At 42.5% G+C, this 104924-nt stretch overlaps 1 protein-coding gene across 9 annotated transcripts; it reads left to right on the top strand.

The window, feature by feature from the left end:
* The first annotated feature begins 3373 nt into the window (after positions 1 to 3373).
* On the top strand, positions 3374 to 98076 carry LOC122485824 (ABC-type organic anion transporter ABCA8-like). Of its 9 annotated transcripts, none has more exons than XM_043585111.1 (43): positions 3374 to 3621; positions 7142 to 7261; positions 10029 to 10145; positions 13455 to 13737; positions 25444 to 25707; positions 32655 to 32756; positions 34156 to 34360; positions 37661 to 37825; positions 41937 to 42043; positions 42953 to 43179; positions 45213 to 45354; positions 45658 to 45843; positions 46859 to 47006; positions 50180 to 50348; positions 52458 to 52516; positions 53495 to 53605; positions 54654 to 54829; positions 55275 to 55394; positions 55640 to 55778; positions 56580 to 56670; positions 59919 to 60058; positions 63298 to 63417; positions 66680 to 66878; positions 67365 to 67531; positions 71450 to 71583; positions 72358 to 72495; positions 75451 to 75558; positions 79875 to 80048; positions 80240 to 80353; positions 82582 to 82704; positions 83559 to 83624; positions 84075 to 84166; positions 85814 to 85934; positions 86801 to 86918; positions 87600 to 87691; positions 90960 to 91120; positions 92303 to 92378; positions 92452 to 92546; positions 93189 to 93308; positions 93508 to 93648; positions 95611 to 95690; positions 97472 to 97527; positions 97659 to 98076. In XM_043585111.1, exons 6-43 carry the CDS (start codon positions 32661 to 32663, stop codon positions 97755 to 97757), a joined length of 4875 nt encoding a protein of 1624 aa, XP_043441046.1. In that variant the 5' UTR covers positions 3374 to 3621; positions 7142 to 7261; positions 10029 to 10145; positions 13455 to 13737; positions 25444 to 25707; positions 32655 to 32660; the 3' UTR covers positions 97758 to 98076. The 9 variants fall into 9 exon arrangements, with proteins under 9 accessions (XP_043441046.1, XP_043441049.1, XP_043441044.1 ...); XM_043585114.1 differs by lacking the exon at positions 3374 to 3621 and adding an exon at positions 3766 to 3979 and having other exon boundaries at positions 79938 to 80048; XM_043585109.1 differs by lacking the exon at positions 3374 to 3621 and adding an exon at positions 3766 to 3979.
* The last annotated feature ends 6848 nt before the right edge of the window (positions 98077 to 104924 follow it).

Here is a 104924-nt window from a genome sequence, read left to right as displayed (position 1 = left end):
TTTCAATGTTTATTTATTTTTGGGGGGGACAGAGAGAGACAGAGCATGAACGGGGGAGGGGCAGAGAGAGAGGGAGACACAGCATCGGAAACAGGCTCCAGGCTCCGAGCCATCAGCCCAGAGCCCGACGCGGGGCTCGAACTCACGGACCGCGAGATCGTGACCTGGCTGAAGTCGGACGCTTAACCGACTGCGCCACCCAGGCGCCCCTCACTATTTTCAAACTCTGTCCTAGAAATTCTCTAGGTCATTTATTTGGATGATCATAAGATAATGTATAGTTTCAAGGCCCGCCCATACTTTGGCCTGCCTCCCACCCACCCCTTTCTTTATCATTTGAATCACGTTCATTGGGCAGTTTTCCCTTACAGCCATGATCTCCTAGCACACCCATTCTAAACTCCCAAACCTGGACCCATGAGCTTCCATCTGGGAGACTGAGCACTGCCAGAGAAAATCAGTTACCTTGCTCACCAAATGCAAGAGAACAGTGTGTATACTCATTCTGCTTATGTCCCTCAACATACTGTAGACTCAATATTCTTGGGCATTCCAGACATGTAAGAAAATTGCATATTTTCATGTTGTTTTAGCGTTGAAAAAATAGACCTTAAAATCTTGTAAAAACTCCTCATGTGTACATGTTTCTCAACCAGGACTTTGATTAAAATTTGGATCTATTACTCGAATTTAAAATCTTTCTCAATACTCTAAGGTGTTCTATGTTCCTGATTAGAAGACTGATACCCTATATATATATATTTTTTTTTTTTTTTGAGAGATAGAGAGCACGCCGTGGGGGCGGGGGGCAAAAGGAGAAGGAGAGAGAACCCGAAGCAGGCCCCATGTTCAGTGCAGAGCCTGATGTGGGGCTCAATCTCATGACCGTGAGATCATGACCTGAGCCAAAATCAAGAATTGGGCACTTAACTGACTGAGCCACCCAGGCGCCCCAGAAGACTGGTATTCTTAATGCTCAACTGAACACGTGCTACGTTTATGAACAGTAAGATAACGAAGAAATAGAAAATATGTCCCACTTCTACCCGAAGGAAGATCGAGACCATAGGGAATTTTAAGAACGCCTCTGGGGTCACATGTGCTGCAGGTCAAAGCTGTTGCTGTGGTGTCATTACTGCCACGAGATACCTAAGACAATCCACTCAAAGGCAGTAACTGAAACTGACTACAGATCAATACTTTCCGAAATACCAAAACATGTTATGAGAGGTTGTAGAAATGTTAAATCTATAAAAGCTTCTAAAGCATACTCTCACATCCTTTGCTATTTTGACCTTGAGTAGTATCGCCTAAGTGCATGACATACAGTGCTTGAGGACGGTGTCTATAGCAAAAAGCACCCCTCATCAAGGAAGATTATAAAGGAGCATACATACCTTAGTCTGGCTCATATCATACCTTCGTCCCCAGTCTTGCTACTAACCAAGACTCCAAAATAGTAAATAACATTTCTCCCCACATCCAGTTTCTCCTGCCCAAGCATGCTCAACTCGATTATCTTTAGTATGCCTTCCAGACTCAGATTATAATCACTCACTTTATAACCACGCCATTGTGATTCTCCCAGATGATCAAAGGCAGGAAGCTTCAGGAGACAGATCAACAGGTCTTGGGTATTGAATCCAGCTAAAATGTGTCTAAATCTCAATTTCAGGGGGAGAATTCCCATTCCCTCGGGTATATCACGGCCTTCCCATGGCCACCGGTGACGCCCATTCACGCACCAACTCAGCTTCTGATTTTAACAAGCCATCTCCTCTTGTGTATTATAAACAGAAAAGGTGGGACTCAATTTCCATGCAGCAATAGCACGGATGACGGTGATTGGAACTTCCACAAAGAGTTAAGGTATGTTGGAGTTGCTTTCTTATACAAGATGACAAAGACAGTAAGTCATGTCAGGCTTTGATAGAACAAGTTACAGGTGTGAAGGAACATTCCAAAATGTCAGGATTAAACACTGAAGGAATGAGATGATTCATTACTGAAATGTTGCTAAGATTTTTCTTGTCGAAGAAGCTTTCTGAGATGTTAAGATTTGGAAGATGTGGAAAGGTATATTAGGACAAGTTTGGCTGCGATATCGGATCAACCCAGAAGAGTAGAATGGCTCAAACAAACGAGATTGTTCTTCCTCACAAAAGAATCCCAGGTGGCTATTTCTGGCCCATGGATATCTCTGCTGCAGGGGTGATTTCAAGAAGCAGACCCGCCCACCTGTTGGCTCAGTCATCTGCTGTGGTATCCAGGAAAACAAGGTGAATCGGGCAAACCCCATTCGTAAAAGGTTGACTCAAAACTGGGTCCTGGGTGGATTTTTCCTTTGTTGTGGAAAAAGCTGCCACGGTTTTTGGATTTCAAACTGCTTGTGGCATCTATGTTTAAAACACGGGATTATTTTCCTTTAAGCTCTGGATGATTGTTCTCAGAAAGATACCATTGTTTGCCTGGCACCTGAATTCTCTTAAAAATGTTCTTCAGGATAAGGCACAGTAAGAAAAACAATTACAGAGCCCAGTGGGAAAGATAGCCTTTGTTATACTTTGTTTCTTAAGAAAAGCTTCCTTCAGCTGTTTTTAATTTTTGCGTTAAAAAAAAATGTTTTTTTAACGTTTATTTTTGAGAGAGACAGAGCGTGAGCAGGGGACGGGCAGAGAGAGAGAGGGAGACACAGAATCCGAAGCAGGTTCCAGGCTCTAAGCTGTCAGCACAGAGCTCAACGCAGGGCTCGAACTCATGGACCGTGAGACTGTGACCTGAGCCAAAGTCAGAGGCACAGCTGACTGAGCCACCCAGGTGCCCCTACTTTGGTGTTTTTAAAATAGATTCTTCCCACCCGCCAATCAAGGAGCTTAGCTATGAGGTGAGAAAGCAAGGTTAATCTCCCTTTTTTAAACATAAAAATATTTTCAAAATTATGAATATTTATCATTTTGCAATAAAATACCATTAAACTCTAAAAGAATAAGAAATTTTATAAAAGTGAAAGTTTAGATGAGTTTTCCAAACTTTTTTAACAAGTGAGAACAATTATCTCGCACTATGTTTTCACGCAGGTGCGGGGAAAGCTCTGGGGGTTCAAAATCAACTCACTGGACAGTGATGAGGTTATGGGGCTTATAGACGATATAACCGAAGGCAGCTAATGAACACACAGAGTTAGTGCTAAGGACAAAGTGATTAATTCCTAAAACACATATATGTTGTGTTTTTTCAAAGCACGTCCCTAAAAATCACCCCTTCGTACGATGTGCTTGTCATTTACGGACACTGGTCATTCTTGCCAGCTGCCTGCAAAGGAGCATACCGACCAGAAAGATATTTTCCAGCACCGGAAGATATTTCTTGTCGCTTCCACTTTTGGCTAGAAATTTCCTCTGCGAGTTAAGGTCCTTGAACAAAGAGCTCCACGCTCTCAGAAGCTACTGCGATCTCTCCTGTAATGTGCAAGCTGGTCACCGACTGTTTCTTTTCCAGGGAACATTGTCTCCTCCACTAGGGACCTAGTTACCCTGGACACCAAAACCACAAGCTTTCTTTTAAAAGAAACCATGGAAACCACAGCCTTTCGACTTCACTAACGCAATTGACTCCCTAATGGTCAGTACTGCCGTTAAAAAACTAAATTCAGTGGGTAAATGTGAAAGTCTAATTGGCCTTATTAAACAATTCGTGAATTGGAATCATCGAACAAGTGGGGGGGGGGAGGAGGCTTCTGCTGAGCTAAAAGAAAGAAAGCTTTCAAAGGCAGAGAGGGGACATCAAGAAAAGAAATTAAAGAAGGAAGGAAGGAAGAAAAAAACAAACAAAGGAATTTAGTAGCAAGGAATGCCTTGCTTAGGAGAGGCTGCCCTCTTAAGGAGAGGGGAAGGGGCCTGTCAGTAAATTTCCGAGCCCTGACCAAGAAATTCTACGTTGACTGCTTAAAGGTTACATTCCGGGGAAGTTGAACCTGCAGGTAGGTTATGGATTAAGTCTGGTTTACTGGGAGACAAACCATCAGAGACTCTTAAATACGGAGAACAAAATGCGGGCTGCTGGAGGGGAGGTGGGGGTGGGTGGGGGGGGAGGGATGAGCTAAATGGGGGATGGGCATTCGGGAGGGCACTTGTTGGGCTGAGCACTGGGTGTTGCGAGTAAGTGATGAATCGCTGAATTCTATTCCTGAAATCGTGATTACGCTATACGTTAACTCGGATTTAAATTAAAAAATTAATTAAGAGAAAAAGCCTGGTTTTCTGTACATGCCCTAAGGGGCACTATGTGGGGCCTGTGGTTTTCTTCTTAGCACTGTTCACGAGGAAATTGCCTTGAGGCCTTGCGAGTACGTGCTGAAATGTTGACCAACCGTTACAAGAAGAAAGAGCCTATTTTGCTGACTTCTGCCTTCCTCCGTTCAACAAAGCTGGCTTTGCAAATGTGGCTGTCATTCCCCAAGTGTGCAAACTTGGGAAAGTAATCCTAACCCTGAGAGCTTCTGTCCCCGAATCTGTAAAGAAGGGATCATACGGGCGCCTGGGTGACTTAGTTTGTTAAGCATCTGACTCTTGATCTTGGGGTTGTGAGTTTGAGTCCCGCATTGGGCTCCATGCTGGGCATGAAGCCTACTTAAAATAAGTAGTAAATAAGGAAAGAAAGAAGGAGAGAGAGAGAGAGAGAGAGAGAGAGAGAAAAGAAGGAAGGATCGGAATCTTACCTCTCAGCTTGACAAATATATGAGATACTATATATAAAGCACGTAACATAGCTCTTGCCACATACTGAGACTTCTAATCTTTCCATTATCATTAATATATTTTTTCCAGGTGAGCTTTTAGGGTTATTAGGACATAACAGAGCCAGTAAAAGCACATCCATTAGAATGTTAACTGGAGACACAAACCAAGTGCAGGACAGGTAGATGGATGAGATAAATAATATGTAATCTAACATCACCCAGGATAAGTTTATAAGATATGGCACTCTAAAACAATGTTGCCACTCGGGCACCTGGGTGGCTTAGTCGGTTGAGCGTCTGACTTTGGCTCAGGTCATGATCTCACGGCTTGTGAGTTCGAGCCCGGCGTCGCGCTCTGTGCTGACAGCTCAGAGCCTGGAACCTGCTTCGGATTCTGTCTCCCTCTCTCGCTCTGCCCCTCCCCCGCTCATGTTCTGTCTCCCCCTCTGTCTCCGCCTCTCTCAAAAATAAGTAAAAAACATTAAAATAATAAAACTTAAAATTAAAATAAAATGTAAAAATGTTGCCACTCATTAGATGCTTAAAGCAATTTGGACAATTGATTGCTGAATACATAGAAAAATTCTTGCTTGAAAGACACGAATATTAGTCACTCAATGGGAATACTTAGTAACTCTTTTTTCCCTGTAAGTAAATTAAGAGGGATTGTGGTTTATCCAGGACAAGACTAAGAATAATTATCAAAATCATGATAAATCCTATATATCGGGCCACACAATTCATAAAGTATCTCTCACTGGCTTTCAAGAAATGCTGTTATTAGTACATGGATCTTTGAGCATATACAATCTTACTAGAAGCTTTTCTGGTACAAATGGATAAGGTGCTTCTTTGATTGACAGGACATTGAGGAAGCAGGGTTTTGCCACCTTCATTGCCCACATCAGAAGCGAGGAGTCCAGGGGCGCCTGGGTGGCTCAGTCGGTTAATTGTCAGACTTCGGTTCAGGTCATGATCTTACGTTTCAGGGGTTCGAGCCCCACGTCCAGGCTCAGGGCGTGGAGCCTGCTTCGGATTCTGTGTCTCCCTCTCTCTCTGCCCCTCCCCCACTCTTTCTCTCTCTCCCTCTCCCTCTCCCTCCCTCTCTCTCTCTCTCTCTCTCTCTCAAAATAAATAAACATAAAAAGAAAAAAAGGCAATGAGGCCAAACCATCAGAAAGCTCAGGGTTGCCAGAGGGACGGAGATCACAGGACAGAGACAACATATTTTCCCCTTGTTAAAAAACAAAATGCAAGGGTAAATTTGGAGATGTAATTGGCTTTACTGGGCCGCATCCCATCCGGCGGGAAGAGAGATACTCTTCTCACCTCTGGGGACGGTATCTGTGGTCGCTGTGACACCATCGTCTTCTCCAGACTGAGCACCCCGACTTTCTGGGCCATGTGGTCATTCACAGCGCTCCCCAGATCGACGCTGAGACCACTCTTGGCCTGGGACATGTGGCGGCACATTTCCAATCTGCTGGGCTCCTAGAGGGACCGTACCTGCACTTCCCTGTCTATTTTGTTAAACTCCAAGGATATTTTCAACTCGATTAGAGGCAAGTTGTAATGGCTTTTGGGAAAAACAAAAAAAAAAGCCCGAGAGCCATCTATCTGTTCCTTCGATAGCCATAGCGGTCTTTTATAAACTTATTTATTTATGTATGTATGTATTTATTTTTAATGTTGATTTTTGAGAAAGATAGAGTGTGAGTGGGGGAGGGGGAGGGGCAGAGACAGGGAGACACAGAATCCGAAGCAGGCTCTGCACAGAGCCCGACGCGGGGCTCAAACTCACCGACCACAAGATCACGACCTGAACCAAAGCCGGAGGCTCAACCGACTGAGCCACCCTCTCTGCAATCTTCCGACGCTTCCCTTTTCTACGTGTTGCTTCCTCCCTTCCTTCCTTCTGGTGCCGAGTCAGCTCTGCTAAGCACTGGCTCACGTGCAGGGACGGAAACCTTGGGGCTGTTTCCCCCCTCAGAGATCTCAAAAAGTGGGCACCACGCAAGCGTAACCCAAGTGCCTTCCATCCCCCAGACCTAAGCAGACGTGTGTCTGTTAGCTAGAAGATGTGCTCACTACCGGGGTATGTGGGTGGCTCCATTGGCTAAGCAAATCAGCATGCTCTTGATTTCGGCTCAGGGCACTATCTCACGGGTCCATGGGTTCAAGCCCCGCGTCGGGCCCTGCACTGACAGTGTGGAGCCTGCTTGGGATTCTCTCTCTCCCTCTCTCTCTCTCCCCCACCTGCGCCCTCTCTGTCTCTCTCAAAATACAAACTTTAAAAAAAAAAAAAAAAAAAGCAAATACATTGAAAACAGTAAACTTTGAAAGATGGGGCCGGTCGCCTCACCTCATTTAAGATTTGCCCGTATTTTCTGTTTGTGTCCTAAGGTGATGTAGTAACCACCTAGATTTAAAATATCCGAACTCCTAAAGCGTGCCCACCCTTCCGCAGTTAAACGGAGCTTCAGCCTGGAGGAGTACGGCCTTTCACAGCCCACCCTGGAGCAGGTGGGTCGGTCTCCGTGATTTTATTTATTTACTTATTAATTTTTAAGCATTTAGTTTTATTTTGGGGAGCGTGCATGCAGGGGAGGGGCAGAAAGAGAGGGTCAGAGGATCCGAGGCGAGCTCTGCACTGACTGTCTGAGAGCAGCGAGCCCAACACAAGGCTCAAACTCATGAACCTCGAGATCGTGACCTGAGCCCAAGTTGAACGCTCAACTGACTGAGCCACCCACGTGCCCCAGGATCTGTGATTTTATATCAGCCGTGAATATAAAAGTACCATCTGTGAGTAGACACTGCACTCAGTCCAGAGCTACTGGAGGCCGTGTGGCGTCCTTCTATTCTATTCGTTTCCAGAAGAGGTTTTCTTGGACCTCTCCAAAGAGCAGGAACTGGATGATTTTGAGGAGGAACTTCAGCCCTCAGCCAAGTGCAAGCTTCTGCTGGAACAGCCCGGAAGCCTCAAATACCCTCTGTTTCTAAAAAAGAATTATGCTGTTTTAACTTACTGAAAATGTTTTGGAATGATAAAGCTGCAATATTATAATTATAATGTTATAAGTTCTCCGAGAAGCACAGCATAGTTCTTCCTGTAGTGGAGAGGCAGAGCAAGGGCTGGGCAATGGCAGTGACCACGTGAACAGAGGCACATGGCTGAGCCCGCCCCAGGGTCACAGCCTCTGTGTTGTGTCTCTGCACATCATATTTTTCCTTTTTTTTTTTTTTAACTCAACATTATCTGTGAAATCAGCATGGCAATGGGTCACTTTTATTTGTTGTCGTGTGGTATTCCGCTGTATAAATACACCATAATTTATGTACCCATTCAGCCTATTATGAATAAACCTGCTGTGACCATCCTTTTATAGGTCTTTCGATGGACGTTAGCACTCATTTCTAGGTATCTATGCCTACACTCCCAAGTGCTGGTCTTAGAGTGGACACTTACCTACCTGTAGTAGATACTATCAAACAGTTATGAAAAGTGGTCGTACAAATTTACAGTCATATCAATAGTATGTGAGAATTCTGAGCCGCCCACATTGTTCTCGGTTTAATAACAGGCATTCTGGTGTGTGTACATGATTTTAATTTACGTTTCCAGACGACTAATGACGTTAAACATCTTTTCATACGTATTGGCCATTTGGAAGTTCTTTTGCTTGAATACCTATTGAGATCTTTTACCCATTAAAAAAATCAAATTGTATGCTTTTCGTTTATTGACTTGTGCTATTTCACGTATATTATTAATATGAATCCTTTGCTGAATAGATAGATAGATCTACGGTGGAAGTACACAATGGGTGTGTTCTCTTATTTTGTGATTTTTAGTTTCTCACTCTTCCTTTTCACAAATGGAATTTCATTCGTGGATAGTCCTGCTTTATTTTTTTTTTGTTTTATTTTTGAGAGACAACGCAAGAAGGGGAGGGGCGGGGGGGGGGGGGAGGGAGACAGAGGATCCGAAGTGGGCTCTGTGCCGACAGCAGCAAGCCCAACGCGGGGCTCGAACTCACAAACTGTGAGATCATGACCTGAGCCCGAGTCGGATGCTCAACTGACTGGACCACCCAGGCACCCTTGGATGGTCCTGCTTGAAAAATACTTTGTTGTTCCCAAGGTTATGAAAATATTCCTCTGAATAAGTTTTAACTTTTCCCTTCTAAAAATTATGACTTCGGGGCGCCTGGGTGGCGCAGTCGGTTAAGCGTCCGACTTCAGCCAGGTCACGATCTCGCGGTCCGGGAGTTCGAGCCCCGCGTGGGGCTCTGGGCTGATGGCTCAGAGCCTGGAGCCTGTTTCCGATTCTGTGTCTCCCTCTCTCTCTGCCCCTCCCCCGTTCATGCTCTGTCCCTCTCTGTCCCAAAAATAAATAAAAGTTGAAAAAAAAATTTTTTTAATTATGACTTCTAAGTCATTTTTCTCCATTTGTGAACTGCTAAGACAACAATGCTGAATACCGATACTGATTGTGGACATCCTTCTTTTTCCCACTCACAGAGGTAAAGCATTCTCTATTTCACCATGAAGAGCGATATTAGCTGTGTTTTTTTTTTAAATCCTTCATCGTATGGAAAGATTCCCTTCTTTTCTTAATCTGCAGATAGTTTTTATTATGAATGCGTAGGTAACGTTACGAAATGATTTTTTTCTTCTAGTGAAATCATCATTCATCATTAGTGGTTATGATGATTAATTAAATGGTTGGATTTTGGAATGCTAGCCAGCCTTGCCTTCTCGGACCAGTTCGTGGCCAGTTAAGCCATGGTTACCGGGATTTGATTTGGTAACATTTGGTTAGGACTTTGCATCCATGCTGACGAGGCATGTTGCTCTATCATTTTCATTTCTTGACATGCCCTTGTCCGACTTTGGTATGCAAATAGTGCTGGCCTCCTAAAACACGTCGGAAACTTGGGTGGATCACACCAGGTCAGATGTCGGAAGGGACACTCAGACTCCTCACATAAGCTTTTAAAGGTAAAGGATATGCTAGATCAGAGAAAAGCATAGGCAAGCATTGGGCTCTGGAAATAGTGCCCTAGGCTTCTTTCTCAATCACATGGAATATGCTTCTTTGCCTGAAGATCCACCAAGATGTGTGCAAGAAATGTGACATCAGGGAAGTCTGGGAAAAAGTTTCCAGCAAGATCGTCTATACCTCACTGCTCATGACACCAAGCTGTCTTCAGGAGTTGGGCCAAGAGACCCTGGCCCTCCCATCGGTCCGGATCATAATTCTCTCCTTTGTCCCCCACCATATCAGGTGACTCTGGCTTTGCAGGAACTGTAGATTCCTCCTTTGAGTGCTCATCAAATATTTAAAAAGTCCCTGATGGCAGCATAAAGAGGAACCTTCACCAGTTCAGTTGCAGCTCTACAGGTTGGTGGAACATCTGGATCATCTACTCTCTTTAGTTTTCCATTAAAATGTTAGCAATTACTCTATTCATTTCTTCCACTTTCAAGTCATTTTTAATTAAGCTTCTACACGGTCGACGGCCGAAGGAGTCTTCCACTTCCTATGTATGACTGGCGTTGTACAATTCTTTTTTCGTTATGCGTTATACAAGCCCACATTTACCCTGGCTAATAAGCTGGGGATGGGGAGTCTGTCCCTTTATACAAATCTCTGCAAAAGCTGCTGCAACCTGAGGGTCTGACTGAGACCCTAACCTTCCCTTCCACTTGGGTGTATCTTTGACATTCATGTGTAAAATCTGCTTCAGTAGAGGGTCCAGGGGGTTCCTTGGGGCCCCTGGGTGGCTCAGTTGGTTAAGCATCTGACTCTTGGTTTCAGCTCAGGTCATGATCTCACACTTCGGGGGACTGAGCTCTGCATCGGGCTCTGTGCTGATGGCACAGAGCCTGCTTGGGATTCTCTCTCCCTCCCTCTGTCTCTGCCTCTTCAGTGTTCATGCTCTCTTTCTCTAAATAAATAAATGTAAATAAGTAAACAAATAAATAAAAAGAGGGAGTTCCTTAAGATCGTTCACAAAACATCCTAACTCTTTGACCACATCTCCCCATCTTTGGGTAGTCTTGATTCTCTTCCAACCGCCTGCTACCTATATAATCTTTTTGGTGATCATTGATGGGACAGGGACCCAAGCCATCAAAACAGATTTCCCCCAAACTCCTTACAATGTTATGTCCCTTTCTTACAGACTGAATCGCCAGCCGTAACTCAGCAATTCTGGCGGCCCACACTATTTCTTAGTTACTTTCATTTTTGGTGAATGAACCCAAAGCAACCAGGGTACCATTTTCTTGGCTGACCTCAGCCAGAATTTCTTTTGTAATGTACTTGTAATTCATAGAGATATACCAACACCAAAACCCCAGATAAACTTTTCCTTTTGTCCATGGCTACGGTGCTTTAGCGACAACCCCCAGGGATGGTTACAAAACCCAGCTGGCAACCGGAGTTCTTCAACAGGTCTTTCTTCTGCAAACTTTTGTATTTGTCTCTCTCCCAAACAGAGCCACGGCCATTATTAAAACCGTGGAGCCAGAGAGACTTTAAAAAATCTTCTACCACGGTGCTAATTCCATAAATTGTATAGAGGCAGATAATTGAAAGGACTCACAAGACCCTTTGGGGTGTGTATTTCTGTAAGGTACAGCAGGAAAAAATAAAGGAGGGGCAGGGAAAGTATCGGGGGCCTGAGAAAATTCCAGAAGTAGATCCCCATCATCCTTTTTCAATCACACAGGTAACTGTTTGTATTTGAATTATCAGCCACCAAGATAATACTCCAAGGAATACTCGTTCTAGGAAAGCCCAGGTAAAAGTATATAGCCGCATGTGTACCCCACCCGCTGGTGATTTAGCCAAACCAGGCTGTGTAACTGGTTAAATTAGAGGTAAACTATCAACCCAACATCGCTATACAATGAAAACAAGGTGGCCCCAGGTACTGGCAAGGGCGTTTCACACTTTAAGTGGCACATTGTAAACTACTAGCTGGCCCTTCTAGTGTTCTCTTGGCCAAGCGTCAGTAGTTAACTTCTTAGAAAAATTTTCCATCGAGACCTGGATGTGTCCCTCTTCTCCTCCAGGGAAAGGTTTGTGGTGATACATTCAACTCCTTACATTGTGAAAGAATGATTCAATTTTGAAAATATCTTCTTGCGTTACTTTGGGTAAGTGTACATGTGTGTGTTTTTTAAAGGATTTCTCATTTAATCCAAATTTTCAAATTTATTAAGGCATGGTAGTTTATAACACCCCTGTTCCTTTTTTTTTTTAATGGAGTTTGTTTATTTGTTTTGAGAGAGAGACAGACAGTGCAAGTGGGTGAGGGGCAGAGAGAGGGAGAGAGAGAATCTCAAGCTGACTGGACACTGTCAGTGCAGAGCCCCATTCGGGGCTCGAACTCACGAACCGTGAGGTCATGACCTGAGCCAAAATGGAGAGTCAGATGCTTAACCAACTGAGCCATTGGGCACCCCCTTGTTCCTTTTCTATATTAGCAGGATTGATAAAGAAACTTTCCTTTTGATTCCTGATAAGTAATTTGTCTCTTATTTTCTTAGTCGACCTAGTAGATTATAAAATTTTATTATTATTTTTCAAGAATCAAATGCTGACTTTGTCGGTCTTTCTCTTTGGGGCAACTAAACTTCTCTGTCGGGTTGAACTTACTGTTGTATTTCTGGCTTCTTAAGACTGAAGCTTCAATCACTGATTTTCAAACTTTTTCTTTTCTAATATATCCACTTAGAGCTACAAATTGCCCCCTAATCATTACTTAGGATATAGTCACAAGTGGATATAGTCACAAGTCTGATATGTTGTATTTTCATTATCATTAAGAAATAACGTTGGGGCACCTGGGTGGCTCAGTCAGTTAAACATTCAACTTCAGCTCAGGTCATGATCTCGTGGTTTGTGGGTTTGAGCCCCGCATCAGGCTCTTTGCTGAGAGTTCAGAGCCTGGAGCCTGCCTCAGATTCTGTGTCTTCCTCTCTCTCTCTCTGCCCCTCCCCCACTCGTGCTCTGTCTCTGTCTCTCAAAAATAAATAAACATTAAAAAATTTTTTAAAGAAATAATGTTTTCTAATTTTTCATTTTGATATCTTTTTTAGTAACACTTTGATTTTTTTTTTTTTGGTACCATTTCTTATTTAGAATTGCATTACATTTGTGCAAACACATACATGTACATATACACATGTGCACGCATTACTATTATATTTTAGAAAATATTCATTTTAATCTATATTTTCTTTCAGGCCCCCCCAAATAATTAAGTTAGTTAGTGGTTTACATCTTTAAAAAAAATTTTTTTAATGTTTTTATTTTTGAGAGAGAGACAGAGCGCGAGAGGGGCAGGGGCAGAGAGAGAGGGAGACACAGAATCTGAGGCAGGCTCCAGGCTCTGAGCTGTCAGCCCAGAGCCCCAAGCAGGGGTAGAACCCATGAACCGGGAGATCATGACCTGAGCCGAAGTCAGACACTCAACCAACTGAGCCACCCAGGAGCCCCAACATATTTTTAAATATTTATTTATTTAAAAGTTTCGGTTCATTAGTGAGATCTGTCTTCCTGTTGTGCACTTATTAATTTTTACTTTTGTTTTTTTGGCTCTTTGATTTGGCTTTCTTTTTCGTTTGTTTTGTTGTTATTTTTTCTGACTTTCTGTGCTGGACATTAAATTTGTATTTTATTTTATTTTTTTTTTTTCAGATAGGAATATTTGTTGGAGGGGGCTATCAGGAAGACCCCGGGGTTGGCCGCAGCAGTCAGAGGCTGCTCGCCCCTCCCCTGTTCCTGGAACGTAGGCCCCATCCACCACGCCCACCACGGGAGCCATTTTGAAGGTCACAACCTTGAGAGAGCAATGTGCTGCTGAGACCATTTGGAGGGTTTACGTGATCGAACCCCGTTAAGGACTCTGGGTAAACATTTAAGATTCTGGCCTGGGTGCAGACATCTACTCGTCTGGAGGTGTGGGACACAAGCCTTATAAGTAAGTCCCTTTGCTTCTTAAACCTAATATATGCCACCAATTCTGATACGTAGTGTTTTGTTACCATTTCATTTTATAAAATGTTTAACTTCAATTTTTATTTCCCTTTCCACTCAAGAGATGTTTAATAAAAGGTTGGGCAGTTTCCATGTGGAATGCCTTTTAAATTCTGCTGCTAATTCTTAGTTTTATCACATCGCTTTTCGAGAATGTTGTTTATATAATATTTCTATTTGATAGAGAACTCGGTGACTGATTTTTGTGACCCAGTGGAGGATCACTGTACGTGACTGGTTCCTGTGCATGAGAGGTGAAGCTGTATTCTCTGTAATCAGGGCGTAAAGTTACTTATATTGACGTAGGATACATTTTGACATTAATTCAGATTTACGGAAAGGTTGCAGGAATATTTTCACACATGCAAAATACACAAACACGGGCCCAGCCATACATACGTACGTACATAGTACATGAAGTAACTTGTTCATTGTGATCTTTAAAACAGATAGAACTTTGTATAGGAATGACTATAGTTTTATGCATTGATATCTATATATCAATATAGAATGTGTATTTCTTTTTGAGAGACAGAGAGTGGGGGAGGGGCTGAGAGAGGGGGTCAGAGGAGCAAAGCGGGCTCTGTACTGGCAACGGTAAGCCGGATGCGGGGCTCCAATTCACGAACCAGGAGATCATGACCTGAGCCAAAGTCCAGTCTCAAGCGACTCAGCCACCCAGGCGCCCCTATATATAGTACCTTTTTTTTTTTTTTTTCAACGTTTATTTTTATTTTGGGGACAGAGAGAGACAGAGCATGAACGGGGGAGGGGCAGAGAGAGAGGGAGACACAGAATCGGAAACAGGCTCCAGGCTCTGAGCCATCAGCCCAGAGCCCGACGCGGGGCTCGAACTCATGGACCGCGAGATCGTGACCTGGCTGAAGTCGGACGCTTAACCGACTGCGCCACCCAGGCGCCCCTATATAGTACCTTTTTAATTATGGTGTTCCCATCTTCTGGATCCTTCCTATGTTTTGTCCATTTCCTCTGTCTTGTGCTCAAGGTGGTGTGTTAAAGTATTCTACTATTGTGATGCCCTGTTTCTGTCTCCTTGCATCTCTGTAATTTTTGTTTTATAAAATTGGTTGCTGGGTTTTTGGTGAATAAATATCATAATTATTATACAGGGCGTCCGAGTGGCTCAGTCAGTTAAGCGTCCGACTTAAACTCAGGTCATGATCCCGCTGTTCCGTGAGTTCGAGCCCCACATCGGGCTCACTGCTGTCAGCCTGTCAGACCATTGCCCACTTCCGATCCTATGTCCCTCTCTCTCTCTGCCCCTCACCTGTTGGCGCTCTCCCAAAAATAAATATTTTTTAAAAATCATAATTATTACAAATTAATTGTCATGTTCAGTTTTTTTTCTTTGAGTTGTATTTTGCTTGATATCAGTATTCCTACATAGGATTTCTTAATAATTTTTTTAATGTTTATTTGGGGGAGATAGAGTGGGGGAGTGGTAGAGAGAGAGGGAGACATAGAACCTGAAGCAGACTCCATCCAGGCTCTGAGCTGTCAGCACAGAGCCCTATGCTGGACTGGAGCCCACAAAGTACAGGATCACGACCTGGGTCAAAGTCAGACACTCAACCGACTGAGCCACCCAGGTGCCCACCTACATAGGATTTCTTATTACTAATCACCTGGTGTATTTTTGCCAATCTTTCATTCCTGCTAGTGACAATTTGCGTGTTTGTGTGTTTATTAATGGTTAGGTTAGCTAGAGCTCAACGATGTTGTCAGTCTTCGCAAAGACTACAAATTCTAGTTTCATTGAATTTCTTTATTATTTTCCTATTTTATTCTAGTCACCAAAACTATAAATTGTCCTCTAAGTACTGTTTTAGCTGCTTCTCACAAATTTTGATACATTGCATTTCATTTTTATCTCTTCAAAATATTTTTCTTTTTAATATATTCTTTGAAAAATTCATTATTATAAGTATGTTGTTTAATTTCCAATTATTTGGGGATTTTCCAGGTATATTGCTATTATTATTTTCAATTTAATTCCCTTTTGGTCAAAGTGCACTTGTAAGATATTTTTAATTTATTAAGCTTATTGAGATTTGTTTTGTGTTTAATATATATCTACTATGATGAATAGTCGATGTGCATTTATTTTTTTTTAAGTGTTCTGGGGGCACCTGGGTGGCTCAGTCAGTTAAGCACCCGACTTCGGCTTAGGTCATGATCTCATAGTTCGTGGGTTTGAACCCCACATCAGGCTCTGTACTGATAGCTCAGAGCCTGGAACCTGCTTTGGATTCTGTGTCTCCCTCTTTCTCTTCCCCACCTCTGCTCGCTCTCAGTCTCTCTCTCTTAAAAATGAATAAAACGATAAAAAAAAAAATCTTTTTTTTAAATCTGTTCTTTTTTTTTTTTTTTTTTTTGGCCTAGAGTGCTCAATAGGAGTCAGTTTAAGAAGCTTGGTTGTATTCAAATTTCCTATATAGTTACTTTTTATCTAATGATTTTATCAGCTACTGAGCTACAGCTGTTGAAATCTGCAGCTTTATTTATTTTTTTTTTTCAACGTTTATTTATTTTTTTTGGGACAGAGAGAGACAGAGCATGAACGGGGGAGGGGCAGAGAGAGAGGGAGACACAGAATCGGAAACAGGCTCCAGGCTCTGAGCCATCAGCCCGGAGCCTGACGTGGGGCTCGAACTCACAGACCGCGAGATTGTGACCTGGCTGAAGTCGGACACTTAACCGACTGCGCCACCCAGGCGCCCCGCGAAATCTGCAGCTTTAACTGTGGGCTTGTTTGTTGGCCTTTTCTGTTCTGTTTTTTTTTTCTTTTCTTCTTTTTTTCTCTTTCCACTCATTTTTTTATTAAATAAATATGGCTGCTGGTAGTCCTGTTTATTTTTTTCATTCATGAGTTTTCAAGCTCTGCTCTTAGGTCTATATACACTTAGTGTTCATGTCTTTTAATGAATTGACCTCTGCATGATTAGGAAAGACCCCTCCCTCACCAGCAATAATTATTGTCTTGAAGTTAGTAGAGCCACACCAGTTTCCGTGATGAGTCTTCCCATGGTGTTTCTTTCCCAGTGTTTGAGTTTTCATCTTTGGGTCTTTAAAGTGTGTTTTCGTTCTTTGCGGATCGCGTGTATTTATGGCAGACTTTTCAAATTAAGTCCGGAAAGCCCTCTTATAATCGGAATGTTTTCATAATTTGTATTTGGTGTCATTATTGACACTGGTTGAATTCAAGCTACCATGATTTTGTATTTCCTATCTCCTCACTGATGTGGTTTTGGGGTGATGATGGGAATTTGGAGCCGAAGGCCAAGAAAGAATTCTTGAGACGTCTTGGGTGCAAAAAGATGGCTTTAGTAAAGCACGGGGACAAGGACCCGTGGCCAGAAAGAGCTGCCCGGGGAATTGTGAGAAGTTACTGATTATATACTTGGGAGTTGGGGTAGTTTCCAAAAAGATTTTCACGTGCTAAAGAAGACTCCCAGGATCCTGGAGGCCCAGCTGTTGTCAAGCCAAGGTTGTTTTTCCCTCCAGCAAAGCATTAATATTAAGACAGTAGGGAGTTCCTAGAGAAAAGTTATACTCGGCCTGCCCCAAGTATTTGTCAATGGGCTGCAGGTTATAAGGAAATTTAATTTTCTTTTGTTTTTATTTTTGCAGTTTTTAATGTTTATTTATTTTTGAGAGAGAATGAGAGAGACAGAGCATGAGCAGGGGAGGGGCAAAGAGAGGGGGACACACAGAATCCAAAGAAGGCTCCGGGCCCTGACCTGTCAGCACAGAGCCCACAACACAGGGCTCGAACCCCTGAGCCACAAGATCGTGACCTGAGCCAAAGTCAGATGCTTAACTGACTGAGCCACCCAGGCGCCCCAGGAAATTTGATTTTCTACCATTTCCTTCTGTCTTTGTTTTCCACATCAGTCACTATGTCCATTTGTTACTACTACTACTTTTTTTTTTTTTTTACTGATTTTATACCGTTAGTATTCCACTTTCTCTACACAGTTGTCGTATTAGTTATATTTATCTATTTATTTTTAGCGGCTATTCTAGGGCTGACATTATGTACTTTTCATTTTTGTTTTGCAATGGTTGCATGGTTTCGGATAAGAAATTAACCTGCCTTTTTTGCAGAGTTGTAGTAGAAACAGTTCTCCGACACAGTCTCCTGCTTCCTGTCTAAAATCGGATGGGTCCAGCAAACTTCTGCTTGAAGTTCGTGAGCCCATGAGTATTTGCAAAAGGGCACAGGACTCAGAACTGAGTGGCTCGATCACCTGTAAATCATTCACGCATGAGAAAGGAAGGAATCAAAACAAACGAATAGTGGCATATGCTATTTGTGTGATCTCTGAAAATTTAATTGTAGTAAAGAATGAAAACACGGAGGAGTCATGTGGTCAGCTGGAGCTACTCCATGAACAGCTGCAGAAGGCTCTCCTTTCAATAGTTTAGCCAGAAAAAGAATTATTGAAAAGTTATCAGGTGTTTACTGTGAGATAATGCACCTGATTTTAGTAGCCTGATTTTTTTTTTAATTTTTTAAAATGTTTTATTTATTCTTGAGAGAGAGAGAGACAGCCCGAGCAGGGGAGGGGCAGAGCGAGAGAGGGACCCAGAATCAGAAGCAGGCTCCAGGCTCCCAGCTGTCAACACGGAGCCCGCCACGGGGTCATAACCTGAGCTGAAGTTGGACACTTTACCGACGGAGCCACCCAGGCGCCCCCTTTGGTAGCCCGATTAAATACAAACTCCTCACCTAAGGGTTAAGAGTGCATTTTAGCCAGTGCTAGAATATAGTCATTGTATACAGACCTGAAATTGTCTGTAGACATCATACCATCATTGGCTAACTTTACACGTGAAGAAACTTACCTGCATGTGTGAGAACAGGGAGACCTTTATTACAGGCGTGGGCTCTTGTGTGTAATTGAAGCGTCTTGGGGCTTCCAGGCCTGGTTTCCAGTTGTGTATTGCTGGGCCCCAGCTCTGGTGTGTTAACGGTGTTTAGCGATAGCCATCCGATATCGTCATTCTCGTATTTACTTGCTGAGACACCATAGTCTCAAATGCCTCATAGATATGTACTTGCTAGTGCCTTCGTTCCCACCGGTGCATTTCTTTTCTGGGGCCGTTTCTGCTCTTAAATGTTAGACTCTCTGGTGCACAACATTGGAATTTTGAGGGCAAGATAATAAGAGACGAATATCTCTTAGAAGAAAGAGGGTGGGAGTGGTGATGTAAGAGCGAGAAAGCCTCAGGCAACCTGGTGGAGAGCTCTAGACGAGTTCTGCCATCCAGGGTTGTCCATATCAGGTTGGGACAGTTGGGCTTTGTATCCTAGCCTCACTCAGTTGCCACTGGATGCAAGTGGCCCCAGGGAAGAAGGTGACCTTGTGCAGCGAAAGCAGATCCAGAAGGAACTGACAGCCGAAGGAGCTCAGAGCCCGCTTTAGATTATCTGTCTCCTTCTCTCTCTGCCCCTGTCCCACCCATCCTCTCTCTCTTTCTTTCCCTCTCTCTCAAACATAAATAAACATTAAAAAAAAAAAAAAACAAAACAAGTAATGGAATGTTGAAATTAGACTTTGGGAAGCAGAGAATTTCAAGCATTAAAATAATCCATGTATATGATCTATTGGATTTGGCCATCATATGGCAAATGTTAAAACCTCGAATTGAGGGGTGCCTGGGTGGCTCAGTTGGTTGCGTGTCCGACTTCGGCTCAGGTCATGGTCTCGCGGTTCGTGAGTTTGAGCCCCGCGTCAGGGCTGTCTTGACAGCTCAGAGCCTGGAGCCTGCTTCAGATTCTGTGTCTCCCTCTGTCTCTGCCCCTCCCCCTCTCACACCCTGTCTCTCGGTCTCCGTCTCTCTCCCTCTCTCAAAAACAGATAAACATTTAAAAAAAAAAAACAATCTTAAATTGAAATTCAAGAGCGTGAATCAAGGAGGTGAGGTATTCTGTTCACCCATGTGTACGTTGTTGTTGGGATGGCTTTGTCTCTTGCTTTGTGCTTTTTGTTTTTGAATTTGATTTTTCATTGTTTTGTGTATTTTTTTGGTCCAAGATAAGACAAAACCCAATTACATACCTGTATGTATTTTTGTCAGAGGAGATCATCTTTTTTAGAGCATAGACACACACACATTAAGGACAAAATATAAGATACATCCCTTTGTTCCCAATATTATTTTATTGGTTTACACTATGGATTAAGAAACAGGCCATTCATCTAAGTGTGAATAACACATTCTCCTTTGGTTGGTCGCACTTTACATCTGGACATCCTGCATCATTCCCTCCAGCTCAGTCTTCTGCTTTTTTATGTTTCTTGCTCCTCGAGCTCACGAGCTTTGCTGTTCACGACTTCCTCCTTGTGCTGTTTTCCTTCTCGTTGTTCGGTGGAATCCTTGCTTGTCACCTATTCCAAGGAAAATGTTCAGGTTTCCTGGTCCTGGGAGACTCTGATGACGCCTGTTGACAGCAGCTGGGGTCACGGTGACACATCTTGTCTTCATTCTTTAATTAAGCTGAGCACCTCGACTTTCTCAGTGACGTGGTCATTGGTCACTCTCCGACTGGCACTGTGGCTAGGACTGGCCCACCACTGTTGGTGGTGTATTTGGGGTCTGTTGGGCTCCACTTTGGGTTCTCACTGCCCTACCGAGCCAATATTTTGGTCAACAACAAGAGCGTTTAACCCAGCTTAGGGCAGTGGTTTCTCGAAAGAGAAGGGTATCTGTTCCCTAGAAAACCACAGATATCCAGCTGTATGATCTTCTGATGTAAACTTTTCCAAATGTCCCTTCCTCCTGCTTCCTACTGTTTCCTGCTGCTGTGCTGAATGTGTTAAAAACACTGGGTCATGTACAGGGAAGGAGCTCCCTAAGCAGTATTTCCTTCCCTTGATGTGCAGTGGGTAAGCATTTATTATTTTCTCAAACGTAAGCAAACGCATTCTACATGTCAACCCTGGGACAAACTCAGTCCGTGAATGTTTATTACTTTATCTTGTTCCTTGACTTTGTTACTTGTACTTGGTCGATTTTTCAGACCATCTGGATATAAGAATGTACCAAGACGTACAATAATTCTACCCTTTTGGAGTTAGAAATTCAACCTGGAAGAGGACAGCAGGGACAGAGCTCTCCACATAGCAGGACTTGGCTAATTTTGATGAGGAAGTTGATTGCTTGGTGAAGGGGAAGCTCCCGTAGGAAGACCCATAAAGCCCATGTACCCTATGGTTTTGTTTAAGTCTCTGCCATTTTCTAGGAGAGTTGTTTTCGTCGCTTTAATATTATGCCTTAATGTTTAACAGTCATACCAATTATTTGGTATAAACTATCGTGGAACTCGTGTTAGAATTTTACATGGAAATGCTGGAGTGAGTCTTCATGGCAGAAGAAGGGCAAGTCCAGAAGTAAAGTCAGTGATGACATTGAGAAGATTTCCGGGGCATAGCCAAGATGGATAGACATGGATGGGTGGGGAGAGAGAGAAAGAGAGCTAACAGACAGACAGATAACAGATAGTTATCTTTGATAACATGTTAAACTGGGAAATGCATAGGGACTGGACTGTAAAAGCATTGCACCTCTCATTTAGGCCAATGTTGGGTCTTGGCCTGATTGTTATACTCCGTGCCAAATATAAAAACTAAACACCAATTCTGGTTATTTCCTGGACACCCTTTTGGTTTATGATAAAAGCAAAAATAAAATAAAATGAACGGTGATCAGTTTTGAGTACGACCCTCAGTGATCTATTTGCTAATGCAGAAGATTAAGCATCTAATATGCCTTTGTGTCATTTGGGAAAGAGGTTGGAATTTGGAATCCCAGGTCATCTGAGACTGCATTGGCTTCTCGGAGATGCGTGGTTGAGAGTAAATCCCCTAACCTTACTGAGCCTAGGGGCCTCTTAGTCCTGTTTACACGCTAGGTTGTATGGAAGTCAAATGGGAAGCTGCAGGTGGGAGCTTTTATAAACCCATAAAGCTCTTTATGCAAATTATCTACAGAAGCAGAATGCACGTTCATACAATGTGTGAAGTTGACTGAGCAAAATGATTTCCATTGACTCCTAAAATCTTCATTGGTAAAGAGGTCACAGACTGGTAAGTCTCTGATGTATTCCCCAAGGACCGGAAGCCCACACAATGGAACTTTCTCATTTTAACAGAATTCTCCCGCCCTTGACCCCTCTCCTACCATAGGGCCTGTAGATCACGTGACAGAATGGCAACGATTTGCAGGACACTACGTGCCTGCTGGAAAGTCCATTCCCACTCCAGCCCTCACTCAAAGATGGCATCCTTCCCTGTCAGGCAGTGTATGGGCCAGAGAAGTATTACTAGGTGTTGAATGTGTTGCCTCCAGAATCCAAAGAGACATACTAGGTGCTGGTCTTCTATTGGTAGGGGATTCAAGATATGTCAAATTGTCTTTTACTTTGGAGGAGATATGTAGAGCGCCCCTGATCACTGGAGCCATCAAGCCTTCAAGTGATGGGTCATGGGTGATGGGTTCCTTATCCTCCACGGGATTTGTCCCCTACTCTCTGGAGCATTTGTGTCTTACCCATGTCATCTCTTGTCCTGATAGATCATTTATCGATGTATCAATATGATGTTCTGTGAGACACTCTAGGTCTCTTACGACTATAACAGAAGCGAGAGAGTTAACATAGCCCTGAGGCAAAACTATAAAGGAATATTATTGTGTAATTCACCTGAGTGTGAACTCTTTTCTAATCAGAATAGAAAACAAGGCATCTGGTTAGTCACCAGCTGAATATCATGGACCTGTTCTAGAAACAGATACCATGTCTGACAGAGCAACTGTCACTACCTGTTTGAGTTTACAACAATCTGGTTGTTGTTCAGGACCCATCTGGTTTCTGGAGGGATGAGACTGGCAAATTAAATGAAGATAGATACACTCTCTTTGTATTCTTTTTTTTGGGGGGGGGGGTGGGGACAAGTGAGAGAAAGAGAGAGAGGAAGAGAGAGAGGGACAGAGAGAGAGAGAGAAGCGGGACTCACTGGAAGCAGGTCTCGTGGAACTTGAACTCACAAACCGTGAGATCATGACCTGAGCAGATGCTTAACGACTGAGCCACCCAGAAGCCCTCTTTGTATCCTTTATGTCATTAATGGTCTCTACTTTCCCCCTCCTCAAGATACAGTATTGTTCTTGATTCAGTGTCATGGGTGGAAGTGGGGTTGAAGGAATTGTCAGAAGTATCCACTTTCTCTACCCCATTATGAGACTTCTTACCCATAGGCCAAGGACCCAACATGGGGATTATTCCAAATACCAAGTATATTAGTTCGGATGCTATGCCTGGTGTTAGAGAACTGGCCACTGGGTGTGTTTGTGTTCATAGACTCAGTGGGACCCCATAAAGCTGGGTTTTAACCACAACTCCATGGATTACCTTAATTTCATGCACCCATTCTAACAATGGGGCCATAGTGACATTTTGGTTTTCTAGGTATCAATGTCCATTTAGGTCCTATGCCCAGTAGCTCTTGAAATGTCTGAGGATTTTTCTTTCTCCAGTGCACAGTCATCCAAGTAAATGGCTCTAGGTCCCTTTGAGTAAGGCCCAGGGGAAATCATCAGAGTATATACTTGTCAAGATGTTTGGGGATTCTTCTGACTGCTTCTTCAGACAATAGATTCTGGACCTTAAGACTAGCTCAGAGCCGGCAACTACACAAGTGATAAGAACTTTTTACTGGGGTGATAGTGACTGCCCTTAGCCTCTTACTCTCCATTCTTGACTCCTGGTTTTAGCTATTAAGCAACACCCTGTTGGCTGCGTACCTGTTTTGCCCCTATGTGATGGTAAGACTTCTATATTCTACTTAAAGTGGTAAAATATTGCTTCTTCTAAGTAGACTGTGTAAAGTTAAATGTGTCTTTTTTTTAATTTTTTTTTTAACATTTATTTATTTTTGAGACAGAGAGAGACAGAGAATGAACAGGGGAGGGGCAGAGAGAGAGGGAGACACAGAATCGGAAACAGGCTCCAGGCTCTGAGCTGTCAGCACAGAGCCCGACGCGGGGCTCGAACTCACGGACCGTGAGATCATGACCTGAGCCGAAGTCGGATGCTTAACCAACCAAGCCGCCCAGGCGCCCCTAAATGTGTCTTTTATAATCCCTAGGGCAATCACTGAAATAAGTATACAAATATATGTAGTTTGCCATCGCAGTGGGTAAATTGGAAAACTAAAAATGTTCAGAGAAGACAAAAGAAGGCAGGAAATGGGAAACAGAAGGATGAAAGTCAGAGAAAACAAATAACAAAACGGGAGACCTGACTCCTAAAATAGTGTAGTCAGATGAAATGTAACTGCTCTAAAGACACCCATTAAAAGACATATATTATCAGGTTGGAATTAAACAAATAAATGAACAAAAAGGACCTCACTTGAGCTGTCTAAAAGAAGGTCACTTCAAATATAATGATATAGATAGTTGAAAATTAAAAAATGGGAAAAATATACCATGGAAACACTAATCAAAAGGAAGTGGGAATGGTCCTATTAAAAGCAGGCAAGGTAGACTTGAGAACACGGAAAGTCACCAGGAATGAAGGTGGGCGTTATTCCATAATGATAAAAAGCCAATTTGCAAGGAAGACATACCAGTCCTCACTATGGAGGCACCAAATGACAGCTTCAAAGTACATGACACAAGACTAGTTAGACCTGAAAGGAAAAACGGAAGAGTCCACGATTGTTGTTAAAATCTTCAATACTCCTCTCTCAGTAATCAACAGACCAACTGTTGGTAAACCGAAAACCAACAAAAATATAGGAAAACTGAAAAACACCATCGACCTACTAGATCTCATAGATATTTATGTAATACCCCACTCAACAGTAGAACACACCTCTCTTCAAGTGCATAAGGAATATTCACCAAGATAAATCATATCCTGGGTCATAAAACAAGTCCTAACAAATTTGACATACGCGGTAAATTTTCTGACCGCAGTAGACTTAAACTGGAAATCAGGGTGCCTGCATGGCTCAGTCGGTTATGCGTCTGACTTCAGTTCAAGTCATGACCTCACAGGTTGTCAGTTCGAGCCCCGCGTCGGGCTCTGTGCTGACAGCTCAGAGCCTGGAGCCTGCTTCGGATTCTATGTCTCCCTCTCTCTCTCTGCCCCTCCCCACTCCTGCTCTCTCTCTCTCTCAAAAATAAACATTAAAAAAAATTTAGAAACAAAAAAAGAATGAAACTAGAAATCAGTAACCAAAAGATAATAGGAACATCTCCAGGCATTTGGAAATTAAACAACACACTTTGAGATGATTCACAGGTCAAAGAGTAAGTCATCAGGGAGACGAGAAATATTCTGAACCGAATAAAAATGAGGCACAGAGAAATGAAAACCCCGATTATCCAAGTGATGATGTCAATCAGGCAGCATAGAGCCGTGTAGAGAGGAGCTTTTCTCTGATTAAACGGTTGACTTTCCCTTCAAAGGCACTGCTTTAGATTTTGATATTAGTCCACAGTTATCTTGGCCATACCAGACGAAAGCTTAGAAATATCGGACCTCCTTGATAAGATTGCTCTTCATAATATGATACGTCCAGGAAACAGAGTGTAAATGTTACTCACTGCTCTACAGGAACTGGCTGAAAAGAAGTGAAAACATCCCAACAGTCCAAGAGAGATCATGTGAATGTGAGGTTTGGCAGGACCTGCGGGACTGAGGTCAGAACTTCTGAAGGCTGTCTTCGCAGGAACTTTTCACAGAAGTCAAACAGTTAAAGCAAATTGCGGAGAGGTGGTAGAGACCGGGGAGGAACATGTGAACTGTTTTCTTCTAAACAAGGATCCACGTCAGTGGATAAAGTGTGATTCTGGATTCCTTGCTTCAGATTTCTCGAGAGTAAGTTTGTTTTATTTTTTCTGGTCTGTGACTTGTGTTTCGGGGTTTTCTTTCTTTCTTTTTCCTTTTCTCCTTATCACACATTTATAAATTTGGACGCTACCCCTCTGTGGAGAAATTATTTTGAAAATTAATGGGCTGTTTTGATGTTTTGAGTACTCCGTGTTTAACATGATGGAAGGGACGGCATTGAGTTAAAATACAAAGTTGTAAAAATCATACAACTCTTAATGTGATTTTTAACCAGAAACTGAGTGTGGAAATAAGCTGAACGTTGCTTAACATGTTGATCGGGAAGAAGTAGGGATCTTGAGAACGGATTTGTTAACCTGAATTGTTTTTGAAGTGATGGTTCTTTGCTTTTATTGCATAATAATTTGGGGCTATTGTGGATAAACTGTTCCATGACTTTTAGACTGTTGACCAAAAGCATTTACAGAAATATTTTTACTGTCTCTGGCTCTCTTACGCTGTGAGAATTTTGGAAGCGCAAGATGCTTTCTGTGCACACGGTGTGTTGAATCAAAATTGACTGTAGCATTTCCTTATCACAGTATTATTTCAAATGTGCGTTACTTCTATAAACAGAGATTTCAAGCTGCTCTGGTATAAGCGTTTTGCCCTGAACTTAACAACCATATAAAAGGAGGAAAATTAGAGCCCTTACAAAATGAAACTATCTACTGCATGTATAATGAGGAATTCATGTTATTGTTAGTCTTTTGATAAACTACAGAACATACGTGAATCGGGGCAGCGGGGGGGGGGGGGACGGAGGGAAGTAGGCAATACTAATTTCCAATGGAAAATCTAAGGGATGGGAGCCACACTGACGTTTCCAGGCTGAATTGGGCTGCAGCTGATTCCACAGCGAGATCACTTTTTGCCAGCTTACCCTCCTGCGCAGCCATGCACGGTCCCCTTAAAAGTGTCCACACTGAATTCTCTGCACTAGGGACAGCCTATGGGATCCTCACTGGATACCTGACCTAATGCTTCCTCCAGGCCCCCCCCCCCAACCCCCCGCCGGAACTGTCTTCCTCCCATCACCTGCCATTCCCTGGGCTTTCTAACCTCTTCACCCAACCTGCTTCCACCTAGACTAGCCCCTCAGGCTCATTAGCCTGATGTGTAGGGTTTAACCCCGGGGCTCTCTGAGGCTTTCTTGGCCTCCCATTGGAACTGGCTTCTGGACATCTTCTATGAGTTTGGTCTCTAGGAAATAGCACAGCCTTAAGCGTCATCCCGTGGCATGAATGGAATGACAGCTTCGGGCAAAGGCACAACCATTCCTCATCACTGCGGAGAAGTTCATGGCAACCGTATGGTTTCTGTCCCGGGCCGGCATGAGATGCACGTGGGAGGAGGACAATGCTTGCACCAAATTCAGGACTTAAGAGCCAAATTCAAGGTGGAGCTGCTGACTCTGTGTTCTCAAAAGTCTCGACTCATTCTCCCAAGTCACGTCCCTGGCATGCTTTCCAGAAAACTGATGATCATTCCAGAATATCTTTACTCTCTTTAATCCAGCTTAGATAATACTGCTTGCTCCTACAGTGAGGACCTTTTGAAAGCCCTCAGTTTCCACGGTTTTCGGGAGAACCTCAGCAAATCGTATCTGTGTAGTATTGGCTGATTAGGGCTCTGGAACGATGTGGTATTACTATTATGCACTGAGAAGCTTTCTTCTGGGAGGTATTTTGGGTCACTGCAAAAAAAAAAAAGCATAAATTTCCCTGCCTAATCCTCACCACCACCACTAGCTCTCACATATGCACACAGGTGCACACACACACGTACACGTTCGTATATGCTCTTTGCCCAGGGGAACGGCCTGGTGTAATGCTATACTGTTCTCTGGTTGCTGATAGGGTATGTCGGGAAGAATACTGCCCTCTGCAGGCAGTTTTAGGTAGAGTCCATGGGCTGTTTTCAGAGTGAACTAGCCCACGTACAAGTCAGAGTCCTGGGTTCTTAATCTGGCTAAAGTCTATCCAAGCCTCGTTCAGGTGGAGTTTCTATCCCCCACCTCAAGAATAAGTTCAAATACATCACAGCCTTCCCATAGTAACCTTATGCAATCCATTGGCAGCTTTAATTAACTCTGGGCGGCTAAACTCAATCCACTTTATGTATCCTTTAAATTATATGTATTCTTTATATTAAAAATTGAACCAAATCTCTATAGCAGTAACCAGAATGATAGGGTTTGAAATTCAGCTGAGAGATAATTGTCTGGAAAGTCTCTGTTTGTAAGAGGGTCGTGATAATAAATGATGTGGAGTTTCCACTTGAAAAAGAAAGATATTTTCCTAAGAAAGTCCAAAAATTAGTAGTCATCATTAAAAGAATATAAATATCTTTTATATCTTTGGGACAGGAAAGGAAACATGGTGGGGGGGGGCGTACCTTGATAAACTTCAATAGAAGGTTATTGAGACAGGACTAGAAGCAGACAATAAAACACAATGGAAGATCATCCACAACAAACATTCATACATGACTAAATTCACCTCTTAAAAATATAGTATCTATGAGTTTGAATTTCTAAAAAAATGATGAATCTTTCCTACCTTAATCACACATCTTAAAATTTGGCAAAAGGCTAAAATAAAGAGAAGGATAAAGCGACATGAGGCAAAATATTAAGCTAAAGAAACTTCATGTCCCTATGCTGCTGTCAGAAGTAAAAACAACCTACCATTAAAATAAGAGTAGGGGCACCTGGGGGGCTCGGTTGAGCGTCTGACTTCAGCCCAGGTCACGATTTCACGGTTCGTGAGTTTAAGCCCCGCGTCGGGCTCTGTGCAGACAGCTCGGAGCCTGGAGCCTGCTTCGGATTCTGGGTCTCCCTCTCTCTCAGCCCCACCCCTGCTCATGCTCTGTCTCTCGAAAATAAATAAACAAAAAAAATTAAAAAAATAAAAAGATCAATAGAGCAAGGTTTTATGCACCTAACCACTTAGCCTTTAAATGCACTGACTAGGGGCACCTCGGTGGTTCAGTCAGTTGAGCATCTGTCTGACTTGATTTTGACTCAGGTCATGATGCCAGGGCCAGGGAATTGAGCCCTGGGTCGGGCTCCACGTTCAGCGCAGAGCCTGCTCAAGATTCTCTCTCTCTCTCTTTCTCTCTGTCCCTCTCTCTCTCCCTCTCCCTCCCTCCTTCTCCCCTCCCCCTGTCCCTCTCCCCCACTCACACTTGCTCTCTCTTGCTCTCTAAAATACTAAATAAATAGGGGCGCCTGAGTGGCTCAGTCAATTAAAAATTGGACTTCGGTTCAGGTCATGACCCAACAGTCTGTGTATTTGAGCCCCAGTTTGTATATTTGAGCCTGGGCTTTGTGCTGACAGCTCAGAACCTGGAGCCTGCTTTCAATTTCAATTCTGTCTCCCTCTCTTTTTTTCTTAAACTTTTTAAAATATTTATTATATATTTTTAAGAGAGAGAGAGACAGAGCATGAGCTGGGTAGGGGCAGGAGAGAGGGAGACACAGAATGTGAAGCAGGCTTCAGGCTCTGAGCTGTCAGCACAGAGCCCGATGCAGGGCTTGAACTCATGAATGATGAGATCATGACCTGAGCTAAAGTCACACGCTTAACTGACTGACTCACCCAGGCACCCCTGTCTCCCTCTCTTTCTCTCTGACCCTCCCTGCTTGTCCTCTCTCTCAAAAAAATAAATAAATAGGGGCGCCTGGGTGGCTCAGTCCGTTAAGCGTCTGACTTCAGCTCAGGTCACGATCTCGCGGTCCATGAGTTCGAGCCCCACGTCGGGCTCTGGGCTGATGGCTCAGAGCCTGGAGCCTGCTTCCGATTCTGTGTCTCCCTCTCTCTCTGCCCCTCCCCCGTTCATGCTCTGTCTCTCTCTGTCTCAAAAATAAATAAAACGTTAAAAAAATTTTTTTAATAAATAAATAAATAAAAATAAACAATTTTTTAAAAGTTTAATAAACAAAATAATAAATAAATACACACAGTAAAAAGTAACAGAGGGGCACCTGGGTGGCTCAGTCAATTAAGCATCCAACTTCAGCTCAGGTCATGATCTCACGGTTCATGAGTTTGAGCCCCACATCAGGCTCTCTGCTATCAGCACAAAGCCTGCTTTGGATACTCTGTCTCCTTCTCTCTCTGCCCCTCCCCTGCTCTCTCTCTCTCTCTCTCTCTCAAAAATAAGTAAACATTAAAAAAAATTTTTTTAATGTAACAGAGACACAATAAAAAATTGGCAAGTCCATGATCGGTGGAAAAATTTAATAGAATTCTATCATAAAATGATTGCTCTAGAAAATAACATTCAAAAGGATGCTGAAGGTTCGAAGAACACAATTATGAAAGATACGTACAAAACAAACTAAAGGGTGACATATGACTATTTCAAGCATACATGGAGTATTTCCAAATATTAAAATATGCTGAACCACCAAGGAAGTCTCAAGGAATTTCAATGAAACAATATCTTACAGAGCAGCACTTCCTCAGACTACAGCATGATCAAGTTAGAGACCAAATATTAAAAAACCACTAAAACCAAAGAAATGCAATATTGTAGGGGCTAAGTAGGGGATCCTAAGTAACATATCTTGTCTGTAACTGTATTTACATTTCATAGCAAAACTAAAAAAAAAAAGGCAACAACACACATCAATAAACATTTACGGCTGGGATGTGTGGGGTAGTTTTTAGGTGGTTCTGCTGATCTTGGATAAGCTTGCTCAGATCTCTGGAGTCTGGCTGGCCGTCCTCTGATGTTGGCTACTCTATACTCAGATGACTGGGATGAGTCCCTGTTTCATGTGCTTTTCATCCCAGAGGCTAGCCCAGGTACGCTCTGATAGCAATGGCAGAGCCACAGGAACAAGAAGATAGATTCAAGGTCTCGTAAGGTCTAGGCTCAGAACTGGCACAATTCTGGTAACAGAGTGCTCCCATCCCTCTCTACAGTCAAAGTTACCGTCTGCCTTCAAGGAAGGAACTCCAGAGTTCTCAGACAAAAGGTATGGACAAAAGTAGAGGTGAAGAATTGGAACTTCTATGTTGAATAGGAGTGGTAGGAGTGAGTGCCCTTGTCTTGTTCCTGATCTTAGAGGGAAAGCTTTCAACCTTTCACCATTGAGTTTGATGGCAGCCATGGGCTTGTGGTATATGGCCTTTATCATGCCGAGGTTTATTCTTTCTATGCTTGCTTTTTTGAAAGTTTTTATCATGAAAGGATGCGTATTCTGTGAAATGCTTTGCATCTGTTGAGATGACCATATGATTTTTACTGTTCTACTCGTGTGCTGTATTACATTTATTGATTTGCATATATTGAACCATCCTTGCATCTCGGGGGTGAATCCCATTTGGTTGTGGTGTATGATCTTTTTAATGTGTGGTTGTGTTCAGTTTGCTAAAATCTCGTTGAGGGTTTTTACATCTATGTTCCTTAGGGATATTGGTCTGTAATTTTCTCTTCTTATAGTATCCATATCTGGCATTGGCCTTGGGGTAATGCTGACCTCATAGAATGATTCCGCAAGTATACCCTCCCCTTCAGGTTTTTGAAGTCTTTGAGAAGGACTGGCATTCATTCTTTTTTGAATGTTTGGTAGAATTCAGTGAAGCTGTGTGGTCCTGGGCATTTCTTTTTGGGGAGGTTGTTTAATTTTAATTTTTTATTTTTTTATTTGAGGGAGAGAGGGAGAGTGTGTGCACATGAGTGAGTGAGGGGCAGAGAGAGAGAGAGAGAGAATCTCAAGTAGGCCCCATGCTCAGTGCAGAGCCCACTGTGGGGCTTGATCCCACAATCGTGGGATCATGACCTAAGCCAAAATTAAGAGTTAGATGCTTAACCAACGGAGCCACGAAGGCACCCCTGTTGGGAGGTTTTTGATCACTGATTCGAAGTCCTTCCAGCTTTTCTTTTGTTACTCATTTCTAGTTTCCTATTCTCATGGTCAGAAAAGAAACTTAGTATAATTTCAGTTTGTTGAGACTTGGTTTGTTGCCTGTTGTATGATCTATCCTTGTATCTGTTGGGAGGTCTTGGATATGTGAAAGCATCCTCTGTCTTCCTTGGATGATAGCCTGTCTCTGCTTTGTATCAGCGCTGGATTCCCAAGCAAACCTCAGCAATAACTCACCTTTGCTTAAGAACGGGGGCAGAGAGGTTTCCCACCGCATTCTTAATGGTAGATGGCCATTGCTAACTCCATGCAAGGGTCATGTTGTGTCAAATAAGGTGTGTTTGGATGGATGTTGTTGCAGCCCACGGGATGACAGGGAAGCCTGAATGTCAAGCTATGGGCACAAGGACTGGAGTGCTGTGTCTTTGCAGTAGGAGAGCAGAAGGAAACAAAAGTCTGGGGGAAAGGCTCCAGCTGTCTCAGGCTCCCAGATGCATTACTGCTCTGTGGTCAAGAGCTGTTGGAAACACACAGTGAAACCTGTACCATCCAGATGCTTTGCGCTGGAGCAAATCATTTCCTCTGAGCGCGGGGGGGGGGGGGGGGGGGGGGGGGGGTCACTACATTCTGTAAGAACCAGGAAAATGAACCCCTCTGACACCAAAAAGAAGAGTCTCTTCTTCCCGAAATGCCTCTTCAGTCCTTTCTCCTGACAGTTTTACATCATGGCGGCTGGCAAAGGAAAATATGTCTAGGGCCCACATCCACTTTCACAGAGCGGGCTGCAAAGGATGACTTTTGAGCTGAGAGGCAAGAAAATGATGATGGACACAATGCATGATGAACAAATGAGGGAGTGAAGCGTTTGGACGTGGGAGGAAAAGAAAGCCAGGGCGGCGGGTTATGAAAAGCTAACTTCGGAACTCTCAATTCCTGGCGCTCATGTCTAGCGCTGCAACGATCAGCCTGCTCTGTTTTGATTGTTTGTTTGTGGGGAGATTTCTTCTCATTAAGGCCATTGCATTTACGTGATTGTCTTGTCTTTCTTATTAAACAGGGCAAAATGATTAAGAGGGAGATAAGCGTGTGTCAACAAACATGCGCATTATTATGCAAGAACCTTCTCAAAAAATGGAGAATGAAGAGAGAGCCCTTAATGGTATGCCTGTCCCTTCGTATTTACAGGACGAAAATGTATATTCTTTGGGAAATAGCTATACTTTATCTCCCCTTCCAAAAACAAAACACAACCACCTTTCTGTTGCAGACGAAGCTGTTCCTCAAACTGCAATCTGTCTGCAGACATTTCACTTGACATAGACCCTAAATCGAGGTCTTAAAGCACTGAAGCTGGCCAACAATAGAAAATCCAATAAGTGTTTTAGAAGGCAATGGTCACGGGGCACCTGGGTGGCTCAGTCGGTCGAGCGTCCGACTTCGGCTCAGGTCATGCATGATCTCGCGGTCGGTGGGTTCGAGCCCCGCGTCGGGCTCTGTGCGGACTGCTCGGAGCCTGGAGCCTGCTTTGCATTCTCGGTCTCCCTCTTTCTCTGCCCTTCCCCCACTCATGCTGTCTGTCTCAAAAAAACTTAAAAAAATTTTTAAGTCAGTGGTCACATTTTTGCTAGCGTTCCTAGTCATGAGTCATCAGGTCCAGATGCTGCGATTCTGAAGGCACGGTAAATCAACCCCCGGAAGTAGCTGGCGGGTATTTTCGGTTTTGAATCTCTTTCTCTTTTTAAAAGTGCATTATTCTCTTCAAACAAGTGGAAAACTTGGAAATGCCATTAGTGCCAAGAACAAAATTAGTATTAGCCCCTATAATTCTACCATACAACAAAAATCCTGGTTAAACTCCAGGGTCTTTTTTTTTTTTTTTTTAATTTTTTTTTTCAATGTTTATTTATTTTTGGGACAGAGAGAGACAGAGCATGAACGGGGGAGGGGCAGAGAGAGAGGGAGACACAGAATCGGAAACAGGCTCCAGGCTCTGAGCCATCAGCCCAGAGCCTGACGCGGGGCTCGAACTCACGGACCGCGAGATCGTGACCTGGCTGAAGTCGGACGCTTAACCGACTGCGCCACCCAGGCGCCCCACCAGGGTCTTTTTAAAATCAGGTAGTTACAGCTTCTCCGGTTGCCTGAATCGTATGGAGTTTCCAATACCAGACTCTTGCCTTGTAGCCAATGTATTATTGCTAAGGAAGAGGTGCCCTCGAACCGTCTCATGTAACGCTAGGCTTTGAGCAGAATCAGATACAGCGTGAGTAGTTCCTGCCCACTGGTAAAAATGTATGATAGGTCGCCACTGTTGTGTCTCATACGTCCATGATCAGTGCCTGCTTTAGACTGGTGCTGTGGATCAATACATTTGAATTCCTACGAATAACTCAATGGAATTAGACTGCTGACATTTGTAAGGTACATATTTTAAACAGTTCCTAATGTGGCATACATTGAGATCAGAAAGATGAATGAGACAAACTGTATGCCCAAATGATTGTGGATAACTGATTCAAACTCATAATTTTCTTTATTCTTTGTCTTGGATTGTGTAGGAATGGCTAAGCTCATTGCTCCTACTGCTTTTTTTGTATGAATATCCTATTTATCATGAAGCTCATGATTTTTCTTCACTGCCCTCCATGGAGCTGGGACCAGTAGGTTCATTCAATGATACTACATTTGCTATTGCATTCACACCGGTCACCAACGTAACCCAGCAGATCATGGACAAAGTAGCCTTAGCCTCCTTCATGAAAGGTGAGTTTTCTGGCAACCAAAGAGAAATATTTCTGATGGCAATATTTGGTTCAAGTGACTTTAGATGCGTGCATTTAATTTGCATTTCAGTGGATAAACCACGTTACTTGTCAGATTTTCTAGATTATGTGAAATTGGAGTGCACAGTCTCTCAAGAGAGAACTCTTGATCTTGCATAGGATTTGGGGAAGCATGGAATATAGAGTTTGGCAGACTTTGAAAAGCCGGAGTGTTAAGGAAATCGTTGACATTGCCGTGGAAGCATTATTACTAAAATGAGGCTCTCCCTCCAGCGTTTGCTTGTGATGAGTGACAAAAACAGCTAGTCTTTCCTTGAGTTTGATTATAGGAATTCTTTCTCCACCTTTTTACTACCAAAAAACAGCTTTACTATATTTGAGGATTCTATGGAGGAGTGAGTATTCATTGTGTGTTTCAGATTTCCACGCTTCCGTGTTAAGATACTTATCAATGAAAAATAAGAGTAAATATGTGGATCCTGAGAAACTTAACAGAAACCCATGGGGGAGGGGAAGGAAAAAAAAAAGAGGTTAGAGTGGGAGACAGCCAAAGCATAAGAGACTCTTAAAAACTGAGAACAAACTGAGGGTTGATGGGGGGTGAGAGGGAGGGGAGGGGAGGTGATGGGTATTGAAGAGGGCATCTTTTGGGATGAGCACTGGGTGTTGTATGGAAACCAATTTGGCGATAAATTTCGTATATTAAAAAAAGAAAAAAGAAAAATAAGAGTATTATTACTGTCAGGATCACTTCCCTGAAAACTAATTTTTTTAAATCAGAGGAGAAGCAGCCTGGTGCAGAGGCAAGAGCACTAGTCTTAGAGTCAAAGAACGCTTGACTAAAAGTGTTTCTATGACTGGGTTTGCATTGCGTTTTGCAAGTCATCAACTTCTCTGAGCCACATTATCACCATAGTCAAGATACGATAAACAATGCTATGGTTTTCATGACTATTTCAGTTGAGGACGAGAGAATCCCAATTCAGCTTGTCTCAAAAAAAAGGGGGGTGCTAGACGCTTAAAGGAAAAGAGTACGGATAGAGATGTGTCAACAACAAAGGAAGAAATACGTCTCCAATTCTTAGGTCTGTAGTATTGTGTGCTGGCCTCATTCTCAGGTTGGCTCCCCCCAAACAGAAGCTGACTTAGTCTGTAGAATCTCCAGATTTAAGCCCTACCACAAACAACCCCTGTGAAAAGCGTACAGAACAGTTCAAAATAATTTCAGAGATTAGACCCGTTGGAAAAATGGTTACTGTGGATTAATGTTGGTCTCGGTCCACCAAGAACTAATCTCATTGGATAGAAGAATATACTATTGTCATTGCCCGTTGGCTGGCTTCCTACGTCACTTTGCAAACCACATCCAAAACACGTGGTATGTGAGTGGGAGAGTGGCAGTATCCCAGATGAATTTTGGAGTGTTTACTAGAAGGGGGACTGAATGTCAGGCAACTAAAAACAATTCTTTGCAAATATAAATGCATACCTCCAAGGGGAATCTATGGTGATTGCCTTATAATTGTGAGTTGAGTTATAATTTAAAAATGGATCAGAGCTTGCACAACTTTGTGAATATGCTAGAAATCATGAAGTTGTACAGTTTAAAGGATGAATTTTGTGTTCTATGAATTATATCTCAATTTTTAAAAAGAACATAAAAATCTGCCATGGAAGGTACTTCATGTTAATTTTGAACACCATAACTCTCCACCACAAGTATTACTGTGAGGAGAACTTTTGGGTCTTTTTCTGCCCAGTCCCTGGAAATCCATAAAATGTCTCTTCTCTTTGTCACCTTACGTCCATGATGCTGGTACAGCTTATGTAACCATTAATTTTGGCTTGGATTCTGACTCCTTAACTGTATTGAGTATCCAGAAGTCCACCTGTCTGTAATCTATATTTGGAGGTTCTGTGGTCACAGTTCCCAAATTATGTTGGGCTTTTCCTTCCTGTCCATGCTTCGCTGCACACTTCCAGGACAGGTGGATGGTTTACAGCCAAACTTGTTTTCCCATCACGCTTCACCAACCACCTCCGCCTTACTTCCCTCCAAATTGGAATGTTTACACTGTGCATCTCGCCTGCAAACACTGACCCCACTTCTGATTCAAGATCATAGCCTGATCGCTCTCCACCTAAGGTGTAGTCTCCTTGTCTATCCCAACACATGTTTGCCTTGGTTCACAGATGTCCTCCTAGGAAGTCACAACGCTATGAATTTGTGCCTCTCAGCAACACCCTGGTTCAAAGTCCCCTGCAACAGTTAATAAATATTCATTAAATGACTACTGCGCACAGGGTCTTTACATCAAGTTTATCTTTACAATGAACGCGTTGTTATCTTTGTGTCATAAATAGTGTAACTAAAATTGTAAATATTCATTAAATGCTATCGTGTGCTAGATTTTTATAGAGACTTTATTCTGTAGTAATAGAATATGATTCTATCATATTGTTATTATGTATTTTACTTTTTTATACTCTAGTAATATTCTGCACTACTAAAAATAGATATTATTATGTTTATTTTACAAACAGTGGAGATTGAGTAATAAAGGTTATGTGACTTGCTCAGGATCACATGAGTTTAAGGAATAGATTCCAGGGAAAAAAAAGTAGTTTTATCAAAATACATGCTGCCTTCTTTTTTGACGTCATCTTCAACACTCCCATTCAACCCAGGACTCTCCTTGTATTCCTTCTCATCTTTTCAGTCTTAATGAGACATCTGTATGGTGTTGAATACACTATCTGCAGAAAAGAGGAATTATTTTAGTGATGTCAACATAGTCGACATATTTTTTTAAATTTCTCACTCTTGTTTTTAGTCTATTTAGCATACTGTCAGGATTATTAAAGGAAAAAGAATTTTTATAATCATTTCTACCTGCTGTAAACCAGAGACTAAGCCAGAGACTAACTGTGATTTAAAAAAAAGATATATGCATGTGTTTACTACCATTGGAGATTTATTGCAAAGCTAATTCTTATGTGAATAGTTTAATTGGAATGGAGTAATATTGTACGTGATTGAAATTGGTTCAAGAACTACAAATGAAAATAAAATAACTAATTTTCATGGAGTCCTTCCGAATGTGTCTAGATGAACGTTAGCAATGTCTGTTCCCAAATTTTACTCCTCCTGACTTACTCAACGGTGATATTTGATTTTGTTTTATTTCCGGTGAAAGCTCTAATAAGCAATTTAACATGGCCTCCTAAAGTTGATCTCTTGTAATTTACTAATCAATATATTCCTTTCTTGTAATGGCAGATAGAGAAGTCTTGGGACTGTCCAGTGAAGAAGATATTCAAGAATTAATGACACATTATCTTGCAGAAATAATACAAGTCAGCTTTTCTAATACATTCTCGTATCATTTGAAATTCTCGCTGGGATACAGAATCCCAACAATCAAGGAACACAGGGAACATACAGGTAACTAGCTAGCTACCCAGTTCCACTGCTCTCGATTACAATTATGTTATAGGCTGTACATGGGAACATATGTTAGCACAGCAAATTTAAAAACCCCTGCCTGTGATGTGATGTCAGTAGGATAATCAACACATTTTAAAAATGTATAGTGGTTTTGGGGTTTATTAATGTCCTGTATTAGATGGTTATTATATATGGTTATACATATGTGCATGTATTTATACGTGTATTGTACACATGTATTATATGTACGTGTATTATACACATGTGTTATACGCATGTATTATATGTACATATATCCATATGTACATATACACATATATGTACATTATATACACATGTATTATATGTACGTATATATTTACACAGATACATGTATATGTATACACATGCATGTATATGTATACATATCTATTATATGTAATATGCAGTTGTAATATATTAATTTTAAAGGAAAGTATATTTTTTTATGGGTAAAATAGAATAAACTTCTCTTCAAGTGTCTGAGTAAGTTTATTCTTGAGGGCCCAAAATGAAGAAGTCACCAAATCCAAACTGATTGATTATTATTAATACTGTATGGTTTTGCCAGTCTCAGTAACGAAGAGATTTAGGTTTTAGCTGCATGAGGAGAGGTGAGAAGATCTGGGGTTTAAATGAGATGAAAATTTCTATATTAATGTGGAACTTGAGGAGACTCTATACTCAGTGAAGAAGTGGACAAGAAAAAAAGCCAAGATGGTCTTTAAAAGAGTGAAATTATAAGTAATTAACACAGTATGCTATTGCCATAGTAAAAGACCAATGAAACAGAAGGAAACCTGGAAAAGTCTCACCTAAACATGAAAACTAACATATGACTGAGAAGACATTGTGATCAGTGCTGGGAAAATTCTCTCTCCATAAAGAATAAAATGAAATTATCTCATACTTAACAGTCAATTCCAAGTACAGAACTCAATGGAAAACAAATTACTATAAACTGTCTAGAAGTCAATATAGGAGAGTATATTTTTAACTGTTGGATAAAATAGAATTCTTAAAGCAAAAAATGCATCAACTACAAAAGAAAAGACGGCTAAATTCAACTAGATAAAAATTAAAGAATTACCGTCACCAAAAGACCTCAGAGAGAGAGTGAAAAGTAAAGGCAAAACTTGTGATGAAATGTTTATACAAATAAAACTAACAATGGGGCACCTGGGTGGCTCCGTCGGTTAAGCATCTGACTTCGGCTCAGGTCATGATCTGTGGTTTTTGAGTTCGAGCACTGTGTCGGGCTCTGTGCTGACAGCTCGGAGCCTAGAGCCTGCTTCAGATTCTGTGTCTCCCTCTCTCTCTGCCCCTCCCCTGCTCACGCTCTGTGTCTATCTCTCAATAATAAATAAAACGTTTAAAAAAAATTTTTTTTAAAACAAATAAAACTAACAAAAGGTCAATAACCAGAACATAGAAAGATTTTCTTTGGATGAATAAGGGGGAAAAAAACGTAGAAATAGGAAAGAAGTGAAAGATATAAATAGGAACTTTGTAGAAGGAGAAACACAGATCCAGAATAAACACATGGACAGATGTTTACCTGCATTAGCATTCAGGCAAATGCATTGTGAAACCACGTTTAACCAGATTGGCAAAGAACAGTAAATAGAACAATACAAAGTATTGACAAGGATCTGTAACAAAGAAAATCCAATTGTTATAAAGTATTTTAATTCCACAAAAATTGAGAACTTTTATTATTACTTTGAAGATGTGTATAACCTGTAACCCAGCATCATAGGAATTTTATTAGGGAAAATCTCATGCCTATTGAAGATTTGCAGCCTATTCTCCTCTCCTTCCTGAGGGCATAGAATAATTGTTTTTAGCTATAATTAGATACCTAGACTCAAAGCATTGAAAAGCAGATGTGAGTTCTCTACAACCTTTCCTCACATACTTCTGCAAGCTAGATAGAAACTCTGTCACCTTGGGACCCTTAGATGTGAAACAGAGGACCTTGCACCCCTCCTTCCAAAGATCTGTGCTGAATCTATAGCCTGAGAAGTAAACTTTTGCTGTGAAAAGACATTGAGATCTGAGGGTTGTTTGTTACTAGGCATATTGTAGACTATCCTGACTGATACACACATATTATGAGAAGACATATATAAGGACTTTCATAGCAGTAACCTTTTTTTTTTCTTTGCAATAGTAAAAAGAAAAAAAAAAACCTAACCAAATTATCAATAAGAGAATGGATAAATACATTGAATTATTTTCTTTCAATGTGGTTCTACACAATCATAAGAAGAAAAAATAAGGCCATAAATTTCAAAATCATAATATAGAATAAATGAAACAAAATACAGAACGATCACTGTAATGAGATGCAAGATATAAATAATTTTTAAAAAATTAATATTTATTTTTTTGAGAGAGAGAGAGACAGATTGCTAGTAGGGGAGGGGCAGAGAGAGAGAGGGGGAGACCCAGAATCGAAAGCAGGCTCCAGCCTCTGGCTGCCAGCATAGAGCCCAATGCAGGGCTTGAACTCACGGGCCATGAGATCATGACCTGAGCAGAAGTCAGACATTTAACCGACTGTGCCACCCAGATGCCCCAAAAGTTTTAAATTACATGTATAGTTTTGAGATACATTGTAAAAGCTTAAAGCCATACGTGAACACAAAGTTCAGGAAAGCAGTGAGCCAATTAGGAACTCGGTGCTGGGAAAAGCAATTAGATCCTAGGCAATATACTGGGGTTTGCAATTGTATTTGTAATGATTTGTTTATTTTTAAAATTTGGCCACGGGTACCTATGTGTTCATCACTTTAGGCCTGAACTATTTTGAAATGATTTTTAAACGGTTAAAATTTTAATGAAACTCACACATAATTCCAATATTCAATTTTAATTTTTCATATTAAATAATGTCTCTTTTTTTAAGTGTTTATTTAGTTTTGACACAGAAAGAGAGACACAAAATCCAAAGTAGGCTCCAGGCTCCAGGCTCTAAGCTGTCAGCGCAGAACCCAATGCAGGGTTCAAACTCACAAACTGTGAGATCATGACCCAAGCCGAAGTCAGACGCTTAAGTGACTAAGCCACCCAGGTGCCCCATAAATAGTGTCTCTTTAATGCAGTTTCATACTCAATGGACTGATCGGCTTTTTTTTCTTTTTCTTTTTCTTTTTTTTTTTTTTTTTTGGTAAGAGTTTTTTCTTCAAAAGATGTTCCGATTGACATGATTTAAACATAGTAGGTCATGCCCTCCAAACTCCCAGTTGCTCATTACTGCCTGTGGTGTATTTAATGCTAGGCAAAGCTTTAGTTCTCAATCCGTATGAGACCTACTAATCTTCGGAAACACAAAAAGATTTTGTTTTGACAATACAAAATCGTGAAGAGAAGAGCTCAACAAGATTCTTTTTTTTTTTAATTTTTTAATGTTTAGTTTTGAGAGAGAGAGAGCACAGGGGAGGGGCAGAGAGACAGAGGGAGACACAGAGTCTGAAACAGGCTCAAGGCTCTGAGATGTCATTACAGAGCTGATGCAGGGCTTGAACTCACAAACCACGAGATCGTGACCTGAGCTGAAGTCAGACACTTAAGTGACTTGGCCACCCAGGTACCCCCTCAACAAGATTCTCGATGGGTGAAGAAGCACGGAAGGTAGTGGAAGAAAGCATGGTGAATTCTCATTTAATGCAGAATGTTCCCTACAAGGACTCTACCTGCCCTGCTTTGAGAATCATTACTCCCATTTATATTTTCTTTTTTTTTTTATTTTTTTTATTCTTTATTTTTGACAGAGAGAGACAGTTAGACAGAGTATGAGTGGGAGAGGAACAGAGAGAGAGGGAGGGAGATACAGAATCCGAAGCGGGATCCAGGCTCTGAGCTGTCAGCACAGAGCCCAATGCGGGGCTTGAAATCACAAGTTGCAAGATCATGACCTGAGCCGAAGTCAGACACTTAACCGACTGAGCCACCCAGGCGCCCCCCCCCCCCATTTATATTTTCTTAGGCTTTGAGTCAAAATAACATTTGGAATCTGTAGCCATTGTAAAGTGCACTGTCTCCTACGATCCGAGCTGAAACCATCCATCATCTTTTTTCCTTAAAGGTCATTGTTTTGAAATGAGTACTGAAGAGGTTAGCTGCCAAGTTTCACAATACTGGGAAAAAGGTTTTCTGGCTCTTCAAGCCGCTATCAATGCTGCTATTATAGAAGTGAGTACAAATGTTCCCAGCTAACTAACGTTCCATGCAGATTAACGGTATGAGAAGCCTCAAAAGTTTCATGGAAGAATACAGAAATGGGTAGCCTTATTCTTTCGCTTGATCACTGGTTTCGTTTTCTTTTCTTTTTTTTTTTCCTAAGTTTTATTTATTTATTTTTGAGACAGAGTATGTGTGTGCAAGCGGGGGGAGGGGCAGAGAGACAGTGAGACAGAGAGAATCCCGAGAAACCCAGGAGGGAATCCCACACTAACAGCATGGAGCCCAATGAGGGACTCGAACCCGCAAGCTGTGAGATCATGACCTGAGCCGAAATCAAGAGCCTGATGCTCAACTGACTGAGCCACCCAGGTGCTCTGATCACTGGTTTCTTTAGATCGAAGTGTATTTAAGTTGATATGCCATGGGGGCAATAGACATACATGGAAGAGAAATTTTCTCTCCCAAGGACTCAACCTTGTCAGGAAGCCGGGCATTTAATAAGAATCTTAGTAGAATGGGAGAAGGAGATATGAAGAAAGTCCTCTGTAAGTAAACAAGCAAAACCTCTCAGCCTAGAATGCCATGGAAGAAGTCCTAATCGAAGTAACATTAAAACTGAAGCTTAAGGTAAGATGTGCCAGGTATGTAAGGTCATAAAGGCACTTCAAGCACGTTGTAGGGCAGTGTTAGGCGGGGAGGTGATAAAACACACAGTAAATTTGGAGACCTGTGAGAACCTCAGAATGCCTGGAATCAAGGCTCCAAGTGGGCCAGTGGTGGAAGAAGGGAGTAAAAAGTTAGGCTAGCGTCACAGCCAGACCGACCAGTTACGTATTCAGAGGAAAACAGACGATGGAAAAGGAACTGAACGTGCTATCCATTAAAATACAAATTTTGTTTACTGATGTATTTCCTCAGACCACAACAAATCATTCAGTAATGGAGGAATTGATGTCTGTCACTGGAAAAAATATGAAGATACATCCTTTTGTTTATCAAGGAGGTGTTGCCACTGATTTCTTCATTTTCTTCTGCATCATTTCCTTTTCCTCGTTCATTTATTATGCATCTATTAACGTCACAAGGGAGAGGAAGAAGATGAAGGGCTTGATGAGAATGATGGGTCTTCGAGATTCGGCATTCTGGTGAGTAAAGTGTAGCACAAATGAGTGAATGTCGGGATTCGGGGAAAGTGGGCTTCTTCAAAGCATCAGCACTCAAACTTAATGATTTTCCAGCTCTTCCCTATGAATGGGGTAAATTCTCCTTGATGTAATGCTTGTCAGGATAAGGCTGTGGATTACTAGGCTTTTTGGACTGAAGAAGAAACATCAGGGTTGGGTTTGTGAGGTGTCTGTGAGGTAGAAATAGTGAGGGACGGCCGTTGAGTCTACTGGTAAGAGACTCAAGGTAGAAATGGTACATTTGGGTATCTAAGCCAGGCGGCCGTGGAAGTCAAGCCAGGATGATACTGAAAGGGGAAAAAAGAAGTCAAGGATTAGAGCTCTCTTGAGACTGAAGATCTAGCATGATGGATATATTTGAGGGAACAAGTCAGCTGTATGAGATGGCGAATAGGGGCTGTGTAGTTTGAATTTAAAATCTTGGAAGCTGGGTAATTGCAAGGATGGACAAAGCCCTGTGTTGAGAGAGAACCTGAGCATGACTGAAAAAGCATAGACGTGATGTTCATCACGAGGGGAAGGTAAAATAACAGAGACACTAGGAGGCCAGGCGGAATATGGGAAGGGCGACAAATTTGGAATCTGGAAGAAAATCCTATGGATTAATATTGAACTCTTTTTTAAGTAAGTTTGTTTATTTTGAGAGAAAGAGAGCATGCGAGCAAGGGAGGAGGAGAGAGAGAGAGAGCCTGATGCCGGGCTTGAACTCCATACCGTGAGATCATGACCTGAGCCGAAACCAAGAGTCTGATGCTTAACCGAGCCACCCAGGCACCCCTATTGAACTCTTCATTGAGTTAATATTGGAGGGAAGTATGGCCAAGCAGTGAAATCTAATGACTCTAGAGCGCGATGCCTGGACTTGAAACATAGTTACTTGACATCTTTGTTCAGTAGGTTCTTTGTGTATAAAATGAAGGAAATAATGGTGTTTCTGCGTAGAGCTGTGGTGGGCATAACGTGATTCGATATTTGCTAAGTTTGTAAAACACGGTCCAGCATGGAGTAATTGCTATATGTGTGGGCTATTATTTTGTTGGTTTTGCTGCTATCTTTGTCTTTTATTATTTCATTATATCCTTCAAAGAATATTAATCCACGTGAGAAAAGAATTGAAGAAAGGAAAGTGAACTATCCTAGCTTAACAGTAAATGGATGGAGTTAGAGACCAAGTATGTAGACTTTTTGGTGTACGCATCCAGAGAAAGAAGAAAGCTTCCGCAAAAAGAGAAAGTGACAGCACTGCACAGAAGGAGGAATTTTTTTTAACTCTGAGGAAATTCATAAAGCTCCTCACCCCTAGACAGGTCCCAGAGAGTAGAAAAGATCTGAGATTCAGGGCGCCTGGGTGGCTCAGTCAGTTAAGCATCCAGCTCCTGATTTCGGGTCAGGTCATGATCTCACAGTTCATGAGTTCAAGCCCCGTGTTGGGTTCTGTGCTGACAGCGCGGAGCCTGCTTGGGATTCTGTCTCTCCCTCTCTTTCTCAAAGTAAATAAATAAACTAAACCAAAAAAAAAAAAAAAAAAAAGATCTGAGATGCATGGAGGGGTTACTCTGTACTAGGACAGGGTCCTGCATAGACATGACTTCATTGATCTAATACTGTAATATTACTCCTATTGTCTAGAGCAGTAACAAAACAATGAGGGGTTACAAAGTTTGCCCGAGGTCACAGAGTATGACTACAGCAGAGAAAAATGTTTGAACCAAAATCAATCAGACTGGAAGACTATTTTCTCCTTTTCTCCACAATGCTACGTGTGTGTGCATGTATTTATGGGTGTGTATTTATGAAATTAATTTTAGGAAGACGAATATTCCTAATTCCTAAAGAATTCTTCCCAACACATTTTCCTTGTATTTACATATCCTAAAATTCAATAAATATCTACCGAAAGGATGAGTGAATCAATGAATAATGTTAGCATCGATCCCAGGTCCTCCTTTCAATGAAACAGGAAATACTAAAATAAAATCTTGTTTCCACATTAGGCTCTCCTGGGGTTTACTCTATGCCGTCTTCATCTTCATTATGGCCCTTTTCTTGGCACTTGTTATAAAATCTGTCCAGTTTGTCATTCTGACTGGCTTCGTGGCGATCTTTATCCTTTTTTTCCTCTATGGACTGTCTCTGGTGAGTTGGTGAACTAAATTGCTTTCCATTCAACTCTGACCCTAAGGATCAAGTGTTGGTTTCCAATTAGGTTAATTATTCTCCATGTCCCTTTCATCACTGTCTGCTATTTGCCTGAGAACATCTACATGTGTGACCTATAGTGTTTTGTAATGCCAGCTTATAGTGCAATTTGTAGAGAATAGTTTTATATTATAGATAAAAAAGATGTAACTCTAATTTTGTGTATTAAATCCTTTATTTTGTTATGCTAATGATAATCCTTAGAGAAATGTCAAGCAAATGGATCTTCTCTCATTTTAGATAGCTTTGGCTTTTCTCATGAGCGTCTTGGTAAAGAAATCTTTCCTCACTGGTCTGGTCGTGTTCCTTCTTACCGTCTTTTGGGGGAGTTTGGGATTTACGGCATTGTACAGGCACCTTCCTACATCCTTGGAGTGGATTTTAAGTTTTCTGAGCCCCTTTGCCTTCACGCTTGGAATGGCCCAGGTGAGAAACAGTCTGATTGTTTATTGATGGCATTTCCTAAGCATCTTTCCCCTCTGGAATTCAGTTGTCTATCGTCTCTATGATGAGCATTGTAAGATTTAAAGCCCCAGTGCACAACACTTGGAAATTGCAAAGGTGAACTTGTAAAGCTTTGGATACACTGAGCTCAGCAAAATAAGCCATTTGGTGAGTGAAAAAATGGAAGATCAATATATAATTCATTAGAGACAATCTAAAGCATTTCCTTTGACTATTAATTAAATATGTATCTGATGCTGCAAATCTAAGTCTAAATCGTTATTCCAGTTTGTACTTTGACTTAGTAATTGAATAGCTTAGTGATTGATGGTCCAAAGCACCATGTAAAAGAAAATTAAAAGTTAAAAAACCTCTTGAAAATACATGAATTGACCAGTGAATTACGTTTCTGCTCATCAAATGTCCTTTGTCTTTATCTGATTCTCACCGTGAACTCACTTTGCTGTCCCTCCAATTAAATGGCAATGTTGATCATTACATACATGATTCTTAAGGAAAGGATTATTAATTATAGAAGACCCATTAACTTGAACATTATAGACAAGCCCACTTTTTCCACTGGTTCTCCTTAAACACACCAATTTTTTTGTGTGGGTTTCTTTTTTTTTTCCCCCCAAGAGCATGAACTCCTTCTCCTGTAGTAATTTTCGAGCAGGACCATACCTTTGTCCTATTTGGTAAAAATTTATCTAAGGTTAAGCTCAAATGTCATTTTTTCCCATACTTCCCTCCCTCCTCCTAATGCTCCATTTTCACTTGGTACATAGTTGAATCACAGTAATTACTAAATTTCGTTATACTTGGTCACACGCCTATGCCTTCCAAAGGTTTGAGAATTTTAACGTATGCAGTTTCATTCAACTTTGTACTCCCAGGATAGGGCAAAAAGTAGCTATTTTATATTTCTGCCAAACTGAACTGTTCAAAATTTATCATCAACCTAAGTTCCTTAAATTAATTTCTTTTTAATTTTCAGCTCTTACGTTTGGAGAATGACTTGAATTCTAATGCATTTCCTGATCCATCAGACTATTCAAATCTGATCGTAGCAACAAATTTCATGTTGGCTTTTGATCTTTTCCTCTATATGGCACTGACGATTTATTTTGAGAAAATTTTGCCAAGTGAGTAGTGACACAACGAACATTGTTTCCTAAAACAAATCTCCTAACACACGTGTTATTTATATTTGAAAAACTATTTGGGGCATCAACAGGAAGGAAATAAACAAGGTCGTTGCCAATGGCCCAATTAGTTATTTCTTGCTACTTGACTGGTCAGAACTACAGCTTAAATTTTGTTTATAGGATCACTGATCTTTGAACTCCACTATGGTTTAAGCTTATAGTTTGTTTCTTTTTAAAGACTTGCTTAGAAAGCTATTTCCTAAATGGGTCTGGCATGATACTCACTTAGCTCAGCAGTTCTTAGCCCTGGCTGTATGTAAAAAGGACCTTGAGAACTTAAAAAATACCAAGCACAATTCAACTCTGAGAGATTCTGATTCAGTTCACCAGTGGTGGGACCAGGGCATCTATATTTTTAAAAATCTGCCCAGAGTGTCACAATAGGGAAGTCAGTAGGTCGTAAATTTTTATTTTTATCACCTTGCAAGTTAAAAGAACATGAGTTCATAAAAGCAATGATCTGTGTTATTCACAGAGGCAGCAAAGCACCCACCCCAGTATCTGACGCACACAAGGGACTCATAAATAGTTGGGGTCGAAATGCTAGCTCATTTTCTTCTCCCTCCTTTTATAGTCAGTCACAGGCGGGGTTTGTGTCTTGCACCTGTGCATCTGCTGTTCAAAACTGAATGCCAAGGCTTTCTTCACCCCACATAATCCAGCATTCCCACTTGTGGTTGCATATCCAAAAGAAAGAAAATCACTCTCTGCACTCCTGCGCACATTGCGGCCATTATTCACAGTAACCAAGATATGGGAACAACCTAAGTATCCATCAGCAGGGGAATGGATAAAGAAAATGTGAGATATAGGGAATCTTACTTAGTCTTTAGGAAAGAAGGAAATTCTGCCATTTGCAGCAACGTGGATGAACCTTATGGAGGACATTATGCTCGGTGAAAGAAAGCAGACACAGAAAGACAAACACTGCATGATCTAATTTATACGTGACATCTAAAGAAGTCAAAAGAATGGTACCAGAGAATAAAATGATGGTTACCGAGGGCTGGGGGAGTAGGAGGAATGGGAGATGATAGTCACGGGGTACAAACTCTCAGGTATAACATGACTAAGTTCTGGACACCTAACATACACTGTGGTGACTGTAGTTAATAATAATGTATTGTATGCTTGGAATTTGCTAAGATAATAGGTCTCAAGTATTTTCAGGACACACACACACACACACACACAAGCACGCAGAAAAAATGATAACCATGTGACGTGATGATATGTTAATTAGCTCGATGGTGGTAATACCTCACAATGTATGCACATATCAAAACATCACATTGTATATGTATGCAATTTTTATTTGTCAATCATACTTCAATAAAGCTGCAAAAATTATGAAAGTTACTAATGAGATCAACACATCGAATAGGTTTTTAAAAAGTCAAGGGGGTTGCCTGGGAGGCTCAGTAAGTGAAGCGTCCAACTCTTAATTTGGGCTCAGGTCACGATCTCGTGGTTTCATGGGTTTGAGCCCCATGTCGGGCTCTGCACTAACAGTGAGGGGCCTGCTTGGGATTCTCTCTCTCCCTCTCTGCCCCTCCCCCGCATGCACTGTCTCTCTCTTTTATTTTATTTATTTATTTATTTATTTATTTATTTTTTAACGTTTATTTGTTTTTTGAGACAGAGAGAGACAGAGCATGAATGGGGGAGGGTCAGACAGAGGGAGACACAGAATCGGAAGCAGGCTCCAGGCTCTGAGCCATCAGCCCAGAGCCCAACGCGGGGCTTGAACTCACGGACCGCGAGATCGTGACCTGAGCTGAAGTCGGACACTTAACCGCCTGAGCCACCCAGGCGCCCCTGTCTCTCTCTTTTAAAAAGTCCAGGATTAACCACTTGTACAAAGGGACAAAGGGGAAAGAATGAGGGCAAAGGTGCAGAGAAACATCTGGAGGCAGTGAATTGATCATGTTGTTGCTCTTGGATAATCCCTTAATAACAATAACTGTCTCTGCCCTTTAGAAGAGTCCAGAAGAGTAGATGCCAGGATCTACAATTTTGGCTGAAACATTTGTAAGATGGTTAGAATTATTTGCATCATCATTCATTAAGCCTGAATGTCAGCCTGAATCCAAATGGTGGCTTTGTTCAAAATTCTTTTAAAGATAAGAAATATGAAGGAGAGAAAGGAAAACTAACTGGCTAAAATGACAGAATTCTGTAATGGTAAATCTGGTGTAGAACAAACCCAGTACAGCTACGTGCTTTCGTTGGTTAGATTTCCTAATCAAAGGAAAGAGATACGATTAATTATATATCAAATGGCAGGTGAATAGAGAGTGTTCGGTCAATATTGAATGAACGAATGAATGACAACACGTGAAAAGTGCACATAATTTGAAAGCCCATCATCATTACACTGGAGGTCCCTTGCAGAATATTAGGGAAATACAATTTTTGTATTTCATAATGTCTCCTAACACGTAGGGAACCGGAGGTGATAATTAAATGCAAATACACTGTGGATTCATTTCCAGAAAGAGGTTCGTGAATAGTAAATTTGCTTCAGAGGAAAGTTATTATCTGGGGATGAAATAGAGGATAAACCCGAAGTAGCTTTTTGAAAAATTCCACTCTTAAATTTCAATAAATTGTTTTGCCCCTTTTCTCGCCCTTTCTTACAGTGTGTCCCTTATTTTCGTTAATTCCTATAATCCTGTTCTGTTTTCTCTTGGAATATTTGTATCCAGTAGTGGCTTCCGAGTCTCTTCTCCCTTTGTGGGGGGCGTGGGGGGCACGATACTGGACTCCTAACATAGCATTCAGGATGCTTAGCATATCTCGCATTTGTATTCTAGTATCTGGCTTTCTGGGGATTAAGAAAAGTCCTCACATTTACTTAAATTCCTCCTGGACTTTTTCAAATCCCAGTTTCATTTTCTCTGATGGGAACAATTATCATAATAGAGACATCTTTGTGATTTTTTTCTCCTGACCAAACTACACATGTCAAGGAAAATATGTTCATTACCTGTGTTGATGACACGTTCAGGTTTATGGGCAAAGGGGTCCTATTGCTCTGCTTTATTAGGGTGACTCTTTCCCTTAAACTGATGACTGACCCGATATTTAATTGTCTCCTGGCCATGTAGATAAATATGGACATCAATATCCCCCCTTGTTTTTCCTGAAGTCTTCCTACTGGTCACGGCAACCAAAAGCTGATTGTGTGGCCCTTGAAGATGAAATACATTCTGATCCTTCATCTAATGACTCTTTTGAGCCAGTGTCTCCAGAATTCCATGGCAAAGAAGCCATCAGGTAACAAGGATGCAAATGAACAGGGCCAAGACGAAGATACTAACAGCACCTGAAGCAAGCACAGTTCTCTTTTGTGCCCTCTAGACGGCTCCGACCTAACCTCCATGCTACCTTCGTCATTTCCCAGTTCACGTTTAAAGAAAAATTCCTTTAACCCTTTTTATCTCATATCGTTGGCTTTTACATTAAATACTAACTTAGGGGGTGCCTGGGTGGCTCAGTTGGTTAAGCGTCCGACTCTTGATTTCGGCCCAGGTCATGATCTCACGGTTCCTCAGTTCAAGCCTTGCGTTGGGCTCCGTGCTGAGTGTGGAACCTGCTTGGGATTCTCTCTCTCCCTCTCTCTGCCCCCCCTACACTCATGCTAGTGTGCATGCACGCTCTCTCTCTCTCTCTCTCTCTCAAAAAATAAGTAAATAAACTTAAAAAATTAATAAATTCGAATTTAGATTGCACCAACAAAGATAATTCAACGAAAACCCTGCCTGTATTCTCCATCTTTTATCTGTTGTTTCTCCCCTCCATCCGTAGCCTCTCTCATTTCTTTGCCCGGTCTCATTTAATCACACTTTGCCCTACCTCATTTTTTAATACTCCTTATGTTTTTCTCTGTTCTTTTTTCTTGTTTAAACTTCTTTCCTCGTCTACGTATTGCCTTTTCAAAGAGAATGAAAGAGTAGGGGAGAGGTAGGGAGAAAGGATCTGGAGATAGACCCAAGGAGAATTGAGGAAGATGTGCCTTAGAGTGTCCTGCACGTCTTCATTCCAAATGTGTGTTTTGCTTGGTGCTAGCAACTTTTCTTTCCAAATAAGAAAATAGGAAGAGAGTCCTCCAGATCCCTGACTATTCACATCTTACTCGTCCGTCAGTGACCCCCCACCTGTCAGTCCTTTGTGAATGGTCTCAGATGACCTCAGCCTACAGAGCTTCTAGAACCCGTTCCAGTTTTTGTTTCAGCCTGTTCCATTTTTATCTTCTATCCTTACATCTGTCCTATGGTTTAAGCTGGGTTGAACTTCCAGCAGAGCGGCTGGGAGGGAGCAGAGCAATGGCTTTATTTAATCTGCTTAATTTAATCTGTTTTCTATTTGTTTAATCTTTCTTCAATTTCTTTTTGTATTTCTTCTATCTCTTTAGCATCTCACCCAACTAGAAGTGCTATGGAGTGATAGTAAATGGAGTGAAAATAGAGATGAGGAAGCTAATCAAACAATTCAATATGAATGGAACCTGAGTCACTTGAAGAATAGTAGATGATACAATAAGAAACATAAATTTGATTTAGTTGATGGATTATATATTTACTACCCAATAGAATAAAACAGATAAAGTGCCTAGCGTTCCAGATCTGTAATAGCACCCAGAATATGTTGATTCTATTCCTTCCTATTATCATGATCAACATAATCTAACCAATATCATTTTATGCTTATTGACCGTTTACCATGAACCAAGCACAATGCATGCAAGATGAACTATGTTACTCAACCTCCACCACAACCCTAAAACACTCAAAAGTTTGAGGTTGCAAAAGCTGAAACTTACCTGGGACAAGTACGTTGACTAAGGCAACAGCTACTAAATTCTGTATAAGACTGTAAAACCCATGCCATCACTGTTACGATCTTTGCCTGTCTTCCTTCCTCCACCCTTGTGCCTCTTAACCTACTCCTGGAGACCTTGACTCAAGATAACCAAAGATACCTGTAACCTGTGCCAGTATTGCATAATGACCCTTTCAGTATCAGATGCCCATGTTACCTGTCGGTCTAGCTTCCTTGGCTTTGCAGTTTAGAGATGATCCCTGTTTTCAGTACTAATGTCAGGCCATACCCTAATCTTTGAAATCAGAAGGACTGGTGATGGGATCCAAGCATAGGTAAATGTGTAAGACTGCTCAGGTGAGGCTCATGTGCAGCCCGGACTGGGAAGCAGTATTCTAGCCGATTCTCTCTCACACAAGCATGACTTTATGAGGGTGAAATCTCATACCTTCCTGTACCCTGAAGATAAGATTCATCCAGTCCCGGCAACCAAACCAAGAATGACAAGCTGAAGAAAATTGTCACACCTTGAAATATCTTTTCTTTTCTTTTTTGTTTTTCCAGAATCAGGAATGTTACCAAAGAATATAAAGGAAAGTCGGGTAAAATAGAGGCTTTGAAGGGTAAGAAAAGAAGAACGCTTCGTTATAATGTTGATTCTGATTTCCTCCTTTTAATTCAATTTTGTTGGCTGTGGTGGTGGTGGTGGGCAATCACTGGTGGCATTTCAGATTTGAAATGAGTCATTTGAGGGGCGCCCGGGGTGGCTCAGTCGGTTAAGCAACTGACTTCGGCTCAGGTCACGATCTCACGGTTCATGGGTTCGAGCCCTGCGTCGGGCTCCGTGCTGACAGCTCGGAGCCTGGAGCCTGCTTCGGATTCTGTGTCTCCCTCTCTCTGCCCCTCCCTCACTCGCGCTCTGTCTCTCTCTGTCTCAAAAATAAATAAAATGTAAAAAAAAAAAAATGTAATGAGTCACTTGAGCCACACGATAAAATTTCCCTTCTAACACATTACTTTGCATAAAAGTTAGAAAACAGATTGATGATACGTTAGGATATATGTACTTGAAAGATGTATTGTGTAATACTGAGGTACTGTAAGGAAATCCTGGGTTTTTTTTTCCTACAAATCCAAACGTTTCGAATGTAATTCCAAAGCTGTTGCAGGGATTATATATTCTTCTGCTGTGCAAACAAAAAAGCAATGTATCTCAAAGGAACATTAGTCACATAGTGATCCACTGAATGATTAATCTGTTGTTTAGTCCATAAATATTCACATCCACCTACTTTATGCCAGGCCATGTCAATAAACCTAGGAGTATGAGACATGTTTCCTGCTGTGAAACCAAGTAATTTCAAAATTTCAGAACAGGGTAGACCTATAAACTTCCAAATGCATATTTTATTGTTTTTATTTTGAATGTGACAACCCAGAGCATTCCTATTTAGAAAACATGGCCATTCAAGGAAATAAAAAGGCCGTCCATTAGTTCCATAATATAGTTTTGTTTGTAATTTTATCTTCCTTCCTGTCGCCCTACTTTTTTCCCTTCCTTCCTTTCCCCCATTCTTTTTTCCTTTCTTTTTTCTATCTAGGTCTGGTATTAGACATATATGAAGGCCAGATCACTGCAATACTTGGTCACAGTGGAGCCGGGAAATCAACACTGTTAAACATTCTTAGTGGGCTCTCAGTTCCCACCAAAGGTAAGAGGTTTTTCCCCAAGTCAGGTCGACGTATATATATAGATATCAGCTCTTACTATAAAGTCCTTCTGATCGTTAATCACAAACACAAATAACTGTGGACAAATGGAGGTTAGTTCATAGTGTTAGTCTACAGAGGTATGCGATACTGGATCGATACATATATGAAATTTGAGTCTTTCGTGAGAATCAGTTTCTTGATCATAAGTTACCCTTTGGCATTCGAACTTGTACCTGTTAGCTTTTGCTGCATAACAAGCATCCTCAAAATGAATGGCTTAATATAAAGATGTTTTATCATTTCTCACGATTCAGTGGGTTGACTGGCTCATGTTTCCACCTGGACTGAGTTGTTGCTGGATGTTTTGGCATAGCCTCACTCATGTATGTGGGGCTTCAGTTAAGAATGCTGCTCTTCTCTGTTTACACGGACTTTCATCTTCCAGGAGTCTGGTCGGGATTCTTCAGCCGGGGGTCCATGAGCCCAGAAGCCAAGAGAGGGCAAATACATCCCAGGGTGGAGGCAAATTCACAGCCTCTGCCTGGATCACATTTCCTAAGATCATTTATTATATCACCAAGCCTAAATGTGAAGGGTGGAAAAATAGATAACATCTTGATAATAAAACTGCAGATGGGACTTTCTGTTTTCTTCCAGTATACCACACGACCAAAACAGAAGTTCATAATGCCTACGTTATATAAACCTTGGAGAGAAAATCGTGTATCTAAAATGTAATTGATAAATATATAGTGATTTTTCATCTAGATAGATCTTTCTTTTCTTAAGTTTTTGTTTCATTTCCAGTTAGTTCACATACAGTGTAAAGTGAGTTTCAGGTATACAATATAGTGATTCGACACTTCATACAACACCCAGTACTCCTTACAACAGCTGCACCCCTGAATCCCCATCACCTGTTTCACCCATGCCCCCCACCCACCTCCCCTCTGGTAACCATCAGTTTGTTCTCTATAATTAAGAGTCTGTCTAGAAAGATCTCAACTCAAGCATTCCTCTGATATTAACTCTTAGCCTTTATTATAGGTTCAGTCACCATTTATAATAATAAGCTTTCAGAAATGGCTGACCTCGATAACATCAGCAAGCTCACTGGGATTTGTCCGCAATCCAACGTGCACTTTGATTTCCTCACCGTGAAAGAAAATCTCAGGCTGTTTGCTAAAATCAAAGGCATTCGGCCGCATGAACGGGACAAAGAGGTACAGAAACGTGTCGGAATTGACGTATGGGTCAAAAAGAGATTGTGAACTCTATTTGTTCTGAGCCCTTCATGCTTTCATTAAATTATATTGGTGCAAGTCACGTATAAGTGTTCGACAAAATCGAACTTAGATAACATCTAACATTTATGTGTAACTTAGAGTGTGCCAAGCAGTATCCTTAACTTCAAAGAGAATAATTGGCCAATTCCTCGCAACCACTCTAAGAAATAAGTACTGTTACCATCCCCACTTTATACATGTGGAAACTGAGGTTCAGGATCAAGATTATGCAGCTAGTTAAAGTGGAGTGGTATTCAAATCCAGGCAGCCTGCCTTAGGTTCCATGCGTTGAGCCATTACACCTTACAGCCTTGCGTTTTCAAATTTAACAAGAAAAGAAACAAAATCTTGACTTGTGACATAAAGCTTCTTATTCGGTTAGATACAAAGAGTTTTGCTGGAGTTGGAGATGAAAAACATCCAGAACGTCCTTGCTCAAAACTTAAGTGGTGGACAGAAAAGAAAACTCAGCTTTGCGATTGCCATTTTAGGAGATCCTCAGGTAAGTAAGTCAGACTAAATTTGGAGATGAATTCAAAAGTTCAAAAATGAAACTTTGGTAGTGGTCCAAACCTTTTATTTGCAAAGGACATCTGTGCCAAGGGATTGATGATAGAACGTGAAATATAAGAACAAAATCTTAACTACCGTATCCTTTTAAATATGTAAGTAATGTGGTTTCTGCGTGTTTTCTGGAAGAACTGTGCTTTACTGGAAACACACTTTATATACATCCCTCCTCGGTAGGTTTTCCTATTGGACGAACCAACTGCGGGACTGGATCCCTTTTCAAGGCACCTTGTGTGGAACCTCCTGAAGGAGTGGAAAGCAGACCGTGTGGTCCTCTTTAGTACCCAGTTCATGGATGAGGCTGACATCCTGGCTGGTAACTGCCGATTTCCTTTAAGTGTCATCATGAGGTCTTTATGAGACTTGGGAAATATGGATTTGTATCCTGAGCAGCTGTATTTTATAATCTGGTCATCTAGCTGTACCTAGCACTCCGAACAGCTGGTAATGATATGAACTGGGCCCGACGAGTCTCACTCCCAACCTTTTCCGTGTGTCTCCTAGAATTTTCTATCATTTGATGTTACAAGGGCATAATCTGCCAGGAAACTCAATTATTGTGAAGTGAGAGTCTGTATTCTAATACATTAATCCTTTTACTCAAAGTTAAGGTACACTGACTTGACATATTCGAATAATGGTTTGGTCCATTAAAATAGTGCAACAACAGTCTATATTAAAAGACATATTCACATAACCTCCTGGAGTGGTTAGATGGCAAAACAATAGGCTAAAGTCTACAAGTAAGATTAAAGTGTGCCTGTTTCAATGAGTTTTTATGAAGCGCTGTATTTGAAAATGCAGGGGTGCCTGGGTGGCTCAGTCTGTTAAGCGTCCGACTCTTGATTTCAGTGCAGGTCATGATCTCACGGTTCATGAGGTCAAACGCTGCTTCAGGCTCTGCTCTAACAGCGTGGAACCTGCTTGGGATTCTCTCCCTCTCTTGCTGTCACTCCCATGCTCTCTAAACCAACAAACCAACAAACAAATAAACAAATAAATACACTTCAAACACACACAATAAAGAAAATGTGGAAGCTCCTAAATTAGAGTAGAATCATAGAGTAGGAAAGAGTGGATGACTTGTTACGAAACTTCTTTGCTTCTTCCTTTTCAGATCGGAAAGTGTTTCTCTCCGGCGGGAAGCTGAAGTGTGCAGGCTCTTCTCTGTTCCTCAAGAAGAAATGGGGCATTGGATATCACTTAAGGTAGAGCCACATGAGGAGGCTGGGAAACTGAGAAAGGCACATGATGTAAGCACGATGTTTGATGGAATGAATACATTACAGCACAGGTGAAACTCTTTATTTGTCCCACACCGATATTTGCATGTGCATATGTGGAGATATTTACACACATATATGGAATTGGTCTGTATATAGGAGAGAGGTTGAGGGGTAGATTTTAGAGACTGAAAATACAAGATAACAAAAAAGCCGAGATAAATGTGATAGAAAATCCACCCACAGCACGCTGTTAAGGAAGGTTTGGATTGAAGGAACTTTCACGGCGGACACGTGGTATTATCCACCCTTCTCCCCGCTCACCCACGTGTTAACATCGTTTCTTGAGTAGGCTCCTTGCTTCTACTTGATCTCTCAGCGGGGCTGTTCATGTGCTTCCTCTTCTCTCCGCCCTCTTCATTTTATTTTTATCATTATTTTCAATCAACTGAGGTTGATGGAGTCATTCAGAGAGCAGATGCGTACCATCGTTGTATTTAAATCTTGAGTCTTTTGAGATAGAAACTATTGCTATTTTTATTCTACAGATAAACGTAGAGTGCCCCTAGGTTCATAAGTAAGAGAGCCAGGAATTGAATCTGGATATTTTTAACTTTGAAGGCTAATATCCAGATATGTACTTAAGATTAATGTTTATTCATGAATTAATGAATAACATGAATTAATGTTTATTCATGAATTGGTCAGTTTGTCAAAAGTATAGCTCTAACTTATGGCATCTGTAACTTAAATATATATATATTTATATATTTATATATATTTATATATATTTATATATATTTTTTATATTTTTTTAATATATATATAATATATATATTATATATATTTATTATATATATATGTATATGACACAAGAAACAAAAAAAACCATTAATGGCTCCATTTTATCTATCATAATCCAAATTTTGTTGTCATATGAAACTGGTGTGGCCCACCCTATTGTGACTTCCATATTACTCGCCTTTAGTTAAAAATTAAATATGCAGGGCGCCTGGGTGGCTCAGTTGGTTGAGTGTCTGACTCTTTGGCTCAGACTGATCTCACGGTCGTGGGATCGAGCGCCATGTCCGGCACGGCACTGAGGGTGGATGGAGCCTGCTTAAGATGTTCTCTCTGCCTCCCTCTGCCCCTCCCCCGCTCCTGTTCTCTCCCTGTCTCTCAAGAAAAAAGAAAGAAATACACATTGTTCATTGCGCACGCCTGTCGTGACCTACATTTCCCCTTGTCCGAGGTTATTTCCAGAGGCTGGCAGTTTTCTTGGGTCGACTCCCGCCTGTTTTCGTCCTACGGAGTTATTTGAATGCTGTCTCGTGTAGCTTTTGCTAATCTTCCAGCTCCGTGTATCGTCCCGGTGTTTCATTTCCCCAGGCACATTGTTTGAGTTGCTTCTTGGAAATGAATTAAGCTCTCTGCAACTCGGTTTCCTCGCTTACCAAGTGGGCATAACAATTCCCAGTTGCAAGTAAAGGTCAGAGAAGAGCAAACGACATCGCGCCTCGTACAGAGCATCGAAACAGAACGTGTTCTCTAAGTAAAAAATGCTGGTCAGGATCCCTGCATACCCGGGTGTTTAGGTATCGCCCGTGGCCTGCTTCCACGTTGCAGCAGCAATGTTGAAGATTTGCAGGAGAGACCGACTGGCCGCAAAGCCTAAAACATTTACCACGTATTCCGTTTTCAGAAACGAGCCTACTGCCCTCCATTTCTGAGCTATAGGCTCCCCGAGGAGGGTACATTTTCTGTTCCCTCAGTCCTCTCTGGTGCCCGGCACAAGTTGTTGTAAGTAACCAAGAAGTATCTATTAAATTGTTTTTATTTCAGGGGGTAGCAGCACCACGGAGAACAGTTACGATTTGGGGGTTGTTATTTAGTTTTTTTTTTTTTTTTTTGCTTCATTCTCTCAGTGAGTTTCACTGCCTCTAAAAATGAAAGGGATTCTCATTTGTTCTTAATACGCACCAGTAAGCCTAGTTTCGATGTAAGCGTTTGATCAAATAAAATAGCCATTTTTTTAAAAAGAAAGTTTATGTTGAGATAGAGAGAATACAGGCAGGTGAGGGGCAGAGAGGAGAAACAGAAGCCCAAGCAGGCTCCGTGACGTCAGCGCAGAACTTGGTGCGGGGCTCAAACCCACCAACCGTGAGACCGTGACCTGAGCCGAAATCAAGAGTTGGATGCTCAACCGACTGAGCCACCAAGGTGCCCCTAAAAAAGCCTTGTTTAACGGACTTACTAAGTACAGACATCACTATTACCCAGTTCTTCGGACAGCCTTAAACGTCAGGAATCATTATTCCATTTTGCTAATGAGCAGACTGTCCAGATAGGGCAAGCAGCACACTTCAAACGGCAAAACCGAGTTTAGAAGCCAAGTCACTACTGGTATTTGTCTATTGTATACTTGAAAGCCTGGATTAATACGTTTTTGTTTGCTTTTCTACATTACGGAAATACCCATGGTATTTTTTAATGGGTAGACTGTTCCTCTCTATGATTCTGTGTTCTTGGTCAAAGTTCTGGGGTTAACACTGCAAAGAGAGCAAAAATTAGTGATCTCAGCGACTCACACCCACAGTCATCCACAATTCATTTCTGTCTGTGCCCCATTTCCTTCAGAGCGTTTACTCCTACTGCATTTACTACTAATCATTTATTTTTCTGTTTGTTTACTTGTTTTCTCCCTGTCTCCCCACCCGACAGTAAACTTCCGTAAGAACAGGGCAGCGCTTTTATTCACCGCTGTACCCTCAGCATTTAGGGAAGTTTTTGTCACATACTAAGAACTTAATAAATTCGTATGGAAGAGCCCGTTGAAGAACGGAAACTGTTTTGTCCCTGCCTATCAAAATCCCCTTCTGTTTTCCCAATACAGTAATCCTATTCGGCCAAATTAAACTCCCTTTGAAAAATCTTCACCATTTTCCACTTTGTGTAGTCCTGCCGTGTCCCTGCTGTCTCTACTCTGCCGCTGTTCTCCTTTTAAGGACTTGAGTCAATATTAACTTGCTCTGGGCATCATCTCTAAATAACCTGACCAGTGGTTCTGATGAGTTCCCTCTGCGTTCTCCTATTACATTTATACGATCTGAGATTTTTCCCCCCTTTATTTCATGTTTGAATGGCCTATCTCTTGCACAGAAGTCATTTTCATCATGCTATTGAAGACTGTGTCAAATAACATATATCTTTCTTTTTTATTTTTCAAACACCAGTTTGCAGTTGAATGAAATGTGTGCTCAGGAAAAAATAACATCGCTGGTTAAACAGCACATCCCCGATGCCAAATTATCAGCGGAAAGTGAAGGAAAACTTGTCTACACATTGCCCTTGGAAAGAACAAGTAAATTTCCAGGTAAGCACACTGTGAAATGAAATGTGTAGATAATATTTATAATCAGAATGATAATTCTTACGGCATATATTGAGAGCTTACAATGTGTTCAGGCATTTGAAACATGATGCAAAGAATAAGACAGTGGTTGGATGATTTTATCGATTGTAGGAAATATTATATTTCAGTAGTTGCATTGCAATGTCTGGGCCTTTTAGGGAACTCTTTAAGTCATTCATTCCCTCTGTGGTGCATAGCAGAATCTTCTAGGGTTCGTAACTGTGAATGAGCACAAGTGGTTGAAAACGTCTGGCTTAGCCATTACGTTAAACAGCCCCGTGATTGGTCCTTTTTGTTCTCGATGGGATTTTTGTGATAGCTTTGGGGTTTTTGTACCAATACATAAAAGTTTACTTTAGGACCGCCATTTTGAATTCTTTGTCGGGTAAATCATAAAGCTTCATTTACGAAGGTCTGTTTCTGGAAGTTTGTCTTGTTTCTTTGTTGGGAGCATCTCCCACTGATGTCTCCTCTTCCTTCACACTCTGTGTGGATGTCTGCACATTACGTAAAGCGGGCACCTCTCCCAGGCTTCACAGGCTGGCTTTCTGCAGGAAAGGGGACACCGGCGATCGGCCTGGTCAGAGATTCGGAGGGCTGCCATCAACTCTTTTGAAGCAGGCAGCTGTGGTTTTTGTCTGTGCTGAGCCAGAGAGTGAGTAATGGCACCATGTAAACTATAATAATCAGGTTTGTGTGATATCGGCGGAGTGATAGACACGTAGACAGAACGGAATAGAGAATCCAGAAACAGGCCCACAGAGATACGCCAGGCCAATTTTCGACAGAAGTGGAAAAGCAATTCAATGGAGGAAAGATAACCTTTTCAACAAATGGAGCACGTGGACCCACAGGCATAAATGTGAACATTTATCTAAATCTTCTACCTTAGGTAGAAATCGCTTAATATAAATCGTGGACTTAAAAGGAAAATGTAAAACCATAAAATGTTTTAAAAATAAGAGAAAAATCTTCTAGCCATGAAAACATATGCACACAGAACCCCTGTACGTGAATGTTTATAGCAGCTTCATCTGGAACAGACAGCAGCCGAAACCACCCAGATGCCCTTTAACAAGTAAAGGGTTCAATTCCAGAACTGTCGTGACATTGCATTGCCACTCAGCAGTAAAAAGGAACAAGCCACCGACTGGCATATGCAACAACCTGGATGAATATTCAGACAACCATCCTCAGTGGAAATAGCCAATCCTAAAAGAAAACATACTATGACTCAGTTTGTAGAACATTCTTGAAATGGCAGAATTATAAAAATGGAGGAGGGATTAATAGTTGCCATAGGGTTGGGAAAAGACGGAATGAGGAGAGATGGTTGCGGCTGTAAATGGGTAGCATGATCCTTGTGGGGATGGGAATATTCTGTATCTTTTTCTTAAATGTCTATTTATTTTGAGAGGGAGAGATATCGAGCACGAGCAGGGGAGGGGCAGGGGGGGGGGGGGGGAGAGAGAGAATCCCAAGCAGGCTCTGCACCGTCAGTGCAGACAGGGCCTGACGTGCGGCTCAAACCCGCGAACCGTGAGATCATGACCTGAGCCAAAACCAAGAGTCGGACACTTAACCAACGGAGCCCCCCAGGCACCCTGGAAATGTGCTGTATCTTGATTGTATTTTCACTAGGGTGGTTGTGATCATTGTACTGTGGCTTTTTAAGATATTACCGTTGGGGGACACGGAGTGAAGGGTACAGATCTCTCTGTATTATTTTTTTTTACAACTGCTTGGGAATCTAAAATGAGCTCAACATAACAAGTTAAATTAAAAGAGAAAGAAAAAGTGCATTTATTATATGTCATTCAGAAAACCTGCTCCCTGGTAGAGAGGCCCTCTAGGAGGGCCACACTGGATGGTGGAAGAAATTAACTGGGCCATACGTGTGGTTAACAGACACATAGATTAACCCCACGAAGTCATTCACATATACATTTTATGGCAACAGCACAGACGTTCCTAAGAGCCATGGGGCGAGATGTTAAATCCCGATTAATGTGTTTTCACAGTCGTTACAATTTGGAGGAGGTTTGTCCAATTTTAGGGAAAGTGAAGAATGACACAAACCACTCATTAGCAGTTTGAATCTCACCTCTTTCCTGCCCTTCCATACATAGGACTCTGATCAAGACAGAAAGCTTTTAACTTCTCCTTTTGCCCAGGGAGAAACGATAGGTGGAAGGCTCAGGACTTCTGTAATCCTGCTAGGATTTAAAATTAGGTTTCAATTCAGGCTTCATTTAATTAGCTGCTATTATTCAGATCCAGACAGGCAGAGACAGTGTTCATTATATTAAGAACAGTGGCTGATGCAAAAGTGGCTTTGGTCAACGAACTAAAGGGGGCAGGGACAGAGCATCGCTGGAGGCGACACCAACCTCCAGTTTCCCACTACGACAAGATGCCCTGAGTCCATTCTGCGTTCTTGATGACATCTTGTGAATTGTTTCTTCCACAGTCAAAAGCAGAAATAAAAAAAATTATAAAAAAAATAAAATATTTATTATTCATGTCCTTCCTTTAATATAGTTTTTTGGAACTGAAGAAGGTTCTGTACCATCGTACCAATCCTCAAATAATTAGTTCTCTCCGTTTTGTTGGCTAAAGCACAAATGGCCCTGAAAAGAGTCTTCAGTTAATTAGAGTTGAAAAAAACCGAAGTTCCCCTGTTCATTAAATGTTAAAAGTTACCATAATTAAGTTAAAAACAAACTTAAAATTTTTTTTTAATTTTTTAAATGTTTATTTAATTTTGAGAGAGAGAGAGAAAGAGAGGCAGAGCATGAACAGCGGAGGGGCAGAGAGAGAGGGAGACACAGGATCTGAAGCAGGCTCCATCCAGGCTCTGAGCTGTCAGCACAGAGCCCGACGCCGGGGCTCAAACTCAAAAACCACGAGATCACGACCTGAGCCAAAGTCAGCTCAACTGACCAACCTGGACACCCCTAAAATGAAATTTTAACATAAATATACATGACTATAAATTATTATTTGGTCAAAGGAGGTTAATATATGAGCTGTCACAATATACATTTTAAAATACAGTATTTGAAGAGTAAGTACTTACTATGAAATGTTAGCTTTGAAAATGTATACTTTTATTTCATACCTTTGTGCTTTGTCGCATGAAAAGTTGTCTTCACTTGTGATTTTCATAGTTTTGATTTGCTACTGTACGTGTTCTTTAGCACTTTACGAGGATCTGGATAGGTGTCCTGGCCTTGGAATCGAGAATTACGGTGTTTCCATGACAACCTTGAACGAAGTGTTCCTGAAACTAGAAGGAAAATCAGCTGTTGATGAATCAGGTAAATAAAACGCGTGACTGATCGTGTCAAGGTATTCACAGCACCTAGTGCAGTATATATTTCCGTAAAACACTGTTACATAGATGGGATTATGAAATGTGGGGTTCTGTGATGATCAAGGCCTTTCCTAGACAAGGATAAATGGAGCCAGACTGCATTCCTGTCACATTTTAGCTTTCCTGTCAATATTGCCTTGTTATTAAAGCTGGCCCATTTTCTTCTATCCAAGGCTCATTCATCCTCCATCCCATTTCCCAAGAGCAATTTCAGACAAAATATGTATTATTTTTTAAAACTTTGTTTTTAATGTTTTTTTTTAATTTTTTTTTTACATTTATTTATTTCTGAGAGACAGAGAGAGATGGAGCATGAGTGGGGGAAGGGCAGAGAGAGAGGGAGACACAGAATCCGAAGCAGGCTCCAGGCTCCGAGCTGCCAGCACAGAGCCTGATGCGGGGCTCGAACTCACAAACCGCGAGATCATACCCTGAGCCGAAGTCAGACGCTTAACCGACTGAGCCACCCAGGTGCCCCAATGTTTATTTATTTTTGAGAGAGAAAGAGAGACACAGCATCAGCAGGGGAGGAGCAGAGAGAGGGAGACACAGAATCCGAAGCAGGCTCCAGCCTCTGAGCTGTCAGCACATTTATTTTATTTTAAATTTATTAAATTTATTTTAAATGTAATTATGTGAAATCCCTCTCTTCAAGCATTCTGAATATGGCCTCCCTGGTTTCTGATGAGAAGCCAGCTTTAGATTTTACAGAGAATATCTTGTGGGCGATAACTTGTTTTTTCCCCCTGCTGCTTTCAAGATCCTTTCTTTTTTTTTTTTTTTTTTTTTTTGGCCTTGGCTTTTGACACCTTGACTCTGATGTCTTTAGGTGTCGATCTCACATTTATCCCACTGGGAGTCTAGTGAGTTTCTTATATGTGTAGTGAATGTTTTTCATCCAGTGTGGGAAGTTGTTAGCCATTATTTTTTCAACTATAATTTCTGACCCTTTTTCTCTAAACTCTGCGTCTGGAACTCCCATTAACCCAGTATATGTGGTCGTGCATGTTAGAATGCTTGATCGTGTCTCCCATTTCTCTGAGACTTTTTTTTTTCATTATGTTTTCTTTCTGTTCTTTAAATTATCTCACTTTTGGGTCATGTTCACTGATTTCTTTCTTCTGCCGAAAGAAATCTGTGGAGCTTTTATTTTTTTCAGTGAACTTTTTTTTTTTAATGGTTGTTTATTTTTGAGACAGAGAGAGACAGAGCATGAACGGGGGAGGGTCAGAGAGAGAGAGGGAGACACAGAATCCGAAGCAAGCTCCAGGCTCTGAGCTGTCAGCACAGAGCCCGACGTGGGGCTCGAACTCACAAACTGTGAGATCACGGCCTGAGCCAAAGTCGGACGCTTAACCGACTGAGCCACCCCGGGGCCCCTTCAGTGAACTTTTAAAATAGGTTCATGCACTTTTCAACTCAAATCTCTATTTGGTTATCTTAAATAATTTTTACATCTCTAATTATATCCCCTATTTGATGAGACATTATTGAAATACAGCAAAACTTTGGTTTGTGAGCATAATTTGTTTCGGTAACGTACTTGTAATCCAAAGCACTCATCTATCAAAGCGAATTTCAGGAACCATTGGCTCAGTTGTGGTCATGTGACGCTTGGCACCACATTGTATTCATACTGCAAGGCACCACTCATGTATCAAGTTAAAATTTATTGGAAATGTGTGTTTGTCTCACTAACCAAGTTACTTGCAATCCAAGGTTTTCCTGTACGTCATTCGATGTACGAACATTTGTGGATTTCCTAGATGTTATTGCTGTTGACACATAAATCATATTCCAGCACAGGCAAAATTCTAGAGCTCCCTCTGTTATACAGCCCCAAATTTCTCAACAAGAAATGATATCTGCCTGATTTTCAGCTTGCTGTCACTTTTTGTTTACTTGTTTTGGGGGGGTTTCGGCTTTTCTGCCACTGGGGAGTCAACCTGACTCTCCATCCTTGACCATGGCTTACCATGCCTTGGGAGATCTCTCCACCTTTCCACCCTACACCCAGATGTCAGCATGCCAGTGTATTGTACCCAGCCAAGATCCATTCTACCTCAGTATACCTCTTTCTGCTCGTGTGTCCTGTAGCCAGCCCCTGGTGGATTTCCTTCACGGAGGAAGGCCCCATGTACCTTGACGATGTCTTCCACAAGTAAAGAGTCTCTGCCCTTCAGCGTGGATCTTTCTCAGCTTTTCCTTCCCATCTCCAGCCTTGGGTGTGCTGTTCCCACGTATTTGGTGAAGTCCTCATGGGAAAGGATTGGTAAATGATGTAAATTCATTTTGGGACTTGAGTACCACGTGACTCTCGCCTGTCCTACCAGCCCATATGTGACCATAAGAGTTTGTTCAATGCCCTCTCCTTATTCATATCTAAAGTGGTTCTTTCCTTTTCCCATGCCCCTAGGATGAAAGGAGCCATGGGTATCGTCTCCCTCGGAATGAGTCTTCCCTTTATGGAAAAAAAATGTTGTTTTTTTTTTTTTTACTTTCTTTATGCTCTTGTCTGATGGGTTAAAAATAACTGGTATATTCTCTTGGTAAGAGAGGTGACAGTCTCTTGGAAGCAGGAGATCCCTGAATTATTCTTTTAATATACTGTTGCCCCCTACCTTGTATAAGATCTTTACATCTTCTTCAATAGTAACTGGAATGGTGTGTTTTTGTCTGTGGTTGGACAATTATGGGTGCGTGCTTTCTGAGGTTGGGTATCAGGCTTGTTTTAACACCATACAATGGACAGCATCCTGAGTCTCCAAAGACTGTAGAGCATATACAAGAGTGCAGCCTCCAGTGGTGCGAACAGATTTGAAATCCCACCAGTGCCAACAATTAACGGTTAATCCCGTTTGTAGCATGTCAATTCATAGGTTGTTTCTCTAGGCGAACACCTGAGATTATTTTTCCCTTGCAAGTGACACCTATAGGCACGCTACGATCTCGCGTATTTGCCCTGACCTCTTGAATGTGTTGTCTGTAGCCAAATGATCTAAGATCTCCTTTCTACTCCTTTTGTTCAAGGCATCAAACTTCATTCATGTTTCTCGCTCATGGCGGCTGCCAGTAGCACCACACAACGCCCACAGTTACGCAGAAGACTCTAGCAGTGTGGACGACACAAGCTCCTACATGCAGTAGGCTCCATAACGTCCAACCAGAGCCCAGTTTTATGAATTGCGTTTTTTCGTATTTTGCAGATATTGCCGCGTGGGGAGAAGCCCCGTCAGAAAGAGCTGGAGATACAGAGAGGCTTGTTGAGACAGAGCAAGTTCTCAGTTCGCTTAATGAGATAAGCCAGACCATAGGCCAAATGGCTCTTTGGAGACAGCAAATCTTTGCGATCGCAAGGGTTCGCTTCTTGAAATTAAAGCATGAAAGGAAAGCTCTTTTATCACTGTGAGTGTCAGAGTGCCACGGGGGGTTTTTCAGTCGCTACATTAAGAAAACAAATCTAAGATGTAAAAGCGAGAGAAGACCATCCAAAAATAAAAATAAGGTGGGAGGGGCGCCTGGGTGGCGCAGTCGGTTAAGGGTCCGACTTTGGCTCAGGTCACCATCTCACGGTTTGTGGGTTCGAGCCTCACTTCAGGCTCTGTGCTGACAGCTCAGAGCCTGGAGCCTGCTTTGGATTCTGGGTCTCCCTCTCGCTCTGCCCCTCCGCCACTCACGCTTTGTCTCTCTCTGTCTCTGAAAAATGAATAAACCTTTAAAAAAAATGTAGTTTTAGGGGTAGGCAAAGGGCAAAATACTCAAGAAAAGAGTCCGAGAGCTCTGTGTTGAATTTCCATAAGTTCTTGATGGTATCACGTTCTGATCTGCTCAGGCAGCTTTAAAGGTTAAGAAATGACTGTGCATTCACACTGGCACTTTTCTTCTGGGTAGGCTCTTGATTCTCGGATTTGGAGTTTGCCCTCTTCTCACGGAGATCATCACCATGAAAGTGTATCAACAGAGCTACACTTGGGAACTTTCTCCTCGTTTGTACTTCCTGGCTCCTGGACAACAGCCACGTGATCCTCTCACCGCATTACTGATCATCAACAAAACAGGTAATAATGTGGCGAATACTCCATTCCCAAGTGCATTCACAGTTAAGAGAAACATAAAGCATGCGAGAAAGAAAAAGAAACTTGACTTCCTTACTTCCTCCGTATAAAACTGTTTATGAGGCTTGAGGAGGGTGAATGCCAAGTCCAGGAAGGTAAAGGGACTAGGAAAGGACTTGCCAAGGAGACATAAACTTTCTGGTGGCTGTGGGCAAAATGAAAGCATTTGTATCAAAAAAACACACTTGTGGGGCGCCTGGATGGCTCAGTCAGTTAAGCATCCAACTCTTGATTTCAGCTCAGGTCATGATCTCACATCACAGTTCATGAGTTCAAGCCCCGTGTTGGGTTCTGTGCTGACAGCGCAGAGCCTGCTTGGGATTCTCTATTTCTGTTTCTCTCTCTCTCTCTCTCTCTCTCTCTCTCTCTGCCCCTCCCCTGCTCAACCTTTATCTTTCTCTCTCAGAATAAATAAATAAACATTAAAAAAGACACATTTGTAACAGCTGGAGCTAGAATTCATGTGCTATTCCATTTATTCCAAGGATACAGTCTAGTGGTTTTCAGTGTATTTCACAGAATTGTGTAACTCTCAGTACAATTCATTTTTTTTGGAATATTTTTATATCAAAACTTTTTTTTAAAAAATTTTAAAGAATATTTTTATCTCGAAAAGAAATCCCATGCCCATGAGTACTCACTGCCACTTACTCTTCCCCAGCTCTGAGAAACCACAAAATTTCTGTTTCTACAGATCTCTGTTACCCTGGACATTTAATATAAGTAGAATTACACAACATATGATCTTTTATGACCGACTTCGTTCGCTTAGTGTGATGTTTTCCAGGTACATCTATGTTGTAGCATGTTTCAGCATTTTTTTTAATTGTGGAAGAATTCCATTGTGGGAATATGCTACATTTTATTTTTCATCAGATGATGGATAGTTTCTCCAAATTATTGGTTATTATGAGTCATGCTGCTATAAATGTCCATGTACAGGTTTTTGTATGAACATACATATTTTTTTCACTTCTTTGGGGTATAAAACCCAGAAATGGAATTGTTGGGTCATATGGTGGCTATATTTAACCTTTTTTTTTTTTTTAATTTTTTTTTTCAACGTTTATTTATTTTTGGGACAGAGAGAGACAGAGCATGAACGGGGGAGGGGCAGAGAGAGAGGGAGACACAGAACCAGAAACAGGCTCCAGGTTCTGAGCCATCAGCCCAGAGCCTGACGCGGGGCTCGAACTCACGCACCGCGAGATCGTGACCTGGCTGAAGTCGGACGCTCAACCGACTGCGCCACCCAGGCGCCCCTATATTTAACCTTTTGAGGAAAGGCCAAAGTTCTTTGAACGGGCTGCCCCAATTTACGTTTATGCCAGCAATTTGTGAGGGTTCCAATTTCTACACATTGTCACTGAAACTTGTTATTTCCTGACTTTTTTTTTTTGTCACACTCATCTTCGTATGAATCAAGTAGTATCTTGTAGTTTGATTTGCATTTTGCTAATAGCTACTGACCTTAGGCATCTGCCCATGTGCTTACTGGCCAGTTGTATATCTGTCTTTGCAGAAGTGCCTTTTTTCTTCCTATGTAAGCAATGAATCATATGTCCTTTTTGTTGAATCCTAAGTGTTCTTTATATATTCTAGATACAAGTCTTTTATCGCATGCAATAGATCCTCATCATTCACAGGTTATGTACTCGCAGACTTCTCTAGTCAGTAAAACTTATTTGTGACCCCAAAACCAATACTCATGGCTCTTTTGTAATCATTCACACACATGCTCAGATCAGTGGACAGTTTGAGTCACCTGATACACACTTTCCAGCTGAGATGATACTCTGTTCCCTTGTTCAGCTCTCATACTGTAACTAAATATCCTTTCTGTAGTCTATTGAATGCTACGTTTTCCACCCAAGTAGAGTGCACAAGTGCTTTCTAGTGTCCCTGAGTCAAGAAGGCCATGAGATACCTTCCAGAGGAAATATGTGTGTTAAATAAGCTTCGTTCAGATATACATTAGTGTCGTTGGCTTTGAGATCACTGTTACAAGTCAACAATATATATACCAAAACATATATAAGATATGGCAATCTCTTGATTCGTCAAAGAAATTGTTGCAACCAGAGGCTCACAGGAACCTAAGCCATAATTAAGAATTCACTTGGGGCGCCTGGGTGGCTCAGTCGTCTGAGTGTCCGACTTTGGCTCAGGTCATGATCTCGTGGTTCATGAGTTTGAGCCCCGCATCGGGCTCTGTTGCTGACAGCTCAGAGCCCGGAGCCTGCTTCAGATTCTGTGTCCCCCTTTCTCTCTGCCCCACCTCTGCTTGCGCTCTGCCTCTCTCTGTCTTTCAAAAATGAATAAACATAAAAAAAAATTTTTTTTAAATAAAGAATTCACTAATTCAGTGTTTGTGGTGACTTTATAGCATATATGTACCATGAATAATAAGAATCAGTTGCAAGTTTTCTGCAAATATTTTGCTTCGTCCTGTAGATTGCCTTTTCATTTTCTCATTAGTGTCCTTTGAAGCATAATGTTTTAATTTTTTTAAGTTCTTTTTTTTTTTTCTGAGACAAAGGCAGTGTGAGTGGTGGAGGGGCAGAGAGAGGGAGAGAGAGAATCCCAAGCAGACTTCGCACTGTCAGCGTAGAGCCCGTTGTGGGCCTTGAACTCACCAACCATTGAGATCGTGACCTGAGCCGAAATCAAGAGTTGGATGCTCAACCAACTGAGCCACCCAGACACTCTATAATGTTTTCATTCTTACAAGGTCCAACTTATTTTTTTTTCCCCCTGGCTTGTGCTTTTGGTCTCATATCTAGGTAAGCTTTACGTAACCCAAGATCACAAGGATTTACTTCTATATTTTCTTCTAAGGTGTTTTTACTCTTAGTTCTTCCATGTAGGTCTGTGATCCAGTTTGAGTAATTTTTGTGTATGGTGTGAGGAAGGGACACAACTTCAATGGCTATTCAGTTCTCTTCAGGGGACTGAGTGGCCACCAACCTTTCTTATTCCTTTCAGTCCCATGTTGCATAAACTCCATCCCCCCAGGGAGTGAGAGGACTGGAGTCCCGGTCCATCCACTCCCTACTTATGAGATGAAAGCTCTATCATAGTCATGTGAGGCCAAAAATAAGGCCAAATCATCCTTATCCCAGTTCTTCCCAAGAAGATACTGTAGCCCTAGACGTGGCTTGATGAAGGATTCTTGAGTTCTTGGCTATATCCAGAGTGAAGCTTCTATCAAGCTAATTGAGGATAGGGACTAACGGTATGGATTTTTAGCTCAAATGCCAGTTTTTTAGTGTTCTTACCCAAACTTACCAGATTTTCTTAAATTTTTTTTTGCACGTTCTGTGTGCCATTAAGACAATCAAGAGATTTTTAACTTGTTGGATTTTTAGTAATTTTTACAATCCGGTTGCTTTTCTGGGAGAAGGTGCATGAAGCTCTTCCTACCCTCATTCAAACAGCTGTTATCGAGACACATTTTGAAAGTCAATTAATAATCTCGCAGTAGTGAAGTGAGATTTAGCGATTTTCGTAGTTGATTAGTAGCGATTATCCGTGTCATTAAACCCTTAATGTTTATGGCCACTGATGGCAATATTCTAGATAAAAACATCATTCCAAATGCCATATGGTGCTCAAAAAAAGACTTTCACCTTTCACATTAGCAGTAATCAGAAGCAAATAAATATATTATGAACTAAACGCCATCACAGGTGAATAGATTTTTAATTCACAGTAACAAGTATGTTCTTACGTGGAAAGCTATCCTGATAGTCCATATGATGGTAAGGATCACATAATGACATTAATTAAAATTTTATTGTACAACTTGACATGGATTTTCTTAGTTTTATGACACACCTAATATATTTAACTGCAACGCAGGGGCAAGCATTGATGACTTTATACATTCTGTGGACCATCAAAACATAGCTTTGGAAGTGGATGCATTTGGAACCAAAAATGCCCTAGATGACCCATCTTATAATGGAGCCATCATAGTGTCTGGTAATGAAAAGGTATGTTGGTCTCTGTTTCATAATTTTTCCCCAAGATGTGGAAAACCAATACGATATCGATGTACTCAGCTTTCCACTTCAGGAAATGAGATGAAAAACAAAGAATGCTTGCATTCATTACTCAGTGAATTGTAGTCATTAATATGATGAATAATTCATATTTTAATCATTGTCTACCAACACAAGCTGTGTGTATTAGCAAAATAAACACTATATAATACCCCCTGTCAAGTGCATATTTAAGTCCAAAGAACTCAGATTTCCTCTCAAGGATTTTAGAATACATATTTTCTGAAACTTCTGTTTTATTCTTAAACAATAATACTTGATGCTAGCCTTCCCCCAGATGTCTGGTGTCCTGAAAATTAGATTCAGTCTATATACTTGTTCTGTTTTACTTACACAGTGTTTTGCTTTATTTGACACCATTTAAAAAAATTTTTTTTTTTACATTTATTTATTTTTGTTAGAGAGAGATAGAGCACAAGTGAGGGAGGGGCAGAGAGAGAGGGAGACACAGAATCGGAAACAGGCTCCAGGCTCTGAGCTGTCAGCACAGAGCCCGACGTGGGGCTCGAACTCACAAACCACAAGATCATACATAACCTGAGCCGAAGTCGGACGCTTCACCGACTGAGCCACCCAGGCGCCCCTATTTGGCACCATTTTAAAAACAGGATTTTTAAAATTTTAGATATTGAATTTTGACCTCTTTAGCAAACAAAAAAAAAAAAAGACCTTTGAGAATTTATAATTTTGCTTTTTATATTTTAGTGTTACAGATTTTCATTAGTATGCAATACCAAAAGACTAAATTGCTTCCCAGTTCTCATGGATATTATTAGTAATGCACTACTTGGAATGGTTAAGCCATCAGCACACATCCAAACTGATAGAAGTACATTTTCAAGGGTAAGTATACTGACTCTCTCTCCTCCATCAGGAATCTGGTCTCTCCTGCACTAAGAATGTCCCAGGTCACTTTTTTAAGTGCTGCAATCTCGTTCTTATTGAGATTGAGTAAATGGCTGCATAATAAATCATGACTTGGTTCATGCTAGCTCTCTGGTTTTAAGAAATCAGTACACTTTTTAGAGCTTCAATGTTTTCAGTAATCTCTATACCCAGCATGGGGCTCAAATTCGCAACCCCAAGAGTCGCACGCTCTACCAACTGAGCCACCCAGGGGCCCCTGGAGCTTTATTTTTTTTTTTACTTTTTTTAATGTTTTATTTATTTTGGAGAGACAAACAGCGACAGAGAATGAGCATGGGGAGGTGCAGAGAGAGAGGGAGACACAGAATCTGAAACAGGCCCCAGGCTCTGACAGCTCAGAGCCCAATACGGGGCTCGAACTCATGAACTGCAAAATCATGACCTGATCCGACGTCGGATGCTTAAGGGACGGAGCCACCCAGGTGCCCAGAGCTTTAATTTTTTAAATGCAAAACAGAACTCTTTTTCAAAGGGAATGTGAGGTAATGAAAGTGAAGTCAGGAACCACTTATTTAACGCAAAAATAACAAAAGTAGGAAGGAGGGAGAGAGACAGAAAGAAGAAAAGGAAAGAGAAGGGAAGGGGAGGGGAGGGGAGGGGAGGGAAAGGAAGAAATTGAAGTCTTATTATTACTTTTAGAAATACTACGGAGAAAAAAATTTAGGACAAGGTTCAGACCAACATTGCAGGCTGGTTACACTAGAATTATTCCAGTTCCTTGTAATAAATATTCATTATTTGGGCCTGCCAGCTTTTTCATACCTGGGGCAAAAGAAAAAAAAAAAATCCCTATTTCTAAAAAAAAGGCCCATGTGATTGGATTGTGTACAGCCTTGTAAGTTTGAAAACCAGAATACATCTTAGAGTTTGTAATTGTTCCTTTTTGATGATTTCCTAAATATATTGCTTCCACTTAGAGAGCTCTTTGAACCCAGAGACCATGTATTTTTAACCCTACAGAATATTTTATACCTTGAGATAAGGCTGAGAACATGATAAGCACCAAGTAACTTATTTGTTAAATGTATAAATGAATGTCAGAGGTCAGCAAATTATCTATATTCCATTCAAATCTAGGGTTTTAGAATAATATATATACGGCTAAAGACCATTTACCCACGTGTATATAAATGGACCTTGTGGGGCGCCTGGGTGGCGCAGTCGGTTAAGCGTCCGACTTCAGCCAGGTCACGATCTCACGGTCCGTGAGTTCGAGCCCCGCGTCAGGCTCTGGGCTGATGGCTCAGAGACTGGAGCCTGTTTCCAATTCTGTGTCTCCCTCTCTCTCTGTCCCTCCCCCGTTCATGCTTTGTCTCTCTCTGTCCCAAAAATAAAATAAACGTTGAAAAACAAAAAAATTTTAAATGGACCTTGTATCCATCATTTCCACACACTCTGTAAGATTTTGAGTTGACTTCTCACAACATACCTCATGGTACATTCAGCAAATAAAAATTCCTTTCAGTAAGGGTGTGTAAGAAGCTTAATCACTAACAAAAAGTTTTAGTCATTCATCAGTAACTAATTTTAGACTATGCTATGGTTCATTTAATTAACCTCCTATCCATTTTCTGGTTTCTGAGGGAGGATACCATAGTTGAGCAAATTTCCATCAATAGAAACATTCTGTTTTAGCTATGATGAGTTCGATACCAACTAACTACCTTACTTGACCTTGTTTCATGTGCTCAACATCTGAACTTTAGTATCTCCAGCAACTCAGGTTATACTCTATTTGGATTTACCTGTTCGTTGCTCAGGTAAGAGTTTTTGGGAGTTTCAGACCTTGCTTCTGTCCTGCTCAAGTCAAAGGATTTACCACTGAGTACTGAACCCACCCCGCATGCAGGGTGTTCTTAAAAGATTCTGTCAATAACCTTAAATCTCACCTTTCTGTCTTGAGAAAGGGTGTCTCTGATGGCCAAGCTGAAGATAACCAGACTCTGGTTATAAATTTTTTTTAAAAAAAAATTTCTTTTAACGTTTATTTCTGAGAGAGAGAGAGAGAGAGAGAGAGAGCGTGAGCATGGGAAGGGCAGAGAGAGAGGGAGACACAGAACTCGAAGCAGGCTCCAGGCTCCAAGCTGTCAGCACGGAGCCCTATGCGGGGCTCGAACTCACAGATTCATGGACCATGAGATCATGACCTGAGCCGAAGTTGGCCGCCCAACCAGCTGAGCCACCCAGACACCCCTGGTTATAACTTTTCTCAGCAATGCGTGTAACTAAACACCTTTGTGGATCACGAAAGTGATGTGGAAACTGTTTTCAGGGCAGTCAGTGCATCTTCTGTCACTAAAGACCCTTCCAAACAGGAGCGACATTGTGAGCGAGTGCCAAGGTTTTTCATGGAGATTCCACCTCCCTTTCTAGTACTGTACTTTATCTCTACTTTGGAAGCCTCAACCAATATTTTTCTGGTCTCACGGTGTACCTAGAAAGACACTTACCATCACTGTGCCCGCAGAACATCCGAGAGGATTTTTGAGTCAGGCTGTCACATTTGACGTAATTAACTACCCGTGAAAAATGAAATGTTCCAACTGTGACTTGTCATTATTTACTGTTTTCACATCAGAATACATTTTAGAATCCTAAAATAAGAAAATGGAAAATCTCACCCCTCTTTTGTTTCCCAACGGTGTAATACTTACCAGTTCAGTCTCATGCTTGGAGTCACTTTCCTTATCCCTGTAATTGGGTATAGAGCCAAGAGTCATGCTGCATAATTGGATGGAAAATGAAAGAGTTTGGGAACCTCAGTGGGGACCTAAGGAGGGAGTACATGTCATCAGTTTAATATTTTTTTTAATGTGTTCCAGAAAGCAAATTTTGAATTTGTTACTCAGCTCGTTATATTTGCATTTTCAGGAGTCACAGAGAAATTCGTTTGTATTTTGGGAACATACCATATTATGGGCGATTTTGGCATCCTCTTGTACTCCGTATATTGCAATGAGCAGCTTCGATGATTATAAGGTAATAATGAAAACTTCATTACTTTGTATAACTAGAAGGTGAAGGTGAAAGTCCTTCCACAAGGCTTGGAAGGGTTATGTTTCTGCCCTCAAGGCTTACTACAAAGTTATAGGAGTGAAGAATGTGTTGTATTTATTTAGGATAGTCATATAAGTGTAGGAAACAAAATAGACATTTCAGAGATTATCAGTTGATTTTCAGTAAAATCTGCCAGAGAATTCAGCAAATTGTACCGGAACGACTTGATAGTGGTATGAGGAAAAAAAATAGTGTTCTCAACACTCACCCCCCACCATACACAGATTTTATTTGAAATGAATCGTCGGTTTTGTGGTAAGCAATTATTTCTTGCTTAGATGGGGCAGAATGAGCATATATACCATCAAGGAAAATGAGAACTTGAAATTCGTCAAAGTTAAAACCTTTTGCTCTTTGTAAAGCACCAATAAGAAAATAAAAAGCTTCGGACTGGGAAGAAAAAATATCCACAACGCTCGTACATCTAACAAAAGATTTGTATCGCACATAAACGAAAATTGGAGGGTTGCATGGTCCCTGCACAAGGAAAAGACAAAAATTTGTGAAGCATTCCATATTAAAAAAAAAAAATTTGGGGGCGCCTGGGTGGCTCAGTCGGTTAAGCGGCCGACTTCGGCTCAGGTCATGATCTCGCGGTCCGTGAGTTCGAGCCCCGCGTCGGGCTCTGTGCTGACAGCTCAGAGCCTGGAGCCTGTTTCAGATTCTGTGTCTCCCTCTCTCTGACCCTCCCCTGTTCATGCTCTCTCTCTGTCTCAAAAATAAATAAACGTTAACAAAAAAGTTTAAAAAAAAAAAAAATTTTGTACTAAGAAGATAAAGAACTCTTACAGCTCAGTAGTAAAAGATAGCCTAAATTTTAAAGATGGGCAAAATATTTGAACAAATACTTCACTGAAGATACGTGGAAGGAAAATGCTCCCATGAAAAGATGGCTAATATCGTGGGTAATCAGGAAAAGAGCCCCCAGGAGATAGCGCTACACACGAACGAAAATGAGTAAATGAACATGACCAAAAATATCACGTTTGGGAGGATATGGAGAAACTGGAACTGTAATGCGTCATCGGCAGGAACATAAAATGCACAGTCACTTTGCTGAGCCATTCGGCGCTGTCTTACAAAGTGAAAAATGCACTTATGGTGTGGCCCGGAATGTCTCTCCTAAGTATTTACCTGGGATAAAAGAAAACCTCTTTCCACATACAGACTGGTACATTCACGTTCTTGGCAGCTTTATTCATGATAGCCAACTCTCTGAAACAGCCCAGATTTCCATCAAGCTGTGAATTGATAGAAATCCTTGGGTGGCCAGACCAGGGGATGTTACTGAGCAGTACAAAAGAAGGAACAACTGATAAATGCATCAGCATGCATACGGGTCACAACCATTACACTGAGGCACTGAAGACAGGAAAGAGTAAATACTGAATGATTTCATTTATATGAAATTCTCAGAAAGGTAAAATAAATTTGCAGTGACAGAAAGGAGACCTGTGGTTTCTTGTAACCCCTGATAAAGGCTATTAACTCCAAAGGAGCATGGGAAATTGGGGGCGGGGGGGGGGTAATGTAAATGGTCTATACTCTGATTATGATTGTGATACAGGAATCCATACATGTGTCAAACCCCACGCAACTGAATACTTCATAGAGACATTTTTTATGGTTTCAAAATCACATTTCAAAAAAGTTAGAGAGAGAGAATTGAAATAAAGGAACATGGTATGTTGAAAACGTGAGAACAAAAAAAAATTTAATGTTTAACTGACTATACATTTCCATTCACAGACACTCTTTCATTAATTGCCATGAATTTTTGATGTATCTACCGATATTTGTGTTTTTTTTATTTTTTTTTCAACGTTTTTTATTTATTTTTGGGACAGAGACAAAGCATAAACGGGGGAGGGGCAGAGAGAGAGGGAGACACAGAATCGGAAACAGGCTCCAGGCTCCGAGCCATCAGCCCAGAGCCTGACGCGGGGCTCGAACTCACAGACCGCGAGATCGTGACCTGGCTGAAGCCGGACGCTTAACCGACTGTGCCACCCAGGCGCCCCTAGAAGATTTTTGGAGCATCTTTTAAGATGAAGACTGATTCAGTAGTTCTGGAGTAGAGACAGATTTTGAGTGGCAGTCATGGGGGGATGGATTCATATGACTCATCAACCCAGGCCAACTCACGTTAGCTTTACTTGCAAATCTCAATAGAATGTCTTTTAGTGTCTCCATTTTTGTAACTTGACTGCACAGAGTGACCCTGCATAAGGATCTTGATCTGTTCCTCTCCAAAGTGATTCTGTTGTCCGAGGGAAGGGAGCGCTGTCTGTCCTGTTCTCTTCCTAGTGTAGAACGTCTGGGGAATCTTGGGAAACACCATTTGCTGGCCTGAGGTAACTGTCAGGCATCTCGTAGTTAACACTGTCCTAACTTAAAATGACTCCCAGGGGCACCTGGGTGGCTCAGTCAGTTAAGCCTCAGACTCTTGGTATCGGCTCAGGTCCTGATCTCCCGTTCCGTGGGATGGAGCCCCACATCGGGCTCTGCCCTGAACAGAGTCTGCTTGGGACTCATTCTCTCTCTCTCTCTCTCTCTCTCTCTCTCTCTCTCTCTCTCCCTCTCAAAATAAATAAATAAACTTAAAAAAAAAATGCCTCCCGTAGGAAACACGGACATTTTCTTTCTCTGGTCTGTGAAACGCCTCAATCCCACCATGTTCCTCCCAACCCTTTGGCCACTGTCTGTCTCCTTTGGAACTCCCCATTCTTCTCCATTGTCTCTAAACTCTGAACTCCTTACATCTCAGTCCTAGGCTCTCTCATCATTCTTGATGTCATTCTGTCCTAGGCAAACTCATCTAACCTTATGGCTTCAAACCCCTTTTACCTACCCATCGCTCAACAGACTTGATCTCCAATTTCTTTCTTCTTCTTTTTTTTTTTTATTTTATTTTGAGAGAGAGAGAGAGAGAGAAAGAGTGTGCCTATGCGGGGGTGGGGGAAGAGGACAGAGAGAAGAGAGAGAATCCCAAGCAGGCCCAGTGCTATCAGCACGGAGCCCAGTGCAGGGCCAGTCCCGCCGCCGTAGGATCATGACCGGAGCCAAAATCAAGAGTCAGACGCTTAACTGACGGGGTCACCCAGGCGCCCCAAGATCTCTAATTTCTCATGTTACCTCCAGTGCGGATCCAAACTCCCTTCTCCGGGGTTGTCACTGGGAGAATCACAGACTCTCCAACTTAACCACATCTCCAAAGCTGAATTCATGATGTTGTTGAACGGGTACCCCCTTTCCGCATTTCCTGCCCTCCAGAACACTCACTCGGTCAGTAACCTAAAACCACCATTCACCCCTCTCCGGGCTTCACCACAGATCCGTCCATCGCCAAATCCTTTTCAGTCGTGCCAACTGACTGGGCCGGTGCTCAGAGATTTTGACACGCATCCTTAGGTCAAATTCCATCTCTGACAGGGGCCTATTTTAGCCAACCAGAGACCATCAGCAAGTGAACTATTTTTGAAAGAAAAGAAACGTATTCAAAATTGCTTAACGGTTTATTGTGATTGCTTCATTGGTGCCCAACCCCTCATCACTTGATAAGTAGTTTTAAAATATGTAATTTAGTATGCTTCTTCAGAGACGGGCAGGAATGCAAGGCACGTAGTATTTACGAATGTAATAATATTCATGTACGTGTGCATAAATATTTGGATGGGTAATAAATATTTGAATGTGTGCTATGCCAAAACTACCCTAATGTATCCTTTAGTTAGAATGAAAGGAATAAAGCCGTTTCATATGTATATAAGGTACATATCGTGTTATGTATTTATGTATAATAGTAAATAAAACATAATATTTTATGTATAACCTTTATATGTATATAGACACGTGTAGAGAGAGACAGCACAAGACTTCACAGTGAGTCAAAGCAAAATCACCCTGATGGAAGGCCAGCTGCTTAAATAAACCACCCTGTTCCCATAGATTGTTAATCACTGTTTTGTTTACTGCAGTGTTAATACCTCAATTACACTGAGACCTTCTTACACGTATTTCCACTGGGTGCGTGACGAACATCAATATTGTTAATGAAAGCAACAAATTGACCATCTGTGTTTGGAACTGTCCGTATCCCTTGGTCCCCATAATGCTTCTGGCCATGATGCAGAATTATTACAAAGGAAAATTCTGATCAAATGTTTTCTTACATAATCCACATTTTCTGAAAGCTCCAACTGAACTAGCACTTTGTGTCTTTGCTGTTTTGTAATCAGAACAAAGCTCAGTCCCAGCTCCGGATTTCAGGCCTCTTCCCTTCTGCTTACTGGTTTGGGCAGGCGCTGGTGGATGTCCCAATGTACTTCCTGATCTTACTGCTTATGTATTTATTAGACTACGGCTTAAACTTCCAAGAGTCTGTGTTTGTAACTACAAATCCGACTATACAAGTAAGTGACGATATTCATAGAACAAATACCGTTGAATGATTTCATGAAAAAAATTGAAGATGCAAATGATATTTGTATTGTCATAAATTAAATCGCTGTAAAACTCTGTGCTACAGCAGTCTTTTGGCTCCTGATGTGTTTCTCGGGTTGCATTTGCCTTTGACTGAACGTCACATTCCTGTTGATTTCAGATCCTCTGTTCTATTGGCTATGCCTTCTCACTTATCTTCTTGACATACGTGATTTCGTTCATTTTTCGCAAGGGGAGGAAAAATAGTGGCATCTGGTCTTTTTCCTTCTTTATGGTAAGTATATTTTGTGTGTACAATTCTAAGCCAGTACTTAAAGTTTGCCCTCAGTAGAATGATAAATTAATATCATAATCTAAAATATTTTGTTTTCTTTATGCATGATCCTTTTCAAACTCTGCATGTTTTTCTCTTCCTAATTTCTACCCTTGTCTCTCTCTCTCTCTCTCTCTCTCTTTTTAATGTTTATTTATTTTTGAGAGAGAGCAGGGGGAGGGCGGCAGAGAGAGAGGGAGACACAGAATCCAAAGCAGACACCAGGCTCCACGCCGTCAGCACAAAGCCCAACACGGGGCTCGAACTCACAAACCGTGAGATCGTGACCTGAGCCGAAGTCAAGACGCTTAACCAACTGAGCCACGCAGGCACCCCTACCCTCCTCTCTTTTAAAAGTAGCCAAATTGTTTCTAGAACCATAAAGTATTTGCTAGAAGGAAACCAGGAAACCATTTGTATCTTCTTTACTGAAAAACAAAGAAGCCCACAGACCTCCACGAGATTACGAATGTTGTTGCTAGCCTGGTTAAAACTAGAAACTACTTCTCCAAATTCTACTAGAATTAATGCCACAAAAGCAACACTTATTTTATCTAAACTAGGAAGGAAAAGTACATGTTATCTCCTATTACCTATTCTAATTTCCTGTCATTCTGGCTGCCAAAAAGTAAATTATTAATTCAACAAATACTAGTTGACTTCAGGACACCTGGGTAGCTCAGTCAGTTAAGCGTCCTATTCTTGATTTTGGCTCAGGTCATGATCTCACAGTTCGTGAATTTGAGCCCAATGTCAGGCTCTGCACTAAGAGTGCAGAGCCTGCTTAGGATTCTCTGTCTCTCTTTCTCTCTCTGCCGCTCCCCTGCTCACTCTCTCTATCTCAAAATAAATAAATCAGCTTTAAAAAAGATGTGTATTAGTTGCCTTCCAACAATATGTCAAAAAGTAAGACTGATAATAAATAAAAAATAGTTTCAACCCTGAAAGGGCACTCAGAGGGTAAAAGAGAAGTAAACAGCCACTTACGAGAACAAAGTGACAAGGAAAAAGATGATCTCTTTTTTTTTAATTTACAAATTTTTATTTATTGCCTTTTTTTAGGGTTTTCATAATAACCACTTTTGACAAAATTCCAAGGTATTTTAAAGGAATTCGTATTTTTGTCTATTTCATGATGGGCATAGGTCTGTTAAATGAGCACTAAAATCCTTGGCATTAGCTAAAATCAAATGACAAATAGCAGCTCAGACTTCTTTTACTATACTAAAGATGATCTCTTTTTAAAAGATTGCCTCTATGAAAACCAGAGAACGGAAAGATTAACTCATGAAAATGAGAGCAGAAATTTCCTTTAGGAATTGAAACCTGGAGAATAAGATTTTACTAGCTGAAGAAGAATGATGCAGTGAAGAAAGAGAAACCCAGAGGGGAGAAAGTCCAGGCTTATCCTAAGAACTGGTAATAATCTGGCTTAGGGAAGGGAAGAAAACACCGTGCAGCATGGGCGTGGCCTTAGTTATGGTAAAAACATTGGTTGGAATCATGCTGGCCTTTGGTGACATGCTCCAGAATTGATTCTACAGGCTGTGGGAAGCTATGGAAGCTTCTAGTGTAGACATGAAATGTGATCCGAAATATACTTTTAGGAGGAACATGCCCAGTGCCATAAAAATGGTAGCTTGTAACACAAAGAAGCCAGAAGTACAAAAACTTTTAGGGAACTTTTATCATTGCGGTGTTTGAGAAGAGAAAGTCTGAATGTCTCTGTTGGACCTCTCGCCATCTCTTATCCCTGAATTTTACTGAATTCTCCTGAAGCCACACTGGGTTTTTCTGGGCCTCTGTTTCTCCATCAGTATAACTAACAGAAGTCTCTCTCTCTCTCTCTGTTGTTGTTATGTCATTCCTACTAGATATCAGTTTGTGTTCCCCATGATCATTGCTTTTCTACCCGTCTTACCTCCGAAAAGAAGGCCAACTTTCTTCCTTTTCCGTAACGAAAATATTCCATACGTTAGATTTACCCAGTCGTGTCTCACTCATGATACTCTAGGTGAAAGGAATTTGGCTAAGTCACTAAGAGAACAGGTCAGCAGCAATAATGCTGATTTCAGTTGGCTTTCTGAAGCTGGGGCTGAAATTAGGATTATCTTCAAGATGAGCCATCTCAGTTTGGAATATATGTTGAAATTCGAAGTGTTAATATGCATGTCTGTTATCTTCTTTAGATCACCACCTTCTCTTTGTTTTTATTTATGCTATTGGATTACTTTGGATATGGTGTGCTGTATTACATCACCTTTTTAATACCACAAGCCACCTTAATTGGCTGCATGTTCTTGTTTCTTTACGTAAGTAGTGCCACCATCTGCCCCAGTGTCCTAGAACTCTTGGCCAATTGTGAATGCTATGCTGGAGGTTGGGGTTCTACATCATGTTGAGTATACATGACATTGAAATATTTCTACCGCATGGATACCAGCTGAATTCCTCCCAGATAGGCCCATGTGCTCCAGCTGAACTGCATTAGAAAACCTGCCCCTGGTCCGTGCATGGGGAGGGGGGGTAACAGGTGGTGGGAAACAGAGCAGTCTCTATGTACTCGTAGGCATGCTCAGCTTTAGAAGAAGGCAAATGAAATACCCCCGATCTTTGGGATCTTGCGATTCTCGAGAGGCACTCCATAGGAGTAAAATCCTTTTCTTCTAGCTAATCGACTTCTACAAAAGGAAGAAAGATACAGTGCATGCGTGAAGATGGGGAAAGGGAAGGGAAGAGAATGGGAGGGGAGGGGAAGGGAGGGGAAGGGGGGAGGGGAGGGGAGGGGAAGGGAAGGGAGGGGAGGGGAGGGGCTTATGAAGGATCAACGGGCACAGGAAGGTGTGTGAAGTTCTGCGGGATAAAGATAAACCCTGTTTCTCTCTCCTTCCTTGGAGAGGCTAACACATGCCCAAGTTCCTCTCACCAGGTGGTGAGTACTTGCTAAATCCTATTGCTTCAAATAAAAACACAGTGCCTCTTAGACCTTGGGAGGAAGGAATACAACCCTTTGATACACATTTTGGAAGGGACACCTACCCAATACTCATGGCGAAATCAGGGGACATACCAGTAGGGCTGTTCAGTGGGCCAATTCACGTTTATATGGATAAAAATGCACAAAACCGAAAAACTTCCTATGTAACCATTCTTTTTCCTTTTGCAGCAAGTCCAGTCTTCTCTTTGGACTCAAGAACCAACAAGTGCAGAGCCATTTCTGGTATTCTTAATTGTAAGAACACACCTGTCTTTCAAAATTGTTGTCTTTTCCTATACGAACCATTTTAATTCCTGTATACAGGGTGAAGCTTTTTATTAAGGTAGATATATGGGTATGTGTAGCCCATGGAGATAAAATATTAGTAAAATATGGAACAAATTTTTCTGTAAAGACTCACTGGTTAGATAAGATGCTTCCCAAATTTTGAAAACACTATACCAGTATTTAGACGGAATGACATAAAGTAACGGTATTACTTAATTGTATTTGCTTCTAATGTTTCCATAAACAAGATTGAAAATGAACTTGATAGTGGCACGATTTGACAAATAGATTATTGGAAATTTGAAATGGTTTTTCCAACCATACCTTTGGAGAAGTCCGACCATTCCTAGTTCACTTCTGATGTGAAACATTTCTCTTTGAGTGCTTCTAACCATGCATCTCTCTCTTTATTCCTAGCCTCTCCTTCATTTTAGCATCTTCCTTTTTATTCTTCGGTGTCTGGAATGGAAGTTCGGAAAGACGTCAATGAGGAAAGATCCTTTCTTTAGGTTGGGAGAAATCAAATTGGATTCTTTCATTTCAGTTATCAGTGGTTAATTTTTTTCATGCATAAAGTAACGATTTAGCAAAGAACGGCCAAGTCCTGGAACAGGCTGGGGTCGCAGCTATATGCCAAGACAAAATATAGAGATCTGAGTACCTAAATCAGAGGATTATAAGTAGAGGAGGAAAAGAGATCTGAAACACTCCCTGTTAAGGGCTCTGTCTGACATGATGTGAAGTAGAGAGGGTGGGAAAAGTTGTATGCTGCTAGTTCAGGTTTTTTGGTTTGCTTTTTAATGTTTATTTCTTTATTTTGAGAGAGAGAGACAGAGAGACAGAGACAACGAGCAGGGGAGGGGCAGAGGGTGAGAGGGAGAGAGAACCCCAAGTAGGATCTGCACTGTCGGCACAGAGCTCAATGCAGGATTCAAACTCATGAACCAGCGAGATCATGACCTGAACTGAAATCAGAAGCCAGGTGCTTAACCACCCGAGCCACCCAGGGGCTCCGACGCTGGTTCAGTTTAAACAACAATCGGTTTAAATAGATTGGTAGTTGAAGGAATGCTACCAGTCTAGGGAGGAAGACTAGAATGATGAATAAGCCAAAGACCGCAATAATTATGCTCTTTTCCTGTGGTGCCGAGAAGCCCAGCCGGTAGATGACAGACTGGTCCGGTCATAATGGGACTTAGAAGCTGAGATTGTCTTTTTGTGGCATACAAGGACACGTCCATAAGCATCTTATTCCCTGTCTTCCATGCCACCTTGGTTTCATCTTTAACTATGACAGACAGTTGAGTGGGTGACTCACAAGGTAAAAGATGACCTTTAGGAAATCTAAGGTCGAGGCGCCTGGGTGGCCCTGTCAATTAAGCATCCCACTTTGCTTTGGCTCAGGTCACGATCTCATGGTTCATGAGTTCGAGCCCCGACTCGGGCTCTGCACAGATAACATGGAGCCTGCTTGGGATTCTGTCTCTCCCTCTCTCTGCCCCTCCCCCGCTCATGCTCGCTCTCAAAATAAATAATAAGTAAATATATTTTAAACAAAAAAGAAATCTAAGATCGGTATGTGGGATTAGGGCAGAGGTAAGAGAGACTAAAATGACATAACTAGCTAGCTAGCTGGCTAGCTATGAAGGACCAGACTTAAAATAGAGGAGAAAGTGAATCTGGCATATATTCCCAAAAAATGGCCAGGCTTAGTAGGAGATCCAGCATGAACTTGTACTTTCTGAGACCATCCTGACTCCAGATATGCCAACTCATCCTCCCCATGGAAATGCAATAATGCCAACATGGAGGTGGTGGCAAAGATAGGGTTTCTAGAAAAACTGCATCACTAAACTAGGATACTAAAGTCCTATGTTAGACAATAGATACTAAGTTGCCCAGCGATAACGAAAAAATAACGTCCCATAGGTAAGTAGAGCGAAAGACACGGGAGAAGCAATGGTCACTAAATATAGCAGTACCACGGACAGGAATAAGGTGAGGAAGGGCGGAGGAGGCATGGTACTAAAAGGAGAGTGTGACAATTTATTACGTACCCAGCCTACTACTCAAAGCATCAGGTTTAAAGAATGCAGTATTCTGAATACAAGAATGAAGCTGCCAATCAGTGATTAATGGGTGGCTTTCGACTCTAGAATTTCTCCAAGAAGCAACAACGTGTATCAAAATCCAGAAGATCCAGAAGGGGAGGATGAAGATGTCCAAATGGAAAGAGTGAGAACAGCAGATGCCTTGAATTCCTCGAACTTTGATGAGGTAAAACATACGTGGTAATGATTCCGTCAAAACCACAAACATTTGTCAGTCAAAGTGGTCAGGCTACGAGTCTAATGCTCACAGAATTTTGAGTGTCTCTAATACATACAGGCAAAGACCACAACTCCAGCTTAGGAAGTGGTCATATGATTACATCTCAAGAAGCAGATTAAGAGTCATGTCACCTCAGTTTGTCATTCACGGTTTAAATTTTTTTTTCAACGTTTTTTATTTTATTTTTTGGGACAGAGAGAGACAGAGCATGAACGGGGGAGGGGCAGAGAGAGAGGGAGACACAGAATCGGAAACAGGCTCCAGGCTCCGAGCCATCAGCCCAGAGCCTGACGCGGGGCTCAATCTCACGGACCGCGAGATCGTGACCTGGCTGAAGTCGGACGCTTAACCGACTGCGCCACCCAGGCGCCCCTGTCATTCACGGTTTAAAGAACAAGTAGAGAACAATTAAAATTGCGAAAACCAAGAAAGACCTAGTGAACTTTAGAACCGGAATAAAGCGATAGGGTGGCATTGCTTCTTGGAGAAAGTGCACGGTGCGGACTTCAAGGCAAAGTCTGGTCCACAGCTTGTTGTTTTGGATGCTTAAGGACGACTCAGTACTTCTCCAAGTTTCTTTGCTCCTGTTCTGCACAAAATAACGTGCTGCTGAGTAACTGCCTTTGTCAGGGGTTAACGTGACCGAAAATAAGGACTAGGATTGGAGAATGGCCAGTAAACATGTCACCTAGGAGAAGGTCTTCTGTGATGCGTGGCTTGTGCCATGAGGCACCAACCCAGCGGGAAGACAGAGTTTCTTCAAAGTTAACGGAGAGAATTAAGGTCTGATGTGATTTATTTGTTATTTACAGAGACCGGTCATTATTGCCAGCTGTCTACGCAAGGAGTATGCAGAGAAGAGGAAGCACTGCTTTTCCAAGAGGAAGAAGAAAATAGCCACGAGAAATGTCTCTTTCTGTGTTAGAAAAGGTTTGCTCCCAATGGCTCATCCCCTGTTGGCTTGGGGCCCTCATTAGCCTTATGGTTCCTGATGAGAATCTGATGCATCACCTCTTGGTTTCACACACAGACTCATCAGCAGGTGACTGTGACAGCTCCTTTGACCTGTTCCATTTCTAAGTGAAATCAATTAACTCACCCCACGGATGGGGCACAGTCACATCTACATGGAAACCATGAGCAGTCTATTAAAATGAACCACTGGAGCTGTGACATTTCTATGTAATGAACATGATTGATTTCCTAGTGTTCTTCTTCACAAGAGAACTAACTGGGGTTGTACCCATCCAGTCAGAAGATTTGACCAGCAGCTGTCAGATGACCTCATTTTGTGTCATTATCCTGGAGTGCTTAGGGTCGCAGGAGACAAGAGTATGACACGCTGGTTTCCAGGAGTGGCTTTACCCCTTCCTATCAGTGTGACCGTGGGCAGCTAACCTAATCTCTGGGAGCCAGCCCCAGATACATAAGAAGAGATTATGGTAACAACTTCTCAGGGTTGACAAGTCCATGAGATACTGTGTATAAAGCACATAGCACGATACTTGTCACATGGCAAGTCTTCAGACTCTGTTACATTTTTTTTTATTTTTTTTTATTTATTTATTTTGAGAGAGAAAGTCAATATTAAGTGTAACCATTTTTTTTCAGGTGAGGTTTTAGGATTATTAGGACACAATGGAGCTGGTAAAAGTACATCCATTAAGGTGATAACTGGAGACACAAAACCAACTGCTGGACAGGTAAGTGAATTAGGCTAATAATTTACATTAATTTTAATACATATTATAATTATGATATATTTTAATGTATCATATTTTAATATAATTATATGGTTATATACCACATATAATTATATGTATTATGTTTTATATAATTATAATATGTTATAATTATAATTATGCTAATAAATTTATAAGATGTTGGGGCGCGTGGGTGGCTCAGTCAATTAAGTATCCAACTTTGGCTCGGGTCACGATCTCGTGAGTTCGAGCCCCGCATCACGCTCCGTGCTGACAGCTCAGAGCCTAGGGCCTGCTGTAGATTCTGTGTCTCCCTCTCTATCTGCCCTCCCCCTGCTTGCCTTCTGTCTCTCTCTCCCAAAAATAAATTTTTTTTTAATTTATAAGATGTTAAAACTTTGTAAACAGCAAATATCATTTAATCATTAGATGATTGAAGTGAAGTAGCAGAATAATACATTCACAAATTAACGTGTTCATACACAGAAAAATTAATCGCTTCCAGGGAGCAATTACTTATGCCTTCAAAGACATTTAGAGGGAATGTTCAGTATCCGATCAGAAATCAATATCAGAATCCGTACAAGTCTTATTTACAATATCATAAGACACACGCATTTGCACTTTGTTTTTCTTTTTTTTTTTTTTTTTTTTTTTTTAATTTTTTTTTTTCAACGTTTATTTATTTTTGGGACAGAGAGAGACAGAGCATGAGCAGGGGTGGGGCAGAGAGAGAGGGAGACATAGAATCAGAAACAGGCTCCAGGCTCTGAGCCATCAGCCCAGAGCCTGACGCGGGGCTCGAACTCACGGACCGCGAGATCGTGACCTGGCTGAAGTCGGACGCTTAACCGACTGCGCCACCCAGGCGCCCCGCACTTTGTTTTTCTTGACAAACTATTTGCTTCCATTTACTAACAGTGAGTGCAGTGTAACGTGTTACTTTTTTGTTTTAGAGTTTTAAAACTTTTATGTATTTATTTTTCATGTTTTATTTCTTTTTGAGAGAGCACGAGCAGGGGAGGGGCAGAGAGAGGGGGACAGAGGATCCCAAGAGGGCTCTGCGCTGACAGCAGTGAGCCCGATGTGGGGCTTGAACCCACAAACCGCGAGATCATGACCTTAGCCCAAGTCAGATGCCCAACTAGCTGAGCCATCCGAAGTGCCCCTGTTTTAGACTTTTTTAAATTGAAATATAGTAGACATACAGGATTTACACATTCAATGAACATTGTTTTCCCTGCATGTAATGCTTTAACATCGAATTAAAATGTAAAAAAAAAAACACCTTTATTAAGTAATTATATTCATCGTCCTACACAACGTGCTTGGACACTGGAACGTATATTTTTGTACAGATCCACTATTTCTTGGGAGTATTTGTAAGGAATGGCTCAAAGTTGAGGGATATGAAGTCAACTTGAATCGTACATGCAATTGTACCGTATAAAGTGGTCTGAAAAAACAAAGGGGCTCAGATTTATCAAAGAGAGAGACAACATGACGTATAGAGAAAACATTTCCCCCCAAACTCCTTGGCAGAAAAAAAGAAAACTTTAAGAGCTCGCTCCTTTGGAAAGTATGTCCGGGGTTGTGGAGAACAGAATATAACGCAGAGGTCTAGGGGATTGCACCGTGGGAAAGGGGTTGGTGGTCAGCCTGGAGGGAAAAGACCTCCTGTAAAGTGATTGACAACCCACTAAAGACGGAAGAGAAAACATATCCACAATCCCTCTGAAGCCGAGCTGAGAGCAGGTGTCTGTGAAGGGGGCCACTCAGGGAGGTTGGTGGCTTGGTCAACTCTAACTGGACTCCTTCAGTTGAGACCACGCTTCAATTCAGTCACCACCTGGACCCTAAATCATTATTTTATTTCTCATCACACATGAGTACAAAAGGAGGAAGTAACTGTTCATAGATACATGGCGATGAAATATTTTCAAAGGTAGGTACGTTCTGGGGCACCTGGCTGGCTCCGTCGGTAGAGCGTGCAACTCTTGATCTCAGGTTGTGAGTTCGAGCCCCACGTTGGGTGTAGAGATTACTTAAAAAGGATAGGGGCGCCTGGGTGGCTCAGTTAAGCATCCGACTCTTGATTTCAGCTCAGGTCATGATCTCGCGGTTCATGGGTTCGAGCTCCGCATCAGGCTCTGTGCTGACAGTGCGGAACCTGCCTGGGATTCTTTCTCCCTCTCTCTCTGCCCCTTCCCTGCTCTCGCTCTCCCGCGCTCTCCAAATAAATAAATAAACTTTAAAAAGTATAATAAAATAAAATCCTGAGAATAAAACATACTAAGCATTTTTGTAAAAGTAAGATCTGAGTTACAAAGTCAGCTATTTGGGTGTCATGAAACTAGCTGTCATCAGATCAGCCAGTGTGATCTTTATAAACCATGTCATTGTCCTACTTAAATATTTTCAACAACCTCTTACTGCACTAAGGCTGAAGGACCCCCCCCACCCCCACCCCGGACCCCCCACCTGCTGGCAGCTGCAGGGACCGATTATCATGTTCCTTCTCCATTCGCCTTTCTTTCCTTTCTCACTCGGCCCCAGGCTCCCAGCTTTGTCTAGGGTCGAAGAACATATCAAGCTTCATTACGGTGCAGGGCTTTGCTCTGGCTCTTTCCTCTGCTCCAGATTCCTTTCCTCTGGGCTTTTCCATGGCAGGTGCCCTCTTGCTCTCCCCCCCACAATGGCCGCTCAGCAAACAGGCTTTCTCTGATGACCCTACCTACTCATCTCCGCTGGTATTCCCCAACCCAGCTTCCGGACTGCTCCCACTACGGCACCCCTTACGAGCTGCCTGTATTCCATCCATTCATTTTGCTACTTCTTTATTGCCCGATTCACTTGGTAGAAGGAAAACCCCCAAAATAAGAGGGGTGCTGGCTGTTACATGGGTGGCTCTCAAAAAACATTGGATCACGGATCCAATAGTGAGTAATTAAATTCACCAATTCATATACTTTCTTCCTGACTGCGACGAGGAAATTGTATATAAACTCTTGGCCACGATGGCAAGACGGTCCCGTTGGTGAGATTTTTGATTTTTCGGCTTCAGTTAGGTGGGGCGCTCACTTGTTTTCATGGGCTTGCTCTCTGACGACCTTTCTTCAATGCAGATTGATGACAGATTGGTCAACCCGATTAGGACTTAGAGAGTCTCTAGTTTTTCTAGGTTTGTAAGAGAAAGATGCCATTGAAATATGCAAGGGAAGCAAACAAACCCAGAGGGCAGGCTCTGAGCGTGAACTTTCCTCTGCAGGTGCTACTAAAAGGGAGCCGTGAAGAGGACTCCCTGGGTTTCCTAGGGTACTGTCCTCAGGAGAACGTGCTGTGGCCCAACCTGACCACGAAGGAGCACTTGGAGGTGTTCGCTGCTGTGAAAGGGCTCAGGAAAGCCGACGCGGCAGTCACCATCACAAGGTAGGCGGGAGCCACAGGTGTTCTATGCCTGAGGGTGCGGGACAGTTGGGAGTGATGAGCTTCACTGTCATTCTGGACGGAAGACTCCTCTCTCGAGAGGAAGAGAGAGAGAGGGAGAGCGAGAGGGAGAGCGAGCGATCAACCCCTGACCACACTGGGTAGATTCCCCACTAGAAACCCGTTTCCTGTATTTCAAAGTGTTCATTTTCCTCTCATACTGAATATGAAAATTAAAAAGTAACCATCCGTGAAAGTTACCAAAAATACTAAAATTGAAGCATAGGGCACCTGCCTCAGTTAAGCGCCCAACTTCGGCTCAGATCATGATCTCATGGTTCGTGACTTCGAGCCTTGTGTCAGTCTCTGCTGACAGCACGGATCCTGCTTAGGCTTCTCTCTCTTTCTCTCTCTCTCTCTCTCTCTCAAAAATAAATAAACATTTTTGGGGGGCACCTGGGTGGCTCAGTTGGTTGAGCGTCCGACTTCAGCTCAGGTAATGATCTCCCAGCTCGTGGGTTCGAGCCCCGCATCAGGCTCTGTGCTGACAGCTCGGAGCCGGGACCCTGCTTTGGATTCTGTGCCTCACTCTCTCTGCCCCAACCCACTCGCATTCTGTCTCTCTCAAAAATAGATAAACATTAAAAAAATTTTTTTTAATAAATATTTTTTAAAAAGCAAAATATAAGTACAATTCAGTATAAAGTATTTATTTTGGCACAACTATTTAGAAATCATGAAATGTGCTTCTATTCTTTTAAAAGAGAAAACTATCTCTCTGAGGGGATCAGACCAACCAGTTTAAAATTGCCTGGCACGTAGGGCCGCCTGAGTGGCTCAGTCGGTTGGGCATCCGACTTCGGCTCAGGTCATGATCTCTCGGTCTGTGAGTTCGAGCCCTGCGTCGGGCTCTGTGCTGATGGCTCAGAGCCTGGAGCCTGCTTTCGGATTCTGTGTCTCCCTCTCTCTCTCTGCCTATCCCCCTGCTCACACTCTGGGCCTCTCTCTCTCTCTCTCTCAAAAATAAATAAAAATACTTTTTAAAAATTTAAAAAAAAAGAAAAGATCGCCTGGCATCTATTTTCAGAACCGCGTTTCTGAGCTCCGCTCTGCATCCTTGGGCTGCGGGTCTGCCCTCCTTCCAACTTCCTCACTGTGATGCCCCATCGTGTTTCCCTCCTTCAGGCTGGTGGATGCACTCAAGCTCCAGGACCAGCTGAATCTGCCCGTGAGGACCTTATCCGAGGGAATAAAGAGGAAGGTAAGAGGGGGGCTCAGCGTTCCTCTGCACACCCCACCTGTCGGCCCCAGACACACTGTTCCTCTTGTTCCAGCTGTGCTTCGCGCTGAGCATCCTGGGAAACCCATCGGTGGTGCTTCTGGACGAGCCGTCCACGGGGATGGACCCCGAGGGGCAGCAGCACATGTGGTGAGGGGGCACGACCCTGTCGGGGCCAGCTCCGGTGCCCCGTAGGAAATCTGTGAATTGCTTTCCTGCTGTAAGAATGGCCCCTTAAACTGTCTCTTAAAGGAGACACCTCTCAGGATCGTTAGGGCCACCGATATTTGGCAAACCAAAAAGGAAATCTCTCCCCGATGGTAGTCCATCGCTGAAGAAAGAGGAGGCATCGTTGATCGCCGCGGTGATAACCACGCCAGGCTGGTGTTTTAGAGCGAGGGCCCAGTATTAGGTTGTCGAGGTGGGATCGGGTCCTCCGTGTCACCTTGTATATTTCTTAGGAATGTATTTTCTCCTACGAGGCTGTGACACCTCTGTTGCTGGATTCTCCCTGCTCCTTCGCGCAGCCTTTTCGTAACCAGTCTCCTGCTCAGCATTTCTCTTTCAGTGCCACCTCGTGATCGACACGGTATTCTGTGCCCGCTCCTCTTCCAACGCCTGGCTCCCCCCCCCCACCTGCCTCCCCACCCCCCCCACCGTACGGGTCCCTCCCTTGCTTAAGCTCTTTTTGCAAATGACTCAACTTTCGTGCCAGTTACAAATTCTTCTCTCTGCCCACTTACGATTAACGAGAAGCCTTTCGCAATTGCACATGGTCCTTTGACGATTCAGGCAGGCAATCCGGGCCACCTTTAAGAACACAGAGAGAGGCGCCCTCCTGACGACCCACTACATGGCAGAGGCGGAGGCCGTGTGTGACCGCGTGGCCATCATGGTGTCCGGAAGGCTGAGGTGGGTGCCCGTCCACCCCCGCGCTGGGCGCCCAGGTGCACGGCCGGAGGAGTCTGTGCACAGAGGGAGGTCTCCGTGCGGCTGTAGCCGCTGCATCTGGGTCCACCAGTGAGGTCCTTTGGACACCAAGGGTCTCAAGCGTGGTGTTTTCTGTCCCGTTCCCCTGTCTCTTACGACCTCATCCTCCTCCCACCTCCAGGTGTATCGGTTCCATCCAGCACCTGAAGAGCAAATTTGGCAAGAATTACCTGCTGGAGATGAAAGTGAAGGCCCTCGAGCAAAGGGAAAGCCTCCACCTCGAAATCCTCAGGGTTTTCCCCCAGGCTGCTCGGCAGGAAAGGTAAAGCTGGGTGCTTGCTGGTTTCGATCTGATACCAAACTTTTCCTTGCCGGTTTCATTGATTTATGGCCCTCGGAGTCCACAGTGAGCCCCAAAGGAAACCTCAGAGAAGTTATTTGCTGGACACCCAAGAACCTAAATTGGAGAAGAGTAGAGCTGGTGTAAAATCAGAGGGACTAAGTGCTAAGTGCCCGGTACTGTCCTGATCTTGCATTATTCTACTTCATCCTCCCCGAGACTTGCCAAGGAAGACACCGTTTTTCCGTTTTTCCTGGGATGGTTTCAAAAGAGCATTGTGAGAGTCTGGCCACTACAAGGACCTTAATGAGTGGAATTGATTGTTACCTTTAAGAATAGGAAACTGAGGGGCACCTGGGTGGCTCAGGGTTAAGCATCCGACTTCGACTCGGCTCATGATCTCACCGTCCATGGGTTCGAGCCCCATGTCGGGTTTTGCACTGACAGCTCGGAGCCTGGAGCCTGCTTCAGATTCTGTGTCTCCCTCTGTCTCTGCCCCTCCCCTGCTTTCTCTCTCTCTCTCTCTCTCTCTCTCTCTGTCTTTCAAAAATAAATGCACATTTAAAAAAAAAAAGAATAGGGGCGCCTGGGTGGCGCAGTCGGTTAAGCGTCCGACATCAGCCAGGTCACGATCTCGCGGTCCGTGAGTTCGAGCCCCGCGTCAGGCTCTGGGCTGATGGCTCGGAGCCTGGAGCCTGTTTCCGATTCTGTGTCTCCCTCTCTCTCTGCCCCACCCCCGTTCATGCTCTGTCTCTCTCTGTCCCAAAAATAAATAAAAAATGTTGAAAAAAAAATTAAAAAAAAAAAAATAGGAAACTGATAAGTGAGGTCACATGACGGCTAACAAGTGGCACAAGAATATAAACCTAATTATTTCACTTCAAATCTATTTTATAAACAGTCTAGTAATGGCACAGTTCTCAGGAGCATAATACAGTAAAAATCAAGAGATTAATTTTAGGGGCATTTTTATCAGCTAGACTTGATGACAGAAGACAGATGATTTAGGAGTTGGGGGAGAAAACAGGAAAGGGTGATAAGTCACAACAATACGGTGGGAAAATACTATTTCTACAGTGGAATATAAGTATCACAGCAATGCTGTACCTTGTGTGCAGCCCACAACTGAATAGAAATAGGTCATGAGGTCACAAGGAATGAGAATAGATGAGAACGATTGCCCCATAAAGCAAGCTAATAGCATCTTTTTAAAAATGTTTAAATGTTTATTTATTTTGAGAGAGAGAGAGAGGGAAACACAGAATCCGAAGCAGGCTCCAGGCTCCGAGCTGTCAGCACAGAGCCCCACGCAGGGCTCGAACTCGCGAACCGTGAGATCATGCCCTGAGCCGAGGTCGGACGCTCAACCGACTGAGCCACCCAGGCGCCCCGCGCAAATAGTATGTTAACAAAATGAAATCTAAATCCTCCTGATTTTCAAATGGTAAAAAGACAAGTGTTCGTCTGAGAAACAAATTATTTTTAAAACATACGATTCAATTCAATTTCAGTTATATTTTCAGTTTTATATTCAGGATTCCATTATATTATCCCAAATTAGGAGAGCATGGGGCAAGGTCAGACAGAGATGAGTTCTCTGGAGAAAAGACCCAGAGTCCCCACGTGAATTGGGTGACGTCAAGCAACTACCAGGCATCAGTCCCTGGCTGGAAGGTGATGTTTGAGGAGCCAGTGTTCAGCTGAAAAGATAAGGTGACAGGTGACTCTGACACATGTCCACCGTTTACCTGCACTGCACCTCTTATCTCAGAAGCCAAGGGCACGATCCCCTCCTGCCTCCCAGTTGTCCTTGTGGACGGCCTCAGCCTGGGCATTTCGCTGGCCCAAACTGACTCTTAGGAGGACAGCGACCGGAGAGAGGGTCGCAGCCAGCTTGCACCTGCGTGGGTGGTACCGGCCTCAGCCCCGCCCCTCTCCCCCCAGGTTCTCTTCGGTGATGGTCTATAAAGTGCCAGTGGAAGATGTTCGACCTTTGGCACGAGCTTTCTTCATGTTAGAGAAGGGTAAGAGCGACACACTTTGAAATAAGATCCCCCGGAAAGCAGGTAATTCCAAATCCTAGATGAATCCATCGGCATGACCAGAACGGAATGTGACCTAAGGTGTTAGTTTTCAAAGTTCAAATCTCCAGTTGAATCTTATGGGCACGGGATCAAAGAGGTGGACAGACTCTGTGTGTGTTGGGTGTTGGAGGAGGGGCAGGGGGTTAATGGGAGTGATTTTACCTTTGGTGGGGTTTTTCTGTGTGTGTATACACACACACACACACACACACACAGGAACAACCTAAGGCAAAATTCAGTTGTGTATGCATTCAAGGAGGATGTTTTCTTTGGGAACATTGATGCACGCATATTTACAATTCAATTTTTATATGGACTTGCATCTTATTTTATTGCCTTAGGCTGGGTATTAAGAAACTGGCTCCTGTCTGGTCATTAGAACAATCTTCCCTTGTCTGTTGCACTTCGAAAGTGACCATGCTGCGTCTGTCATCACCGCCCCATGTTTTTCTTGCCATCAGAGCTCATTAGCTCTGCTTCTCAGAACTGTGCTAGCCGAAACTCCCTCCCTCTGCTTTTTCCATTGTCACGGCTCAGTGATCTTTTTGCTGGCTTGCCACCTTCCCTAGGGAAGACATTTAAGGCTCCTGGTTCGAGAAGACTTTTTTTACTCCTGCCGATAACATTCATGGTCACGGCAGTGCCCCCTTTCCATTCTCCGAGCCGAGGACCCCAACTCTCTGGACCATGTGTTCGTGCAGTCACTTCCGGATCGACACTGTGGCCAGTACTGGCCTGGAGGTTCTGCTGGTGACCTATTTCCAGTCTACTGCCCTCCCATCGGGGCTGGGACTAGTCCCATTTTGGTTAAGGACAAGGGTTTTCAACTCAATGAGGCACAAGCTGTCACTGGAGAGAGAGGCCCACAAAAGATATCTGCTCCCCAGAAACCCTCAAACATCTTTCCATATCATCTTTTGATGCTTCCCTTTGCCAAATGTGTCTTCCTTCCACTTCTTCCTGTGCTGAGTGTGCAAAAGCCTTGGATCACACACAGGGAAGGAGGCCTTTGCAGCACCGTTTGCTCCATTAAACAGACAATTGCGAACACTGTGCTAAATGAGCATTGCATGAGCACTTTTCTCCCCAGACCCAAGTGAATGCATTGGTGTATTTTATTTTTAATTTTTTTTAATGTTTATTTTTGAGAGAGAGAGAGTGCGAGCGGGGGAGGAGCGGAGAGAGAGAGGGAGACACAGAATCCGAAGCAGGCTCCAGGCTCCGAGCTGTCGGCACAGAGCCTGACGCGGGGCTCGAACCCACGAGCCACCAAATCATGACCTGAGCTGAAGTCGGACGCTCAGCCGACTGAGCCACCCAGGCGCCCCGGCATTGGCGTATTTTTAACTGAATGCAATCCTTAAACTAGGAACATTGTCATTGAAACTTTTTTATTCAACAAGTTTTTAAAAGTTGTTGTTTGTACTGGATGCTGAACTGTCCGGATGTAAAAATATATGAACTCCTGGGGCGCCTTGGGTGGCTCAGTCAGTTAAGCGATCAACTTCAGCTCAGGTCATGATCTCGCAGCTCGTGAGTACGAGCCCCGCGTCGGGCTCTGTGCGGACAGCTCGGAGCCTGGAGCCTGCTTTGGATTCTGTGGCTCCCTCTCTCTCTCTGCCCCTCCCCTGCTCAGACTCTGCCTCTCTGTTTCTCTCCAAAATAAGTAAACATTAAAATATGTATCTATGAACTCCTCATGTGCACCCATCTTTCTGCAGTTAAACAGAGCTTCGACCTGGAGGAGTACAGCCTCTCACAGTCCACCCTGGAGCAGGTGGGTCCGTTTTAGGGACTTTGTTGCATCCGTGGGACAGAAGTGTACAAGCTGTGCCCGTGCTGTGCACTCGCTCGGAGCTGCGGGAGGCAGCGTGACCTCCCCGTCTCTTCATTTCTTGCCCCTCTCAGGTGTTCCTGGAGCTCTCCAAGGAGCAGGAGCTGGATGACTTTGACGAAGAACTCGACCCCTCAGTTAGATGGAAGCTCCTCCCCCAGGAGGACCCTTGACGCGCCAAAACCTCTATTTCCTTTCAAGCCTGCAGTTGCGTTTTTTTGAGACATTTATTTTTATAGCTTCAATGTCAGATTTCTAGAAACGATATTGTAAACACAACATGATTCTTCCTGTGGTGGAGAGAAGGAGCAAGCGCTGGGCAATTGCAGTGACCGCGTGGACAGAGGCACATGGCTGAGCCCGCCTCCTGGTCACAGCCTCTGTGTCTCTGCAGGTGGCCCTGATTCCCTATTTCTGCATAATACTGAATAAGCAAACTCACTCTTACGAGACTGTTTCATTTTCTGAGTACAATAAACACATTGGGTTCAATTGTTTGTTTATCAAAACCTTAAAATACCCTCTCACGTAGACTTTGTGAAGCTGATATTTTAATAAGAATTTAAGTGACCATGTCTAAGGTGTCATACTCTTCGAAATAGATTCTTTTTTGTATATTCTTATGGCTAAAAATATGACGGCATCATTCGTTCTAATATCTGATACCAATATATTTGAAAACACATCTCCTGGTAATGCTATGAGTTGCATACACACGTACTTGTGATTAGGAGTTTACTGAACTTTTTACATCCCGGTAAACCATTGAAGTCCCGTTTCCACTGTATTTTAAAATCGAGGCTTCAGAGTTGCCCGTTTTGCCACGGATCGTTCGTGGATATTTGCCGCCTGGCCTAAGAAAGTAGATAAATGACCAAGTTGGTGGAAAATGTAAAATAAATCTCATATGTGCCGTTTTGAATTTTTTTAATTAATTTATTTTTTTAATTTATTTTTTGAGAGAGCACGAGCAAGGGAGGGGCAGAGAGAGAAAGGGACAGAGGATCCGAAGCAGGCTGTCGGCAGCGAGCCCGACGCAGGGCTCGAAGTCACCAACCGTGAGATCAGGACCTGAGCCGAAGTCAGACGCTCAAGTGACTGAGCCACCCAGGTGCCCTGAAATATGTTTTCTACTTCAAGGATTCTCGCGTGTCTCCTTCTTGACTAAGTGGCTTATTTACAAATTCATTGAAATCAAATTGAAAAAAAATTCTAACGTAAGAGCTGGTGTGCTATAATCAACGTGTTGCTAAATGCAAAGAAAGAAAAAACACACCGTGGTTAAGGAAGTAAACGGTGGTGGCAAACATCTCCTAGAACAATCTTTTTTAAAAATCCCGGGTATGGTGGGCGCCTGGGTGGCTCAGTCGGTTGAGCGTCCGACTTCGGCTCAGGTCACGATCTCACAGTCCGTGAGTTCAAGCCCCGCGTCGGGCTCTGTACTGATGGCTCAGAGCCCGGAGCCTGCTTCGGATTCTGTGTCTCCCTCTCTCTCTGCCCCTCCCCCACGCTTGCTCTGTCTCTCTCTGTCTCAAAAATGAATAAGCGTTAAAAAAAATTAAAATCCCGGGTATGGCTACCATGCATAACATGTAGTTAAACAAGATTTTTCTGAGCTGTGGAGACACTTCCCTGAGATTTCCCTGACAGTTCTCTCCGCCTTATCTTTTCTTCCCTCAGGAAGCCCTGACCCTCCCGGACTCAGATCCTTTTTAGCAGTCCGGAAAGTTCTGTTCCAGGCGGCACCCCTCCCCTCCCTTCCCAAGGTCCGTTTGTTCATCTTGTTCTGGTGTGCAGGATGTGCTGGAAGGCCGGTCGGTGCAAACACACCCCAAATCCCCTGCCAGTCACTGTCTTGAGAAGGCAGGGCTCGCATTCCCCCTCTGCATTCCCATCAAGCAAGATAACGTAAAGAAAACGTGCTGCTCAGCGTTCGGGGTCAGGGGCTCTGGGGGCGGCCAACCTGGAGCGCATCCTTTGTAACCATGAAGGTCCACGTGACAGGCCCGGATCTCCTTGGACCGCTGGCCGTGCAAGAAAGGGGAGAGGCAGGGCGCCTGGGTGGCTCAGTCGGTTGAGCATCTGACTTCGGTTCAGGTCACGATCTCACGGTCCGTGAGTTCGAGCCCCGCATCAGGCTCTGTGCTGACTGCTCAGAGCCTGGAGCCTGTTTCAGATTCTGTGTCTCCCTCTCTCTCTGACCCTCCCCCATTCATGCTCTGTCTCTCTCTGTCTCAAAAATAAATAAACGTTAAAAAAAAAATTAAATAAAAAAAAAAGAAAGGGGAGAGGCTAGGGTAGTCACCAGCCCGGTTGCTACTCTGTCCACCTGCTGCGTGTGGAGCCCCGCACGCAGGGGGGATCCGGTCCCCACTCCTGGACGCCTGGTACGTAAGTTCCCCCAACCAACCACCTCCACTGCTGTCTCCGGTCATTTCTTCGGCCTCGCTGGGCCCTCTCCCACCCTCCGCTTAGAGTCTACAGAGCCACAGCTGGGAGCCACTGGGTGAACACAACTCCACACCTGCCTTCAGCAACCCGTTGCTGCGTGTCCAGACCACTAGTCTGGAGCTTGGCCTAAGTTCAATGTGGGGTCTACCATTTACTGTCCGCGCGCCCCTCGCTTCGAGACAGCAGAGCCCACCTCCGAGGGTTGCCATGACCACCAAAAGTCAACAACAGTCCGGAGCTGCTGGCTGTGACCAGCATCCGGTGCACTCCAGGGGGCTCCCTCTTGTTTTTGTCCCCTCGGTTCTCCGGGGCACATCAGCCTGCTCCTGTGTCACCTCGTTTCCTAAGGGCCAGCCGAGGCGTCTGTAAATAATCCCTGAACAGACTTCTTGGCACGGAGGACTTCACGCTGCAGCCCAGAGGAGTAACGCAGGGGCGCCTGGCTGGGGGGGGCTCAGTCAGTTAAGCGTCCGCCATCCGCTCGGGGCATGATCTCGCAGTTCGTGGGTTCGAGCCCGCGTCGGGGTCTTGTCTGTGCTGACAGCTGGGAGCCTGGACTCTGCTTCGGATTCTGCCAGGAAAAGCCTGCCCGCTCTTCACGTGGCTTCATGTGGGACCCACGTGTGGCATTGGCTTCCCCTGGTCCATCTGCAGAGGAAACCCAACGTATGGCCAGCAGGGTGCTGCCCGGCACCTGGTGAACTGTGAAGGGTCTGATGACCACGTGGCAGATGTTGACATTTCGGAGGCCATCGAGGGAACCTAAAGTCACAGACTAGCTCTGCGCATTTTACCCCCAACCTGTAATAGCCCCTTACACCCACAGGCCCCGGAGGACATGGAGCATTGCTGTGCTAAAAATAATTCTCTTTGTTTCCTATGGTCAGTCTTACCCTACCCATCCTTTTTCTAATCTCATTAGTATCCTCTAATAGTCTTCCAACCTCCTTTGGTTTGGGTTTGGGGGGGTTGGGTTTTTTGCCTCTCTTTTGGTTGTGTAGAGATCCTACGAAATCATATTCAAGGGAGAAACATTCAGTTCAAGGAAATTGATTGGCACGGTGGAAACAATACCCCAGCTGATGGACCAATATCGCTATTTTCCAATCAGATGTACGAGGTCGAGGGGACATGGCTCCCTGCCCCAGGCTCTGTCTTAGTCCAGTTTCCATGCTTGATTGCTTTCCTGCTCACGTGTTGGTTTCCTCTCCTTCTATCCAGGTCTATGCCTACTTATTTATTTATTTATTTAATATATTTTCCTGCATCCACGCCTCCTCTAGTGATCTGCAGGGTCTTCCGCACCTGTTTTCTTTTAAGTTTGTTTGTTTATTTTGAGAGAGACAGAGAAAGAGCGCAAGCAGGAGAGGGGCAGAGAGAGAGGAGGACAGAGGATCTGAGGCAGGCTCCGTGCCAACAGCAGACAGCCCAATGCAGGGCTCGAACTCACAAACTGTGAGATCATGACCTGGGCCAACGTCAGACGCTTAACTGACTGAGCCACCCAGGTGCCTCAGATCTATGCCACTTTCAAAGCCTTTCCTGAGATGTTGAAGTAAAACTGGGAGGGGGGAGAATTTTTCCCACTATTGAAAAAAAAAAAATGTACAGTCTTCCAAGATCCCAGAGAGGACAAGTGATACATTATGTTGAGCAACAAATGATAAAGGCGTCAGGAAAAATAGACGATGACTTGAAGATGGTGGGAACCAAGTGTCTCAGGAGACATCCTTTGTCTACTTGACCCGTGGAGAACACACACAGCTGTGAAAGGGTTGGAGGGATAGACTAATGCAGAATCATCACGTCACACACAGGAAATGGCAACATTTTGAAGGGGGGGAACCTTCATATTCTTCTTATAAATTCCAAAATGTCCTTGTTTTTCCAGTGATTTACAATTCGTGTCTTCATCCTACGCTTCACATCCAAGAAAAGAAATACACGAGACCTCAATTAAATAGAGATTCTAGAGTTGAGGTCTTAACCCGTGGAAGCCCGAGTGATCTCAGTCTTGCTTTGGAGGTTGAGAGAGGTAGCTTGTACCCGGGTTCTAAATAGGTCGATGCTGCTGTGTTGTCAGAGAACTCATGAGGACAGAGCATACAAATGGCCCAAATTTCTTGTCCTAATTAGTTGAAATCGGACTCCCTGCACTGGTCAGGGTGGCCCTGAAGGGAAGGTCAAGGGGCCATAGCAGTTTAGATCTCCAGCCTTTACGATACTGGAATGTGCCCAGGAAGGAGAGTGAGGTCAATGTTGGAATCCAGCCTATCAAATGCAATGAAACGCTCCAATGTCTCCACCCACACCTTTCCTTTGAGAACTTATAAACGTACAAACCAGTTGAGTGTCCAGTTGGAAACTCAAAATGTGTCCAAAACAGAACTCCTAGCATTTCCCTTGGACTTCTCCATCTCAATAGTAGCAACATCCCAGTTGCCAACCTAGAGGGCCACCCTTGACTGCTCTGTGTCCTCCTTCGGGTCAGTTGAGCTGGTGGTTCTATTGACTCTAGCCCCAAGTTGCACCCCAGTCCATCCTCTTCTTTCCTTGTGCTGCTACACCCACTGCACGAGCTGCCATTGCCTCTCGCCCAGCGTTCTGCATTGGCCTCCGGTTGTCGTTCCCGCATCTGGCCTTGCGTCCCATATCTCATTTTCTGCACAGTGGCTACAAATTCTATCGTGTCCCCGTCTTTTATAACCCACCACCGCACTCAAATAAAATTCAGACTCCCCGTTCAGACCTACAGATCCTCGTATGACATGGCCTCTGCCCACCACTCTGAGACTCCAGCCACATGGAGACTTTCTGTTCCATATACACATCGAGATTACAGTGGGGCTCGGGACAGATGTGTCCTCTTCCCCGAATGGGCCACATCGGAATGTGGATTGTTTTGAACTGGAGGCGCTTGCGTCCCCATGGGCTCAAGAGAAATTTTGTCTCCCCTTAACCACACAGAATCTAAACTGGGGGTCTTTCCAAGAACAAGGATTATTAACAGAGATAAATTTCATCTGAGTGACCCATCTGTTTGGCAGGACAAATGTCTAATTACCAAACATCTGGTCTTCTTATTGTCCTGTGAGGTGCATTTCTTTCCTCCGAAGTCCCAGCCCCCTACCCACCTTCTCCCCAGTTCAGAATGACCTATATACCTCATTTTGCTGGCCTGTCTTTGGAATTTCCATGTCTATGTTTGCCTATTAAATTCCATTTTCTCCTCTTACTCTGCCTCGTGTCAGTTCGATTCTTACTCTAGCTATAAACACCTTTGAAGGGACAAGAATTCTGCTCCCCCAACAATTGTTCCTACTTCAGGACCTTTGCATCTACTTTTTCCTCTGCCAAAACTTCCTTCCCCCAGACATTCACCTGCTTGGCTCATGACTGTCCTTCGGGCCTCAGCTCAAATGTCTCCTCTTCTAAAATATCACCCTGATCACCCAATCTAAAGTAGCTCCCAGTCACTGTCACTACTTGCCCTGCTCTATTCTCCAGAAATTAGGTAGCTTATTTATTTATTTGTAGATGACCCGCACCCTTCCTCCCTACCCTCCTCCCACCAATTAAAGACAATCTGCGTAAGTGTCGGCATCTGTCTTGTTAACCCTTGTTTCCCCGTGGACTGGAACCGTGCTTATGCCATAATAAGCCACCACTAAACAATTATTGGGTTCGTTAACTAAATAGAGGTCCCATTTCTCTGTTCTAGCATTTACTACTGTGAAATGCGATCATCGGTCACAACTTTTTTTTCCATCAAACTATCACTTTTTGAGGTGGGGGGGAAGAAAAATAATTTTTCCTCTACCTTTCTAGGTTCTTGGCTGAGACCCCTCTGTAATAAAAAGACAGATTCATGAGAGAAAAATAAACATAACATCTGTATCTCTCATATTAAAGAGAGAGAGAGAGAGAAATACCCAGAAAAACTGAGTAACTCCCTGAAATGGCCCAAGCCATCACCCTAAGTGCCATTTCCAGCTAAAAACAAAAGATGTTGGGTGGTGAGGGAGAGCCAGGTATGGGAGATTTTCAGGAAAAGCACAGTAAAGAAGGTTGGAGTTGTGTAGCTTTAAGCCCATGTCTTCTCCACTGACAACAGTTTCTATAGATTTAGAGTACCTTCCTGGTACAGCAAGGGAGACACCCTTACACATGGAAATGTCCCTTATAAATGTAAATTTCCCTTACGAAAGGTGAACTTCTTAGTTTTCAGAGATCTTTCTGTGTCAGCTCTTTCTTAAAAATGAGCAGCTCTAAATAATCCCTACATTACAAAGGCATATTTTGGGGTAGTTTATTTTGCTCCCTGACAAAGGGGAAGGGCCACGTCTCGTTTGTTGTGGTATCCCCAGTTCCTGATACATAGTGGATGCTCAGTAAATGTCAGATGAGTACTCCAAGAACAGAGAATATCTGAGAGAGGAAGAGAAAGATTATTGGAGACAAAGTGTTCCTACTTCAGAATAAGATATGTGGCTGAAAATAACCTGAACGTTGCTGGACCCAAGGGCTATGGACATTTGAGCAATAGTCACTGATTCTTTTCGTTATTTATGACCTGTGAGCTTCTGAGACCCAAACCACTTGAAAATTGAATAACAAATGAAAATTACAAAATTACTGGCCAGGAAAATAGATCAAAGTTGAGATGAGTGGTTTGCTTCTGTCAAGATGAAAAATACACGGCGTACAATCTATTCTCATAGAGAGGTCTGAGTCATGTCTCCAGTGCTGGATAATTATGAGCACCTTATGTGCCGAACACCGACTGACACACTTACAGGAAAAGCAAAATAAGTAAAATACCATCAGGAAAGGGAAGAAAGAGGATTTATATTAATCATCTTTCCTATGCCAGACATTCAGGCTACAAT

The sequence above is a fragment of the Prionailurus bengalensis genome, chromosome E1, assembly GCF_016509475.1.
Source record: "Prionailurus bengalensis isolate Pbe53 chromosome E1, Fcat_Pben_1.1_paternal_pri, whole genome shotgun sequence".
Taxonomy (NCBI): Eukaryota; Metazoa; Chordata; class Mammalia; order Carnivora; family Felidae; genus Prionailurus; species Prionailurus bengalensis.
This window is presented reverse-complemented; position numbering and strand designations above follow the sequence as displayed.

Excerpts from the sequence above, each read along its gene's own strand:
- LOC122485824 (XM_043585111.1), top strand. The coding sequence starts at position 32,661 with ATGATTAAGAGGGAGATAAGCGTGTGTCAACAAACATGCGCATTATTA. Across the intron at positions 80,354-82,581 it reads GGTCTTTTTCCTTCTTTATG|ATCACCACCTTCTCTTTGTT; the intron begins GTAAGTATATTT and ends TATCTTCTTTAG. Across the intron at positions 86,919-87,599 it reads CTCTTTCTGTGTTAGAAAAG|GTGAGGTTTTAGGATTATTA; the intron begins GTTTGCTCCCAA and ends ATTTTTTTTCAG.